General features: G+C 40.0%; 1 protein-coding gene across 1 annotated transcript; it reads left to right on the forward strand.

The window, feature by feature from the left end:
* Positions 1-48,964: 48,964 nt before the first annotated feature.
* On the forward strand, positions 48,965-102,955 carry CLVS2 (clavesin 2). The gene is made up of 5 exons (XM_075087551.1): positions 48,965-49,901; positions 60,095-60,269; positions 94,770-94,880; positions 97,847-98,067; positions 102,682-102,955. Exons 1-5 carry the CDS (start codon positions 49,513-49,515, stop codon positions 102,767-102,769), a joined length of 984 nt encoding a protein of 327 aa, XP_074943652.1. The 5' UTR covers positions 48,965-49,512; the 3' UTR covers positions 102,770-102,955.
* Positions 102,956-144,179: the final 41,224 nt, after the last annotated feature.

The raw sequence follows: 144,179 nt of genomic DNA on the forward strand, positions 1-144,179 counted from the left end.
TCTTCAGTGGTATTAGCCCAGTCAGAGCAAGGACCTTAGAATCATAATTTTTTAGCCTAAAACTTAATTTGACTGAACTAGAGACAAATAAAACTAATGCCTAAACATACTACAGTCTGGTTCACACAGTGTCTCTACTTCTCTCAGAGACCATCGCTCTAAAAAAACTATTGACAAGGATGTATATTTCCTTGCTTGGCTGAAGGATGATAAAACACAAAAGCAAGGCTTGGCTTCAGCAGCTTTTCCCAAAGATTAAGGAAGTAGTTTAATCAACTAACATGGGCTGTATCAAAGCTTCTTTTTCATTCAGGAAGTATACATGATAAGCCTGACATAATTTTAGAGACATTTTGCCTGTTGGACAAAGCATTTCTTCAGCTTTCAGATCCATGTGTAACTCTTTCGCGCCCTCCCCTGTCCTAGTTTGGAAATGCCTACGTCTGGAAAGGAAATCTGTGGTTAAGAAAGTAAATCATGACTTTATTCCTAAAATGAAGTATTGATGTTAGCTGTTCTCTCTCCAAATTCAAGATATTTTTTCAGAAGTGGTGAACGGGGAATTTAATTCATTTGGAGGAATCAAAGAGCGCTAAAGGAGTGTGCATGTGCTGTCCTTCTATTTTGCACATTTTTTTCCAATGCTCTAACGATAGTGACTTCTCAGTGAATATGTCAGAGAATGGCAAGTGGAAAAAAGTTCAAGTTAATGGTTAAGCTTACCACTCTCCAGGCCAGTCAGAAATTCTTCCTTTTGGGCCTTTTAGCATTGATTATGCTGTGCATTTCACATGGGCGAGAGAGGATGGGTGTGCTATCTAAATTGACACATGAATCAAAGAAAGAAGGAACATAAGCGTGGTGGAGGTAAGATATAGGAAAATGATAGAAAGAGATCTATTGTGTTTACAGATGCATTAGGCTAACCTCATCAGTACTTTAAGATGGCTTTACTGGCACTGCGGTCAGCCAGGGCACCATCTCCACTGCCTGTGTGCCTTGGAACCATATCCCTGCAGCCTCACCTCATGCCACTGCATGCCAGTCCCACGCAAGGGCAAGAAGGTCTGATGCACAGTCAAGAGACCAGATTTCTTTTGACTTTTGGGAGAGCTTGTCTGAGCTAGCTGTGGTCCTTGGTTGCAAAAGGATTATCATGTCACATCCTTGGACCAGCGCTTCAATAATATTTACTTACACAACATCCATCTCATTTCCTTCCTAGTAAAGAACAATTTCCCCATTTGTTCTCTCATCTGCCTGTCACATCCTCCCTTCAGGAAGTGGAATTCACTGATAAATTAAGCTGCCACATTCAGGTCAGTTCTTTCTCCTTGAGAATACATTAAGTTCATAGCTTTGATGAACATTATAACCAACGCTGATATGAGAGGTATCAGTATAAGCAGCATGAAGGTTTTTGGTTTTATTTTGTTCTGTCTCTTTCTTATTTCATTATTGTTTTCTGGCATAATTCTGTGATTGTAATTTTCTGAGGCAGAGAGAAATTTAAGTCCTGCTTTCCACTGGTTTCCTTCTGTCATATAATGTGTGCTAAAATAAGAATCTGTCCATCTGTCTTCCTGTGGTACACAGGTACTTTTTACATGACTAAAATTGGATCTTATATCCCACAAGACATTTATATGGGTTAGCTTGTCTTAATATGCTTTAAAGACAAGTAAATGGAAGAAAGAAAGACAGTAGCTAGAATATATAGGTCAAAGATTTCTTCATCCTTCAGATAATCCAGTTATTTTAAAAAGAAGCAGAAAGTAATCCTAAAAGCTGAGCTTATCCAAATCAATTATAAACATTGCTTCAAAATCCCTCATGGGTTTTATTTTAGATTTCAAAATATTTTTGTAAATATTACATATCTCGGTTAAAAAAACCAACACAACAAAAATGCATGGCTTGTTTGTTGGCTAGTGGAAGTAAATGTTTTCAAATGGTGATTTGAAAATGTTCTGTTTCCAAGCATGTGGATTGACTGTGCCAAGCCTGAACTGAAGATTTGCAGCATTTTTTCAGAACATCCAAACCAACCAGGAGCTAGTTTATATTTTGTCATTGAGTATATTGCGACCATCTCTTCAGGTGAATCTTGTGCAGAACTCACTTTAAGACCAAAATTTCAAGATATTCACATGCACTGCAGACATACTCATGGACATCTAGATAGATGTCTGCCCATAGGAGTTCAAAACTAGAAGGAACAGTGGGTTCTCTTCTCAGATAAGGCTAATTAGGAAAATAGATTTGTTGGATTTTTTTAATTACAGAACAAAGAAAACAGCGTTCCAGCAATGCACCATGAAAGACAAATAATATCATGTTTCAAGGTTTTGCTAAGCATGAATCAATACTATTATTTATTGTATATATTACGACATTCACCAATTGACAGGATTTCCAACAGCACTACGAATCAGCTCATCTTCCTTCATCATCCACATTGTCCCGTTGTGCCGTCTGCCCATGGCCACTCTGAGTCAATTCCTTTATATCACCACACCACTGTGAAGCTGAAGCACTAGACCATATGAGAACTGTTATGCTGCTGTTTCTTTATCTCCAAAGATTGGGATAATTTATCTTTATCTGCCTTTTGCTGAAGATAAATGTTGAGACACAGGGTCATATATGGCTGCTGTTTACAGCAATGAGAAATTTTGTAGCTGTTGCTAAGTGTTCAAAACCAAGATGTTGTTATAGTTGGGTAAATGTCATTAAAAGCTTCTGGGTTTAACAATAGGTCTTTGTGAGGTATAAATGTGAGAAATGATTATGCTTCTGCAGATATTCAGAGAGCTGAAATGAAAACAGCTTCCATCTAAAATAAAGATACAGCACAAATAGGTTTTGCTATATGATGGTTTTCAGGTCTGCGGGATGTGGAATGACTGAAATAGCTGAGAGGAAAGTACAAGAGGCAATTAGAAACAGGCATGGGTGAAAATGGAGAGAGAATTTTTAGTCTGTGTTGTTCAGAAAGGGATGTTGACCTGTGTGCTGAGAAACCTGCCCTTGCCGTTTAATTTCTCTTGCCTTCAGGAAAGGTGACTTTGAACACTATTTCTAATAAACTCATTTGTATCTAAGGTATGCTGGACTCTGCCAGCTTACCTCCATTTGAAATAACTTGTATGACCCCAGACTCTTGGCTACCTGCTCACGCTGGGAAGAGGTAACACCATCTTTTCTTTGAAAGTGATAAATGAGTTATAATGCTGCATTTATAATGAAATATTACCAGTTGCATAGTATTAGTGTTCCTTACTGAGCTGGAGTAATAATCCTCATCTATTGGGATCTTTATGTTATTATAACATGTATAATATAATATACAATATTATAACAACAATTAGCATGTGTTCTGTACCACATACTAAGTGGGTAGCAAAGAGCAAACAAGTCCGTTGCCTGTGCCTCGGTAGAGACTCAGCACACAGAAATCAGAATCACCACTATTATCCTTCCTGATTCCAATTGAAAGTAGGAAAGATTAACCAAAACCTCTCAGCAGATGACTACAATGTATTTAAATACCATAGATTTCTAAGTGTGCAAATATCTTGCTGTTATGATTTACAAATTAGATTCCTCAGTTCTACTGGGAGCAGGCATATTTCCAACTGTAGGGTTCTCAGACAGGTTATCCCACTTCTACAGTCTCTTTGAATTTTTATCAGGAACAATTTTTCAAACCGTAGTTGATTTATATTGGCAAAATGCAGTTTTACATTCTTTCCTGGCAAGAAGCACTTTTGAATTGTTGGGCTGCAGCCTGAAGCTAGGAAATTTCACACAGACTCTTAAACAAATCTAATTTAATGATGTTCCAGCAATGGCTGTGAAAGGGTGAGGGTCTGTCAGTTGCTATTTTTTTCTGCTTTGCTTAGATTTTTTTCTTTTTTAGAAAAGAGGCATTATTTTTGAACAATGTGCTTGGGAAAACCCAATCTTGGTTTCACAAGGCAGAATCCCCTGAAGATCTCTGATGACATTCAGATCAAGGCTTGCCCTTAAATTTGGTCTATTTCCAATTCATCTCTTGTTACTTCTGTAGTTGACATCAGCTGAAATTGCCAGCTCTTTGGGATCTTCAGCTGCTATTCCTCACAAAGGCATAGAGCCTGATGCCACTAACTTTTTTAAAGCCTTCCTTTCCTAGGAAAGAAAGGTCTTTACTTTTCAGATGACACTGCTGCTTGTCCTAGGTTATTGACTAATGGTATATTCAACCACATAAATATAGATTAAAAAGAGTTCAAGATAAAAGAGTTCAAGCACATACGTCTATGTTGGTGACCTCGAATTGGAGTATATTTTACTCAGTGAAATGCACAGAATTCCCCCTCCAAAGTATTTATTCTTAATTATTTAAAGTCCCATACCACAGGGATTGAATTTTTTTCTCAAAAACTAAAAGCTATATTTTATATCTAGCATGCTGTGAATAATAGAGTAATTCAACTTTTCAAAATTAAAATCAAACATACTGCAAAAAATAATTTACTGAAATTCAATATACATCATACAATGAGAAAATACCATTGCAATGAGCCATCTAATTCACTGGCTCAGCATTTTACAAAACTAAATTTCACTTCAGATTGTGTATTAGCTTGCTACATGTTAGATTAAATATAATTGAGTTTTTGTTTTAGAACCACTAATTTTCTAGTTTGAGAAAAAACCTAACCATATTTATGTACTATGTTAATGCTGCATTAGTAGTATATGTTGCATTACTGAGGCAAAACCAGCCCGCCTACATGACAGATATAAGCGATTCATTCCCCTCAAAGCTGCAAAAGTTAATAAGGGGTAAAAATTACTTGTGAAGAGATATCTATTTATTACATACATAAACTAGGTTATCTAGTACAATTTCACTATATATATTTGAAATGTATCTTCATGACATATATTTAGCATATATTTAATTATAAATTATTTGTAAATTAAATTATATTTCATGGGAATGTCATACGAAATACACCTGCCTGAAAAAGGAGATATTAGCAGCATATGAGGGGGTTTGAGCCACTTTGGAAGTAGGTGGTACAGAAGCACAGTTCCTCTTGTCTGTGCTGCACTGGATGTTCAAAGGGGGGTCCCCTCTACATGTCGCACGACTGAAGCTATGTGGAGTAGGTGGGTAGTGCTGATCATGCAACAGTCCCAAATGGGGAACCCCAGCTACCCAGGAGTCCTGGAAGACATCATGGACTGGCCAGAAAGCAGACATTTCAGAGCACTGCCCAAGGAGGTAGCTTGTGCTGAGGCCCCACGACATGAGAAGAAATAAGCTGTGTTTACCGATGGATCCTGTCATGTTGTGGGAAACCATCAGAAGTGGAAAGAAGCTGCTGTGTGGAGTCTCACACAATGGGTCGCAGAAGCCACTGAAGGAGAAGGTGAATCAAGTTGGTCTGCAGATGTGAAAGCCATCCCTTTGGCACTAGGGACTGCCAAATGAGAAAAGTGGCTGATACTCTATACTGACTCCTGGGTGGTGGCAAATGCCCTGTGGGGGTGGCTACGGCAATGGAAATGGACCAACTGGCAGTGCAGAAGTAAACTCACCTGGGCTGCTGTATTGTAGCAAGACATTGTGACCTGGGGAGAGAACACTGCTGTAAAGGTACGTCATATAGATGCTCACATGCCCAAATGTCATGCCACTAAAAAACATCAGAACAACAAGCAGGTAGACCAGGCTGCCAGAACTGCAGGGATTCAGCTAGTGCTTGGCATGTTCACTGGATGCAGCAAGATTAAAATGAAATCATTTTAGTGTCATACAAGCCAGAGCTCTTGCCAAACCCAAAAAGAATAAATTTCATGCTATCTTTTGGTCACAAAAATGGCTGAAATCTTTCTTTCAGCCTTAAGAATATCTGCACTGTAAGAGGCATCGGAAGCCATCTAGTCATTTGCTCAGCTATTCATCAGTTCTCTCACTTTTTGCCTCAGGCCACAAGATGCTCTGGGTACTTTTTCTAGCTTTTTTCTGCAGCAGATTCCTCATCGCTTAATACTAAATAGCTTCTCTGTTCTCTTCTTCTGATTGTTTCTTCTATTTCCTGTAATTGACATTTTTCATTATCAACAAGTTTTGTCTTTGAGAGTGGTGGTGTCTTTTTTTCAAACAGTTAATTTCTTTGACATATTTTACTTTCTGTTGAATAGTTTTGGCCAGCATTTCTGGGGCTTGCTGAATTTTCCTCTTGGCTGTATTTAGCAACATACATTTATGTCTTCTTTTCTCTTCCTCATTCTCTTTTGCTCTAAATTTGGCCATAAATCTTCATTCCTCTTCCTTTAGAGCTTTTTCTTTTGATTTCCTGATCATTTCCTCCATCAGCTGATCAAGGACTTCCTGAGACCTTTGCAGCTCTTGTTCCACAGCAAGTCTCTTGCTAAAGCTCATCAACTTTAACCTGCTTATTAACTCACTTCAGGTGTCTGTGTGTCTTGTCTTTTTGTACTGGATCAAATCTTTTCTCTTCTTCTTCCCTTCAATTTCTTTCAAATACCTTTTCTCAAAAGCCCATGCAACTTTGCCTCTGAGAAGATTATGGTTCAAGTCTGTAGTATCCTTCTCCATGGCCTGCTTCTCTCTTAGCTGTTTTTTGTGAAAACGTTTCCTGTGATCACCTTAGAGCTTCGATCTTTCAAATTTTGCCTTGCACTTGGTTTCTTCCTCCTGCACCAGTCTCTGCCATCTCTTCTCTCGCAACACCGTTTCTTTTGGCCTGGCTTCCAGAAGTCGCTCCCCATCCAGCCTGTGTTTGGCCTTTTGTTTGTGCCACCTCTCCAGGCAGCCGGCAGCCGCCACCTTTCCTTCTCCACTTGGGATCTGAGTTTCTTACCCTGCCTTCTCCCTGCACCCCAAACCCTGAAGGCCTGCAAATGCAACCTCCATGGGAAGGACCATGAGAGCCTCACTGAGACCTGAGGCCCTAGCTGGGTGGGTGGGAAGAACCCCATCGTGGAGGAGCACTGCAGCCCTTGCAGTGGCAGGCACAAAGGAGCACCCCACTCTGCCCTACAACCCATCTTGTGAGGAGACCAATGCTGTCTGAGCTGGTCGCCAGACCTGTGGGATGCACCCCACTGCGGGGATGGGACAGCTGGCCTGGGACCCCTGTAGGGCTTAGGGGTGTTTGTCCCAGGCAGTACTGTGCTGTTGGCATTTCACAGGCCCACTGTGGCAAGGTCTACAGGATTTTACTAGTGCTACAAGCCATCCCCTGCCCCTCCCTGTTTAAAAAGGAAAGAGTAGGCTTGAGGAAAATAAGTTATTTAGGATAGTAAGGACCATCCTATAGTAAGCATAGTTGGGATGAAGGACAATCTTAATATGGTGCATTTTTAATAGAGATGACAGTTGAAGTGAGGTTTGTTTTACAGCAACCACCCCAAGGAGTCCACCCACACTGTTACAGGAGAATCTGTTTGTGAGGAACTTGGACCTACTGTTAGTCACTGGATGTGAACACTGATGGTGCTCAGGTCCAATGACTTAAGGACCTGAAGAGGAATTTCTGATCTTAAATCCCTTTGTGAATATAGCCTCACCAGGTAGCTCTGCCCTGTACCACAGAAGGCCAGTTGGCTTCTTTGTTCACTTTGGAGTCATGCGACTGAGCAGGGTGTTAGGGGGTCATGTGCTTGGTGGCTAGTACCATTAAAAGAGATTGCTGGGATTTATATAAACTGAAGCTCTTTTTAATCTCAGCATGTGCAATAGGCAGTACAATTAAGAGTATTAACCCATCCTGGATGTTAAGAAGATGTAGATTGCTGTGACTATGCCTTTAATAAAAAATTAAGCGGCATAGCCTTCTCAGAGACAGTTTTCTCTTAAACCTCACTGAAAGAAACTGTGTTTTTGTTAGTCCCATAGATTACTTTTAACTGATTTTAGAAACAGTAAGTGCTTTATATTTCTTTTCAATATTGTTGTAATGTAGGGTTTTTAGTCAGTCTGTCGACATCTGACAAACAAAGTATTGTATAAATTTTCTTCAATTTATTATTTCCTAGCTTTTTCAACATGCATTCTGTTTGGTGGCTGAAAAGTCTCCATTGGACATTTTCTTAAACCTGTCTTCAACATTGAATAAATAGCACGTACTCTTTTTGAAGCTTTGGTTTGAATTTTCTTAGGTAACACTCCATTCTTTAAAATTTGACTCAGCAATCTTGCTTATCTTCAGTACTGTAATACAGTTACTTTGCCCATTGTTTCTCTAAATATGAAAATAACTTCCTAAACCTTTGAGTGAACATTAACATAAGCTCATCGCCCACCTTGTGTATATCTGCCGCTCTCCTGTATTGCAACAGATAGAATGTTTCAAAATAAAAAGTGTTCTTCTTCTCCTCTAAAGTGACAAAGATAATTCAGCCTTGGGATTAGTATTTAAGTAGCTGCTAAACATAACATACCTCAGAGCAGAGAGCACATGGAGAATGATGTAAATGAAAGCAGACAGCCTTCTCAAACTATTTGTCTCTGAATTAGTAAAATTATTTATGAAAATGCAATGTATGTAGCGAATTACAGAGGGACCAGTTGCACCTTATGTAAAAATCATGCTGATGGAAACAAGGGCAAGAATATACAACTCTACTAATCAAAATATTGTAAGCATGTTGAAAATTGGAGCATCTTTATACTGAAACAACAACACTCCTGGTGGAAAAACAGTTTCAATTAACCCCCCCTCCAAACACCAATCTATTGATGATATTTATACCAATACTATTAATATTGTTACTAAGGGCCTCACACATCTCTGTGATGTGTACAGTCATCCCAATTTGAGAGACAAGGAATTGAAGAGGACAAATAGGAATACACAAAAACTCTGTTGAGCAAACAATTGAACCTGTCTTTTTTGACACGTTACCACAGATCTGCTCTTCCTTTCTGATACACCATCTACATATGCATGTATTTGTAGGACAGTTTTGACATATATTGACATAACTGCACTTGGAGTTACTTACCATGCAAATGAATTACATTACCATAGATGGCGCTTATCCAGAATTGTATTGTACTTATCCTCCATTTCTTCACATTGTGACAGGTGGTGGGGAAATCGGGCTTAAGAACGACTTAAGCTGTATATAGATTCTCTTCACAATAGTTTTGTCTGAAATATTGAAGGATCAGCATTTTGCTGTGGAAGTACCTTTAAAAAAAGGGTGAATATCAGCTCCTTGGGCCTTCACATAATTTAGAGGAGACAACTTTGGAGACGATGCTGGATTGACACACAGTGACTTCTGGCCATTTGTGAGAGAGGAAAAAAACTCCTCTGCATCTCTTTCTTTAGTCAGGACATATGTTTCACTGATGTTGCCAGATATTGAGGGCAGAGTTTGTGTGCTGTATCCTTTCAGTAAACTTACAGCCCTACATAAAATAGGCAAGAACATGTTATTTGAAGGTGGTATTATTAGTAGGAATAATATAATTTACATAACAATATCATTCATTAAGGCATGTAAAAATGCCACTGTGTTGCATATGTAGTCCCTTAGTATATAAAAGGGAATCAGTCTTATGCTAGTGATCAAAACGCACTCTCACAAGTTGATCAGACTGCTTTGTAGTCTTTTTTTTGTTGGCATGGTGCCAGATTTTTGAGATGCAGAATAAGTAGTGTAGTCAGCGATACAATCAGTCTTTAGGTATTTGAATACTAAAATAACTGTATGAATAAAGTAGCAGCATAAATACTAGCCAAAGCCAAATATTTATGGAATTTCACTCCTGTACCCAGGACGGCTATGTGACCAAGGAGATCTAGCTTTCTTCTGACCGGCCCATGAGCTGCAGCCATTCAAATAAAATTATCACTAAACAGCATTACTAATATATACCTATGAAAGGTAAAAGAGAATTGGTTTAGTTTCCCACTGTCATTGTTCCCAACTCCTGTAATTTTGGTACAGCCTTTGGCTGATGATGTTATGTGTTTTTCTGCAGGATCTGAAACAGGGTTGTAGGGTTCATACTTTGGGTTAAATTTAACTGGCCATAAAACTTTGTTACAAAACCAGGCCACAGTAAGAATACATCTTTCATGATGCAGTCAGATATAGACACCGGGGCTAAAGGAGAAAAATGAATTAAGGTCACTGAAATACTTTTTTTCTTTTCTTGAAGAAATAAATTAAGTATAGGAAACAATTGCTATCTGTTATGAGAAATGCTGGAGGTGAAAGGTTTCCAACCTTCTGACCAAGATGGAAGTTCAGGGTGGATTGCTTGTGTCACATGTTGCATACAGCAGATAACTGCAAGCATCAGGGAAGAAAACACATATTTGACAACCTCATATTAAAACTAAAAAGACCAGTTCTTCAGCTGGTATAGAAAGGTGTCTATCTACTGATCCTAATAAAGATTTGCTGGTTTACATGTGGCTTGTCCTGATAAAATGTTTCTTTGATTATCACTGGATGGTAGGAGATATTACACATGGAGATGGAGCTGATCAATAGAACAAATATTTAACCTTCCTCAGAATATTTGCAGCCTGGATGTTGGTTCAATTTATGCCAGAGAAGAAGCTAGCTTTAACATTCAGATCCTGGTGTCTGAGAAGTTTGAGTCTGCTATTATAATGGTAAACACTTGAAAGCTGACCTGTGTTAGCCTGCCTGCTGAAAGAGAAGCTGCCTACCATAGCAAAATGAAACTTTTGCCCCTTGATGGTAAACACTTATGAACTGTGATAGCAAATGCTCTTACTGCCGATGCTTACATTTGTTTTGATTAACTCAAGGTGCCAAAAATGATCAAAATGTTGCAAGAAAAGGTTGAAGGGTTTATTGAGCAGTAATTCCTGTTTTCTAGTCTAAGCAGCTCAGCCCATGTAGACTTTGCCATGGTACCCACCTTTCTCCCATTAAATCTGCTCCATGGAAACAGGAGGCATTCTTTAGGGAGTCCAGTAGGGTGCACTAAGAGGCTATCACACATGCGGCTGCTGGGAAATTGCAGAGATCAAACGGCTTAAGTATTAATTTGTTTCTGCTGTTTTTTCTTTTAAAGGTGACTATATTAATTTGGAAAACAACAATGCCTTTTATGAATGATCAAAGCTGCCACGTAAGAAATTGCAGGGAACTTAACATATTCAAACTATCACTGTGCTGGATTGGACTGCTTTCCTAAGAGAGGTGCTTTAAATACAATTTCATTTTGAGAACACCCTATGATCTCAGCAGAATTGTTCATAACGTGATTGAGGTCAGCGATTTTATCTCGAAGTAGGTCCTGCTAATCACTGGGTTTCATGTGTTATTGGTTGTGAGGAAGACCAATTATGTTTCTACCCTTTGAAGGGACTGGTTAACACAAAGAAATCTCATCTCCTTTTGTGATGTGCTCAGCCCAGCAGTTACTTTTGTTCTAAATTGGGCCTGGCAGCCTCTAGGGTGAATGATTGACATGTCAATGTGGTAACACAAGCCAGACCCAATTCTTTTGTCTGACACCTCCTTTCCTCCTCCGAATATTAATGATGAGTGACCCAGCTGAATGAATGAAAAGTGCACACATCCCTCGTGGCTCTGTACAGATGCTCAGAGATGACAGCACGACTTGCCCAGGAGAGGACACAAAACCATAAAGCCATCTGGTATTATGTAGTGAGCTTAATCTGTTCACTGACTTGGCCAAATGCTTGGTAAATCAAAAGTTGACAGGAAAGGATTCATAATATTTATGCTTAAAGTACAGTCAAAACATCACAGAGAAAAACAGGAAACCTAGATGAATTCCTGGAGAAACACAAGAAGTACAGCTCAGATCCTAAGCTGGGAGGATGGGCAAGAAAAAAAATGAAAATATTTTAGCTAAATAAGAATCATAAACCAGTAATTTGCTTTAATAGAGCCTTCGATTACCCTGTGATTGGTTTCAAATAACACAGGGTATTGATGAGCGCCACAGGCTTTTTTAGCACTTTAGCACTATTTCCCAAAACATCCAAATGAGCCAGCCTTGGAAGCCATTGCAGTTACTCTATATTTATCAGTTCATAATTAAGATTTGTTCTTCTTCTCTACCTTAGTCTAGATTATGTAATATTTACTGTTATATTACAGACTGATAATATTAAATGTGTAGTCAGACTGTTAAGACTAGGTGATATAATGCATAATTGGGGAGCAGATTTCTTTATTTGATCATGTCAATTTTACTTATTCCTTCAATTAAAATTGATTCCCTTTGATAGTGTATTATTAAAGATTTCTGGCTTAAATGTTTCTAGTATTTCAGCCAACAATTCCGTCACAATAGGCAACCCGAAAAAATCCATACCAGCATGCAATGGACTATTTCTCACTGTGAGGTCTAGATCCAGTTCAAAGAGAAAAAATATTTTTTCTCACTACATTTTGCATATTGTATCTTTTATCTCCACTAGAGTGAAAATACAACCTATTTTCACCTTCAGTGCCTTTCTCATCTTTTGAAGATACTGTGGTTGAATACCCTTTGTATTTTCACAATATCCCAAAGACTGGCAATTCTTTTGCATCCCTACAGGAGACTCTTGTATTCATGCACTGAGCGACTTTTGCACTGATTATTGCAAACCTTTTCCCAACCACCTTTTTTATTTTCTTCTGTACCTTATGACAGCCCAGTCGGATTTACCTGATTCCTGCAAAATCATTTTGTCCTGCCCTTCAAATCCTTTTATGTGGCCCCACCTGATGACCTAATTATACTTCCCATCTTCCATATTCCTTCCTGTTATCCCAAAGGCCCTTTGCAGTTCACCTCCCTTTTATTTCTCAGCTGTTGATGCTACATTTCTCCCGTTTTCACTTTGCGTGCTATACATCTCGCCTAACTTTGCTGTGTAAAAGCTAAATGTCTAGTCTAAACCCGGTGCTTAAGTTCCCCTATAGTTAATGGAGAGAAAGGATACCTTCAGACCACATTTATTTCATCCTAGTCTAAGATAGGTATCTAAATTAATTGAGATGAATTGCCCTCTGGGTATTCTTTCCGTACATAGGGAGTCTAGACAAAAAGATTGGCTAGTGCCTTCCAAAGTAGGTAAAATGAATCCCAGTTTGAATCAGTTTGCCCAGAGTTTTCCTGAGTACTTTACTCCCTTTCTTCTTTCTCTGTACCTTATCCTCCTCCCTGGAATCCATTTGATACTATTTTCTCTACTTAAGTGTGCTATTAAAACTTAGGTCTTCAGGAAAATATGTAAACTGTTATTGTAGACACCCACTTAAAAATTAGATTAATTTTAAAATAAGTTTTTGTTGACTTCTCAATGCTTCATATACTGGACTTTTGTTTCTAGGGTATTGCTATGTTTCTCTGAGAGAGTGCCTTTCTGCTCATGTTATATATAGGGATTATTAAGGCAAGGGTGTTCAAGCTTACAAATTAAAACAACAATTTGCAACACAAACCTGAATTACACCTGTCACAACAACCCCACAGAGACAGAGTGCGTCTGATGGCCAGCCCTGTGGTATGCAGACTGGAGTCAGGCCTGAGGTTGTTACAAGTTATTTAGATGCAGCATGAGAAATATTTTTTTTTTTAAAAATTATCACTACATTACAGTAGTAAAATCAGTAATAAAAAAAAATACCTTTAAAATACATTTAGTTTTCTATTATTTTAGAACAAAACATCTGACAAAGTATTTTAAATTGATAAAAATAGTTGTTTCTTTCTTTAATCTTGCATTTTAAAAATAGCCAAGAGAATCACTCGGGGATTAGACCCTTGAAGGACAAAATTCACCTGCAAGCATTTTTTTTAGATTTATTTTTTTAATGTGCAAAAAAACACCTTAAATCACAATTGTGCCATAGGAACATTTGTCCAAGGTTCCTAAAGAAACTTCACAGATCTATGACAACTCAATTATCAGTCTCACAGAAAAGGAGGGACTTTTCAGCTGTGGTTTGTGGTCTAATGGGTTGTGCACTTCCAGTGTAAGCAAGACAAGAAGATGAAATCTTTAAATGATAAAATAATCAATAAATTCCTCTGTTAATATAGGTTCTTTTTTCCAGAATTAAAAATATATCATAATTATCTTATTCCAATGGACAAAAATATTAACTCACTTCAGTAAAAATATTTGCTTTCTCTTGTGCATACCAAATTCAGATTTGAAACCCACAGAAAGAGCTTAATTTCTTCATAAAGTATTTGTAAGTTCCCTACCTCAACTTACTAGACTCTTATCTTATTATCTGCCCTTCCATCACAGTGTCCCAGACAGACCTCTGTAGGTAACAACAGGTAGGTCTCCAGGGCCTGGGTCTAGGAAGGCAGTTATATTTTGCGCTTGGAGGATTATGTCTCTGCAACAGCATTTTACTAGACCACGCTGTAAAAAGGAACCCTGTCTTTAATTTTTTAAATGCTTTATTTTGACTTTTATTTTTTTAACTGATGACAGTGAGCAGGTTCTCCCTCCACAACTTTCAGTCAAGGTAGTACTGGTGCTGGAAACCAAACAGAGATCACTGAATGTTCTCACACTCATGCGGGTAAATTCTGCCTGTGAAAGAGCAGAGTAGGTGTATGCACATATCAACTCTTCTGGCTAAGCCACTCTCAAAAAGGAAAACCAAACAAAAAACCTGGCAGGAGAACAAAGTTCAATCTGGGAAAGCTTTTATCACAACAGAAATTCCAGGCGCCTCCAACAAAAAGAGATGGTATTAAATTAGTGCCAAATTATTGCAGGCCTGTCTGCATTGTTCACATATTGAATGCTAAGAGAATTTGTCGTATTAAGATTAGGTTTAGCAGGGTGGGAGTGGGGAGAGGACAAGTTTCCAGCTGCCAGGGCCCAAGCAGAGAAACTGCAGATGGGATAGGCCTCAGCTGAATAGTAGGGGGCATGTTGATATGTGATGGATGAATTTACACCATGGGATGCAGCCCACTTAACGTGTGTTTAGGATAGGATGTTAGGTTGTTTGCTGTCCTCCACCAGGGGAGGGAAAAAAAACCCCAAACCTGTAGCAGTGAGCCAGAGGGGTGCCCCCCCGAAAAGAATTAATATAGTTTCAAACAGTCTGAACCACTGGAGAACAGTTTCCTCTTCTGCTAAATGAAATCTTGATTTGAAGGACTAAATTTGGTCTACTAAATGAGTCCCTCACAGAAACAACTGCGGGACCAGCAGGAGCAGTACAGGAATGCAGCTTGGGCCATGGCTTTTCATGTCTGCTTACACTGAACTTTGAGACCTGTGGGAAGCCTTCCCATGCTACCAGCATACTCACGGCTCTCAGAACTAGGTGACTACTCAGTGGCATCTGCAAGGGAATATGGGGTCTGTATGTGCCATGCCTAAAGAAAACAGAGTCATGACAAATCACTCGAATACAGATAAAGGACAGAGAAAAGGGAAAGGCAGAATGAACAAGTATACATTATACATGCTAGAGAGACATACTTTCTTCCATACAATTTTCTACTGTTTAGTAAATATTAATTAGGTTTTGCAGTCTGGGGCCCTTTCAGGATTCAAAAGAATACATTAGCTATTGACAGCTATGAACATCTTATTTGGAACTACAAACAAAAATAGTTTACTTCCCGGCATGATGAAATCTGGAAACCTTCAATGAAAGACAACAATTTAAGGGACACAGTATTAACACCAAAGAAGAGGGGAGGAAAGAAGAAATATTACTTAAACCCCCCTGTTTTCTATTCTATTTTTTAAAAGGGGTGAACATGAATGATAAAAAAATCCAGCATGGATTTAAGGTTAGGGATCGAAGGGAGATAAGGAGCTTAAGCCAGTTGCATTAGCACCAACTGGTGCTGCGCATATGCTACATCTGATGTAGCTGAGCTTGTATAAATGCACAGTAGACCAAGCTATCAGCAAGGAAAAGGAAAGCAATCCATTTTTCAGCTCACCACAAACTCTGGGTTTCCAGTTTGTCCTACAGGTTAAGTAAAACTAATGAGAGCTTATCAGTGCCCTGATTAGATACAAGTCCAAGCATCATACTTTTCCTGGCAGAATTAACCTTTCTACCAAGGAAGTGGTCCTGCCTTAGCTTATCTAAGTGGTTTTCTTCTATTTGCAACTGAATTAAAATCAGCACAAGAACCACTGTGAATATTCTTACTGAGATGGCAAGCATTTCAAATATTTAATTTCTGTTTATTTCTAAGTAAAAGAAGTCATACTTCAACCAAAAAAACCCAACTCCTACATAAGCACTGAACAAAAATTGTTTAAAAAGCACTCTTTTGGTTAAACTGGTGCAATTTTGGGTGACAGATAGGGTGTCATTCAAGGGAGGGATGTCTCAATTTCTAGTGTCCCCATGCTAGCAAAATTCTTAACATAAATTCCTCAGAATAGGAGTTCTGCTTGAGTAACGTTTATAGGAGCAGGCTCCGGGTTTCTCTGCTGACTGTGCTAGCAAGAGTGTCAGCTGTGATTTTGGTTCTGGTGATATGGATTAGATCCAAGCTGAGTTTGATTTTTTTCCAAGTCAATTATGAATTATCTGAGAACCAAAGCAGCCAAATGAAATTGCTTTGAACTTGAAATTAAATTGCTTGTATACTTAAGGAAGAAGAGAATCTTGCTATTTTTAAGAAGTAGGAAACAAATTTATTTTGTGGTTCTGGCTATTCATAATAAGATGCCTAGATATTGTGGTGAAGAAGGGTCAGTTAGGTAAAGAGAAATGGACACAGAGAGGAGGAAAATAAGCAGTTGAAACGTTTCACAGACCAATTATTATGTAGCATTTCAAGCCATCTACTACAAACATGTTTCCATATGCAAAAAAAACCTCAACAAATGAGCACCACTCCAGAAATGGCATTGTGGGGCCTTGAGGTATGATGAGAAGTTTGGGATTACTGTAGAAGCATAAAGCAACTACTTCTTTCCCGGCTCTAATTTGCTGTGGCATTCTGCTTTCCTACCTCAGGTTTTACTATCCCTACAACTGGAATAAATATTGTGTAAGGTTTAATGTTAACAGATTTGAAGCACATCCATCTCTGACTAAAATAATTTTAATCTCACCTAGCTACATCAGTTAAATGAGATGAAACAACATCAGATATGCCTTCATGCTATCTATGGTACAACCTTCATTGTCTGCAGCTCTGCCACTGCAAAGCAGGTGAAATATGCTACAGTACTCTCTATTCTGAATATGGACTAAGTGATTGAAAACTGTGTTGAGAGATCAGTAGATGAATTATATTGTGTCAACAATTTGTTTACATCCACAGAGATTAAGATCTAGTTGTAGCAAGAGCTGAGCATAACTGATGATCCATCTTAGCTGAAGGTAGTGATAAAATGCCCTTTGACTTTAGTGGGGTAAAATTTTTACCTTATATGTTTTTAATGGATTTGTTTTGGTTTTGTTCTTTCAGTGGAAACAAAAATATGAGGGAAACAAACAAATTATATTCCATCTGCTGTTTCATTTGTGAATCCACTGCATCCACTGTATCTTCATTTTATTTCCTTCATATGATACATATAAGCAGAGGTTTATTGATCTTTTTATCATTTTCTCTGTATTTTTCTGGGAATAGATCTGCTTCTAAATCAGGCAGATATTGCCACTGTCATCAAATATTTAATGATTTTTCCAATCTTTGTGTCTTGAAATAATTCTGGAAAAAGATTTATGTGTCCATTAGTACAGTATTGTTTGCTCAGTGGCAAAGGTAAAGTTTAAATAATGCAAGTGTGGCAGAATGTTAAGAGATTTTTAAAGCTGTAATTTGTCACAAGTTGAATTACTAAAATGTTATTTTGTAAAGCTGTATTTATTATAATCCTCCCCACCCCCTTGCATATTGGGCTATGCTACACATTCTTTCCCCTCCTTTGTTATGCACAAAATATCATCAAAGTTTATTAATATTTAAATTTTGGTTTTATCGTCAAGAAAATATTACTCTCTTTCTCTTCTGGCCTTCATACAACCTATCTTTTCTTCTCATCAGACTTAACCATTATTAATGGGAAAATTTCCTAATTCTAAAATAACGGGATTTTCAGCTATTGAACACTTTATGTCACATGAAATGGATAGAAAACACAGTTCAGGAAGGCTGCATTAAACTAAATCACCCCTGTCTGTGGACACCCTGTATGCTTCCTACTAATAGCTACTAATTTACAAATTCATTCTGTGCATTAAAGAAGAACTAATTATGCCAGTAATATCCAGGTAAAGGTGCCAAGATTATGGCAGTGATGACGCTATTGGAAGAGAGGGAGGCAGTACAGACCAGCAGCATTGATTTATGTACAGATACCAACTTTCTCTTCATCATAGCATGTTGTAGAGAAAAGCCAGTTTTCACAGCCCAAAACTGAACCAATTCCATCACTGAAAACAATTTTATGTCTTGGTTGTTCAAGACACTCCTTTGATTTCTCTGGAGAATAAAAAGCTTAAGAATACAAGATTCTTTCATTTCTGAATGCCAGAAATTTTGCCTATTCCAAAAAGATGAGAAATCTGTATGAGGAGGGATCAAATCCTTAAAATCTGTGGATGATTTCTATTTTGAGGGAGGCAAGAGAGTCCATAAATAAAGATGGATTCCTGTTGGGATGAACTTCTTTATTTTGTCTTTAATGTCATCATTTCATAGTCTCTTTCTCAGTGAGAGCTTCCGAGAGACAGTAAAACAAGACACGAAGTATCTTACATATCTGTTCTGTTTGGGGGTAATGAACTTTGCAGCATACCTTGTAGGTTTTTCTTTAGAGTCCCTCAGTCCTAGTAGTGTGATGATGAATTTAGAAGCTAGGAAGACCCTACATGGGCTTGTGCTGTTTAGTCCTTGTTCTGCTGAGATGTTTGTGTAATGATTTTCAGATGAACTTGTTCAGTGATCGAGTTTTTCACACAGGCTGTAGGTCACATTGCGCATGTTCTCCTCTTACAAACTGAAAGGCAGATGGTAGCCACAAAGGTACCCAGTGGAAGCAACAAAAGGCAGTTCCTGGCAACCTTGTCTAAGACTTATGGAGGATGAGGTAAGCAATGCTCTGAGTCTAAAGATCTCACTGTAATAACTGGCTCCTAAAGGGAGCCTTAAAAGGCCTGCATGAACACCAACCTGTCCTTGCCGAGCAAAAGGGACCCAGAAGACATAGTGAGGACTCAGTAGCTGTTGTGCCTTGTCCTCTGGGCTGTACACAAGAAATCATGGAAAGACAACTTGGACACGTGTCTTGCTGCCTGTGAGTGTGTTGCTTTGAGAAGATGCACAAGTGCAACCTGTGAGAGAATATCACTTCTCCTTCTGTATTGTCTCACCCTGAGTCTTGTTACATTAATCTCCCACTTTGGCACTAGCTGTTGGGGCTCATGCGGCTCAGTTACACCCTTCTCCAAGGCTTCTAAGTGTTTTGAAACAAGGCTGTTGAAGCAATCATGAACATAACCAGGCAAACAGTCCATGGAGAGGCAATCGTGAGGAGGTATTGCTTCAAACCCAAGGAATTGCTTTAGAGCAATTTTGTATCTTTTCCTCAATTTTTGTTTTTGGAACTGAATAGAGTGGGTTTTTTAAACTTAAGTTTTATAAAACCAGCCCTCAAACAGACAAGTACTAAGCAAAGTAATGTGGACGGTTAAAACTTGGCAAGGTTAGAAGCAACTGTAACAGTTACTTAGCTTCATTAATGCTTTGTTAATGCCTACTCTCACTACTGGGCAATGACAGATACTTATTAGTTCATTTGCATGAGAATTCTGTGGCTTTAAACTTGATTCCAAAATCTTGTTGAAACCTGGCAGTCATATTTTTAGGCAGCATGGTGCTAAACAAGAGCATGAACAGGACAACCTTTATAACTGACTAGACTGTACTCATTCACTGACTGAACATTAATTTGAATATCCCAGGTATACTTTTGGTTAGATCAAAGTCAATATCAAAGTTAGTAACAGCATGTTCTTCCTCATTAAAAACTATTTGTCTCAATTTAGCCTCCTAAAATATATGGGAAATAGGTTCAGATCAGGATTTGTGGTGTACTGCAACTGAAAACTTTCTTGAATAATGTAAGTCATATTTAATCAATGAATTAAAAAGATAAAATTAACTGTCAAAATATAATACCAGGCATACAGTATGCATACTTTTCTAAAAAATGTATAAGAACCAGCACCTCCATACCTTGAACAAAACTATTGATGCTGTTTCTAATTAATTATCATTAAACAGTCAGTAATCTACAGAGAATGAAAATGAGTGCTATCAAAGATGTCTGCAAATGCACTTCAAATGCTGATAATGCAGTATGTAGAGGTTCTTGTTCATCACAAAATGACATTTATGTGGGCTATGGTCCTTGGAAACTCTCTGTCTCAGCAGCTGTGAAAGTCTAGTTTGAATCAGCAACTAAAAAATCCATCTCACTGACCACAAAGAAGAACTTTTCCAGAGATGGGGCACAGGCTGATTCATATTCCTTCCAGCTATATATAATTTTTAAACTGCTTTCTTTTAGAAATCAGTACTAAAATACAACTTAAAGGGAATAGTCAAGAGAGATGTAAAAGACTGTCTTGAAATAAACATTCTGGAATATAGGTAGTTTCTTTTGAATAACCAAAGGTTTGCACTGTCTCTGCCTCACCACATTTGTCTATTAGGGCATGAACCTCTAGAGGTTCCAAGTGCTCCTGGAAGATCTCAAAGCCATGGACTAGCCATAGCACAAACAAGGAGGGGTGAGGGAAAGAAGGAAGAAAGGCACAGAAGGAAGGAGGGACAGAAGGATGGATGGATGGATGGATGGATGGATGGATGGATGGATGGATGGATGGATAGATGGATGGATGTTTTTTCATAATCTACTGGGAAAAAACAAACCCCATTTTATTCCAACGATTTGCTCTTAGACTTTTCAATGGTGTTTCCTATCCAGTGCCCACTTTTCTCCAAACATGGTCAATCCTTTTTACTTCATTGTTTCCCCCTGTAAGCATACATGTTTATCCAAACAAAGGTAGTACAAGGGACCTAGAGAATTTCTAGGTTTTTGGGGTTTTTTTTTTGCAGGAGTTGCTGTCTGAAGCCTTATTTCCAAATCCAAGATTTACTTTCTCTGTCTGTCAGACAGTCTTGATTCCTGAGTTAGAGAATTTGATTCATGAGGAAAGGTTAAGGAGCTAAATACAAATAGGTTGGCTGCACGATGACTGAGACAGATGGGAACATCCTAACAGGCTGCAGAGTACTATTGCACTGAGAAGGAAGGGCCTCTAGGGAAAGACATAAAACATAATCTGGCTCATTTCGAGTCTTCCAATTGCCACCAGAACCATTATGGTGAAAAGGGAAGCAGGTGGCTGCTTTACATACTGTTTTGAATTTAAACAAGTCTCAGCAGAAGCACTTTATCAGTATGAGTTATCATGAGAGTGCAATATTTGCCCTGCTCCTTTAGATCAAAGCTCTATCCAAGTGCGAATCCTGCAGCCTTCAATGCTGTGAGGCAGATACCTTGGGGCTGAGCAAATGTGCAGTGTTCCTTCCCTTGGTCATCTTCCAGTTCCCAGCAGTTTGTGTTATAGGGTTTTCTTGAGGTTTTATTAAGACTCTTACGTTTAACAACTACAAATTAAATTAGCCCTCGTCATTCATCTACTTTTAAGCCCTTTAATAATTTTGACATTGAGAGTGGTTTTCCCAGTTTAGTTATGAGTAGAGTGCAACTGTTGCCTGATCAGTAGATTGTGTGTTCTTGGCTATTGTGTTGAAAGATATAATAGTTGTCTTAGTTTTACAGACCTTGAATTTAGGCTTTATTTCACTTACCCCTTTTCCAAGCTGAATATTCATGGTCTATGTGGTCTCTTCTTTTAGATTCTCCCCCTAAACAGCTATTCCACACTTCTTGTTATCTTTGTTGCCTTTCTTTGACCCCTTTTTCAAGTCAACTATATATTTTTAAGAGTTTTTAGTCAGGGTGCTCTCAGTACTCAAGATGTGAGGCTGTCATGAACTGTGATCCTTCCGTTTGTGGATTTTTTGATTACTGCTGAGCAGAGACATGTTCATACCACTATACTGTGACCCAGGATCTCTTTGTTACGTAGTGGCAGTAGATCATATTATGTTTGCATTGGTGTGGTTGTTTTGTCCCAGATCTCTTACTTTGAGCACTGGATGTTCAAAATAGGTCATCCTCTGTCCCAGTCTAATATCTGTACAAGTGCAGCAGGGAGAGATAACTCTTTTACTTCTCTCCCACCAAGTACAAGGAAAAAGGTTTTTCTTTCCTCCAAAGTTAAGGTTACATGGAGATGGTGGGCTTCAAAAGGGTAATTCTTGCTTTTGTCCAAGAGCCAAAGCCATGGGATTGCTGGACAGGCAAGAATTCTTATTTTCTATATTCTTTCTCAGTGTGAAACAGCTTGCTGCATTCAGGAGCAGTTGTGATGTGAGAAAAAGGTAGAGAAGAGTGGAGGATTTATATGGGTGGAAGAGGGGGAGAGAAGTAGTAGATTTACAAAGAGGAAGACAACAGCGGGGACAAGACCAGGCAGTTCACTGCAGCAATGCTTTGATAAAACACCCACAGGTTATTTTAGACCATATAGAATACACACAACATAGATGGGGTTAGAAGCTATTTTGCACAGATATAAAAGCAAAGTTCAGTTAAACTCATGTACAAGTTGCCTGACTTTGCTAAGGGCTTTGTCCACAAGTGCACAGACCTTTCTTTTGTAATGAATATATCTTTAACCTATGGTGTGGCAAATAAGATTTTAAAAATCCCTCTCATAACACCTCTTTGAAACTGAAAGGACTCCAAGTTCCATTTATGTCAATACCCTCCTAAACAAGCAGAACCTGTAGAAGAACATGTTCTCTCTAAAAATAAACCTTTTTTGTTCAAAGATATTGGCAAGACTAGAAGAATACAGGAATCTGAGAAAACGTGCATTAGTATACATACATAGTTTATGCTATTCAGTAGCTGTCATAGTATATTTAAAAACCGATGTTCAAGCAATTAACATATTAATGCTAACATCTCAAACTATAATTTAACTGAAGCTTTATGGCTGAGACACAATAAAGGTAAGAAAATGTCAAGCACTCGCTGTTCTTTAGGAAATGTAAAAGGGGGATGCAACTTGAACATGTCACAATCCTCATTTCACTTTATAATCTCCCAGAAGCTTTCCAGAAAAAGCTCAGGTACCTGTATTTTGATCCTTATGTATGTAAAAGAACATCTCCCATTGTTATCTTCGTGAGCTGCAAAACCATAGCTGTATGAGAAAGGTTTCCCTAAGTGAAAACAAAACACTGCCTAGGAAAAGCACATTTCAAATGAAATCCTAAATATAAATTATGATTACAAACAAAATTGTGACATGCATATAAGCACTCACAGCAACAAAATAATGCACTTACATTGATAGGATTACAGTGGACACTGTGTGTATTGTTTTCAAAATTACTGACAAGAGACTCTGGGTAATTTTGTAAAAACTACTTTTCCTAATAGAAATGCACCTTAACATTCATGAAATACATTATAAATACAGATTTTGTCTAAATATTTTGGCTTCCATCTTTTTAATGAAAAAAGGAAACAGTGTAAAAGAGACATTTGTAACCTAAAAAAAAATCAGCCTACCAAGCATTTAGTAGCAGAGTATCGGCTACCACTTCTAACAAAATGCTTTCTCCAAGTCTCTGTTTTCCTGTAATCAAATTACAAATAGAGGCCATGGCTTTTTTATAAAATGTCATTGGGTTCAGACAAAGAGATCCACTGTAATTTGATATGCTCTTAAATTCTCTGCTTTCTTCCACTGTCTGGCCTAGTGGGGAAAAAGACGATTGTAGCAACAATTCCATCATTTCCAAATTTATTCTTTGTTTTAAAAGGCAATTTATCTCCACAGTCCTGGATGCCTTTAGCATTATGACTTTGGTCTAGAATACTGAATTAAGGCACTGATGAACATGAAACTTTTTCTAGATTAAAGAAATGATTCATGAGCTATTTTGCTGTTTTGCTCTATGGGAACAATTCCAAGCTCTCCTGGTTCATATACAGCATTGTGAAAAAAGGCAGTTCAAATACTGCATGCTAATGCTTTCCTTTTGTAGTATATTATTTTAGGCATTCCTCATTTTCAGGATTCATGGGCGTCGTGATAGAAGTAAAAGGCTAAATATTAATTTGTAACTTCCATTTTAAAATCACCTGTATTTTTATACAACAATTCAGAAGGAAGACCAGTGAAGCAGCATCCTAATTACTGTCTTTTGTGTTACTGAAATACAAGAAATGATGAAATGTGAGTGATATTGGGAAACATTTGTGTATGCCATATCCATGAATGGCTTAACTTTTTAACTTGTATGTGTTTTTATTAAGTTCTTGCTAATTCTTTTCTGTATGATGGAATATCAGCCAATCAATGAGGTAGAAGGAATCAGTTCTCCACCATATCACCACAATATTTTGTGTATTTAATTTTTGCCCTAGACAAAATAGTGTGCTATACTACTTACTACTCGTGCATCAGGTTTACACTACTCATCTTTACATTCAGACCCTTAAAATGGTAACCTATTTGTCATCTCTTATTTGGATTGACAATGACAAAAACTGCTCCTGCTAATCTCACAGTTACAGACTCCATAACTTGTTTTTTAAATTTCCCTCCAAGTATCTTGTGCTGCCCTTTTTCTTGGAATGAGACAATTTTTGCATATTTGGAATGTATTGGGATTTTCAAAAATTATTTTTTCCAGATCTGTCTGCAAAGCATCTTCATCGTTCTTTTTCAGGCTCTCCTTTGGAAGTGGTGACTACCAAAGCCTAAAAAATGATTAAGCCACTGCCAGTCTCAGAGCCCTGCTTTTTCCATTGACCTTTGCATTGAAATGTTGAATGTCTTTGAGAAGCTCAGAACTTTCAGCCTGACAGATGACGACAAACAAAAATCAGTGTCAGAGCAAAGTGACTCTCCTTCTTTACGAATGAAACACAAAATTGCAGTAAGAGGAGACGTAGGTGAATATATTGGATCAGACTGAAAAAGCCAAGGGGAAGTACCTCAGAGCACTGTTTTTAAGATGTTGGACAAGTTAAGTTTTCAGTGAAATCTGGGGAATTAAAACTAGAACATGCTGCTGGCATACTGACCTGCAGGCTGGCTGAGCCAAATCACCCTTGAGCTTGGAGGGTCTCATTTAATAACTTGCAGGACTAACAAGCACGAGCTATGACAAAAAGCATGTGTCTCTGATAAAAGATGCTTATTCTTTCTAGGACCTTCTCATGCTTAAAGACTAGCTTTTAAAGACTGAGCACAAAATGTTTTCAGGGTCCAGCTTTACCCCAAGCAAGGCCGGGCAGATCCACTTTGGCTTAATGTGTGCTATTTTGGCTGCATTGTCAGAGAATAGTAATTAGCTTTGCTGTCATAAAAGCAGCTCAATCAGCTCCCCTTTTCTGAGATACAGAGAGGCAGGTTTTCTCAAGTAAAGGGAACTTGTCCATTTTATGTGTGTCATATTTTTTTTCTGAGGTGATCAAAGATACACTCGCTAGGAACAAAATCCATTATTGTTCACAGTACCTAAAAGAATCAATAAGTATTTGGAATTTAGAATATTTTTGTCTGGCCTCTCTTGAGGCAGTGTGCAATATTCATAACCTGTGTGAAAGATCCTGACAGATATTTTGGTAGTCATGGAAGACAAAGAACACAAAGTGGAGCTGGATGGAGGTACAATGGTAAGGTTCAGAGCCTGAGGCTGCTGCTTTTTGGGGAGCTGAGCAATGAATAGGACTATAGTCAGTATGATTTCAGAGTGAGTGGCCTTTTTCCACTGACTTTGATGGAAATCCAAGTCAATGTCTGGGAGGAATCCCACAGAAAAGGATGCTTCCATTTGGCCTTCATATTGTACTTATATGCACAATGACTATCACACATAGCACTGTGAAAATCCTGGGAAAGGTGAGACCTTGTAGAGGGCGGATTCATTTCACCTAATGCTAGCTAATCTAAAAGGTCAGAATGTGACCTAGGCTTATTATCTGGGCTCCTTCTTATCAGCAAGAAAGGCAGCGAGAGAGAGTATTCTCTAAAAGGTGATCTATCCTGCATACCTTAGACATCCATCTCAGGATGGAGAGGGTTAATTGCCCTGGATGAGCCTCTCTTTTTTTTTCAGTGATTAGGCTGCTATTCTATGCAAGACGTTTAATTTCTGATTGGCTAAATTTAAGTAAATTGAACCCTGTACTATCTGTCTAAACAGCAGTACATATTTTGTGTGTTTCCTAGTTATGCATGCATAACAACTTCTTGTACCATGCATTTTGGTTACATTATTGCTTATACAATAGTTAAAAACTATTCTTACACTTTGTCAATTCTTTAAATTAAAATGATAGAGAATAAAGTAATAATATTGATTGTTAACTATATCTTGTTAGCTTTCTTATGTAGTGTGTTTTCATGCAGATCAAAGCTTAACAGAAAGCATGAAATATTACAATGTGTGGAACCAAGCAAATTATGCTTGCAGTTGTCAAAAGATACAGAAGGTTTATTTATAAAGGTAAAGAAAGCATTGCTCTTTCTAAGCAACCCATTTTTATCTCCTGCCATCTTCTCCAATAATTGCAATGACTCCGGAAGTCTTCGGGCATTTTACAAGCAATATAAAGGGTACAAAGCAATAGCATTGCCTTTTTCTTTTTGCCTTTTCTCAACAAAGCCCATCTGTTTCTTTTTTAAATAGGTGTGATCCTCCCTTAGGCTGATTGTGTTGTACCTGGAGTGGGTTTTGCCATTAACTACAATAGGACACAATTCTAGATAATCAGCAGAGGCAGTCTGTATGTAGAAGCATGTCTTGTTGCAGGCAGCCCAATGTAGGATGCAACCCTATGAAATCAAATTTACTTTCCATTATCATGTGCTGACACATCAAGTCAGGTAAAGAGGCAAGTGATGCATACCTGGATTAAGCAGCAGGAGAGAAGAAAGCGTACTACAAAGCTGGTCGATGGATGGGTCATGGGAATGATCATGAGCAAAGAGTAAGGCAAATGAACAAAGAAGCAATAAAAACCCAAAGGCCAGTGGAGACTGTGCAAGACCTGCTTAAACTTCTGTGGTTTTTATGCCTTCTAAAGAATCAAGCTGTAAGCAGTCAGTCTCCATGGAGAGGATATTCATGGAGTGAACAAGCTATGGTTGGAGTCCAACAAGCTAGTACGGGCAGTTTCGCTGGGGTTTCCAGCTCTCAGAAGGCCACAGGGGAAGTGTCTGTCCTGAAAGCCCACAGGCAGAAGCACTGGTTGGTCTGTGCTAAGGTGTGGAGGCCTGGGCTGACTGTGTATCTGGACGTCTTGACAACTGTGTGGTAAGTGGGCTAGAGCTGGTGCTCAACCATATCATATCGCATCATACAGTTTATGAGGAATTTTATAACTCAAGAGCTTAATTCAGTGACTGGTACTTCACAGAGCACCTCTGAAGACCTCAGTAGTGCCACAGGCATGTTACGGACTTGGAGAGGAAGTGGCGAGGTAGAAGCTACATCTGAACCAAGATCACCTATGCTCCATAAAATACTGCACTCATGGACTTTTGAACTTCCAGGTTGAGGGCCTTCACCACAGCACGTCATTGTCTCCAGTCTTGTGCTCAGCGCTCTCAGACATGACTTTTTATAAGCATCCAACTGATCCAAGAACCCAAGTTCCATTGACTTTAAAGTGCCTGGAGTATCTGCCTGTATCTTTTGCTTGAGAGCAGAAAGACTGGGGAAATAAGGGGCAGCACTGGTGTCTCTGCAAGTATTTGATTTTCTCTTTGAAAGAGTAGCTATGGCTCTCAGAAGGGGATAGTGATTACATTCTTGGAATGTGTAAGCAATAAAATAATCCCTGTGATCATTTAAAAATGTATAAAAAGGCACTTGCCTTCAGGAAAGTTAATGTTCAAGTTTCATTTCCTCTAGATACAAATATCAATTCAGAGGAGCAGGAGAAAATAGCAAAGAATGAACCAGGTTACTGTAAGAGTGCGAGGTCATTGTCATGTAATTCAAGACATTGTTGCAAAAGCTGGGATATTAAATCTCTCTGGGTGGAGAGATGGATGCAGACCAAGGACAACCTAGAGGGAAATAAGATGGAACTAATGAAAGTTTGCTCTCTCAGTAGTATGTAAAGAATGTCTCCAATATTGTGCTCACTAAAATAGTGTCTCTGGGCAATATGAGAATAATCATAGGTAGAAATTACACTCCCCTCTTATAATCACATGAACAAGAATAAAAACCGTGTCTGAGAACATGATCTGTAGATTTCAGCAAGCGGTCTCACTCTTAATGACATTTGAGTATCTTCTGAGATTTCCTGATAATGAGATTTTATCCTGGGTTAGAGGATGTCTTTATTTCCTGGAATCCTGTAGAATTGCTGATTACTGTCTGATTTTCTTCCCTGTTCATATTTGGTTTTGTGAAGGTTCTATATTGGAGTTGTTAAAACAATATCTTTGACTACATCTCTTCTGACAGAGCTATGAGATACACCTTCACTGAAAGATTAAACTAAAGTTTACCCAGGTGAAATAGCCCCTGAGAATTTTCCCTTCAATTTTCAAGACAAGACTGGAACAGTGAATGTTGTGTTTCTCTTTAGGAAAGAGAACTTGTGGGAAGTAATATTAGCCAAAGGCCAAAGATCACAGAAGCACAGAATAATTGATGTTGGAAGAGACCTCTGGATATCATCTACCCTAGCCCCCCAGCTCAGAGCAGGGCTGGATAGACCACATTGCTCAAGGCCATGCCCAGCTTGCTGGGTTTGGATTACCTCCAAGGATGGAGACTCCACAACCTCTCTGGACAACCTGTTCCTGTGTTTGATTACCCTCAGTGTAAAAAATCTTTTTCTTATGTTTAAATGGAATTTCCTCTATTTCAATATGTGCCCATTTCCCCATGTCACCCCCTGACAGAGGCTGCACTCTGTCACCATCATCCAGATGACACAATTTGGGTGGGATTGTTGATCTGCTTAAAGACAGAAAGGCTCTACAGAGGGATCTGAACAGGCTGGATCGATGGGCTGAGGCCAATTGTATGAGGTTTAACAAGGCCAGGTGCTGGGTCCTGCACTTTGGTCACAACAACCCCAATGCTACAGGCTTGGGGAGGAGTGGCTGGAAAGCTGCCCAGTGGAGAAGGACCTGGGGGTGCTGGTTGACAGCCAGCTGAATATGAGCCAGCAGTGTGCCCAGGTGGCAAAGAAGGCCAACAGCATCCTGGCTTGTATCAGGAATAGTGTGGCCAGCAGGAGCAGGGAAGTGATCGTGCCCCTGTACTGGGCACTGGTGAGGTCCCACCTTGAATACTGTGTTTATTTTTGGGCCCCTCACTACAAGAAGGACATTGAGGTGCTGAAGTGTGTCCAGAGAAGGGCAACAAAGCTGATGAAGGGTCTGGAGAACAAGTCTTATGAGGAGCAGTTGAGGGAACAGGGGTTGTTTAGTCTGGAGAAGAAAAGGCTGACGGGAGACCTTTTCGCTCTCTACAACTACCTGAAAGGAGGTTGTCAGTCTCTTCTCCCAAGTAACAAGTGATAGGACAAGAGGAAATGGCCTCAAATTGCACAAGGGGAGGCTTAGATTGGCTATTACAAAAAATCTCTTCACTGAAAGGGTTGTCAACCATTGGAACAGGCTGCCCAGAGAGGTGGTTGAGTCACCATCCCTGGAGGTATTTAAAAGACCTGTAGATGTGGTGCTTAGGGACATGGTTTAGTGATGGACTTGGCAGTACTACGTTTACGGTTGGACTCGATGATCTTAGAGGTCTTTTCCAACCAAAACGATTCTATGATCCAAGTCATTAATGAAGATGTTGAACAGTATAGGACCCAATATTGACCCTGGGGTACACCACTGCTCTGCTCCTAGGTGAACTTCGTGCCACTGATGACAACCCTTGAGTCTGGCAGTTCAGCCACAGTTCAGTTCACTTCACTGTCCATTTATCTAGTCTTAGTTCATCAGTTATTCTCTGAGGTTGTTATGGGAGATACGGTTGAAAGCATTACCAAAGCTGAGATAAAAAAACATTTACTGCTCTCTCTTTGACTACCAAGCCAGTCATCTCATGTAGAAGGCAATCAGGATGACCAAACATGATTTCCCCATCATAAATCCTTACTGACTAGCCCAGTCACATTCTTGTCCTTAATATATTTGGAAATGGTTTCCAGGATTAGTTGCTCTATCACCTTCCCAGGGGTTGAGGCAAGGCTGACAAGCTTTTAGTTCCCATAATCCTCCTTCTTGTTCTACTTGAAGATAGAAGTAACATTTGCTTTCCTCTGGGTCTCAGTAAGTCCCTCCCAATTGCTATGACTTTCAGAGAGAGTGGCCTTTTGGTGACATCTGCCAGCTCCCTCGGTGCTAGTGGGAGCACCAGTCCCATGGATGTGTGACTATCAGTTTGTTTAAATCTTCCCTAGCCCAATCCTCTTCCACCATAAGCAATTTTGCCTTGCTGCAGACTTTCCCACTGGTCTCACAAACCTGGTATTCCTGAAGTCTGGTTTGCCATGCAAAGATCAAGGCAAAGGAGGCCTTGATCTTTTCCATGTCCTTTGACACCCTGTTCCCTGCTCCATGCAGCAGCACCCCCATATTTTTGCTAGTCTTACTTTTGCTGCTGATATACCTGTAGAAGCCCTTCTTGTTGCCCTTCACAACCCTCAGCAGATCAATTCCAGGTGGACTTTGGCTTTACTACCCCCATCCTTGCAAATCAATCAACCTTGAAAATCAATCAGCTCTCCTGACCTTCACATCCCCAGCCAGTTCTTCCTTTTTGTAGGTATGAGGCCCAGCAGAGTGGTCTCCTCTTATCATCTCCTCAGTCGCCTCTGCTAGGAAGTTGCTGTCAATGTACTCCAGAAAGCTCCTGGACTGCTTGTGCTCTTCTGTCTTGTCTGTCCAGCAGACATCAGGGTAGTTAATATGCCCCCATGAGGACCAGGGCCTGCAAACATGAGACTTCTTCCAGTTGTCTGAAGGCCTCATCTACTTTTCCCCTATCAGGCTTACTGATACAGGTGTGCATCCTACCCACCACAACCATATTGGTCTGTCCACTAAGTCTGACCCATAAACTGTCAGCTGGCTCATTGTCTAGCCCTAGGCAGAGCTCCATGCATTCCTGCTGCTCTGTCATGCAAAAGGCAACTCCCCCTCCTTGCCTACCCACCCTGTCCTTCCTAAAGAGCCAATATCCATCCATGGCTGTGTTCCAGTCTTCCCACCAGGTCTCTGTGATCCTGATAAGATTGTAGCCCTGCAACTGTACATGGACTTCTAGTTCTTGTTCCCTGTGCTGTGCCTGTTAGTGTGCAGGCACTTCAGAGAGGCACCCAGTTCTGCCGATTTCCCAGATAAGTTATGACATTCTCCCATAATGTCCCCCATAATCTTTGGGGTATGCCTACCTGGCTAGCCACAGACAGACCTGTGTGCTTTTGCTCACTCTTTAACCTGAGGAAGAAGATAGCGCTGATTCTAGCACTGTTCAGCTGTATTAGAGATTTGCTTTTCTTGCACATTAATAAGTCTTATTGCAATAGGGTGGAAAATAGCCCATTCTAACTATGTAGGCTGGCATGAGTTGAAGATTACATTCATCTTTGTGTTTACCCATGTAGACTAGACTGCTGGAAAAACTGAAACATACTGAAATTACAGTTTGGCCACTTGTGAACAGGACAAATAACTTTAGCATCTTCCGCGCAAAATTTAGAAGTGAGGTAATAAAATATAGTACTACTAAGGTACATGTCTAAAATTTTGGTAAAGGAAATGACCAAAAAAGCTGTATCAAATAAGCTTAGTTTGAGAAAAAAAAGCCAAGGTTATAGTCCCAGCTAGATCATTTCTTAAATGACAGGGTGATGAGGCATCTAGTTTCATAGACATCTGAGCAGAATGAATAAGCTTGAACTAAATGTGAGTTTGATGCCATGCGGCCAGTTTTTCATCCTGGACAAACATTTCTGGATTAGTTGCCACTAGTCATAAAAGTGTGTTTATTCATGTTAATGAAGAGATTTTTGTGAATTATTCTTTGTCTCATTGAGTACCACTGTTGGCTATACCACTGTGATATACTATTGCCTGCAAAAAGAGAAGCCCTCAACCCCTCTTGAAGAGCTTTTAACATGATCTTTGTCGGCTCTGTTTTGTACACTTGCCCATTCCACTTTATCCTTCCTGACTATATTACCATTTATTTCCATATTGCATAGTTGAAATTAGCTGCCCCATTTCTTTTTACAAATCATAAGGCATCTTGTTATCAGCCCTCTGATGTCTGCCAGACCCCTGTTCTGGCAGATACAGTAAAACTCACCCAAACGGAAATTCTTCTTTCCTAGAAATGACAAGTGTTTTAATGTAAAGTTACTTGCAGTGCAATATGCTGTAACCTTTCCTGCCCTTTCTGGAGGAAAAGACAGCTAATGACCTGTATACACCTCCCTTCCTAACAAGTCACAGACATTTGAAATGGGAATGTAGACAGGGACATTGTTTACCGTTTCATTTCTAGTAACTAGAAGTTCAATAAATTTCCTTCTTCCTGCCCTACAGTGGGATTTCAGAGATGTCAATATCCTGATATTGGCAAACTGACTGATATTGACAACAAGTAAGTGAGAGGGGACCTCAAGCCTCTACCACCAAAAGGATTTGATTCCAGATGAAATGCTACTAACATGCCCTGATAAAAAAAACAAACAAAACTATCCCTCCTTGAACATGGTTTATTTTCTTTGTGTTCTTGCACTGCAATGCAGTCTAGTATGGTATCCATGAGTCACGTTGAGAATATAAAATGTTATATATTATGGTACACATCCTCAGGTGTTACAGCGATAAATGGATAAACATGTCCTAGACTGATCAAAATCATAGAATGTGCGTTCCCAATATTGCTTGCAAAAGATTGACGTAAACCCAATTTAAAGCTCTATTGACTAGTTTGAGACAAAAATTTTTGAAGAACGTGGGGAAGTGTTACTACAATCATTTCTATACTGTGCATTCATCCTCCTCTGGTTACCTGAGTTTACTGCCTCTCATTTCCCTTAAGTACAGAGTTAAGGATCTTGATTCTGGACTGTGTCAGCCCCTTGCCCTTGCAATGTGTACTGCCTTCAAAATAGTGCGTGCCGAGAAAATCCCAAGGATCCTGTACAAATGGAGGATGTTAGAGTTGCTCCCTGCCAAATGTTCTGGTGCTTGGGATAACCTGCACGGTTTGCCTACTGGGACTTGTAAAGGAACTACCTGCACTAGTATGAAAAGAAAGTTTTCATGCATTTTACAGGACAACATGAGGCAAATAGATAATCTAGAAGTCCAGTTTGTAAACACTTTCTTTTCTACTTGAGGAAGTGGAACCTTGAAAAAAAATTTATTCTTCATATAATTTTAACTTTCTTCTTCCTATTTAACAGACAGGCTGAAATCACAATCTGGTGCATTTATTATCAATTATTGTTTGTAAGACTTGCAAGAGTGACTGAGGCTTAAGTTTGCTGTAACCTGAATATTTTGTCAATAGATATGGAAACAAATTCTTTAAAATCACTAGCTGTGAGAGTATATAATATAATATAATAGAATAGAATAGAATAGGATAGAATAGAATAGAATCATATATCATATATCATATCATATCACTAAGAGGGAAATAGATACTTTTTAACTCTAAAATGAAGGAAACAAAAGGCAATTGAAGCATAGATCTTGGTGATCTTCGAAAGATAGTCCAAGGACTATTGATCATTAATGGAATGATTGCTGAATGTCTGCACAGAGCTATCCAGTTATCAGGTCTCCTTTTTTCTAAGTGATCTGCTTCATGACAAGATAGGTGAAACCTGGAAGTATGAATTTTGCAGTAATATTTTTCCATACAGCTCATTGTTCTAATTAGTATGTGGATGCTATGTAAGTACAGAGAAGAGAGGAGGACAATGTTTTCACATGCGAGAGTGTAGGAATTAATGACTGACAAATACTTATAGGTAAGCACCATAAAAAAGCATAACAGCTCTCTTTTGAAATGCACCCTAGAAACTGGTATCATTCTAAAATCTGCTTTTGACATTTTTTTCCATTTTGTCCAAGACTGTATGTTTTCAGGGAACTTGCCATTTCATTGTGCGTCAAGAAGCATTTCTTGGGCTCTCAGTCTACATTCTTTCCTGTTCTAAAAATCTCTTCAGCAATTTTTTTAGGGTCCTTTCAGGCCTTCTTCCTCATGGGTACTTACATCTTTCAGGTTCCCTCAGATGATTACCACCTCTGATCAACATATGCCTATAATTTGTGGTTTTAAAAGTATGAACGAAACAACATTCTTTGTGGTGGGGGAAGGATCGTTCCCCGACTTAGAGAACTGAAAACTAACTAGCTTGTATCCTTTTGGGGAAGATTTTCCAAGGAAAGGTAATTTTTCTGCACAGAGGAAGAGCCTAACTACTCCTTGTACCTTTGAAATTCTCCTCCCACAGTTTTCCGTCTACTTCTGTAATCTAGCTGTGCTAAAGGACACCTACAAGAGGCAAGTGTCAGCTTGAGACCGGCTAGCAGGAAAAACACCTAAATGGAAAAGCGCAGTTTTGCAATTAAACTTAAGTCTCCCTTTTTGCATTGTCTCCTTCATTTCTCTTTCTTTAATTCTGCTTAGATTATTGTGACAAGGACTTCTGTAAACTCCCAAGATGCCAACCTGAAGCTGACAAGAATGGTGACAAAAATACCTAAAGCACAAATTCTTTTGACAGCCTAACAGGAGTCTGTCGTCTGCTGGAATCACCTTTCATTTTTCCCTTGTGCACTTCTTCTGCTCTGCCCTCTGCACACACCTCAGCGACAGCCTGAGGGTGTCAGGCATAATTCTGCAAAGACACAGAGAAGGAAAAGAAAATGTCAAGTGTCAAGTCTATCCCATGACCTCCCACTACTATATAAACTGAAAATAGAAATCGTGGGGAAGTAGCCTGTTAGCTCCTTAAGTTTTAATAAGTTTAATTGGGTTCCAAGTGTTTTCATAGCTATGTTGGAGAGATATGTGCATTTAGGATATGATGCAGCATCCACTGAAATCAATTAGACTATGCTGACTTCAGTGGGCTGAAGGCTGACCCCAGTTTCCATCATAAGAGTTCTCTATAAAACCCACCTACTGATGCGCATTTGTAAAGGGTCAATATAAAAAAATCCTCATTCTGCTAGCACGTAAAATGAGGCAACAAGGCACATTCTGAAGTTTTGTATTAGAAAGAAGTTCATTAAAGCTGGGAAGAAGCATGTGAGCTCATGTATGCATTGTCATATAACAATAAAAGAAGGTTTTTGCAGTTACTGTTATTTCTACTGTTACTTATCCAATACTGCTTTATGTAGTTCATCTAAAGAAAATATTCACTGGCATCACTAACCCTGATCATTCAGTTATATCGCCAGTTAAGTCCAAGCAGTAATGTTCAAAGGAAATATAGATAAGCATGCTGTGAAAAAAGGGTAACTATGCAAAGATAAACCACTGACTTTGATAAAAAACTAAATCAAACCGCAGCATTTAGTTAATACATCCCTTTGAATTTTTGCCATTCTGAGTGGTTCTTGTTTTAAAACAGAGACTCTCCTCTTCAGAAATGGAGAGCTAATATTCTGCATCTGTACCCACTCAGTTCTATGTTCCTATCATGGTTACTTGCCTTCACTGCCATTCACCACAAATGCTGATGTGGATATGTCAGCTGTCTATGCAGATACGTCATACAGAAAAAAGAAGCGAAATAATGGTAGAAGCTAATAAACAAACTGGTGATAAACATTCACCTTTTAATGTGAGCATTCTGTTAAATTAGTTGATGTCATTTTTGCTTACACGTCATCAGTAGCTGGATCTTGCACAGGAAGGAGTTGTAGTACAAAGTACGATGTTGCACAGGTTTGAAAGGTCAAGTTTAATTTTCCAAACATCTGTAAGTTTATTTTCAACACTTCAAGGGAAAATAAAATTCACTTGAATGAACTTGTCATATAAATAACTTGCAGCACTGAAGATATGAATTCAGAGTTAAATTTGGGAAAACATAGTCCCTACTGGGTGAAAAGAGTCAGAAGCAGCTGGCTGGAGTGGCCACAGCATTCTTAAATGGGAGCTTTTCTAAGTAACCAATAGCAGACACACGTTTTCAGTGGGAACAATGTGATGTGCCTAATGTTATTCAGTAGTTTAATATTTAACACTACATAACGTTTAATAGTTCAATAGCTTATGCCTTTGCAGGGAACTGCACAAAGGACAAAAAAGTGCAGCGAGTCAGATTCCCTGCAAAAGTCTTGGTACTGGCTCTTAAGAAGAAACTGGTCACCTTGGAAAGGAGAGGTTCAGTGGACTTGGCTTTGGTGCAGTCTGAATGCAAATGGCACAACCCACTCAGGCTGATGCTCGGGGACTCTGGGAGACAGGGGTCTCCTTTGCCACTGCTGACTCCAGTTACCTATAGGTGAGTTCCTCACAGCTGCTGACTTCAGTATAGTTATCACAGTCATGACAATTATCATAAGCTGGCACAGTGTAGTGAGCTTGGTGTGGGATACGCTGCCAAGAAGGGAATGGGGCCTATAGGCTAGCCTGCTGCCAGTAATGCCAGATCTTCCCCTTTTTCCTAATCTAGCACTTACTGCCCTTCATTGATAGTTATGATACTTATAGTGACATACATAGCAAAGAAACCAGAGCTAAATGACCTCAGAAAATACAGCTGGCCAATCTTTCCAGAATGATAGGTATTTTATTAAAAAAGCCCTTTTTCTTCTTAACTTAACTTGCACTATAATGTTGTCACATGCATTAGCTTTTTCATTCTTTTCCAGTTTCCTTTTCTCATTCTTTTCCTTTTCCATCGCTTTTATTCCTCCTTTTCCTGTGCCAGCTGCCATTCTAACTGGTGGAAAAAAAAAAGGGGGGGGGAAGCACAACTGTGGTGAGAGATAGGGACAAAGAAAAGAAAGAAATACAGGATAAAAATATGGGAAAGAAGAAGAGGAAATACAAAACAAGAAAGCAGCACATTTCAAAATCAACCCTCTGATAAAAAGGCAAAAGAGACAATTACAAAGAAAGACAAAATTTGTCTATTTTTAAACGAGCAGAATGAAAATAACAGAACAAAAAAAGACTTATTTTTCCAGTTCCTCATCTCCATCTTTAGTACAAGTTTACTGGAGAACGGACACCGCTTTTTGACAAGGAAATTTGTTTAGGTATCAAAAATTTAACAAAGGGATCTGTTCCTTTACAACAAGAATGCTAGTGGAGAGAGCGAGATTCCTTCCACTTGTGTGTTGTTTGGCTAATGAAAGAATAATTTTCAGCACTGTCCACTGTTTATTATCTTAGACCTTCAGTTAATGCAGCTCGTCTTCCATTGTGTCAGTTTTCAACATGGACATGTGCTGGATTGCCTTTAATCTGTATTTATGCCCAAACAGAACATACTGGGTTTTCCTTCATTTGGTTTGAAAAAGCCCCATGAAAGAGATGGGGCAAATATCTAACTTAAAGAAGAAATCTTTGGCTTGATTCTTATCTCTTACTACTATAAATCAGGGATAATCCTTCTAAGGTTAGTGGAGTTACATGGATGTAAATTCAGATAACAGAAGGAGTTGCTTGCTCCTGTTAAGCATTTGTGACTTTTTCTAAGCAAGGCTTTGGTAATATAATCAGGAGCAGTGATAAATCCTTAACAGATACCTATTGTTCACAGTCAAATGGTCTTTTAGGTCAGCTGTCAAATTACCATGACTTATTAAGCAGTGGTATCTCTTCCATTCTGTGCCTGGTGCTGAGCGGTATGCTCCTGACAAGCAGAAGAAAATCCAATTATCTACTTTTCTTTCTTGCTTCTTCAGGAAATGTTTCAATTTTTAATATGGCATCTGGCCACACAATACAGATGTTGGTAGGGTGCCTTTAAAAGAGTTATATTTTTGTAACTCTTTTTCATAACAGTTGTGAAAGACAGAACCACTTTGCTGCTGCAGCTATCTGAAGAAAACAGCATTAAATCTGTGCCTGGACAGACTCTGTAGGATAATGCTGTGAAAAAGTCATAGAAAATATGCCACTGCAGTTCTTGTTCCAATCCTTTTGGGCCAGCCAGCTTGTCTTAGGAGGGCTGCTGTGAACTGAATGACACCAAATGGGAGCTACCTGTCATAAAATAATTGCTTCTCTGAAGAGTAGACTATTACATGCCTTTCACAACTCTTCTGAAGCCAATTTTCAAAAATCCTTCAGAGCCAGATAAATGGCCATAGAGTTTCAAATTATAGGAGACATTCAGCTCCTGAGAGTATGGAGACTTGTGTGTCACCCTTCTTTCTACAACACTGCATCTCAGACTGTTTTGGAGGATAAAACAATGGTTTTGATAAAAACACACCCCAAAATTTCAAATGATATGTGGTGTCCTCATATTCTTTTTATTTTTTTTGCGTACATGTCTATAGAAGCATTGGGGTATGCAAGAGTTTCCTGGCTTCTTGTTTTGTTTTTGCCATTGCTCCACAGTAGAAACAAACTGGGCAGGTAGTAATTGGTGCAAAATCACACATGTATTCACCCAAACTTGGAAGCTTAGAAGTATTTCTGAATCAGTCATTTTTGATACAGTCTCAGTTTCCTTTTGTGGCTATTTTCCAGGGTCAAAGTGCAGGAGAATTGGGCTGGATTCTTGCTATTTTAACAGCCAGTGTAGTTTTCTACTCTTTATAAATTGTAATAAGTGTAACTGGGAGGACTTTTGAGTCTCAACAACTCGATTTTCTGTGGCAGAATAAATAGTGCCCTGTGGATATATTTCATTGTCTTCAAATGCCACAGGAACCCTCTGACCTTTAAAAGTAAACTTTCAAATTTGTGGGAAGAGGTTTAGCCAAAAGATTCTCACTAACATTTGTGGCAGTTAAGAAGCTGAATCCTTTTCTGCTGAACTAAAATTTACGCCTAAGCCACAGACTATGAAGCCATATGATGAAAGTCAGAGGAACTGCTAACGCCTAACGTGCTTTCAGAACTCTTTTTGCAAAGTTCTCTTACAACAGGCTTGGGCATATCCTGGACTAATTTCATGTGGTCCTGATGGTTTAAAACCTGACGCTATTCTGACCTGAGATGTTCAAAGATTTATTTAAAGCTTCTATGGTGCTGGAATATCAAACGCCTTTTCTCCAATAAGCAGAGTGCTTTTTCACAAGATACAACACCCATTTTCAAGAGCATTCCTCTTGAAAAGCAGAGAACCTGTGGAATTACATCTGCACCTTGATCAGTAACATTTTCTATATATTCAGCTGCACATTCTATGAATGTCAGACAAAATTTTCAGTCTGTGGGACACATTTCTTTCATCTGATGATTCAGGTTCTGCCTTTCTCTGAATTTTACCAATTCCTTGGCAGTTGGTTTCTTAGCACTGTGGTGTATCATTAATTCTTTTTATTTCACAATTAGCAGTGAGGCAGTTAAATGTTTCACGACCATTATGCTTTATAGATCCATATATTTTTAATGCTGGGGGACTCCTGTGTTAGTCTAAGCTGATCTCCTGTGTTGCAAGAAGTATTCTTCCTTACCTGCAGAAGTTTGAGAACTGAATGAATTCCCTTACTTCTCAAGGGCAGTATGAAATGTCCCCCTGGCTTTGTGTCAGATTTTATGTCTACATGACATTTTTCTTTGAACTGATGTGTAGAAACAAGTAAATTTGTTCCAGGCTGGGTGCTATCACCTCAGTAAGGTAATTCACTGAAACAAGTGGAGAAGTAAAGGTCAGAAGGGAATGCCTGTATTCAAAAGAACTTACAGAGGTCGAAAGGAGTCTGGTGACACTTTTTCACCACACAAAAGACTGGTCAAACACAGACCATATTTTATTTGTATTCACAGGACCTACTGGGAGAGGATTCAGGTCCTTCCTAGGCTCTGCTGGTAAACTTGGCCAGGCTGAAAAAGAAGTTAGCAGGGTACCTCCCCTCCACTATTGCAGGTGTACAAAGGCCTGGTGAGAACAAAACCTGCTGAGCCCTGGCCACACCAGGGTGTTGCCTTTTGACTCCCTTTTTTTCCTACACTTCCAACTTGATGACAGGGAAATAAGCTCACAATTTCTTCTCTTCAGCCCAGAATATGCTCAGTCCTCTGATATTCTCAGCTGTTTGAAAGTGCATCTCTTCTGCCCAGTGGGCTTTCCGTCAGCAAGAAACCACAGCAGGTGTTAGGGTTTCTCCTTCAGTTGGCTAGGTTCAACAAGCAGGGTTCCCTTTGTCACTGCAAGCATTTCTGTGTGCCTCACCTCTTCTCCTTTGCTCCTGTCTTCTGTGCAATGTCATTGCAGACAAAGAAGATTAGATATCATTCTTCGGTTGTGGTTTAGCATCTAATGTGAATCAAACAGTGCCTGGAAAGATCTCAGGAAAGTTTATGAAAAGTGTTCAACAGCCATCTTATTTTGCACTCTTTTCCTTCTTTGAATTTCTTGGTGATAAAGGCACCTAAGGCTTAGACAGGCAAAACTAAAAGCAGTTGCTTGCCTCTCTAATTAACAGATCAAGTGTAGGTACCCTTTTCACCTCCTATCACAACATAGGTCCACAGCGTAACAGCCAAAAGACAGCTGAATGTTCTACCTGTAATCCTACACTGTTACCACTTAACAGGGCTTAATTTGGTTTTCAAGAGGCAGGTGTCCCATGTGAGATTCCCTGAGATACTGATGGTACCTGCATAGGGTTGGCTGGTGGAACACAAGAGCTACAGGTGACCCATGCCTTCCAAAGGAGCAGCTGAAGGCATCTCAAAAGACTCTAAATGCTTGTGCTTTAGCAACAGAAATTAATCCTAAGGGACTGAGTGAAGTTTAAAATTAGCATTTTTAAGGTGCTAAAATAATTTCACCTGCAGCAACGGCAGAATTAGCTTCATTTCCAAAACCAAACGTGTCAACATTTGTTAGAGCTGAGCTCTTTCCATCATTGCTTTCAAAGAAAACTGAATTTCTGTTGCCTGCTACAATTACTGTCTGTAAAACGCCATGACAACAAGCTCTCCTTGTGTGTAAGTTTAGAAAATAAGGCCACCTTTCTCCCCATTTTGGTTTAATGACTTTCAACGGTTCAATTTATTTTGAAACACGTTACAGCATAAGGCAATTCTGCTACTCAATAGCTTTTAGGTGCAATCTGGTTTTGACTTAGTAAATAGATGAAGCTCTCAAACATGCTGAATTCTTTAATTGGAAAAAAAAAAGGCTACAGACACACTTAAGAGGAAGCAAGCTTCTTCATGCTTCTTGATATATGCAAAAATATATGGATGATGTGCCAAATTTTCAAAGAAAGGAGAAAACTGGAAAATCCTAATGAAATTATATCACCAAACATAGCCTATGTTAGTTACATTATCTTGCCACACAAGTCTTTGTACTGTGATGGAGTACAAGTACGTTTTGCTGAACAAGCTGAAAATGCCGCCTTAGGAGAACAGGCTGACCTCAGCTTTTTTCAATTGCTTTGCCTTCAGGCGATTTCTGATATTTCAAAGTGACAGGCAGAATCAAGCCAAATTCACAAACTCAGTCACTCAAAATGATATAAATTATGACCTTTAAGATCAGAATGGATATTTCTGAGAAAATTTCAGGAAAGTACTATATAGTTATGGTAGGTGAAAATAATCAACTTTTACAGAGAGCAGGTGCTTTTATGGCTACTGCATGTAGAAGGTGACATGGATGTTCATGAAGAGTTCACCTGTGGGTTGTACCAAGCAATCTGATCAGCAGCTGTAACCAAGTCAACAATGAAAGATTTATTATTGTGCCTAGATGTGGGGATCAAACACTGCCAGAAACGGTGTGGTGATATTGTAGGATTAATAACAGACATTGCATCCAGCTTGCAACTGGCAGAGTCACATATATCATTATTGCTGTGGGCATGATTTGAGTTAAGCTTGCCCAGAGAACTGAGAATAATACTGTACTAAAAATTACCCATGAAACCACATATCTTGGGAAAAGTATCCCAAAGGAGATACTATGTTAAAGAGAAGAAATTTCTGTGTCTTATCAACAAATACGATGTAATACAAAGTGCCACATCTAGAGATAAAACGCATGATGCTGCGTGCACCAGCAGGCATCCATGTGACACAATGAGGAACACAGATGTCCAGTGAAGAAGTACAGAGTTACCTGCTCATGTGGACAAAATAGGAGTTAAAAAAAGTTATAAAGAAATATCAGGAAATGAGAGCTTGAAGACAGGATATAATAGTTCAAATAGGAAATGTTTACTTGCTTGGTACAAAGTGAGCTCTAAACATGATAAATAGTTAGAAAGACACACAGATGAACTGAAAGATAAGTCAGGGAGAGTAACAAGCCACAGAGAACTTTGCAAAGGCTGGCTTTTCAGCAACAGAAGACCATTCTGTATGAAACAAAGCACCGCAGTCTTCCCGGTCAGATGAAAGCTGCAACTTATTCTAAAAGCAAGTCCACAGAGGGATTTTAAAGCTGGAGATACTGAGGTTCCCAAAAATCACTTCTAAAAAGATGAAAACATGTCCCCAGATTTGGCACAGGTGTTTCGAAAGTACTTTCACAGCAGTGAACCCATTCTACAGGATCTCTCCCATTGGGATTTGAAGTAAATAAATAGCTGGTATTAGCTTGGACGGTGCTCAGCTTCCTGAGCTGTAAACTGAATGAGGTTTACTGAAGCCACAAGCACCTTTACTTGGTGCAGCCAAACCAACCATTACCCGGTTTCCAATGCCGTGAAGTTAGCAGTTATTCCGGCATAGGTAATGCCGCTACCATAAATCAACTGAGATTCATCATTCTATGTTGCATCCAAATGTGGCTTTCATCCACCTCCTGCATGTGCTGGTGTGTGTTCAAGGACAAAACTGATCACCTTCTACTTAGATATGCAAGTCTGAATATTGACTTTAAAAAGCCAAGGCAAAGAACATCACTGGAAGCTTTTCAGGCTTACATGTCTTTCTCATACTTGCATTAAAAATGATTTAATGAATAATTTTGTTCCATGACTGCATTCATCCATTTTTAATAAAATGAGCATTTATTCCAATCTTAGCATTCTTCAGCATTCTGTATTAATTCTGTACGGGAATTTTGGAATGTCTAATGTCCTAACTCATCATTTAAACTAAGCTTACTGAAACTATTGGCTCAGTTATGGATTCATTACCTTTTATTTCCTACATATCTCTAATATGCAATTTTTTATAGGAGTGAAATATGTCTGACTGCTTTGCTCCCAGTTAATGCAGTATTAATAAAACAATGAACTTCATTACATTTCCAGATACCTTTTTACTTACACTAGATTAATGTTTGAACTTGCTTGATGGAGTCCTGCAGTTGCCTAAGTTTGCGCTTGGGTTTATTTATTTTTTTTCCAAATTAACAGAGCTGTTAAGATATTTTGTGTTGGCACTAATGCTGGGTAAAACTTTTACTTTTGTCTATCATCTGTTTGAGAGATGCTGACTCTTCTAAATCATAGGTTAATTTTTTCAACTTAGAATTTTACTGTCTGTTCCAACAGTAAAAATGACACGTAAAGACCACATGTAGAAGAGGAAAGCCCATCAGAATACTGTCCCCATGATGCTAATGCCCTGCTCCCACCCATCCCTTCATACTGTACATCTGAAGTGTTTTAAATGCCAGACATGGAAAGAATAGAACTTGTGCAGGCAACAAAAGAACAGAGATTTTACCTTACACTTTATACCAGTCTCCAAATAAAGGAATAAATTATGCTGTCAGTCTACAGTAGATAAGATAAAAAACAATGGGCTAAATTGCAGCAAGTGATGGATAGGCCAGACATGGGGAAAAATGTACTGCACGGATACTGAAGCTCTGGGACAGACTGTCTAGAGAAGCTGTGGAGTATCTGCTGCTGGAGGTTTTTAAACACCACTCAGACAAACATCCATCAGGATGGGGGATAGATAAACCAGGCAATCTCTTAAAATCGCTTCCAGTTTTATTTTTTATGATTCTGTGAGTAAGTTTGTCATACTGAAATATTTCTCTGATTAGGGTCAGATGCTGTCCCTTGTCTACTGTAAGGCTATTTATCCTTATGCGGTTAGAGACCTATGATGATGAATAAAAGACGGATGACTAGTTTGCATTCAGAAGCCAATTTTTTCAGCTGGTCAACATCTGAAGTTGCAGGCAGATTTCCAACAGAGCTCAGTTCCAGAAGTTCCCTTGTTTCAGATATAATGGGACTTTCTAGGTCAAGCATTCTGACATTTTCTACAAATATGCTTAAGTAAAGATTACCATCACAGTTGCATTCCTGTAACTCACCTAGTTACAGAATGACATCTGAGGCAAATCCTCAACCTCATGTGGCTTCCACTGAGGACTAAACTGAGAAGATCTACCAGCCGTTTGCAGTGAGACAAGATCATGCATGAGATCAATCTTGGCTGTCATATGGGAACTTGTTAAGTCACAGCACTGTGGTCAATGAATGACTTCAAAGATTAACTCACGCTGAAGAAAGTATCTGAGGAGCCCAGGAGCCTAACACTAAGAGTGCTTCTTAGGCCTCCACGTTAATGTCAGCTATGAAGCTGACAAGATGCTTGTTCTGACCCCCCACAATTGCGCTTATGGTCTTACAATGTTTGAAAAAAGTTTCTAAATCAATTCTGAAAATGGGATCTAGACTTTGAATTTATCTGCTTTTGATTTAGATGTCGCTTAGGTGCTTTTGACGAAGTTATATTCAGCCCTTTTCAAAATCTTTAAGGACATGCTTAACTGGATGCACCTACATAAACACTGCTGAAGAGGAATGGATGGGAGCACATAATCCTGGTTATATGTACTTTCAAACATATTTTCCATCTCTTTAGCTATATCACTGCTAAATAAGACAAACTCTTTTGGAAATTTGATCCTATGTGCACAGCTGTCCTGAAGGAACACCCAGAGCAGGATGCTGAGGACAATGTAACTGTAAGTCAAAGACAACAGCGAGAGCTGCCTAGAGTCTTAAACCACTCCAGAGAAAGTGAGGTACCAACACTGGTCTTAATTATTTCCTCATCCACCATCTAGTATTTATTTTTCCTATATTACATTTTTGTTCCTGAATGCCCTGGTCTGTTGCTGATTTTAAACAATTTCATTCTGAATGTGAATTAGCATCTCTGATATTGAACACCTACACAAACACCTTTGTGTCTTATTTGTGTTTTATTTTCATTTCAAATCAGGTGCCTAATTGAGGTGCTTACAGGATTGCAGGGCGCTTGGATTTTAATTGTATGAAGTTCAGGCAAAAGTGACTATAAAAGCTTCAAAGAAAAATAATAGTTGGTAAGTGCAAGTGAAAAGATGCTGAGATTTACATAATGGATTTAGTCAGACACCCCTACTGTTTTATAGAGGGAAAAGTGCATGTGCACAATAGATAAATTACACTGTGCCATCAGTATGTTGCAACTAACTGCATTAGTGGTTCCATTTTCCCCCTCATGACTTAGGTAGGATGACATATTGGAAAACACATATTTCTTCATTATACTATTTAAATGATTTGATAAATCTGCTTTCAGATGACAGAAACCTTTTTTATTGCTCCTACCAAGTTATTTATATTTAAAACAAATCTTTCGTGTGTTTTCTTTCAAGATTTCAAAATATTGAAAAAAGGCTTTTGTCATAATAAGCCCCATCTCTGGCTCGGGTAGAACACAACCAAAGTCTTGTTCTTTGACCTACTCTACCTTCAGGCTGTCTTACTGCGTGTGCTTCTCTGTAGTGCCCACCTTCTAAATCTACTCAGTTCAGGAAAGAGCTGTGTAGACCACCTCCTTCATGGTGAGGACATTTTGGTCTATGTTTCAAAAATTCATTGGAAAACAATTTTATTGAAACGCTGTTAATATTCGGGGAATTTCATTTTAATGCAGCAAAGTACTGGTTAGAAATTGTTAAATTATTAAATCCATTTTTGTGGAGACTGAACCTGGTTTTGAAAAGGAAGCGTACAGAAATTGGATTGTTTCCGATGAAATTAATGAATACGTTTGGCTTCCAGATTTTTTTAATCCTCTCCCTCCACATTTTTCCCTGTGTTTTTCTGTGGTTTTTTATTTTAAAAAGGGTAAGAAGAGGAATGGCTTAAGTATGGTCAAAAATGGGAAAACCAAGAAACAGAACAATGATGAAAGTTCTCAGATAAAAATCCATGTATTTTCTTAACTTTTTTTTTTTTTAAATGAAAAATCTTTAGAATTAACCTTTTCTGTAGTTCCAAAATTTTTAATATTTTAGTTTTGGCCAGCTCACCTCTTTTCTCTGTTCAGTGCATCTGTGCGCTGGAATACGTTAGAAAATCTAATATATGTGTATGTTTCCATTTGCAAAAGAAAAGTAAAGCAAATTAAGGAATGTGTTACTGGAGGTCATAGACAGGATACATTATGGACTTGATTTTGCAAGACACTGGATGCCTGCAGCTCGCCTTGCACCGAGTGAATGTAAGGCACTTGTCACATGACCTACTCCTTTATTAGCTTAGTTGCAGTGGAAAAGGCAGAGCAGTAGCATCAGAAATGGAAAATGATGGCAGGAAAAGTCTGGTTGTTGGTTCCTTAGGCCTGATGGAAACAGCCATTCTTAGAGGGTCTCTGCTGAGGAATACAGAGGTGATATAGAGGAAGATAGCAAGAGCAAAGGAAAATGAAGAATTAAGATCAGTAGAAAATAATAGCACTGATTCTTGTTAGAGCAATAACTGCTCTAAGAAAAAGTTACCAACCCAGATGAATCACCTCTGCGTAAGGGGGCTAATTTAAAGGCATTTTATCAGACAAAGAGAAACAAGCATTTCTAGAGAGTGATTCAGTCTGCGTTTCTTGTGAGGCACCTTGAAGCACACAGTGAAATCCAGATGGAATAAAGCTGGGCCACGATGACTGAGCACTAACGGACTGGTCCTTCCAACAGTTTCTGAGTAATGCTCGGCCACTGGTAGTCTGGTACCCAGCTCAGTAAGGACTGGTGTTTCTCTCTGCCCTTCCAGCCATCTGTACTGCAGACTTTTTGAGATCAGGCAGCTATGAAGAAATAGGTAAAACCTGACCCTTACTTGGCACAAAGAAGGGATCTGGTGAAGAGCTGCAAAACCCTATAAAACCCTGTAAAAACCAAAAACTCCCTTTAGCCCCCAGAAGAGTGACGATTTTGCCACCTGACTACTGCTCGCTGCGTTGACTCGCGCTCCGAACATGCTCGTTGCTGAGGGCTCCCTCCTGCTGCCGAGGTCATCTGTTTCACCTGATGATGGCCTGCAGAAAACGCAGGGGATCATTTAACTGTTGTTATGAGTATCTTCATTTGCCCGAGATCACACACGATACTTCCCGCTGGTGTATTCCCCGTATATGCTCTCCATATAGCTCAGTGATCTCAGTGCCTTTTCAATAATTCAGGATGTGTGCTCTGGCTATGCCATCTTGCGAAAGCAGCCCAATGCAGTTATCAAAGAGCTGTGCTTCCTATAGGGAGGAGGAGGAGGTACACGCTACGGGCTTTCCCGTGTTTGCCGTGTCTTTCGTGTAAGCTTGATTTTCAGGTGTATTTGCATCGGAAAGGTCCAGTCCCTCAGACAAAGGTCAAATGTTCTTCAGCGGGAACTTTTCCCGAAAGCAGACTGCAGAATCAAACTTTCCTGCGTGAAAAACGGCATCTTTCCTCACCGAATATTCCATACACGGAAGCAGGATATTTTTGCCTTTTGCACTATAGTGCAACTTAAGACATGAGATACGAGGCCACAGGAGAGGGTTGCTTTATTTTGTTCCCGGGTTTTTAAGCTCGCAATGTTTCATGTTCAGAAATTCAGTCAAAAGAGAGGACCGCAAGCGAAGACAACGCTCGACGAACAACGTCTTGCCACTGGCACGATCCTGAGATTTCCGCGGGCGGACCCTTGCTCTGACTCCCGCGGGATGCTCCGCGGGGGCTCCCGCAGCCCCCTCGGCCGCCCCGCACCGCAGGGCAACCACCATCTTGCTCCGCGCAGCCCTGGCGCAAGCGGCCGCGGCGCGGATCTGCGCAACGCCACCCCCCCACCGCCCCCGCGGAGATCCGCGGTGCGGCCGCACCCCTCTCTCCCCGAGCCCCCCGTCCCCACGCCCGCGGGGGGCCGGGCGGGGCGGGGCGCGGCGCGGCGCTGCGCGGGGGAGAGCGGAGCCGGGCCGCGCGCGCGCCGCCCCCGCGCCCGCCCCGCCCTTCCCCTCCCCGACCCCCCGCGCGGGCGGTTCCCGCGGGGCGCTTTCGGCTGCCGGTCCTCCGCGGCGGGTGCGCGCGTCTCTGCGTGTGCGCGCGCGCGTGTGTGTGCAAGGCGGGGCCGCGCAGCAGGCAGCCCCGCGCCGGCTGGTGCCATCTGGGAGCCGGGGCGTGGAGCGGAGGAAGGCGCAGGAGGGGGACGAGCATCCTCAAGGCCGAGGCTCCGCTTGTCTTTCCGGGCTCCGCGCCGGCGAGCGGGAGGCTCTTCGGCACCGGTACCGGCGAAGTACCTGCGGATCGGCTTCCCTCCTCCTCGCTGCTTTTTTCTTTTTGTTTGTTTGGTGATTTTTTTTTTTTAATTTTTTCACCCTCCCTCAAATCCGGGGAGACGCTTCTGAAGAGGGGTGAGAGCTGATCTTACGTAAATGGTGCTGCTCCGCGGAGGGCAGCCCCCCTGCCAGCCCCGGGCCGGGGGAGCGCCCCCGGGCGCCCCTCGCCCTGCCTAGTGGCCGGGCCCCTCGCTGCCGCTGCAGCCCGGCTTGAGATCCGCACCGGCACCGGCGGGGGCGGGCGGCGAGCGGCAGCCCGCAGCCAACAGCCCCGTCCCCGGCGGGTTTCGGCGCCCCGGCGGACCGGCTGCGGGGATGATGCGGCGCGCCGGACCCCGCGGCGGGGCGGGCGCTATGTCAGAGAGATAACGCGCCGCCGGCAGCAGCCCCGGGGCAGTCTCGGTGCCAGCCCCCTCCCTCCCCGCCCTAACCCGGGACCTGGCTGCCTGGGAGCCCCTCGCTTCTCGGCGGCCGGACTGGCAGCGGCGGCGGGGCCCGGGAGCGGCGAGGCGAGGCCCGGCGGGGCGGGGGAGCGGCGGCCGGCCGTGGCGGGGCAGCCCGCCTCCGGGGGGCAAGCGGCCGGGAGGCTGAGAGGCGCAGGCAGCAGAGGCGGGGAGGAGGAGGAGGGCAGCGCCATGACTCATTTGCAGGCAGGTCTCTCCCCGGAGACTCTGGAGAAAGCCCGGCTGGAGCTGAACGAGAACCCCGACACGTTGCACCAGGACATCCAGGAGGTGCGGGACATGGTGATCACCCGGCCGGACATCGGCTTCCTCCGCACCGACGATGCCTTCATCCTGCGGTTCCTGCGGGCCAGGAAGTTTCAGCACTTCGAGGCGTTTCGCCTCCTGGCCCAGTACTTTGAATATCGCCAACAGAACCTGGACATGTTCAAGAGCTTCAAGGCCACAGACCCAGGCATCAAGCAGGCGCTGAAGGATGGCTTCCCCGGCGGGCTGGCCAACCTGGACCACTACGGCAGGAAGATCCTCGTCCTTTTCGCTGCCAACTGGGACCAGAGCAGGTAAATGCAGAGCCACCCACCTGCCTTAACCCCTTCTTCCCCCGGGCGATGCGTGGGAAAAGCTGTGCCAGAGCAGAGGGAGGATGAGGGGGCAGCAGGGACACACCCGGCTCTGCCCACAGGGGGCTGGGCAGCAGCCTGGAAGGCAGAGGGAGAAGAGAAAGAAACAACATATTTTGTGGCTTAGGGCCTTTAGAACCTTCTCATCCTTTAGGCTCTGAATTTCGGGAGGCAAGTAGGCACTGTTCGGGTGCTCTTCTCAGCTCTCTGGTAGGAGGTTTACACCCTTCTGCCTCCCCTTAGCCAAAGTGAGCTGGCATGGTAGATCATGTGCTTAAACCCCTGACAAAGAATGGTTGCGATCCTTGCGCTGGTCTTTCTGCTTCAGCACACACAGAGCTGCTCAGGTGCCATAGGAGAAAGTGGGAGATGCTGAGTGCAAAACAGGAGTATCCATCACAGCTTTTGAGCTGAAAAGTTTGCCAGCGCAGAGAGCTGAGGCTCTGAATCCTTTCCCTCTGCTAAAGAAAGCTCTTCCTGAGCCACCTGGAAATGCCAGGATGGAAGTTACAGTAACCTCTTTTTTTTTTTTTTTCCCCTCTCACACTGCTCTAAGTGTGAATTCCCTGCGTAATAAGATACTAACCTAAAAATCTTTGGTAGCAAATTGAAGGAGGCTAGTGCAGTCCCCAGAACAATTTCTGATCCTTTTTGGGACTACTCTAGCCTGAAGATGACTTAGCAGGCTGACCCAAGAGCTGTCTCTATCAAGACCCGTTCTTCTAGCAATCAGCTCGATACTATGTGACACCATTTGGTTATTCTAAATACCGCATCAGGTGCCATGCCCACCTTCTCCTGCAGTCTAAAATTACAGTCACCAAAATAGCTTGATTTCCCACACATGTAAATGAATGAAGTCATTAAGAGTGAACCCTCTAAAGCCTAGTCCTGTGAGCACTCTGTGGCTTCCCAAGGCTCCCAACCTGAGAACAGTTTTAGCATCTGAAGCACTTCTTAGTGAGAAGACTTAAAATCTTGCTTGTTGCCTTCACATGAACCCGAACTGTCTTTTGTGCAGTGAACGTAGGCTGGGCGCAGGCAGTGCTGAGTGCTCAGTGCAGATATCCCAAACTCGGCTATTTTGAAACATGGGGAGGACACAAACAGCGGGCAATGTGGATAGAAAGGACAAAATTTGGGGGACCAGCATGCTAAAGCATGCCTTTAAGTGTTTGTGTAGCTGTCCTCTTGCAGGCTGTATCGATAGCCATTGCAGGGACTGTTGCTACAGCTCCCCGCAGCAGGCAGTGTTAAAGCTAGGGATGGGCCTCTGCCCAGAGGGCTGCTGGCTCACCATGCCTTTCCTTGTCTCCAGACAGGGTAACCACATCCACACCTGCCTATGGGAAGAGTTTCCTGGCCCTTGCTAAGCCATGAATCGTGCCTAGGGGCCGGGAGTAAGCTGTCTGGCACAATCAAAACTGCCCACGACCATGCTAACAACTAGAAAGTGTGGATGAACATATGCAGGCCAGTGTCCTTTCCCTGCTTCAGTTTTCTGGCAGATGGAGCCAAAGAAGCTGAGAGAGGAAGCAGTGGTGAGAGCCTCTCTGAGTGGGCTTCATTTCCCACATAAGGATCAGGTCAATTTTTATTTTAAAAACAACTCCAGAAACTCTTAAAAATCCCCAAAGGAAGAATTAGCAAAGAAAGGATGTTTAGACCTTTTATTAAGTCATATGTCTACTATGAAGAAGCTCCCTTGTTACAGGTAATGTGCCCTACTGTCTACCATTATTTCTCATTAGTGAAAGAAAACCCCAAAGCTTTATGTGACACTTTTCAGATCATTAGTTCCTAGTCAAGAGAACACCAAGAATTCCTGTTCAGGAATAAAGTAACATTAAAAAAAAATAATTGACATGTGAAAAGGTTTATTTTCTTATTTTGGATGTGCTGATATTTAAACTACGTGAGATCAGCTGACACAACAGTAAATTTATTGGGATCTTTGTCATGAAGTCCTATTGGTGCAATTATTACTATTTATGATAGGGGAGTGACTGGGGTACACCGGGGTACCTAATGGCTATGTTTGCAGTTGGATTCCTATTGCTCTTCAGCGCTGCCTGTCCACAGTGCGCCTCTCCTCCAGAGCGAGGGATTTGTTTTCAGATAGACCACTCAGACAAAGGGGAGAGAGCTGAAGCCCAGCCGTGGGGAGTGGCTTGTTCCAAGGCATATGACAAGTCAGTGACAGATCTGCAAATGGAGCTAGGTCACTTTCTTTTCTACTTAATTTAGTGTCTTCCATTATCTGACGTTTGGCAACTGAACCTAGGGAGCATTGTGCATGGAACTTACACCGGAGCTGCTGCGCAATATGTCTCAAGCTTATGCCTTAACTGACTTGAGATCTTACAGTGCATAAACCGGTGCTCCTCTTGCAGCAACACTGGGAGGATTGCTTTTTGAAGTCTGCCTCGTCAGGGTCTCTTCATATGCTTCATAAACTTAGTTAATAGAGCACAGCAAGCCTCCAAATTTATTAAGCGTGTACGAGGTACTATGACCAGCATGTAACAATCAGAAATAAAGAGTTCCAATTTGTTATTTAAATGAATAGCAGACATACTATAGATGATTTATATAGCACTGGCAGCCTATGATTTACATAGTTCCAATTAGAAAGAAAAGCGTGGGAGGCAAAAAATTCCTAAAACAAGCCTGTGTACTAGGTGTTAAATCATTAAATTAAAGCAGGGCCTGAAAACTGTACCAGATGTCCTACCATCTGAACAACTAAATCAGATGTATTTAAAACAAACAAACAAACAAAGGAAAGGTGAAGGATAATGCGTTGAGTAGCCCAGCAGGTTTTCAACGGGACCGTGCCTAACTCGCCGTCCTGTCTCTACTGTGGGGAACGTGAAGGCGGGTAGCATCCCTGCCAGGAGGCCGGATAGCACTCGGGAAGGGATCAGCCTTCCCTATTAGCTTCCAGATTGTTAATTCATAACTACATTTGGCTTGTAGGTGTGTATGTGCATTTGAAGACTCCTTTTTCTTAATGTGCCCAGCTGGTGAAGTTTTTTCCAGTTAATGGTACTATTAACTTCAACTCTCAGCAGCAAGGGATCTGTTGTCATGCATGTTCTTCTATATACTTCGTGGCACCTGCACACAAATTCCCTAGGAAAATCAGTCCATTTTGATGCTATTTATTTGAAATCTTTCCCTGCATTAATTATCCCAGAACTTTTTCTAGAAAGTGCAGTAGAAAAGTGCAGTAATGCCTAGTTCCCAGCTGTGTTACAGTGACCCAGTCAGCTCGCCCCATCGTCGGTGAATATGGTAATCCACTGTGCTCCTTACCATTAGCTCTGCTGTTGTGTTAGGTGATTTACAGCAGGGCAAGGACAGACTCCACTGGTTTGCTTTCAAAATTATGCTTTCGTGTGGAGAAGTGCTAGAAACTTTTATTTTCCTCACATTAAATGGAAGTTTAAGTTCTGTAGCTATTAGGAGGGTGGTCTGCTCCTCAGGTCACTCAGGTGAGTTGGCAGGGTATTTTTCAACTCCTGATGGAGGCAGTGGGACAAAATGAATAGCAATGGTAACAATAATAACATATTAAAGCTAACAGAATACCTGGTTAATAGAGTCAATTTATGTTTGGAAGTAGTATCCTTCAAATAATAATTACTAACTACTGCAAACACTGTCATTTTTTTCTCCAGTTTCTACTGCTGACCGATGCTGTCTTATTGTTTCCTAGCTTTCCCCCAGGTATCTGTATCCGCCTATTATCACTTGTATTTAGACTGTGAGTGTTTTGGCTGGGGATCTTTTTGATCGATGCTAATGTAAAATTTAGATCAGCTGAACCTTCACCTGTGTCTGTGACTGTTAGACACTGGGCTAACGTAAGGAGTAATTAATGGTATTAAATCTGAAGCTAAAAGGTAATCTGGTTAAATATTTGAAGCAGATTCTATTTTTCTATGCATTTTTGTAATACTGATGGAGCTTTTTGTTTTTAGAATAAGGGCCCCCAGGTCATGCTGCCACTATTTAAGCAGAATAGCTATAAAGGGAGTTTCGACCCCCTGTCTTTTCAGCCTTCAAATCTGTACCCAGACTGACAAACCAAGGAGATCCAAGGCATCATATCCAGGTACTCCTTTGTGTATCTTGAGGGCTCTTGTTTCACTGAAATTCTAAAAATACTAAGCCAGAGCAGTAGGTTAGAAATGGGATGATGGCTCAGAGAGTTAACCAGCTTTATCTTTTAAACCACAGTGGCACAAGAGTTCATTTGACAGAAACCTTTACTTGTCCAAATGGTGATGAGCTTAAAATACAGACTGTGTATTCCTTACATGTTTGGGACCTTCAGGAGACATATGGCTTAAATAGAAGCAAAGAAGACTTACCATTTATCTCTTCTAGGTAACAGTTTGCATCCTGAGAGGCAGAACCATGCCCCTCGGTTTTAATTCTCAAAATAACCTGAAATTTATTGGTACTGGTGGGGGGAGACAACAAATAGCAATAGAGATAGTAGGGCAACTCTACCAAATCAGATTATCTGTTATTCAGTGCAAATGTGAATCGACTGGAAGCAGAATCTGGTTAAACAGATGATATGGTGGATGCCACCCATCATCAAGAACATAAAATACTGAAAAGAGCTGACACAGCTGGATTTGACATGAGACATCTGTACCCTGCATTCTCCCACTCTCTTTTCTTTATGTTGGCCTGGTGGGCCTCTGGGAGTAAAGAGGATGCATAGGCCACATAACCAAGAGGTAAAGGTGAAAGGTCATAGTGAAGTACTACCGAGAGTCGATAGCGGTGTCTGCTAGACTATTTTTCCCAGAAATCCTTGAAAATGCTTTGAATATGTTTGTCCCATAGAAAATTCTCAAATAACTTTTCTTTTCTGTAAAGGGGAAATTGCTGCCACAGTTAAATTACAAGAGAGCAGGATGCTCAGTTAATTGTTTGAGCTGTTTTGTTCTTGACAAATCAAGACCTCAGTGAGGCATTGCCCTAGAAAGCTCTGTCACTGTCCTGGTAGAAGTAGTAGCCATCCCAAAGCATTTGAAAAAATCACTGTCAGTGTGGCTATTAACTTGTCAAGCCTTCCCAGGCTCATTGCTTTAAAGTCAACCTGGATGAAAAATTTCAAGAGGTAGCAGAGTGTGTCTGCACACCAGTCCCACCTCATTTGAACTCAAGCTGGAACTTAGATAGAAAAGGAACATTAAGAGTGTGATGTGATAACATATTTCCAGCATTTGTTATTCACATTAACAACGGAGCTAAAAAAGTTGTCTAAGCTCTCCATTGAATTAAGCATGGTTCTATAAATAGAGGGCATTAAATACATTTAAATTAACCGTGAGTTCTCGATTATCCTAGCAATTAGTAATACCTTGCTAGCTACAATATGTCCCATTAAGAGTCTGTGTAAACAAGAGAATGCAACTGAATTTAGCCATAAATAAATAAGGATCTATTTCTGCACAGCCTAACTCAAGGCTACTACAGAATATGCACTGCAGCAAATCAGGCTCAGCACACCCTATGTACCTGACAGCACTGGAGCAGTTGTCGTAAAACTGGGGCCAGGACAGAATGAGCAGCTTGCTGTCCCCTAAATACACGGCCTTACTTAACACAGATTGGTAAGAATAGAGCAATAGCATCTTGCCCTCAGACTGAACATCACGGTCTCTTAAAATTAAAGGCTAATATGTTGATTTTTTTTTTCCTATTCTTTTTTCTTTAAAGTAGAAAGGCAGTCAAAGCCATCTTGGACCAAATTTATTTCACACTCACTAGCTTATCCTGTTTTTCTCACTTTGGATTGGTTGTATTCCCGTATCTATACGGAAAGTAACTTCAACATGGAATAAAAGTTTCACCAACACAATCCAGAGTAATTTTTCCCAGCTTATTTTATGTAGGATTTTCTTTTCCCTAAAGTCCAGCTAAGAATGGAGCATATATTATGGCAAAGCCTGTGCATCCTGGTGCTGACATGAAGAGTAGTAGTGAGGTGAAATATTGGACAGCATGGGGCTGGAGTGGATTAAAGATGAGTCTTTATGCAAATAACTCTGTGCTGCGTGAAAGCTTCAGTGTAGTTTCTTTAATCATGCTTCATTTGCTTGGGCTGTTCAGTTGATACTTGCAGTAGTTTGCCATTCGCAGCACCTAAGATTCCATTTATCACCCTGGGTTTACATCTCTGACTTGCCTCAGCATGTGTCCAAAGTGAAAGCTGCTTTAAATATCCACTAATGGATTTGTCTTTCTTGTCTGGTTTTCTGTACTGTACTTAAGTAAGGTATCAAAACCAAGAGAAGAGGTCCATTACACAATGAATGATAGCTCCTATCTTCAACTAATTGCCCTGAAGGGTATCTGGAGGGGCGGGGGGAAGCTTGGTTGTTAGTGACGTGTCCCTGTATACTCCTGATGTGGCTTTTTAGACTTAAAGAGTACTTCAGATACCTTCCTCTAGCAGAAAGTGTTCTTACTTGCTTTTAGCTAGACCCGTGTTCTTCAGGGCTTGTTTGCACTGAGAAGACAACCTTTTGTCTTTTTCAGTGGGTAAACATACAATATCATCATTGTTGTTGCGGACTGTATTTCTTAGACTAAGCAAACCTGCAATAGGAGTTATGGTGTAGGTAAATGTGCAATAGATTTGTGGAGGCCAAGCCCTGGGACAGTTGGTTACTCTCTGTGGTGGCTGAAATCCTGGTCTCACTGATGCCTGTCAGTTTTCCCATTGACTTGAATGAATTCAGGGCATAATTAGTTGTATATGTGTTTACATATATACATCTATATATTTATGACTTAGGTATATGAAAAAGCATTTTTTAGCCAGTCTTAGAGGCCTGATTGGCCTCATAAACAAAGAATCTTTGTGCCTAGTGTACCAGATTTCTAGCAGCGTTGTGCCACCAGGAAGCCGTTCATCTAAGGCATGTGATGTCTTCTTGAACTCCCTCGGGAGGACGTTAGAGATCTATGTCACAAACTTGGGACCCATCTTCCTGGACCAGATGTAGGGTGCTTGCAGCAGCTTTCTGCTTTGTGGAGCTCTTCTCCTGGGAATGAGATCCTCTGAATGGGGCAGCATAAATGTCAAGTGGGATTGAGGCTAATTTTAGGATTTGAGTATTTCTAATGTCTGTTTCTTGTGTGAGCTCTCATAGATGATCTTCCTCAGACTGAGGCATTAGCTGTTCTCCCAATGTCTCGTGTGATGTAATTTCCTTCCCTTTGCAACCTTTTCCCTGGGAAGGCATCTTACGGGGTGTGTCTCCATCTAATTTCATGAAGACATAAGAAAAATAGTATTTCTGAGACCTCCACCACCTTGTGGAGACAACCGGTGAGCTCAAAGGCAGCTGGCCACGCTCTGAGCCAAGCCCTGACCCTGCACGCAACTCTGTAAGCCTCTGTCCCTCAGGCTAAGCACCTGTTTTAATCCCAGTGCTGGCGGTTGTTAAAAATGCAGATCAAACAGGGGATTTTTACTTCCCGTGTTTATTAGGTGCCCTCCACTGTCCATGCGCCAGTGCTGTATTGGATGGGTAGGCTGGTCTGCAGAGACGCTAGGCAGACTGAGACCTTTTTAGTGCCAGTAAAACCACTTATGCTCTTCAAGCTGCCAAATACTCCCTACACATCCCATTTTATATGTGCGAGGTCATTTGGGAAAGTGCCGATGAATGATTTCATTTTAACTCGGGTTGCTCTTCGCACTGCGGCACTGGGGGTGTGTGTTTGTTTGTTTGCTTATTCAGAGGCCTCAGCAGTGAGGGTGGCATTTTCCCCATGTGTTCAGCAGTTGGGCTTGGGGGAGCTGCTCTGCTTGGGGAGAGGGGGAGCGTCAGCCATGCCATGCCTGAGGCGTTGGCTCCGCCATGCTAGCCCCTGTGCCCCTGGGCAGGTTTGCTCAGGGCAGGCAAGGCGCTCCAGGGTTGCTTCACTGTGCCTACTGCAAAAACGGGGTCCTGGCCTAACAGTTCTTTGATGATCAAATTGAACTAATGATTTTAAGGATCCAGGTTTTGATTATTTTCCTTCAAAATAGGTTTTAAGGCATGTTCTTTTTTTCTCCCATGGACAAAATTCCACTTACAGAAATGGACTTTTTTTTTTCTTTTTTTTCTGCCAAAAGGAAACAGAGAATTTTAGCGTTTTAAGGATTTCTGTAGGGAAATTACAGAACAGTATTTTTCTTGTGCTATTTCCTCTCTCAGTTGAAAAAACCTGAACAAAAAAGAAGGAACATGCCAAGCTTCCTCTAAACCTTAGATCTTAGAAAAGGAAAGCCTTAGGAAAAAAGTTAAATCTCAGAAAAGTGAAAAGGAGAGGAGTGAATTTGAAAACTTTCATCCCAGTCAAACAAACCAAATTAAAAACAAAATAAGGGTCTCCAAAATAAAGAGGAGAATTGTGTAAAGCAGTGCTTCCCTTAATGTTTTCTGGGGGAAACACACTTTCTCTTGTCCTCTTGTGTTAGGCTGACATTAGAGTCCTTTTCTAGTCCCTTTCCTAGGAGTGCATTGTTGGGAAGTTCACTGAGTTTTAGTGGGCTAAAAAAAAAAGGTGGAAAAATACAAGGAGTCAGCTAGAGCAGATTAATTTCATTTGTGTTTTTTTCCTTTTACAAATACTTTCAAAATGTAGTTATTTACACAATGGAACAGTGCACTCATATTAAAGCAAGTAGAATTTAGTATAATTTAATGTAATTTCTAAAACAGGCACACATGCTCTTTGCTGCACATGCAGTATGGTGAAGATTTCTCTGGGGACTCATAATTTTGAGAACTATGTTTGATGCCATCATCGGAGATTTTTAAAGGACCTATTTAAAAATATCTGTACAAACACTGAAGATTTAACTCTTTCTTTTGTTCTTGGAATATTTGCTTAGCTGATATTTTTCTGGTTTAGCTTTCTAATGCCACACCTGATACTGTGGTGCAGACTGGCAGATTTACATCTTTTTCAGTAACTAATTATCTTTCTTTTAAAAAAGATTTTTAGATATAAATCACTTAGACTGGGGGAAAACCCCTTAAACTAGTACTTTCACATCTCTTAAAAAAACCCAGATAATTTGGGTGTTTCACTTTTTTTAAAAAAAAATTCAATAAGCTAAACTGCAAGTTGATTAATAACTCTATTATATGGCAGTGTAAAGATGACATTGCTGTATATATTTAACCTATTCAGCTGCAGTATTAGGTGCTTGAGCTCCAAAAAAAGAAAGGTTATGCTCAACAGGGCTTGGCAATATAGAATTAATTCTTCTTTTGCAAGATCATTGATATAAGAAAAGACTGTGTGCGAATACGTGAAACACAACATTACATATTGTAGGTGGCATCCTTGAAAAACCAAATTTAACATAGAAAATTCTAGGACTGATGAATACCATGTTCCAAACTTACTCCTGAAACCACATAATTTGGGTATACAAAGTACTCAGAAGGCAGTTAAGTGAGGTTAAAAGGTTGCTATTGCTCTTAACCAGAAACACGTCAAAGGCCTAGTGTGTGTTACTTTCTGTTTTCAAGATCCTGGAGTAATCAGCTTTTTGTAATACCCTTTATAGATTTAAGAGAAAACATAATTACCCAGAGAGAGGGACAAGGGGAGCATGTGGAGATCCTATTTTTAGCTGATAATTTTGTAGAAGCTCTTATTTCAAACCCTTGGAAAAATATAGGAGGATACTTTGGGTTTAGGCTCCTGGTGTTAGACTCACATTTTGGTATCATTATGGTTTTAGGAAAATACAGTTTGCATAGATAGGTTTGTACAGACATTTAATAAAATGCATATATATTAAAGCAGATTAGGAGACTACAGAAAAGTTAAAATTTGCTCTTGGTGTGTTATATTCTTATAGTTTGTTCTGGCTGGCTGATGGTCTAGATGTACATAATCCTGTTTCAGAGGATGAGTTCAGTTAACTGAGCTTTTGAGACTTTCCCAGCTTTACACATCCATGACTTCTGAGGGATACGTTTGCACTCCTTTGATTTAAACTTTTGACAAACAGTACAAAGGATGAACGCTCAGAGCTTCTCCATGTCCATGGTCGTTGCTCCTTTCTTAACTGAATCTCCCCTTAACATTCACAGGTACACACTGGTGGATATTTTGCGCGCCATACTTCTTTCTTTAGAAGCCATGATAGAAGACCCTGAGCTTCAAGTGAATGGATTTGTTTTGATTATAGACTGGAGCAACTTCACCTTCAAGCAGGCCTCCAAGCTCACACCAAGCATGCTTAGATTAGCCATAGAAGGCCTTCAGGTAACCTTCTTTTCCTTCTTTTCCTTATTCTCCTTAATTTTGCAGTTCATTATAAATCTACATGGCTAAAAAGAAAACAAACAAAACAAAAATCCAAGAACTCCTCCAAGGCTATTAACACCTTAAGGTATGGGCGGACAGACAAGCTTCAGTGGCACAAACTAATGTGTGAATTCAGTCAGCTAAGTGCAGTAACTCCTGGTGTGTAGGTTCCTTCTTTGCCATAAATCAGATGTAACTTTTCAGTCTTTATTCCGAAGTGGCTGCCTTCCTGTAAATTTAGACTGTAGCTTCTGCATCAGCATGTTAGAAGTAATCAGTTTATCTTGTAATTTTACACAGGGCTAATGAAATACAGGTTGCTGCTGCCACGCCAGGTTGTTTTCCTTCGTTGATTCCATTGGAGACAGGTTTTACATCATTTGTCCTGAAAAGTGTGGGGCGCTGTGATTAGGCTGGGACTATTTACTTCCTGAGAGTTCAGCATGTGCTTGGCTCTTTTGCTGAGTCAGGATTAATTTGAGCAGTAGCTTCTGGGACTGAGTGTTCAGTGATTTAAATTTGTTTCTGCTCACTGTAAATGCCTTTTACATGGCACAGACACATTGGTGGAAAGGATGCTATGTAACTCTTGGCTGTCTTCTATGATCTTTAATGCTTAGTTAAATGAAAAACTAGAATCTGTAAAGTAGTTGTTTGCTGTGCAAGCTGGAGTTGATGTGTTAAAAATACCAGTAATTCACTCCCGTGGCAGTGTGCCTTGGTTTTACAAGGACCTATATTCCTTTTCTGTGATGTTTTTATCATTTATACATTTTTGTTGCTCATAAAACAAAATAACAGCCTTATTTTTGAACTTTCTTCACTTTGATATTGGTATTTTTGAAGAAACTTATCTAGCAGTAGTATGGAGTTTCGATCTAAAACTTGAGATGGCTTAACCAGTATTCAGCCTGCTGTTGCACACAGAAGGCTAGTGACAGTCAAGAGACAAAGATCTCAGTTTTCATTTTGTTGTGTTTCCTTATGCAACTGTGTGATTCCATGGTCTTGAGAACAATATTAGAAGGCAGCAGTGAGACCTGTACTCCAAAAGAGCTGCATTTCCTTACATTGCTTTCAAAGTAATTTTATTTTTTCTGCTGTTTTTCAAGTTAGCTATTGTTTTCTCCTTTAGAACACGAATAAATACTTTAGTAGTCTTTGTTTTTAAATGGTAGTGTTTCTTCTTGGACATTCATCAGAGATAGTTATTTTGAGGAAAGCTACAGTGAATAATTGCATCTGAAAATATGATGGACGACCTACCAAACTTCAGGTGTGCTCTGAGACTCTGTGTTCTCCTGCCAAAGGTTGGTTCATTACTGAGCTGAGGTGAAGTCCATTGGCTTAACTTATCCCTACCCCCAGCTTTGTATGTTCGGATATCCCAAGTTTGATGGTGGCCAGAATCCAGGGCATCATTTTGTGCCCACTGTCTTCAGTCCTGTTGACTCTAGTTATGTAAAACGGCATGAAATGCTCCAGAAGAGGGAATGAGAAAGCACTAAAATGGCAAATGTGAGATAAAACTCTCCCAACGCTCGAGGAATCTGCCCTAAACTGTGACAGGTATTGTTATCTGTAAGCAGCAACTTTTACAAGGCCTTTTACCACAAGTCTTTTGAAGAAATCAATTAGTTAGGCCCTCAAAATACAGCATTTAATTTTCTGTGAAGAACCACTGAGGGAATGAGGGCTAACATTCTTATACTAGCAACATTGATGTGACTCTCTAGTGATATTTTCCCAGTAGTTAAACTCCTTGGGGCATTGTTTATATTTAATTTCCTCCCCCCTTTTTTCCTGCTTTCTTTTAGACTTTTTTTTCTCTGTAAAGGTATATTAGAATCAATGGAAAGGGCTAGAGACAACTGTACTGAGCATCTTGGAGGGAGAACCTCACTTCAAAAACAATTGTGATCAGGAAGGAAATAAGAGGAAAGCATGGTGGAAAGATGGTACAGAGACACCCTGGGCAATGCACAAGTTTATTTGCACCTTCTTGCAAGATTTTGTGCCTGAAATGTTGCATTCCCTTACTCACAAGAGGGACTGACTTTTATTTGGGACAAAAATGCATAGTTGAAACATCATTCTGAATTATGATGAAATAAAAAGTGCTTAGTCAGGTGGTATGAAAAAGAACACGAACAACTCAGACACACAGTTTATTTATGATCTTTGTAAATTCTATTTAATCAGAAAAATGGAATTTACTTTAGCTTATAAGATTTAACAGGGCTCAAGATACTGAACTTTATCATTTGGGGAATTTAAATATTTGGGTTACTTGGGTGAAAACAGACAGGGAAAGTGGGATTAGTGACCACTGAATTTGATGTTAACCAGATCCCTTTGCCTTCTGAATGAAATCTACTAAATTTGCATTATATTTGCTTAGCTTCCATGGTGAGCAGAATATTCAATACGTACCAAAGAGTTGATTACAAGATATGGCATTTCTGGGCTCTTCACAACTGCTTCTTTTTTAGGAAATTGCTTTTGAAAGTAAGATAAGTAAATATATGCAGTTTTCCACTGAAGACAAGTTCTGCTATACACTGTGTCTGCGTATATATGTTAAATGGGAGTATGAAAAGAATCATACACCTAATTGACTTCTATACATTAGAAAAACCTCCTAAGTAGTTGTTTGCAGGAAAAGAGCCTCTTGGCCATGGAATTTTTAATGTTAAAGGACAGTGATTATCTGTAAACTAACGTGAATTTCCAGCATATCCATCCCACCAGTGTTGTACCAACCAATTGGTGCAGTGTGGGTCAGTGCTGATTTTTAGATCAAATGTTTTTGTTAGCCAAGAAGCAAAAAACCTCCTGAGGAGGTTGGGGCACTTGGCTGGAACTTTCAATGCTCCAGTCCTAGCTCATACACTGGCCTCGTACTTTTGGAAAAAAGGACCAATACTCTTCCATGTGGATGCTGGTGGCTACAGCATTTGTGTTGCTCCTCGTCAGCAAGAAGGAGGATTTGCACTTAGAGCCCCTACATCTGCCATAATGAAGAATAAGAACATAAGCAAATGCAACATGTAATAGTGTTTATTTTCTGAGAAAGGTCTGTCTGGATTAGGTGCTTAGTAGTACCTAAGTGCTCAGAGCTGCGAAACCTGAGCAGAAGGAAAACATTGAGAGGTGAGACCAAAAGTCATGCCCTGACTTTAGCACCTTGTGTTGGCTCTCCCCCATGTATTCGATGAGTGAAGGTTTGTGAATCCCAGTCTTTAGGTGCCCACTTCTCCCCATTCATTGATTTCTGTAGCCAAGCACTGATTTCGGGCTTGTGCAGGAGCTCATGTTACTCAGCAGCTGGATTCCTGAAAGCAGGGAGTGTTAAAGCATTGTGTGCTGAAATACCCAAGTGCCTTGAACAAGTCCCTTTCAAAAACTTAGAAATACTTTACAAAATTTTGCCTCTTTTGCCAGCAAGGGGTTACAATCTGTGAGGTTCAGCTTTTTTCCCACGGAAAAAGAGAACTCTTGAGAGCTCAGAAGAAAACCAGCCCTAAATTTCCATAGAGAGTGATGAACTCTAAGCTCTTACCACACAAGAATGACACCTTGATGTTGCAGTCTGATAAATAGTTCTATGAAAATATCATCTTAATACATAATGTTGGTCAAAAAAGCAGATCAAATATTAGGAATTTTAAGGAAAGGAATAGAGAGCAGGGAACATGGTGAAGCCACTGTGCCATCACTTCCATCTTGAATGTTGTGGATGTTTCTGATTTTCTGTCTCAGAAAGACTGCTGTAGGACTGGAGAAGGGCAAAAAGCCCCAAAAGGTATGGGCTGGTTTCTGTATAAGGAGCAACTAAATTGGCTGTCATTCTTCTGGATGGAGGAAGAAAAACTGTGGAGAGAAACCACAAGTATCTATGAAACCATAGGATTATAGGATAGTTCTGGTTGGAAGAGACCTCAGGAGATCAGCAAGTCCAACCTCCTGCTTAAAGCAGGGTACATTATGAAATCAGACCAGGATACAAACAAGGTCATGGGTAGCTGGAGAGAGTGGACAAACTGCAGACCTTCTTTGTTACCTCAATTTCAAGAAATGGGCATCATCAGGTGATACTAGCAAGAGGCCTGGCTCTTTATATGACATGGTGATTCTTTGTACAATATCTGGGTAATCTATGGAACTCCTTGCCATGGGAAATTCTGGGTGCTAAAAGTTTAGTTGTGTTCAGGGGAAAATGGATAAGTTTGTGGAAGAGAAATGAACTGAGGCTTACGAAGTATGTAAAAACCACATCAAAGTTCAGAATTCCTCAGGCTGCACATAGTTGGAGATGAGGTGAATGCTGAGTGGAAATATCACATATGCTGTCCGTGTTGTATCTGCTCTAGGGTCTCATTTTTTGGCGTCTGTTAAGGACAGGGTATAGGGTTATCTGGACTTTTGGTGGGGCATAATTGAGTCAAGTGTATATTCTACCCCACCCCACCCCCCTTCCACCCTTTTAAATAACATTTCTTTCATTTTACTGCTCCTGGCATTCCTATGGCTCCTTCTGCCCAAACATCAAGCTGGGAACACGTGGGCAGAAGGAGGGAGGAGGTTCTCGGTATGATTCTTTTCTTTGTCATAGTCCTTTTATAGCTACCTATATGGGCTTTTTATTAAGTATCAAGAGAGCATTGTTTTTGCAAATCAGGTAAAAAGAGCATCCAAGACCAAAAATTGTGTTTGAAAATGATATTGAAAGTTGGGGATTATTATTAACTCCAACAGACAGCTCTGGGGGTAATTATAAGTGAGCGTTGCGAAATGGAAGGTTGTGGGTATGTATAAGATATTTTAACTGAGTAACTGATATTTAGGATTCTAAAACCTGGAACACTAAATCCTTCTTAAATACTTGATTTCTATTTAGCTCATAATAGTAGTTGCATACATGACGGATTTGTTTTGCATGTTGTCACTCAGGCAGGCTGTACCTCCAAATGCTTTGCAAAACTGTGTAGTTATTGGTGGCTGAATATTAATGCTTTTCCTCAAGATAAAAATCCGGGGAAAAAGAGATGATACACATTTAAACTAGGAGCTGAATGTATGTGGACAGTCAGCATTATTGCAGAAGACAGAAGACTCTTTTCAGGTTGAGGATGTTTACAGGAAGAGAAGGCCATAGTGTTGTGGGGGACAAGGCAGGTCTTTCAACTGACTGACTTTTTTTTTTTTTGCAACAAAGGAAGGCTTCATAAGCTAAAGCAAACTTGTTACTGTGAACATGAAAGCAAACAGAAAGAACACTAAGACAGCATGCTTGTAGCTATTATTACCATATAAAACATCTTTCGAACAACTGTTCTTGTGAGCTGTAAGGACACTATCCCCAGTCAGACTTGCTGCCACAGTGTAAGGTGGAAGTAATGGATACCAGAGCATGTACAGTCTGGTGATGAGAGGGACCAGGACTTCCTACTCCCATTTTCTTTAAGCATAAGCTCGTCAGTATCTTACAGGGAATCATATCTGAACATCATGGCTGGTTCATCTTTCTATTTAGATATCCACAGACAGTGCTTAAATTTCGCCAGCTAGTTCTGGACTACACCTATACAACCAGGAGGTTACAGTGTCAAGAATTCGTAAGTCAGGAACTTCCAGGACTAAGGATGCATCTGAAAATTGTATTTTGACTTCATACAATTACATGGTCATATGCTCTGTGCAGTGCATGAGATCGTTAATAATGAGCTTAAGGAGCAGTTATTCAGTACTAGAAATGAGTATCAGTGAGCAGGAAACCACAAGAAAAGAGCTTTAAACGTCTTTGCATCCAAACTTAAAACCATAAAAAAGCCTCATTCAGTGCTTGAGATTTCTGCCATTTTTTGACAATAGGTTCCTGACACTTCACATAGTGCATGGGAGGATATTAAAACGTACCAAGTTCAAGATTTTAATAGAAGTATCTTCTGCTTTCAGGACGGCTAGTGAATCATGTAACTGCTTTCATTCAGTTTTTTACCAAAGAATTAAGCTGTTTGTAAATCCTAGAGTCCCCTGAGCCCAGGACCAGCCCAGAGAGTGGAAGAATATGCTTGTAAACAGCACAATTTCATACCAGTTCAACTCATGTTCTGGAGCAGCAGCAGAATAGGATATTTTTCCTAAAAGCTTGTTATTTTACAAGAGTTTGCATATATTTGATCTTCCTTACTTGCAAAAAGGCCACCAAAAAGGCTTGCCACCGGTTTACTGTGGAAACAGGGTGGACTGAAAGTGATAGTTCTAGCTTCTCACCTGCTGTCTGGATAGGCTTAACCTGCCAGGTGAGAAAGGACTTGATGGCTGGAGCTTGAGTTCGGTTGCTTACAGGCATGTCTGTATAGACATAGCCATTATTCAGTGTGGTCCCAGCTGTTGACCTGTTATCTGAAGGCAGAATAATTAATTTCCTAGATTCTTTTATAATGCTCATCAATAAAAAAATCATTGAATGCCTTTCAAATGGTAATTTATTCTCAGAAACATGCTATTAAGATGAGGGGATACTGTTATCTCTTTTTTTTTTTTTTTTTTTTTTTTTTTTTTGTCAAGAGCTATTCCACTGAAAGATTACTGTTAAAAGTGTTGCTAATTTGGGGTGCCCACTGTGACAGGCCATGGTCTGATTTTCAGTCACCTTCTATATGTTTGGAGTCCAGCTGCCATTTATTTTTGATCAGGAGGATTCAAGGCTTTAAAAGCCTTGATCCTGAACTCCCAAGCCAGAAGCCTGAATTCTAGCATGGCCTAAATTTAGAGCTTTTCATTAGATCCTCTTTGAATGCACGTAACCCTGCGTGGGCTGCCACCTCTTTGAAAGAAATGGTAAGAAGCAGTAAACTGAACTCCCCTTTCACCCCCAGAAACTCTGCTGTGTGGCATCTTACTGAAAACAGCAAGGATGCTTAATGGAGTTAAATGCCCACCACCCAAACACTGCTACTGGAGCTAGCCGAGTAACTGCCTGCAGTACGTTGTCATCCTCTATGTGAACCCACATGAGAAAGAGAGTGGGTGCTTAGCCAGTGCTTTGCAGATATTTGCTGTAAGCAAGGCGTTATTAGTTGTGGGGATCTTGCTTTTCATTCAGGCTCTTTGATCTAATTGGCACAGACTTTTCTGCCCCTTCACCCTACCCTTTTCTCTGTGAGCGGCCTTAACCCCAGTCCTACCGGTTCCCCAGTTCCTCATCCCACTCCTGTTGCCATTGCCTTACTTTGTACTAGTCTTCACTGATGTGGTTTGGTTTTTTTTTGTCTCAGTGTCCTGATGTCATGCTCTAAAACCTCAGCCACCGTGGGAGATTACATGGCATGTTAGGTTCATCTTAGACCCCTTAGGAGATCTCAGCCTTTTGTGGTCTCACTGTCCAAATACTCTTCACATCTGGCATCTAATCAGCCTCAAATCTCCCAGCCCTATATCTCCTCTTAACCAGTGTTCCCATTGCTCTTCTGGAAAGCAGCACGAGAGAGTGAGTCCTGATCTGTTCACATATCAAGTGCATCCTCTAGCCACCAGGCTGTTAAGGAAACAGTCCTTGTAGTTCCTCATATTGGAGCTGGTCTGTTTGATATATACAACTCAGTGCTTATGGGGCCGGGCAGGAGATGTTGGGAGCTTCTTGGTATGCAGTGAAATGACATGGCATGATCCAGGAAAAGAATATTTTTTGTGTCTGAAATTTTCTTCTACTTCAATAAAGTAGCCATGGTTAGTGTAGAAGCCAATTAAAATGCTCATATTTGACATTTTTCCATCACTCCTGTCAACAAAGAAAAACATCCAGTTAAAATTATTGCAGCTTGACAGAAATAAAATAGAAAAGATTCTTCTTGTATGTGTGGGCTGCCTGTTTCATGAGCTTTTTCTAAAGCGCTAACCACTTTTTCGTTTTATTTCTTTTTATTGCGAAACTGAATCTATCTGTATTAAATAGAGATAGTGACTAAATTGACCTGATTAAGCTGAAAAACTAATATTATGTTAAGGTGAGTGGCACCAGCATTAGAAAAGAAGGGCTTGTAGCACAAACTCGGTGTAGGGAGTTAACTCTTGGCACTGTGACTGACTTCCTGGTAGGCCACAGTTCGACAGCTACATGGTTATGACCATTCCTCAGCCTCAAAATATTTAATTATTTTTGGAAGTGATTTTTCTCAGTCAAGGTCTAAATATTTATCTTTCCTTCAGTGTCTTAAAGCCATGAAGGGAATAAAGAGTATTCCTCCTATAAGATCACTCAGAAATAAAACTAATTTGTTCTAAATCTTAACATTAGAGACAGAAGACATTTTTAAAATCATAGCTCACCTTCCTGCTAAGGCAAGATTATCTCATGCATTGTATTTTCTAGTACTTCACACAGTTTAATTTAAAGTCTTGAAGGCAGGTCTGGCACGTTCTGTGGAAACCTTTCCATGACTGGTTGCTTTTCAGATTTCCCCTCAGCATTAATCCAAATTTTGCTACTTCAGGATGTCACCTCCTATAAAATCCTTTGCTATTTCACCACATGCTGTTGGGTCCAAAGTAGGTATTGGTGTGTGACTCTCGTAACCCAAAGAAAGGAATTATTTGATGGAGTATCTATCTGCAACATCAGTGATCTGGAATCAGGACTTGGAGACGTTCTTCCTGTCTTGTTGGCTACTGGAGATGGTGAGATGTGAAAATCAGTGGGAACCTCTTTATCTGAGGAGCTTAAATTTACTTTTTTTAATACCGCCCAAACCGCCTGTGTTATCAATCCATTTTAAATACACATCTTTCAGGTTTACCTCATAAGAATATGCTGGATCATTTTTGGAACTATTTTCTGAAATCAGTCTAACCTCTGTTTTCCGTGATGCTCATAAATCCTCTGTGATCTTATTAGACTGTGCACAGTTGGCTTTATGTTATTGTCTTCAGTACATATTGCCTTTGCACATAATCCCTGTGATATCAGCTAAGCCTTCAGTGCCCATTCCCCAAAACAACAGTGTAATTTTTTGTGATTTTTGTTTATATTCCTTAGCAAGTGTTCAGCTCCTATGACAATTATTTTTATGAATCCAATTTAACTTTGGTTATAAGCAAAATTTTGACTTTGGTTATAAGTGATTGCTGTGCAGGAAAAACACTGCTGTGATATTTCACTAGTGTTGAAAAACAAATGTGGGAACCTTCTCTAGGGGGAAGCACCATAAAGATGTGAAATTATGTAGCTGATGATGGTTTCTCTCATCTCGTGTTTCATAATCATAAAAAAATTAAGACAATTTGATTCTTATAAGTTTTAATAGGCATAACTATGTTTAAATAAGTGCTACTGGTGATTTGAAGTAGCTCAGGAACTGAAAGTTTAGATTTATAATACATAAAGAAAATCATATGTCTTAAGGAAAAATTAAGTATGAACTCTTTCTAAAACATAATACTCCAACTTGGATAACTTCCCCGCCCCCCCAAGCCCCCAGGCAAAATGCATTTCTCCAGTGATTTCCTGCATATTTTGCAAAGATCAGAATAAGTTCTTAAAAAACATTTCTAACTTTTTAGTATGTGGCATGAGAAAATAGTGCATGTAATCTTTTCCAGTGTCTTCTCTAATGAAAAGAATCGAGCACTAATGTTTTTCTATATATAATGAATATCCAAACATGGGTATGGCCTGAAATCTGAGGTAGCTGCACATATTATCCTATCGGTGGAAATTTGGGTGTATATTCAATCCAAAAATACTGAATGTAACTCCAGCGCCTGACACTGAGAAAGTCTCATGTCAGCATCTCACCCAAAACAGCTCTGGCTGTGTTGGGGTGCTTACTGTTTCTTGTGGGTTATATTTTATGTTGTCCCTCACAGTATAGGCTTGGGATACGACTACAAAATGTGTATTCAGCCCCCTTATTTTATGGGACTGACTCCAATACCACACAGCGGCATTGGAAAATACAATCTTTAATCGCTGATTAAAGATTGTATTTTCAAATGCATTTGTTAATTTCTTACTCTTTTAAGTTGGTTCTTAAGAATCTGTTATATCCGTTAGAATCATTTTGGGTCGGGCTTTCTGTCTGAGAACTGGATTTCACAGAATCACAGAATCACAGAATGGTAGGTGTTGGAAGGGACCTCTGGAGATCATCTTGTCCAACCCCGCTGCTTGAGCAGGCACACCTAGAGCAGGGGGCACAGGAACGCGTCCAGGCGGGTTTGAATGTCTCCAGGGAAGGAGACTCCCCAGCCTCCCTGGGCAGCCTGTGCCGCTGCTCTGGCACCCGCACAGGAAAGAAGTTTCTCCTCATGTTGAGGTGGAACTTCCTATGTTCCAACTTGTGCCCATTGCCCCTTGTCCTGTCGTTGGGCAATACTGAAAAGAGCCTAGTCCCATCATCCTGACACCCACCCTTCAGATATTTATAGGTATTTATGAAATTCCCCCTCAGTCTTCTCTTCTCCAGGCTAAACAAACCCAAGTATCTCAGCCTTTCCTCATAAGGGAGATGCTCCAGCCCTTTGCACTTCAACCTTTTGCACTTCCCCCATTGAAAACGTTTTCTGGAAGGAGAAGGTGGTTCTGCTGTGATTCAGGAGAGGGCCTCCCTAAAGGTGTATTTAAACTGCAGTTGTCCTTAATTCTTTCCTGATATTGCACTGAATGTGCCTTATTACTCAAAAAATCTTCCGAGTTTGCTGGGAGGTGCATTCATCCTGCACTGAACTATTTGACTGAAAGTATCGTTTAGAGCACTGCATCTTCTGGCTGAAAGCCACCCTGCAAAATATGAAGGATCCAGGATAAATCATCAAGTACTGGTAGTTCTCCAGTGTTCTTGCAAGGTACAGCCAGTCCTCTGAGGTCTCCAATGGATCCTTCAGACCTGCATAAAAAAACCCCAAACCACAGAGTATAATCCAGACACCAGTGAGTGCATATAGAAACTGAATACCTTCAGTAATTCAAGTGCAGTAATTAAAATCCCAGCCTTTGCACTAGGGATTTCAACCTGCCGGAGAGCCTATGGTGAAAATGTAACTTCATTTTGGGAGGAAGATGGAAAAGATTTTGAAGGGTAGTTCTTAACAGAGGTGAAAAGAGGACAGAAAGGATGTTAGGAGGAGACAGGATAGTTAGGAAAGGAAAGGGCAGGGTGTAGGACCGAGTAGGGACCTAAAAGCTGCCCTTTAGATTAGATTGTGAAATGTTTCAAAGTAGACAATTCCATTTCCTATTTTATGGCTTTTTTCAATCTCTTTGAGTAAAACATAATTTCTAAAACAAATTTTGAAAAACTATAATGCCATACCATTACAAAATAGAGATTAACATTTTTGAATTCATAGCTGATTTACACCTGCAATAATGAGCATATAGGCTAATTATTATACCACCAAATATTATCAGTCCCCTCTAGTTTTAGTCAGTAAGCACACCACCTTTACAAGGTGACAACCCAACCGTGCCTTGCAACTGCGTTCCTCCTCAAATCCTTATTCCGCTTTCCAGAATAATTATATAGGTTATCTGCATACCTCCAGCAACATATTTCCATTAGGAGGGGATGCAGACAAACAGTTATGATTGATGAGGTATTATATATCAGTGAGGAACTGGCTGAGCCCCTTAACCACTTATTTGCCCATCCTTTATCTTTGGGAGTTTTAGAGATGCAGAATTGCAAGCAAAGTTTGCATATATGTTTTGGGTGTTAGCTGAGCTCCATTGGGTCATGCTTTTCAAAGTTTTCTGTTACAAATACTGAGCAATTGATTTTCACTAGAAAACCTGAGGGCATCATCTTACTATTGCTATCAGTATGATCCAATTCTGTTTCCACAGAAATTCAGCAGGGGTGCAATTTAATGAGACCAGTGAAAGGAATCTGACCGCTCTATTTATAGCACACTAATTGATCACAGTAGCCATGATAGGAGGAAACTTCAGAGAAAATCAATACAGTATCAAATGAAAGTACCACTCAAGCCTTTAAAGAGAGCTGCATGGAAAGCCAATTAAGAATGAATCCATTTGACAATCCATGGGAACAACTTGGACCATGTGTGTTCTTACTTTAAGTTGTAGGAATGAAATCACACTGAGCAGCCTCTTACTTGCAAGGTGGGCCTTATTATATATTTTCTTTTTCATCCCATTGATATTCTGTCCCGTTAAATCTTGATGAATTGTTTTACTTTCATATGGTGACTGTGAATGTCTTCTAAGAGCTCCCCTTTGACATCTTTATGCTTTTTCGTAATGAGCTCTGATGTCCCTCCCTGAGGATGGCAGCCACACTGTGTAGCAGAACTGCACGGCCTCTTGGCTCTGTGTCCGGGACTCTAGCACAGTCCCAGGTCTCAGGGATTTCACTTATATGCAGGGAGAAGGTGGTCCATCTACCTCCATTGTCATTCCTGTCATCCAAATACTTGTAATCATAGTAGATAGGCAAAGCATAACTATATGTACTCATTGCTAATGTTTCTTAAAGCTGTGTGATGGATCTTCACTTCCTCCTCTAATTGCGTTTTTTCCTCGTGATATCTGCTAAAGTCACGAACAACCTCCCATGCTCCAACCCTGAGAATTTTGGTTTTGTGGCAGGTATTCCCCTTTACTGGGTGTATCTCCAGCCATGGGGCTGACTGCCTTTCAGTATACTGCTTTTGGATTGCTGTAGGAGGATGGAGCAAGCAACAAACTACCATAAAGGTGTTTTAGCAGTAACTTGCCTCAGAAAGAGCCAAAAGGGGAACACACATACACTCTGGCAACTTTAAATGTGCTCTTTGTTCTTGTGTTTGTACATACACAAAACTTTTACCTCTTCTCAAAAACATGGCAAGCACAGCAAGGCGTTGAATCACTACATGTGCCTTACTTGCAAAGCTGTCCGAGCTAGTAATGAGTGTCTCCATTCCTTCAATGCTTAAAGGTACTTGCAATTAAATGGATAAAAACCTTGTTTCATTTTATGGCACGTGGGATACGGTACTTAGGTTCATTTCTGAGGAAGAATGCACATTTTTTCTGTAGTAGGATTATCAAAGGCATGGCATCATGAAGGAGCTGCATGAATAATTCTGTTTTTCTGCTGCTGAATGGGAGAGGAGTAAATAATCTGTACCTTCCATGAACAGTTATTTTCTGTGGGCTAAATTATATAACACCAGTAGCTAAACATATTAATGGTGCTAAATTTTCTGTTCATTCAGCTTTGAGCATATGTACTGGTGTGGCATTGTGGCTTAATTAGCGAGATGAATAATGTTGGAAATATTGTCGATTATCGATATGGTCTTCATCTTTCTTTAAGCCCCAACTGGGAATCCAGTTCCCAATGACATCAGCAGTTGCCGTGGTGAACTTTCATAAGCCAGTCTTTAATCTTCCATTAAATCACAGGCTAGAAAAGCAGATGTGAGGTCGGAGATGAAAAAAAAACCCATGAATTTGCAGCACTGATGTCTTCCCTGGAAAAAAAAGGCATGCCTCTGTGTTTTTGGAAAAAAGATAATTTGCTGCATTGGTGAACACATTCTCTCAGCCACACATATTGTCTAAGAAACACCATGAAAGAAGAATTTGCAGGATGTAAGCAGAGGTGAGATGTGTGGGGCTTGAGAGAGGTTGAAATCAAATATGACACTAAGGCCTGAATATAATGAATGGCTAAGCTCTGTTATGTGCAGTGTTTGAGAATGGAGGTAAGGGTGGCAAGTTTAGCGGCTCTTCTTCTAGCTACATTGGGCTTTAGGTGGACATTTTTCAGAGCAACAGGCTGCGATTTTAAGTTATTGTACAGGAGGGGGCTGGAGAAAAGAAGTCTCCATGTGAGCTACCAGCACAGAGATGATGTTTGAACTCACACTCAGGTTGACACATGGGGAAAAGAGAAAGGGACTGAGGGCAGAGTACTTTGGGGTCCATGTGAAGCAGGGTCTTCTGAGAAACAACTGTGAGTTGGGAGGGCAAATGGAAACTGGGTTGTAACTGACAAGCCACCAAGCATTTGGTGCACTGAGCTGAGATTTGAAGAGTGGAAGCAACTGTAACACTATTAAGGGACATAAAGGTGCCATCCAGAGCTTTCATTGTGGAACAACCCCCCAAAATAGCAGTTTGGGTCAATATGTAACTGTCTCATTCTGTGGTCTTTTGTCTAATACGAGAAAATTCTTCTTCCCCACAAACCTTAGAGTGCTTATGTCAATACAGCATTGTGGCTCTAAAAATGCCATCACTGTAGCTGTTATTGGCACAGGTCTTTTCAGCAGTTCATTTCTGCCCAGATCTTAGTCTACCAGTGCAAAGCTCTGTCCCCTGTTTCCTTGTCCTGAATTGGTCCTGGCTCCTGACCGAGACCAGATGTTGAGCCAGTGCTTCCTTGTGTTTGTTCACTCTGTGGTGTTGCCACCTTTTGGGAAAAGAAGTACAATTGTAATTTCATATTTGTTTTCCTACACTTTAAATGGGAAAATCATAGTTTTACACTTGGGAAATGGAAAAGATTTTAAAGAAGCAGGAGGGAACAAAGCTACAGCTGCTTTATTTTATTTTGCAAATATATTAATTGAAAAAACCAGAAAATAGAAAAGCAGAATCTGGAGGGTTTGGGTTTTTTTTTTTTAAACAAATTTTAAAGTTGGGATTGATTTCCTTTAAAGTCACGAAGTCTTGCTCACAAAGCTTTTATGCTTTCCCTGAGGCTTTTCCTTCCTGGAAAGGTTTTTGACAATTTTAACTTAGTCAAAAGTAGTACACTAAGCTGTAATTTATGTTGCCAAGCATTATTTCCCAAGGCCCTGCCTTCTCACATGTGGGAGCACACTGGTGAAACTGCAGAACAGAATTAGACTTGCCCAGGTTGCAAAAAGAGACGTTCTCCCTGAGAGCACTCTGTCGTTTTTTCCTACCAGCACCAAGTTCACACTTATGTCCTTGAAAAATACCATTTGCGTGGATGACAGACTGTCACAGGGCTGGGACATAGGTTATTGCTGTGAGATGGGAGCCTTTTGGAGTTGTTCTGAGTCACTGGCACCATCTGTTCCTCTTCCTGAGGTAAGGCCGGATGGAGCAAGTGGAACCTTGGCATGCCGTTCGGCTTTTTATTTGGCATTCCCAAGCTTGCACAGTCGCGGGCTGTTAGGGAGGTTGGTTCAGGATAACTTGCTTTGTTCCATGTTCTGCAGTGAACCCCAGGCATAATCTGCTTTGATTCACACCTTTTAATACAGGAGACAGGTTTTGCTGCAAAACAAACAGTTTCAAAATTATTGTTTTTGCTATTAGTGCATTTAGTGCATCGCTTTGGGCTAGGTGTTGCTTGCATCTCACCCCTTCTTGTTCAGAAGCTTGGTTTTCTTTTGAACACAGAATAAAAACTAAAAATGGGATTCAGTCAGATGCAGTCAGGGTTCACATTGACCACAATTCTGATCACCCAAATCGTGTCAGCCTGGTTTCATTCTCTGCTTTTACTGGTGGAAGATGTGGTGTTCTTTCTCTCTTGGGTTTGGTCTTTTCAACATGGTGTGAAATTCACAGCCCTGGACTCATCGAACCCAAATTGATCAAAAAACCCCAACCCTTAAACTGAATAATTTCGAGGCAACAAAAAGCATGGCAGCAGACTAGTAAAATATAAAGGGGTCAGGTTCCACACAGCATTGTGTGTGGGAAGACATGGTAAGCGCTGGTCTTGCAGAGGAAGCCATGTTATGTTGCTAAAGGAGAACAGGACTTTACAGATAATCCCAAAATATGAGTTTACCAGCTGAGTGCTTTGTGGGGATTGCTGCAACACTATAGAAAATAAAAACTGAGAGAATTTGAGCTTAGTGCTGTTAGTGAGCTTTCAGCCAAGTAGTATGACAAGTGAGGCTTGGCTGTGGAAGACAGAACCGGTGGAGGGACATGTGTTTTGGCACAGCGATGACAGGTAAAGGGAGGTCTCCAGGGATGGTGTTTAGTGGGAAGAGAGCATGGAGTAAGGGTTGAAGTCTTGGGATGGTGAATGGTGACTTACAGCATTGAAACCTGGGGAGGATAGTTTGCATGGAATGGGGAGACTGGGGTGGGAAGCAGAGAAAATGGGTAATGCAGCAACTGAGGGCATCCTGTTTCTTCAGCATTAACAGTAAAATAGACACAGGATGAACAGTGAATTATTTTACAGTGAAAGGTACTGTAATGCATTTATATGCTAAAGAAAAGGAGGAGGAGGGATGAAAATAGGAGCCGTCACTGCAAGAAAATGTCATCAGGAGTACAATGAGAGGAGTTGGTGCTGAAAAGTCAAATCCCTGGGTTGTTTCCCAGGTAACAGGTGAGAGTGTTGGGGGCAGGCAAGGTCCAGGCTGTGGAGCGGGACTCCGGAAGAGAGGTTCATATCTGTGTGTGCCATTTGTTGTGCTCTCATTTTCAGAATCCTAAAATAGATCTTGTTTCCCTTAGTATTACATAACAGTGAGTCAAACCCAGCTTTTAAACATCTTTAATTAGTTTTAACAATCACATTTCTAGTTCACACATTGAAGGTAATGAATGCTGCTCTCCATCCTTGCAGAAAAGGATCAAAGGTTACCTGCAGTGAGCATGCAGGTGCCTTTCGCCAAAAGTGATCCAAACCTACACCACCCTTTTCCATCCTCTTGAGCTAGAGAAGATGCTCCAATGCAGGAGGTCTGAACTTATCTGTCTAATGCCAGTGTCTTTGTGTCTGACATCTACCTGTAAGCTTTCTTTTCCCATATGCCCGTCTGTAGGCTCCTGAGAGCTCTGGTGGAGCCTCCTGCACTCCTGAAGCCCTGCAGCTTTGGAGCGCTGGAGGTGGTTGTCTGTCTATAGAGATCACCAGAGCTTGTGTCAGTTTGATGTGGATTTAAACAAAGCTAGGCATGCCACGCTGGACAGAGAATTACTTGCCTGAATTTCAAAATTTTGGCTTCTGGTTTGATTCTTGCTTCAGGCATTATTTCAGATCTCATATCTGAAGAAAAAAATATCTTCTCTTCCTGGCTGGGAGCCATGTCCTGGGCAATGCAGTATGATTTTCTCTGAGAATACTTTTCATCTGCTGCAATGGTAGATGATGCACTTACTTGTCCACATGCTTTGATAGTAAATAGCATTTGTAATTTTTACTGCTTTGTGTAGTACTGAAAATCACACCTTAGTATGATAAATATGGATCAGGGAAGAATCACATTTTATGTGGACTATACAAAAATATATATATACAACCTGCTAACCATGCCACAATGCTTTTATTTTATAAACTTGGTACTCCAGCAGAATACACACTGCAAGCCTTTTGAACTGATACTGAGTTATATTAATCTGTCACCACTTGTTTAACAATAGCACTTCAGAAAAGATAATTTAATTTTTTGTCAGTGCATCTACTTCTGTATTTACTTCTGTGTCAAAAAACACAATGAGGGAGAACTTTATTTAAAAAAGTAAAATACTTGGTAAATTGATTTTTCTTCTGTGAAATACAAAACCACGAAAAGGTCTTGATCACATTATTTATTTACTACGAATTCAGCTTCCCTGTTAGCCTAGCTCCTATTCCCATTGGGCCTGTGCTGTTCACCATGCTGATGACAGGGGATAAATTGTTTTTATTATTATGCTTATAAAGCCTCTTACACAGAAGAAGCATTCAGTAGATACATAATAGCTGAGAACTCTTTCCAGACAGGTATGTTGTTTTGAAAAAGGAGAATCTCACAGCCCAGATGAGTTACTTTTTAAGACCATCAGAAATAACTGTTGGTGTCAATATTTACAACCCTACAAGTGGATTATTATTTACTTTGGATTTGTTAGTTGTGTAATCAGACTGGACCCAGTTCTTACCTGATGCAGAGTCCAGCTCCTCAGAAGGCAGTTACATTGCTGTAGCTGAGGTTCTGCACAATGCCTGCTTGTTCTCACCAGGTATGCTGGTCAGTAAGCACTGGTGTCCCTCACCTGCAGCTCATGTTCAGAGTTGGGCTCTTTCTGCTCCCTCACTTTCCCCAGATACTGATTTTGTTATTGATCCTAGTCTTGCAAGTTTGAAGCCTTTGAGTTACCTACTGAGTTAATGGGAATATGGACAGAACTTACTTCACACTTATCGTATATATATAGTACATTGCTCAGTCCTGTACAAAAGGAAATGGGATGCAAAGGATAAGAGAGTAATAATTATAAAGTATTTTGCTTGGAGAATTGTTTAGTTCTTGCAGCCATTTCTGGTCTGTATTTCACACTATACAGAATGCAGACAATAGAATTTTAAGCAACAGACAAAATGAACAAAAGCATTTGTGTGATACTAAATTTCTTAAAAGAAAGCTATTCAGTAGAGGTCGCTACAGTGGATGAAACAGCTCCCAGGACTCCTTAATATGGATCTACACAATAGACCTCATAGTGCTTGAGTAGCCACTCTGTTTAATTAGTGGTATTTAAAAGGCTTAATCTGTGTAATCAATAGAATTTAAAAGGTCTGTAGCTTACATTTGAAAGTGAATATGTTTGCTTTGTATGAGACATAATAATTTGAAATTACTTCATATTTTTATGGGTTTCTTGCTGTTTTATAATGGGCAGCTGCCATTGGAGAATGTCTCTAAGAGAGTGTAACTATGCCTGTACTAATAAACTAGACATGCCCAGGGCTGCTCCCTACTGCTGGAGTGGCTGGGTCCTGGCTGTTAAAGTTTTGTTATGCTAAACAGATAGCTACACCCAAAGAGCATTTTGGGAATGTGCCTGATTTGTGCTACCTTCCAAATTGTTTGGGAGAGCGCTAGGTGGCTTTGACTCGCTCTAACAGTTTCACAGTATAGACAATTGAGTTTCTCCTCTATGAATGCTTCTGGGTACTGGGTATTTAGCCCAGTATAGGTGCTTCTTCGGTTTTGTATAACATTATTTTGTGTATCTTTGTATTTCCTCTGGTACATTTTAACAGGGCAAGGCCTGTCTCCATAGACAGAGATTGTGGAGTATACCTGATGCAGTCGAACTAGTGCAAGTACCCAGTGTGCTCAAGTGAGTGAGCTGTATATGAAGAGCATTGCTTTGGAGATCTTTGCACTCATTGTTGCAGGCTAGTGGGGCAGGACTGGAATGTCACAGAACTGAGCTGAGCAGACCCACTTGCTAATAACTTCTATGGATCTTTTCAGTGTTAAGGGTTTGTAGCGATGACACGATCATATCTTGCATTAAATCAGTTGTCATGTCTCGAGTTTTTCAATGCTTGGTGACACTCTGAGGCAGCTGAATGCTGCTGTAAAAATGCTGGAGTCAGCTGAAAGTACAGAGGGAATTTAGATAGGCAGAATGAGATTACTTGAGTTGTATTTGACCAAGGCATTGAGGTTAATACTTCTACTTCTACAATGGCACCATGGGACATTATACAACCAGAAGTGGCCAAGACCTCAGTTGCTTTTTTTCCTGCTGAAAGCTGGCAGCTCCAGCGAGCACACCAAGCCCGTTCAGCCGTGCTGGAGCTTTGGGGCAGAGCTGAGTTCAAAGCAGAGGAACCAGTTACTGAAGTGCGAACCGCTGTTGTGCAGCACTCTGGCTTCTTCCTGGAGATTAACCTGCATGGCCTCGCTTTGCAGGTGAGGTCTGTCAGAGTCACAGAACTAGGTGATGAAGTTTCCAGCAGTGTAACAGCTCAAAATAACTAAGCAAACTGTTTGAATACTGAGGATGTCTTGGGACACATGGATAGTGCCTGCCTGTAATTTATTTCATCGTGTAACTCTCCACATCAGAATCTGTATGAAATTCAATTTCTGATCCTTGCATTAGCTTGCATTTTGTATGACAACAGCAAATAACAGAGCGGAATCTGTTAGATTGGCTCCAAGGTGCTGCATTCATATCCACGAAAAGAAGGTCACTGTAGTTCTTTTAAAAATGTAAGCAGAAACATCATTACTTTTGACACTACAGCCTTTCTAAGAGGTGCAAATTTTCCATCAAGATGAAAAGAAAATGTTTATGTAAAGTGTCTCCCTTCTAGAAATTTTTTCTTTCTGTAGACAAATATCAAATGGGTCAAACCCGAAATGTTTCAGTTTGGGAAGGCTGCCAGTATTGAGCGGAGCATTCAAACACCTCACGTCCCCATTTACCTCTAGGCTGTATCTGTTCCTGTGTCCAGGAGAGACTACTGTGCATCATGGGAAACATATTTCAACCAAATCACATTGTCTTTGTGAGGAAATGGAAGCTTAGAGCACTCAAACTACAGCTCCTAGGGCAGTAGTAATAGCTAACAAGCATTTTGAGATCATTCCCCCCCTTGTTTTTTTAAAAACTACCTTTGCCCCCTCCATCCTGTATTTCAGTGAACTCAAATTCTAAGGTTGCCTTTGCCTTTTGATACTGGCAGATTTAGCTGCTGCATTCTTATCACAAAACACTTAAATATTCATGCGGCTTTTAATTTTAGTGCTGAAAGGCTGTAGTGGATATGATGGTGCAGGAATTTATGTTCAGAAAATGGAGGACTCTTTAATGCTTCGGCTATGTGTGAAGATTTATCAACTGGGCTCCAAAATGAGCAAAGCTGAGTGGAGTACTGCTTTAAATTATCTATTTCAGTAAATACACAGCCAGGATCTTTAAATGGCTAAGGATACAGCTGGTGTTTGATATCTAGAACGTGGCTTGAAATATTGTTCATTCAGGATGAGAGCAGGTATTACATATCTATAGTACTACAATGTACACATGCATACACATCAGCAGATTTCTTTGCCTGAATTGCCAAAAAGAAGGGTAACAATGCAACATGTTAAAAATGATCTTATGGTTATTCCAACTGGGGTTTATTACATTTAAGGGAATTTAAATGAATTATCTGTGCATTTCTTCTTTGCCTGTGTGCTGGCAGTTGGCAGCCTGTCTCTCCATTGCTGGCATTTGGCTGATTAATTGGCCCCTTGCTTTATCTGTTTTCCTTTTTTTTTCTGTATAGCTTATTCTAGTGCTTTCCCTTTTTAATATGGTAACATCAAACTTGCTCAAGGTCTGTGAACTAATGTGGATTAAAAGTCAAGCAACAGCACTTCTAATACATAATTGATCTACCAGTATCCTACTGATTCTTGTTCCTAGATGGGAAATGCTTTCTTTTTTTTTGTCCTGTGCTGATAGTCTGAGCACTTAAGTCTATTTTAAATTAAAGTGGATAGGCTACTGCAAACTGACAAATTATCCATGGTAATAAATTATTTAAGAGATTAATTTGATGTTTGAGGCGTAATGATTTTTATATGCAGACACACACACACACTCTATTTGACACATTCTTTTTTGATTTTGATGCAGTTCTGTTCATTGGCAGCCGAAAACACCTTATGTCTAGCAAATGTTGTGCACTTAGAGTCTGTATTTGTCTCTTGCTGTGACCCCACACCTGTTAGTACCTAACAGAAGATTTTGCTTGCTTAAACTATTTTTTGTAGAGGTACGAGAGCTTTGTGACACGATCTCCAGATACTCTCAACAACTGTATCCTTTTGTGAATGGACAGGTTGAAAAGGCCATGTCTACTCACATTAACATTGGCTCTGATTTTGCTTCAGCTTGTCATATGTCGCTTTTCTCAGCTGCTGAGGAATCACTCTTGACTGTTCAGTTAAGCGGGGGTAGAAGCTTGTTTAAGGTTTAATGTTTAATGATATTCTCACTGACGTGGGGAGTTCTGTATTTTCAGGCTCCTTTTGAGGCACACGTGGTGGTCACAGCAGGGGCGTTTGCAGCTGTAGCATGAATGACAAGTGGATGATAGCTCCACAGTTGTGTGACTAATAGCATGTATGTGCTGGATGGTATGGCATGGTGCAGTGTATGGTGCTAATGAATGGGAAGCAAGCGACAGCCATCATGTCTCTCCCTTCCATGAAGTCCATACCATATCGTCCCTGTCCTGGGGATATAATTCTCCTGTTAGCATCAGCCACTAACATAGGAGTGACAGTGATATAAGAAAGCAGAAAATTTAAGCCGTGCTGTAGAAGAAGGCTGCAAACAGAAGGTGGCCAAGTCAGAAAAGTAAAAAGGAAGAAGAAGGAAGTAGGATCTTTCTGTGCACATTCTTGAGGTGTCTGTAAAATATAGGTTGCGCTGTTTTACTATGCTACATTGGACTTAAGATGATACAATTTGAATGATGTTTGAACAGTAGAGCAATAAACATTTTACAAACATTTGAAGATGTTACATATGCAACAGCAATATCTTTTGTTAAACAATACTATATTTGGAAAAAGACGCTTTCAGATGCAACTGCCCTTTGTTAGGTTGCTAGAGCTCTATAGCAAAAACCGTAGCAGTAAATAGTCCCAAAATTAAAATTGAACTTCATTCCTAGAGGTTTTGTTAATGAATGGAGTTAGTCTGAGTGTTGCAGACTTTCCCTGGTTTGTAAGCTGCCTGCGTTGCCCTCTGTGACATTTCTGAAAAGCTGGGCTTGCAGGTGGGTGTTGAGCCAGAACTGGGGGAGCAGCTTGTTCCCAGCCTTTGGAAACTGAGCATGTTCAGTGTTGCGCAGACAGCTTGGCAGCAGCTACATTTTATAAATCCTCGTTCAGAGAGTGTGATGCACAAAGCTTCAGGGTTTTCAAGTAAGGTAAGCCTTCGTTTAGGCGAGTAAGCTGTGGACATTTTTGGCAGTCACTTGGGATGAGAGGATGAGTGATCTCAAGCAAGCCAAGCAGCTTGAGTACATTACATAGGGTAAATATTAACATTTACCTGCAAATCAGTTTTTTATTTAGTTTGAGAAGTCTGTCATCACATTGGTTGCTTTGGGTGTTGATGAACTTCAAAAATAGCACAGCTTTGCGAAGTGAAGTGTTTTTGGAAGATATAAACTAAAAGGACCTCATGCAACCTCAGTGATTTTATATTTTTCATCAGTGCCTGACTTGTTCAGAACTGTGCATTCTTACATGGTTTCCTTATGTTCAGAAGGACCCTCCTGTGTTTTGATTTGTGCCCATTTCCTCTGGTCCTGTCACTGGGCACCACTGAAGAGAGCCTGGCTCTCTTCTTCTCTCTTCTTATACCCCCCTTTCAGGTATTTATATACATTGATAAGATACCTCTGAGTTTTCTTTCCTCTGTGCTGGACACTCCCAGCTCTCTCAGCCTCCGCTCCTATGAGAGATGCTCCAATCCCCTAGTGCTCTTCATGGCCCTTTGCTGGACTCACACCAGTATGTCCCTGTCTGCTTTGTACTGGGGAGCCCAGCACAGCACCCAGCGCTCCAGACGGTTTCAGAGTTCAGTTGTTTTTCTCTATGTGTATCCATGTAACATGGAATGAGGTTACTGTTATTTTCTCTTGCTGAGAAGAGATTCATATGGGTTCCACTTTTATCTTAGCAAGAAAAGATCTGCATTTCTGATTTTGATCTTCCAACTCCTTGGATATGAATTTTCAAGAGTTCTGAAAGCGTTATTTTAGGATAGACTCTACAATCTATTCATTACTGGCACATACTGATAGCACAACAAACCTATTAGCTTTATCCTAGATATGCATGATAGAACAAATAATTATTTATTTGCCCAGTTGTTGTGAATTTCTGTTTTTTACTGGCAGTGGTTCTCCCATAGCAGCTAACACAGAGACAGCCATGCCTTTATGGCTTTAAAAAGACAGGTGATGGATGTCTGAAGTTAGAATTCAGCAACAGTGATTTACAGCCCTCCAGAGTAATAACCAGAATGACAGTTCTCCTTCAAACAATAGTGAAATTCCCTGGGCTCCCAGGAGCATTTTACATGTGCGTACCACCAGCAGTCATTCAAGAGTGCAGAAGAAGAGGGAAACTGAGGTGGAGTTACCTCATAGGAAACCATACCTTTTCAAGCACCTTTGTAAAGATAAAGTATAGGTGAGCAGTTCAGACTGAGGCTTTCTTAAGGCTGAAAGGCTGAAATAAATCTCCATTCTGTACTATGACAAAGACATGTGAACACTTTTTGGAACTGGAAATAGTTTTGTACTGTTGGGAACTGACCTCTTGAAAATTTGTATGCTGCATAGTTCATGATACCTCTACTTTTAATAAAATATAACACTTATTAATGGATCTCAAGTCAGTTATTAAATTTCTCCAGTAATTTAAAGCTTAATTATGCTGCATGCTAGATCTCAGTGGCTGTCCTCAGCTGATTTTTCTTAAATCACTATCCTTCCAATTTTACAGTGCAGTTCAATTCTCAGGACTCTCATTTGCACAGAGTGACAGATTAAAATTGGTTGGCTAAAACTGCTCTTAGTGCCTACTACAGTGATGGAGACTGATTCCTCATAGTATGAGGCAACATATGGCTCATGAAATAACTCTTGAATCACTACAGTTTTCAGTCTATTGTATTATTGTAAATTGAAACTGATAAAGTGGTAATCCAATTTTAATGCATGCTGTCTGAAACTGAGAGTTGCATTTTTGGAGGAGCTTTGTATAATAAAATTGTAGGCAACGGTTTAGAAGTTCTCCATTTCCAGGGATAAAAGTGAATATTCTGGTTGGAGAATTGTCATCTTTTAACTCAGTAACTTGTTGACACTGCAAAACTACACACTGTTGTTTGAAAGCTGCCACAACAACAGAACTTGCATTTTTGGCTCTGCAATTTCATTGTTCACCCTATCCATCTGCAGACCTGAGCACCCTGTTGCCTGTACAGCTATACTGATACCATTAGGGATAGCCAGTTCGATGTAGCTTCTTGCAAATTTTGGCTGAAGCCAATCCAGAATTAAAAATCCATAGGTTGGCTCTGGTTCTTCTGGGCAATTTTCAGTTGGGATGATATGCAGAAATTATATGGAAGGCATAAGATTTGGTATTTACTTACCCTGTTTTAGTTTAGGTCTCCAAAATCAGTCTTGACATGTGACTGTAAAACATGGGTTCTCCATGTAGGAGTACTTTACATTTCTCTTTCCCTGCCTTTCTGTGCAAGTTTTGAAGAGGTGCTAGAAAAGGAACATGGTGAATACATTCTTCTCTTCTGCATCATAGTAGTTTCTCTATATCCCTCCCTGAATTAATTTTAATTTAATCTCTCCTGTTTCCCTCTGCTCCTCACTTTTATTTTTATGGTTTCTGCCTAGTCATTGTTTCTTTCGGTCCTTGTCTTAACATTATTCTAAGATTTCCCTTCATTCTGTTATGAAGGAAATGTGAGATAGCACAAGAGATCACATTTTTGTTGAATAAAACTGAACAAATAAGTGTAGCTTCCCTAAGGCAAGTCTAGAGAAGGTACTATTTAGCCTACTCACATCTGGAAGTAGTCAGGCACAAGGTGGGGTATATCTGATAACTACTGCTGCTCCTCTTTGAAATGGCTTCAGGGATGTGGGGGGTTTTCTGCATGATGAAAACCATCATGACAGTAATCCTGTGGTCAGTGGTTTTAGCAGACACCAAGGGCTGTTTGGGCATTAGGATAGCTTCCCTGACTAAAAGAGGGTGATTTCAGGATGAGGGAGGTACAAGCTGAGATGCTGGTGTGGCATTTTATCTCCTCCTATACAGTGCCTGGCCAAAGACTTTTGTCTTCAAGAATTTGAGTATGGCATTTTTATGAACAGTAATTCTCTGCATTATTTTTATTCCACCAGCATTATGAAAATATTGTTACCATATTTATGCACAGCAGTTTGCAGTGTAGTGTTTTTTTCCGTTTGTCTGTAATCTTAATCTAATAAGACATTCACAAACTACCTGGAAAATGTGTTTTTTTGTCACCCCCCCCCCCCCCCCCCCCCCCGCCAGAAATTTTCATAGAAGAAATGACCATCTGATAATTGCCTATTGTAAAGAATGATTTCATCACAGGAAAAGAAAACAGTGTAGAAGAACCTACTTCTACCATCTTTCTTAATGTTTTTTTTGGCTTTGCCAATTTGGAAACAGCATCACACTGTGAAAAAGTGTTGGTTTTTTTTCCTCCTTTTTAATATCTAAAATTCCAAATGAAGTGTTAACTAGAATTTAAAAAGAGACAATGTTTGTAGCTGAAGACAGAGTTGTCCTTGGAAAACAGCATTCTTCATTTCCTTATTAAAATTAAAGCCTCTTAAAATTGAAGTAATTTGTCCAGGTTCAGACTAAACAAATGAGCCAAGGGAAAAGAAATACCCCAAACCCCAAGCCCCTGTCAAAACAAGCAAAAGTTGCTAAAAGAATTTCACACAATGTCTAATTAAAACTTAAAAAAAAAAAAACAGGCCAAAATCTCTTAAAGTTAATTTGCAAAAATAAAGTAATTCCAAACGGAAATGAGAGGTTTTATACAAAATATTTTATTTATCAGGCACATCTAATTAAAAAAGAGTGATCAGAACCCTTTATCCAAACAGTGGAAGCACAAAATCTATGTAGATTTTTTATTTTATTATATTTATATATAAACATGCTGTCATGGTTTAACCCCAACTGGCAACTAAGCCCCACACATCCACTCGTTCACTCCTCCCCACTGGCATGGAGGAGAGGATTGGAAGGGTAAAAGTGAGAAAACTCATGGGTTGAGATAAAGACAGTTTAATAGGCAAAGCAAAAGCTGTGCACACAAGCAAAGCAAACCAAAGAATTCATTCACTCCTTCCCATGGGCAGGCAGGAGTTCAGCCACCTCCAGGAAAGCTGGGCTCCATCATGCGTAATGGTTACTTGGGAAGACAAATGCCATCACTCCAAATGTGCCCCCTTTCCTTCTTCTTCCCCCAGATCTATATGCTGAGCATGAAGTTACATGGTGTGGGATACCCCTTTGGTCAGTTGGAGTCAGCTGGCCCGGCTGTGCCCCCTCCCAGCTCCTTGCGCACCCTCAGCCTGCTCGCTGGTGGGGTGGGGTGAGGGGCAGAAGAGGCCTTGTGACTCTGTGTAAGCGCTGCTCAGCAGTAACGAAAACATACCTGTGTTACCAACACTTTTCAGCACAAATCCAAAACACAGCCCCATAGTAGCTGCTGTGAAGAGAATTAATTCTATCCCAGCCAAAACCAGCACACATGCAGACACATGTGGTCAGATGGGTTTTAAGTCCCCATCCACCTAATTAATTTAGCCAAAACATAATTTTTATGAGTAGTATATTGAAATGAAAGATGGAAGATATTTGAAATTAAAACAGGTTCTTCAATAAAAAGAGCAATCTCCTCACTGGATGGATACCATCTCCTCATCTCATTCAATTTAACATATTTCTATATGAGCTGTAAGATAAAGTGACTAATAGAAATGTAAAGGAGGACTGCCAGAAGTCAAATTGCTTCACTGGAAGCTTCTTAGCAAAGTGACAACATCCAGTTCTAGATAATTAAATCTTATTTTGTAAGAATGTCACTGAATGATGTTAATTTGCCTTTAGGTAGTGCTCCTTTGGTTGAACAGAGTAATAAAAATTTATTTGGGCACTTTTTGTTTGTCTGAAAAATGGTTCAATGTTGTTTAAGAAAAATGAAAAGCTCAAGCTAGGAGAGAACAACGCCATAGTCTTACAGAAGGAAATCACTAATGCAGCTGTTCCAGGGATCAAGCAAAATTTCCCCACCATTGAAACCTGAAAATTTTTTTTTGATCTGAACCTTAAAGAGCTTTAACACAGAGGGACAGAAGTGAAGTCTCCTGTTGTTGCAGACAACCTGAAGCTCAACTTCCTCATAAAATAGTAATCTTTGTCTCAAAATGACTTAGGTTGCTTATTCCACCCCCCCGCCCCCCCCAACTTGTTGGATGTTTGATGAATCAAAGTAGTTTACCACTTTCCAGTCTAGCTGTGTTCATGGTGAGCTTTTTCTCATTTGTCTGTGTGCTAGCGTTGTCCTTTGTTTTGAAAGGGTCTTTCCACACCTCTCATTTATTCTCCATAGAGTGTTTATAGACAGCATCTGCTTTCCAGTATTTGTTTTCATAAAACAAACCAATCCAAATTACTTCAGACTCCATAAAAACATTTTCAGTCTCTTTGTCATCCTACCATACCGCTGGATACGGTCCCAGTCTAATGACATGCCTTGAGGACAGGTGATCAGTCTTGACACAGAAGTTACTTTGTTTTGAGACATTGCAGTTACCCTTGTCATCGATGGACGCCAGCAGGAATGCCTTGTTCCTTCATACCTGCCATACCTCCCATACCTTCAGTTTGAGAGCAAGACTTAGGTTTGCTTTCTTGATGTGCACAGCTCTTGGTTCCTCTGGTAATTCAACTCATGTAGTACTAAGGAAGTGAAATATTCTTTCTAATCAGAGCTTTTATTTATCTGATTTTCCACAGTTTCCTCTTAACATGCTAAAAATTAAGTTTAGTCATGCTGCATCTTGCATCAGACAGAATGTTTTAGTTCTTTCTAGTGTAGCTTTCTATTATGAAGGTACTATTTTGGTTCGTCATTTGACTGGAAAAGTAATAAATCTGATGGGGTATTACCAAGCTACTAAAAAGATGTGGCAAGGTGTGTCCAAATGGGCTATTTGCAGGTGATGTGCAGGATACCTGTGAGGCCCTGATGTGGCTGGGCTGCCAATGCGTCTGTGGGCATACAGCAGTCCCAGCAGTTTCTAAGACTCGCTTCTAAAAGCTGTGCAAACATATTTGACTTCAGTACTGATTTCCGCTGGGGGAGCTAATTCTTTAAAAGAAGACTTCAGAGGTATAAATGTAGGCATGATACTCAAGGAGTGAAGAATATTGTGGGATTTAAGAAGTTCTTTAATCTTTCAAAGAATCATTAAGGTTGGAAAAGACCTCTAAGATCATCAAGTCCAACCATCAACCCAACACCACCATGCCTCCGAAACTCTGCTCTGAAGTGCCACATCTACACAGTTTTTGAACACCTCCAGGGACGGTGAATCCACCACCTCTCTGGGCAGCCTGTTCCAATGCCTGACGACTCTTTCAGTGAATAAATTTTTCCTAATATCCAATCTAAACCTCCCCTTGCTCAACTTGAGGCCATTTCCTATTGTCCTATCACTTGTTACTTGGGAGAAGAGACTGACACCCACCTCACTACAACCTCCTTTCAGGTAGTTGTAGAGAGCAATAAGGTCTCCCCTCAGCTTCATCTTCTCCAGACTAAACAACCCCAGCTCCCTCAGCCGATTCTCATAAGACTTGTTCTCCAGATGCTTCACCAGCTTCGTTGCCCTTCTCTGGACGTGCTCCAGCACCTCGGTGTCCTTCTTTTACTGAGGGGCTGTCATGGTTTTAGCTGGGATAGAGCTAATTTTCTTCACTGTAGCTGGCACGGTGCTGTGTTTTGGACTTAGTATGGAAATAATGTTGATAACACACCAATGTTTTAGTTGTTGCTGGGTAGTGCTTGTACTAGTCAAGGACATGTCTAGCTTCCCATGCTCTGCCGGGTGCACAAGGAGCCGGGAGGGGAGGGGGCACAGCTAAGAGAGCAGATTCAAACTGGCCAAAGGAATATTCCATATCATGTAACGTCATGCCCAGTATGTTACCTGGGAGGGGCTGGCCAGGGGAGGCAGACAGCAATTGCAGCTCAGGGACCAGCAGCGTCGGTCGGTAGGTGGTGAGCGGTTGTATCGTTTGTGTTTCTGGTTTTTTCCCTTTTTCCCTTTTTCTTTTTATTATATTATCATTATTGGTATAATAATAATAGTAATAATTATTATTTTAATTATTAAACTGTTCTTATCTCAACCCACAAGTTTTTTTATTTTTGCTTTTGCTCTTCTGTTTCTCTCGCCTATCCCAGAGAGGTGGGGGGAGTGAGCAAGTGGCTGCATGGTGTTTAGTTGGCTGCCTGGGGCTGAACCACGACAGGGGCCCAAAACTGAACACAATATATGAGATGCGGCCTCACCAGTGCCGAGTATGGGGGCATTATCACTGCCATGTTCCTGCTGGCCACACTATCCCTGATACAAGCCAGGATGCTGTTGGCCTTCTTGGCCACCTGGGCACACTGCTGGCTCATGTTCAGCCGGCTGTCAACCAGCACCTTCAGGTCCTTTTCTACTGTGCAACTTTCCAGCTACTCTTCCCCAAGCCTGTAGCATTGCATGCGGTTGTTGTGACCAAAGTGGAGGACCTGGCAATTGGCCTTGCTGAACCTCATACAATTGAACTTGGTCCATTGCTCCAGCCTGTTCAGATCCCTCTGCAGAGCCTTCCTACCCTCAAGCAGAGTGACACTTACACCCAATTTGGTGTTGTTTGCAAACTTACTGAGGGCGCACTCAGTCCCCTCATCCAGATCATTGATAAAGATACTAAACAAGACTGGCCCCAAAACTGAGCCCTGGGGAACACCACTTGTGACTGGCTGCCAACTGGATTTAGCTCTGTCCACCACAACTCTTTGGGCTCAGCCATCCAACTCTCATTTCACATTTGGTAATGATGAAAAATGTGGGTCATTTTTATTATCTCTATGGTAATAGTTCTGACACCACTAAGAAGACTCACACTGATTTTCAGTAGGAGTTTGGCACTTCGGTCTCTTAGGTACTGTTGAAAATGTCATACACTGGTTTTGCTGTTATTACATGTGCTGAAAGAGTTTCTGCTGGCCACAGGGGAGAGTGGGGCCCTCTATGAAACCCTGAGAGCTGTCTCAGGTGATGGCTGAGTTTAGCACAGGGTGGGATGTGGTGCCCATGTATAAACATGGCTTCCTAGCATACGCCGAGGGCGGTAGCAGGCAACAGCAGCTGGGTCCTTGGAGAGGCAGCTTGTGGAGACAGGTCTTATAAATTATGTGCACCAGAGAGGTAAAACTGCTGTGCTGTGAGTGAACAAAACCATGTCACTGGGGTTGGAAACCTGGTGAGGCTGTTTGCTTGGGGTAGTTCTCCAATTCTGGTTTATAGATGTTAGAGGAGAGGTCAGTTATTGCCATGCACTATCCTGCAAACAGCAGTGCAGGGGTCTGCCTCTTCCTTGTCAGCCCACTATTAACTGTCACTTGTAAACCTTGTACCACAAGGACTGTGGTCCCTAATAACAACTACCTGCTTACCTGTGTCTGTGGAGTGGCCATGTCCCAAACTATGTTCATCAGAGGCATGCTTAGGTTGTGTTCTGCTGCATAATCAGAAGTTACTGTGAACGCTCAAAAAATCCATACGCTGTGTATACATAATTATTTCTTTTTAGTGGTTTGGTAATACCCCATCAGATTTATTACTTTTCCAGTCAAATGCACAGCTCACTTCATGGCTGATCTCCATTTCTTACAGTTTTCTGGCGTGGGATTCCTTTTACTTAGAATTCTTATGATTCATGGGTTACAGGCTTTTCTGTTGAAGTGCAATATGTCTACAGAGGCAGTTGCGACTGACACCACACTTGTGACTTAATCTACGTAAAAACCCACAAGAATCAGTGATTTGGAAGAAATTCCTACCTGCTGTTTTTGTAGGATGGCCATCTGTCTGGCAAATCCCCATGCGGAAGTCAGATCTGTCTGAGAAGAGCCAGACAACATTCTGACACCTGTTTCTCCAGCAGCTGTAGTTGCTTATTCAATTTTTTATTTTCTCACCAGGTGCTGTTGAGATTGGGTTTTGGATCTGCATTCAGCAGCTTTGAATTCTAGTTCCATCACTGTTTACAATGCAGGATCATTCTGACCAAATCATCCCTTCTCCTTCTGGGCCGGGATTTTGGGGGTTCCTAATTACACCTTAGGACATGCTCTGAATTTGGGCACCTCAGTTCGGTCACAGAAATCAGTAAATACCCAACTTCTTTAGTCAGTTCTGGAAAACGCCTTTAGAATTGTTGAAAAACACTGAGACAAATTGGCTTTTAATATTAAGTGGCATCTTCTATTTGAGAATGATCCCACATATATTCATGTAAATGAATTTGAACATCCAGAAAAAGATAGCAGAAGTGTCAAAGAGGTACTTTGTAAAGGTACTAATTTTACCTGCTAGAAATTTAATATCTTCATAAATAGCTGAGTATTAACAAAGACATCCATTCTGAGCTCCCGGTAAAATACCTGTTTGCCTGTTAAGGTCTTCTCATTCACAAATTGTCCTCAGTTTCTTTGTGAGACATCTTTTAAAAAATAAAGTTCCATAGTGCCTGCATTATAAAAAGTGTTTGACCCTCATGAGACTTAACACAGTTACCATTCCAGTGTTAACTGTGAAGGTATCTTCAAAGACATCCAGATGAAACTAGCAAAAGATGTCTTCTGCAGGTCTAGTGTGTGTTCGTTTGTGCATGGTACCATGCATGCTTTGCCGGACTTCTTTGCTGGAGCAGCAGCCATGATAAACCAAACAAACACAACCATCCGTAGATGAACGTTATCTCCTGCAACTAAAGGTTAAGGTGTCATCCAATGATTTATCCTTCCTAATGGATTAGTTGGATTGCTGTGATAGGGACATAATTTACTACCTTTTGTACATCAGAGGTTGTGTTCTCGAAATGGTGGTTGGGGATTTACAATATTGAACAGGGTGAATTACATGTCAAATTACCAACCATTTTGTTTGACATTTAGTCAGCGCTGACAGGAACTAGGCATTTAACAAGATGAGGCTTCTGTAGCACAGTATTTTGATAGGATTGTTTTATTTTAAGGCTGTTGTTAATCAAATGTTTCTGAAGAAAATCTGTAAAACAGACTGTAAATTGCATTGACTGTTGTCCTGTGGCCAGCCAGATGTTAGTGATGTGTGTTGTAGCTGTCATCCTCCCTGTAAGATATGGTTAAGGCATTGCCTCCTTCATGGAATATATTTCATATGGTAATCCACCAAGTCATTGCAGTTTGGAGGTAGGTGGGACCCTGATGTAAAGACTCCCTAGGTTAGGAGTGCTTGCCAGTATTTGAATGGTGTTTTTCAGAGAAGCAAGTGACCTCTTCAGGCTTCATTACTCCCACAGCTCTGTACACATTCACAGAACTAAGGAGGTTGCTTGGCACGTGAACTTTTTCAAAATATATTCCTATCTGGAAACATTTCATTAAAGATTTCCTTCCTACAGTTCCTGCCTTCCTTATCTGAGAGTTCTCGATTGGCTGAATCAGCTTATGGTTTCTTTAGTATGCTTCAGATGCTGCTTTGTGGATTATATCTAGTCAGTTGGATGCTTCTGTATGGCCTGGTGTCTTGTCTCCAGAAGAGGCAAAATATATCTGTTTGCACAGAGTGCCCCGTCTAACTATTTGATTGCCTCCTTTTGAGCCTCTGATCCCACTGAGACAGACCTGAAGCTGCCTTTACTGCATCCACACAGGAAGAGGAGGAGGTCTAGCTGGGAAGCATGTCCTTATTTGTACCTGTATTGTCAAATGGGACTTGCTGCTGCTATGAGGAACCTGATTTTGATCTAGGTGACTACCACAGCTGCCTGGAGTGGACCACCTGTTGAGTTGAATAATGGTTCAAATGAAGGCTATTAATTTAATAAGTCTGTATACCTAAACACAGAGAAGGTTCTGACATAACCCATGAAAACAAAAGGGGACACACGTCAATTTACAAGCCTGTTTACACCTCTTGCTTCCTTGCTCAGTGCTGTAACTCTAGACAACGTAGGATGTGGCAGCAGCTAATTGCATTGTTTGAGCGTATGATCAACCAGGCAAAGACAAAATGAGGACACGTGATGAATTTGGCAATAGTATTCCAGGACAGAGTAGCTGTCCTCTTCGAACTGCCAAACCCTCTGGCATATTCTCTTGACTTAGAAATTGAAAATGCAGATCAGAATCTTTCCTTGTGAGTTGTCTGCCCCTTGTGTTTTTCAGTAAGAAAAAAGAAAAGTCATTGCTCCAGTACAGATATCCTATCCTTACATTTAAGCTCCCAGAAGGCCTCTGACTATGTGACAAGAATTACTGTCATGGATATTGCATAACAGTTTATGCATAATGTTTAATGCATTCTCAGTTTTATGAAATATGTATAATATTGGAGACATTTTGAATAGTAGTTTAGATTTACACTTTCTTTTTAAGGTGGAATCAAGAGGGGCATTTCTAGTGCTCTTCAATGACACTGGAAGAGTTGAGATGGTTACTGTTAAAAATGAATAAAATCCTAAGAAGTGGAAAAGAGAAAAAATATATTGTGTAGAAGGATTATGGGCAAATCATAAATGTTTAAAGCATTTCTGAACATTAGAAATGCCATGCCTTTATTCGAATACCATAGCTGTCCCAGCGCCCTTCCTCACTGCTGTGTCCAGGGTGTGTTCCTGCTTGGTGCGGAAGGTTGGAACTAAACTGAGAGGACACAGTTTTGAAGATTGTTTCTGCTTGTTTAAGGTTTATTATTAAAATGAAAGCATTCTGCATAAATAAATAAATAAATAAAAGATTTGATGCATGTGCGACCTCTGTTAAGAGTCAACTCACATTGTATGTGTTTGTTTTGTGACATACAGGACAGCTTTCCAGCTCGATTTGGAGGAATACATTTCGTCAATCAGCCGTGGTATATCCATGCCCTCTACACAGTTATACGGCCCTTTTTAAAGGAGAAGACACGAAAAAGGGTATTCTTCTGTTTAATTGTCCGTTACCTGGCAGTTGCAGTCTGCAGATATATCATACTCTAATGAAGTAGATATACACAATATATCAGCTTGCTATTGGTGGAAAGTATTTAAATACATATTCATTGTAAAGAGTGTCTTTAACTGTTTTGGAAACTTATACAATGTTGTCCTTTAAGGACCCAGCCAAGCAGTGCAATTAAATGTATTTTAAAATGTAAGCATATGTTTTCCTCTGCGCTATATAAAAATATTGTCAACGTTACAGTTTCTATTAAGTTTCTATTCAATTCAATTCTATTCAATTTCTATTAAAATTATTTGTGTATTTCTTTTAAGAACAGAGGGAGTGAGTATGAAGTCCTTTCCTAGGGTGATTTCTTTCACATTAGGGTGAACTAAAATAGACAGCTGGTATATAGTAGTTTGCAAATACTGATCTGAATGAAAGGAAATTTTTGTGCATGCACCTGTGCGCAAGCACAAGCAGTCTCTGAGATGTTGCTGAATTTGCAGCATATGCATCAGTGCAATTAAATTAGAGCTTGGTGGTGATAGCACATAGAATGATATTATTTCTGTAACAGGAAATTTGTCATTCAGGAAAACACAATCAGCATCATGTACAAAGCTGCTACAAAGAATGTGATGATTTTTTTTTTTTTTTTTTAATGGGATCAGCTCTCTAAGCAACTCTATATTTTCTCTCCTCAAACACAGTGTACAAGGCCACAACGATCCTTGTTGTTTAGCTGTTTTTTACTGACAGATTACGCTTGAAAGGCCTCTGGTATTCACAGATTTTGAACTATAGAACACAAAGCCTTTTATGTAATATCTGTTATAAATATGCAAATGAAAACCCATTTTGCAGGATTCAGTTGCACTCTGTTGAGTACAGCTTCAGCAAAGAACATTATGGTGCCAGATATGTTTGAAGCCTTTTTAAGTCAAGTGCTGTGTATGCATAACCAGGGAGTAAAGTACAGCTCATGGGTGTGTTACAAGATTAAAAATAAGTGAAATACAGTTGAACATGGGTGCTTATCAGTTAGCATCCAAATTCTTATTTAGACACCTGAACCAGTGGCATATATTTTCCGAAACGCTGGCCTTTTAAAACTGTTTTTGTCAATCCTGAATACCTATAAGAAGTAGTCAGGTGGTTAAATATCGATTTAGGGTCCAAAACAGTGTCAAAATTTGAAAGTTATGCCCAGCATGTAAAATTTAAAATCAGCTTTAAAAAAAAAAAACCCAAAACAAAAAAACAAACATAAGAGACAGAAGAAATGATTGTGAAAAAAGCCCCAGACCTAACAGAATTCTGCTCAGAATTTTATTGGGCTCATTATTTTTCTGTTGTGTTTATCCTGAATTGTTTTGTATTTTTTTAATATGTCTGGTAAATTTGCAACTGATAGCTATATTCAGATCATGTAGTACTAGGCATGTATAAAAACAGTTGCTAAGAAGTGAAACATTCAGTTGGAAAGGGACCATAAAACAAATTACTTTTGCCATTAATATTTGTTCTTTCGCACAAGGATAAATTACTTTTTGAGGTGGAAGAACATTACTGTGTTTGCATGGTCATATTAAGCTTCCTGTCTCTGCAGCTGACTGGAAGATGGGCTGAAATAAGCAATACGAGAAGCATATATTTGGTCTTATTTTCTTTCTGCCTTTTGAATTTAACTCTTGATAAATCATGCTAGGGGTAGAGCTTCCAGAGAAGTCCCTGCAAGGTGAAGTGGGATGTGAATTGATAACACTTGATGTCTGTCTGTGCGCACACCTCCGCCTGCCCTGTGGGGAACAAAAGGCTGTTTGGAGGCAACATCCTACCTTGCCTTCCTGGCTACTTCAGCACTAGTAAATTAAAAAGGGCTATGCACTGCCATTCCTACTGTTTATTTGTACGGGCACTTTCTGACATGGCACTGGCTGCTGCCAATTTGGGGATGGCATGGACCAGTGAGCAGTAGGGATGAGGTGAGCTTATTCTGGAGATGAAAGATATGGATGTGCGCTGTGCCACAACTCTTGCTCCTAGTCCCAAAGAGTGAATCCTGACCCATCCTACTTGCTAGTCTAGAAATGGCTTCTGTGAGCTCTCTGTGTAGCCATACCCAAGAGCAGGCATTTCCTCACAGTGGAAGGTCTGCAGGTCCCTGGTATCTGTGGCAGAAGGCTCTCCAAATCCAGAGGTGCTCTGGTTCTAGTGCTCATTGGTCACACATTCCAGGTCTCTGAGGAGAAACAACAAGGTTAAATATAAACATAAATACAAGTATACATTGTACATTTACATAAATGTAAAGTGTATCTGAAAATAAATCAGTCTACCAAAACACTGATGAAAAATATATAGTAGTCCATCAACTATTCTGTTACTGTTGTCACAAAAAATATTGTACTGTTATTACTTACTTCATATATTGTCAAGTATGGCTGGTAGTTACTAATACCACCATATCAAGAAAGAAAATCTTTCCAGTGGAATTTTCATTACACTGCACTATTGATCTTATTTATAGAACTCATGGCTGGATGCTGAAAGTCAATACATATTCCTTAATGTATACGGTGAATATTAATTTTATTTATTATTTATAGTCTTAATTTATTCACTTAATTTAATTTATAGGATTAGGGAAAGCAAATAACGAGAGGTAGGCAGGCTGTCTGTCTAATCTTCAGTCCAACTAGTTACCTGACATCAGTTCTTACCCTCCTTAGGCCCCTTGTCCTGCAGACATTTAAAGTAATTTATGCTTTAATCACTTTGTAGGTTTAGGATCATAGTATGACCATGCTTAAGGCAGAGGTGATGTGTGTGTTGGTGTCCATCTCTGTTAGCCCAACGCAGCTAGAATATTGGAACTGTACAATGTCCTGATGTTATTTGGGTTTTGTCAATTTTTGTGTAACTGCTTTGTTTTTACTTGCATGTGTACATACAGATATTCCTGCATGGTAATAACCTCAACAGCCTGCATCAGCTAATACACCCTGAGATCCTGCCTTCGGAGTTTGGAGGAATGTTGCCCCCTTACGACATGGGGACGTGGGCAAGAACACTGCTAGACCATGAATACGATGATGACAGTGAATGCAATGCAGACTCCTACAACGCTCCTACAAAGGATATAGAAAAGGACCTCTCTCCCAAATCCATGAAAAGGTGGGTTAAAGGTACTATGGTCTCCTACTATGGCCATAAGGTTAACATTTGCCTTCCTGTCTTTTATGAAGCTGCAGGTAGTTCCCTCAGTTTATTGTATATGAGGACCATTTATTTTCCTTTCTTAAGATCATTGTTGGTTCTGGACCATAGTGTTGATTGTTACCTATGTATGAGAGTTGTGAGCTCAGTACAGCTAATTATTTCCAAGGTGCCATATAGGTATTGTGTACAGCACTGTGTCTGGGATAAGCTGATAACCCACCCCAGCCTACAGTAAGTATTAGAGACATAGTGCTAGCTGGAGTGAGCCTCGGTGCAGAGGGTAAATTGGGACCAATTGCCTAGCTGGGTGGTGATGATCTCTCTTACCTTCCTCCATCCCATAGTCCAGTGCCTGGTTTACCAGCCTGTAGGTGACAGGACATTTACAGCATCTGAACTGTCAGTCACAGTGACTGTAAACAACATGAGAAAAAGTAATGAGGAGGACCAGGACGAAAATCAGTGCCAATTGTTACATTTGAGTCTGGTAAACACACTGGTGTTCTAATATTCTTCTCTTTGAGAAGATACAGTTTAATTGCTTGCTCTATTTTACCATTCAAAGTAAGTAAAATATAGAAGTTAGTTACCTCTCCAGTAACTATGGAAGCAGTGAGGTGATTCACCTGGGAGGGGAAAACCTGGTCCAACCTTGCCAAGGCAGTAGGAGAGAAAGGGGGAAGATTACAGCAGGGTGATAGAAAAGGTTGAGCAGAGGAGCAAAAGTCAGAGTGCAGCTCATAAAGGGTAGGCTAGCAATGATCAGAAGAGAACAAAAACAAACAGGGCAGAAAACATATAAAGTAATTAAAATTAAGTCAGAATATGCTAAGCTGAGGATTCCATTTCAGGAGATGGCATGTGATGCAAAAGGAAGAGACGCTCTGGAAGCAGATCAAATAGGATACAATATTTTCAGAGTCCTCAGCCAGGAAGATGATTTTGGCTGGAAAATGTTGCATAGATTAGGGAGGACAGTGTGGTTTGAAAAGGAGATATTTTTGGGGAAATAGAAGACAAAAAACAAACCATGGTGAGGTTTAAGGATTTTGTGTTGAAAACAACCTACAGTGTATTGAAAGTGGGAAATAGCAAGAGACTGGATGGGAATGAACTAGGATAAGAAGTTAAAAAAGGTCTTGAAACCATATGACAAAGACATCATTAACACAAGTAATGGAGAAAATAAGACAGCAGAGAGGAAAAGTGAGCAATACATTTATATAAGATTTGATGTAATACAAGAATTATGAGACAATAGGGATGCTGTCTTGGAGAGAATGGTGGCACTTAGGAGCTGAAATGCAGAAGTCTTACTGTTGCAATATGAACTCATGAGACTAGATAGCTTCAACCAAGGATGCAACAAAAAAACATGAGAAGGCCTGTGACAAGACCCTTTGGAGCAGACTTTTCCAGGCTATCCTGGGCAAGCACATTATTAAATGGAAAAGGAGTGGATTGACCAGATTCTTCATTCTTTCCTGAATAATGCTTTCTCATGCTTACCTGTTTTATTGTCATTTAACTTGTGCTGGAAAAATCCTTCATGTAGAATTACACTTCAGTGTAAACTACAAATTGACATTCTTTCACTCTGGGTTAGCTGACACAGTAGTAGCCATACTGCATGTTGAAATTTGTATCTACATACTACTAAGCTGAAATTTCATCACCTCCTTTGCATTGTTTTTCAGTTAGTGTGTCTGCAGCACCCCCTGGAATCCTGCTTCCCTGCTGTTGGATATAAAAAGTACTAAGTAGACTTACTGTGCTAGTACCAAGTAGAAGGGAGTGGTAGTAAGATGGACCGAAAGTCCCAAGACCGTGATGTACTGAGTGCACAGACTATGTTAGAACAGAAATAGAAAAGCTAAGGTAAAACAGATAAACTCTATTTCATTAAAAATTAAATTTAACTTGAATTTGGCACCTGATGGCTGTTTCTGTTTGAAACCACACTCAGCGTGGTGTGTTAGCGCAGAAGATTTTAACGTCTAAAAACCCATGACAGTAAGTCAACGAAAAGTGCTTAACTTCTTAGAACAAATTTCACAAGTGTCTAGCAGATCTTCAACAATTATCTTGTTTAATTTGGCTTGTCCTTTTAAAATTAGTTTATTGCTCTGAAAAAAATATCCTCCTTAAACCAAAATCCTGCTGAGAATTAATTTCTTTGTTACTCATTTTTTCCCCCATATGAACCAGTCACGTTCCTCCAGATCTTGAACTTTTGGTGAATTGGATGATCTCTTCTTGAAAGGAAGGCTGATCATGGGGACGGTGGTGGAGATAAGAAGGAATTAATCCCACCTGTATCACGGACCTCTGGGAGAATGTGTTCACGTCATGTGGCACCATTGCAGCTGTCTCAGCAGTCATGTTTAGCCTGTGGCTGTGTCCACCCATGGCTCTCACGGCTGAGACACCCAGCTGGAGACCTGCATCCTCTCCTCACCTAACCCTGCAGGGCAGATGTCTGTGCTGATCAGCTTCGCAGAGATCTGTGTGTGGCTTTAGTTCCTCACCTCTGCAATGAGGCTGTGTAGTAGAACTCTGTTCTACTGTGTTTTGTGAGAGTTTATTTGGTAATGTCTGTGAAGTTATTTGGGAGATGTAGGTGGAAGGTGCTGTAGACTTACACAAATATTTTTCCTTTTGCATACCTTCATTCATAAATTGCTTGTGAATAGAATGAAATGTGAGAGTAAATGTTGATTTAAAACTGAATGAAAATGATTTCTCCTTCTTCAAGGCAATTAGGCTTCTGAGCTTACAAGCCATAGATCAGGGCTTCTGCAGTTTCATTTTTCACATCTGCCTTGGCATGAGGGAGTTTGGAGTCCCTGGGAATGTGGGGCCAAAACTACCTCACTGGGAATTTGAAGCCAGGTTTGCAGCCTTTCCAGCTCCCCTTCAGTTCCCCAGATGAGAACTGGAAACCTTGGCTCCTCAGACATTGGCAGCCTAGGAAAAGGCCCAGTCTCCTATTAGTACTTACATTCAGTTGGGAATCCTGTGAAATTAGTATGCTTCCACAGCATTTTTTTATCTTGATGAACTGGATTTTGCAGGAGTACAGCTTCCCACCAGCAAATTTTCGATCAGCTTTGCATTGGCACAGTACCTATTGAAGATCTTAAAACAGTGTTTATAATTCAGTGGTGTAGTTTTCTGCCTGAGGAACTGACCAGCATTCTAGATGAGGGTTATTGTACAATTTTAATTAAAAAGTTTTAATTGCGTTTGTCACAAGAGAGACCATCAGATTTTTAAAGCTAATTTTCTTGATTTTAGCATTAGTAAGAGAATGTGGTATGTATCATTAGAGAATATCCTTGTGTTTAAAATTTTCACCTAGGCTTTAATTCAGATGTTTTTTTCTTGTGTTTTTGAAGGTGGTCTTTAGATTTTTGAGAAAGACCAAATTGTCTCCTGGTATCAGCCTCATTCATTAGGTTCAGTGGATGATGCCAGTTTATAAGAGTGGGGGATTGACTCTGTGTGTTTATCTTAGGAGAGGTCAGAATTCATAAAGATTGTTCTGTGTGCTGTGGCCCTCCAAACGGGCAAACATGTAGCAATGCTGCAGTCACAGTGTGCTTGCACTTGTCAAAAGTAAATGCTTACATTGTAGAGATGTACACATGCTCTAGCCATCCCAAATCTTTGTGGAAAGGAAAAGCAATAGACATTTCTAGCATGAGCTTTATCTCTCTAAAGGAAACATCTAACAGGGGTTGCTTTTACCAAACCCCAGACGTGTCTGCTTTATGACAAGCTGAGACATAGGTGATGTAAAACTCCGTCTTAACACTTTGGACTTTGCTTTTAATGGAGCATTTTGATTTTGCTGGAGGTTGGGGTTTCCTCTTTTCCCCTCACACATGGCTGTTGCAGGGTACCAGTACCAGTGTTATGCTTCTCTGACGAATCAGAGAGTTTGGAGAAGTTTTACAATCATCATTGAATTTGCCCTTACCATCCTTCTCTGCTCTGTTTAGCTGAGGTGGTAAGTGAGTCTGATAGATGTGTCCACTGCTCCAGAAGTCCTGCTGGCCATGGCAGGATTCCCTAGGGTTGGCTTAGGATCTTGCACTGTTGCATTTAAGTGCTGTTCAGAAAAGGAGCAACTTGCGCTTCCAGCTAACATGTGCCACTAATTGCAGTGTGCCATTAGCCAGCTGGGTGGCTGAATTGTACCTTTTTTACCAGCCCAGTGCCGTATAACCTTCTGGTAGAGAGGGTCGGTGCTTAAGTCAGTACAAAAGACACCTTAGTTTGCCCTCTGTTGTGTGCTGAGCATGTGCTCTGCTTCACTGTTTCACTGAAGAAAAGAGGATCCACTTTATTCCACTTTTGCTCCTATATCCACAAACCAGCCCTTTAAAGCCATGTAATCACTCTGTGAGGGCATTTTCCAACCATTTGTAATGATCAGATGCTTGGGTAATGCTGTACCATTATTTTTAAGCCCTAGCAGAAATGAAAATAAACAAAAGAAAGCTGAGGTTTACCCTCATTTGTCTTGATCTAGAAATGTCAAATAAACATGTTATCCCTCTGCAGGTCTCAGTCGGTTGTGGATCCTGGGGTGCTGAAACGCATGGATAAGAATGAGGAAGAAAACATGCAGCCTTTGCTTTCACTTGACTAACAGTTCCTGAGCATCGGACACGAACTGAGGTGGAAAGCACTGCCTCTCAGCAACAAGCAAACCACTGGGAAAGAGCCTACCAGATGGAATCCTATTTACTCTGTTAATGTAGCATAATGGCAGCAGGCAGAAGGTTTTACTATTCTGCCTGAATTCTGGATGCCCTGGGGTGAAAAAGAAGACGAGAAAAAGGAAAATAAAATTAAATACAAAATAAAGAGGAATCAATAATTTATTCTGTAAGTGCCAACTTGTTTGTAAATACAATATAATCCTCCAATCTGACTTTGTAAGTTATGGTAAACAAATGCTATGGAAGTAAGTGACTATTAAATATGTCAGCAAAGTGCACCATAAAAAAAGAGAAGAAAATGTGTGTGTGCTCACACATGCACACACATACACACAGAGAAACGTATATTGGACAAGGAAAAATATCAAAGCCAATTAAATGTTGGCCTTCTCATAGGAAGCCATATTGCAGCTAGTGTATTGACTGCTGTTTTGTTTTCTCTCTGCAATGCTCATGTAGTGTGCAAAGATAAACAGGGAATATAAGAACTTGGAGATGCTGTAATCAGTCGAATATTCCCTAGCTGTAGGAACTGATTTCCCAAGTAACATTGTGGCTTAGGATTGTGATTTAGGATAAACCATGTAGCATTGTGAAAAACATAACAGACGCGCTGGAACCAACTCTTTGACAGCTTTGTTGGTTGGCTGTATGGATCTGTGATGTTTCTTCCTTAAATTTTTGTTTACAGTTTTCAAGTAACCTGGCTCACCTGGGTGTTGTGATGTGGGACACATTGGAGTTACTTCTCTTGCATTTTGGGTGCACGTCAAGAATTTTTCCAGAACTCTGTTCTCCCTTGGAATGAGAAAATAGTCCTCTCAATACAGTGTAATGACTGGTATTTGCAAGTAAAGCCTGGCAGCAGAGGTTAAAAGTTAATCACTGAATCCCGTGCGCTGGGAGACTGGATACATATATATATTTTTAACAATCTCTGACAAGCATACAAGGTGACATTGTTAGACAAGTATATTTGAAGGTTTATACAAGAAATAAATCATACCTATTCAATGTACTTAGATATATTATAGATTGTATAATGAGACAATGTCATTATTAATATAGAAAAGCTTTCCATAGAACAACAGCACCTCATTCCAAGCAAGGATTAATATGATTAAGTTGTAGTCTAACATCTCAGCCTACGCGTTTAGGACACTTTTGTTTTGGCTGTAGTGTAACTGTATATATTGAACATGTGCCATATTAGAGAAATACATTTTACCTCAAAAGGGCAAAAGGTTTTGCTAGGGACTGGGTAATCAGCTGAAAACCAGGGGCTGTGTCATCTTTGTTGTATGCTGGCTGATGTGTGTGCAGTCTATTTTATGCTGAAGCAAGAATGTAATTTCTTATTAGGACTTGACTCTGCAATCAGAGTGAGAAGACACGGGGTGCCCACCAAGACATCTCAATAGTTAGAAGTATTGTAAGAACATGTCCGGGCAATGCAGGGATTGGTTAAGAATACACCAACCTTGGTGGAGGAGGTAGCTCACAGCAAAGCTGCCTCCCAAGTGCAAGAGGTTAAAGAATTTCTTCCATCACTTCAGTGATCACTGAAGTTTCAAAGTCACCGGTTGTAGGTCACCTCTTCTTGTCCAGCATGATTGTAGCTGTGAGATTTAGTAGGCTGGGATGTGTTAAGAGAGAGCAGAGAGTGAAATATTGGAAGCATGTCGCCTCAGAGTTTAGGTGTAACTCCTGTGGTGGTAGCTTTGGCACTTCTCAGAGCTGAGACAAGGCTGTCTCTTCCAGCATCACCCTTGATTAGCCCAGGCAGCACACAGATAAAGCTCTCCTACTTCACAGTTCATTAGCAGCAGTGATAAATAGTGTATGCCCCAACATGCGATTGCATTGTCTGAACAAGTCATCACCTTTCCGCTCTCCTAATTCTATTGTCATGATAAGTGTTATGAAATGCAAAGAGAAAAGATACAGAGCCTAAACGTCTTTTCAGCCTGTCCTACAAGTTTTCAGTATGAGAAACTGTTGTAATACTACTTCTATGGTTTGAGACATGAAAGATTGATGAATTCTTATATACTATTTTACTCAGTCCTGTTTTTCACGTACCTTGTAACATCATGCTGGATAGGTGAGATGTGTCTCTACGGCTTGCATAAGTGCCATATTTGAATGTATGTTACATATGCCTACACTTATGGTACATGGACTAGTATATTTCCATCAGTCTGTTTTTTAAATCCTTATCAGATAAAACTCTAACATCAGTAGAAATTTTCTCCTTGTAAGGGCTTCAGGATTTAGTCAGTATTCCATATATATGCAAACTGTGACACAGTGGTGATCAAAATCTTCATGGATGCTTTTGGATACATGGGCCAAACCTTGGTGTAAGCCAGCACAATGCTGATTTTAGGGTACACCAGCTGTCTGGTCAGAAAATGCAAATACCTCTCACATCCCCACAGAGCATCTTTGTAGGAAAGTGTATCTGCTCAACTGTATGAAGCTTGAAATTTGTTTTGAAGCTTATAAATCTATTTTGTTTGCAAATCCTTTGTTTATGCACTTAGCTGTAATTTATGTCATGTTTTCTGATGCCTGATTTCAGCTTCAATTTAATGAGTATTAATATATTCTTTCCAGAAAGTGAAATAGGGTATATTATAATTTTGTGTAACTGGGACCTCATCCTTCACCAAGAACAAAACTGCTTTCTCAGTAGGATCCTCACTGTTAAAGAGTTGGGCTACAGGTGTTCTCTGCTGTAGCTTTTGTTTCACTGAAGCAAATTCTGGCAGTGGTAACTGCAGTTGTGACATTGGATAAGAATATGAAAATGGGTAGGAAAAATAATTATCATTTACATGCTGTCAGTATTCTTTGAAGGCATTTATCTTTTACACATCAGGGTACATAAAGGGTTTCCACCTTTCCCTTGCTTCTTGTAGAAAATCTTTATAGGTAGGTCAATTTTTAATAGATTAAATTTGGACTGAAAACTTTTTCCGATCTTTATTATCATAGGAATCGATGTCTAATTTTTATAGCAGAATTGAAGTGCTAAAAATAGAATTTAAATGCTTGGGAGGAATCCCTCTTAATTTCTTACCTTCGTTGTATATTGGGTAGAATAAACCTTATTGTAATTATGCATGCTGATATGCATATAAAAAAATATCCTGCAATATGAGGAACTTAGTGGAAAAATGGGATACACCTGTCCAAGCATCTAAGTGAAGAAAAAAAAAAGGAGTAAAAAAAAGTGTAAAAATTGATAGTTCCAGGCCTTTGGCAGGATCTAAAAGTGTCCCCTTACATGGTGTCTCTTCCATGAAACAAATGTTTAGAAATATATGGAAAAGTTATGGAAACTTCCATGCCCAACGCCTTGCTCCTGTAATCAGAGATGTCAATATTCTCTTGGCTTTATAAAGACAGGTGATCAGTCCCACTAAGCTCCAACAAATACACAGGCTCCCAATAGTTATTGGTTGTAAAATAGCTTTAAGATGTCTTTACAGAAACACAAGTTTACTGTACAGCATATTTTAAAATATGTTTTGCACTCTACAAACATGCTATGCCTAGTCACAAAAGACCTTTGTAGACATACATAAACTAAACATGGAATGACAGAAAGTAGGAGTAGAAGGGACCTCAAGAGGTCACTGAGATGTGGAGGAGCAGATTGCTTTGATGTCTCTCTTAAAGAATTGTTTTAGCTCAGCACCTTGCACGGAACGCTCTTTGTGTTATTTAATCACAGCACATTACCTGATGAAATTGTAGCCTGACGGTATTTTGTTCATGCCTTTTATTATTTACCTGTTCTGTTTGGGAAATTAAAAAGTTTGCCAAGCATCATAAAAAATACTATTTAGAATTACCTGAGTAACACTTTGCAATAAGCTTTGGTCATGTCCCTGTTACTATATTGTTTCTGTTATTATCAGTGTATGTATTTATTAAGATTTTGGAAACGTCACGTTTAAAAGAGCATGGAAGAGAGAAAAATGCAAAATCAGGCTTCAGAATTTTGTTCAGAATACTAAAATAAGATTTAGGGGGCGCTGAGTTTGGTTTTGATAATCTTTATTTGCCTATGGGGAATGTCCTGCTGAGCTATTGACAGCATTTAGTACCAGGAAAATTTTGGAAGATACATGTCAATGTGAAAGGCAAGAACAAAGATGTCAAAGGATTGTACTAAAAAATCACTTAATCACGTGGCTACTTGTACCATGTCTTTCTAAAGAAAGGCATTTTGCAAGTAGCTTATGAACATATATTTGTGGTGCTGAGAATAGTACTTTTGTCCACGAAGTTCAAAGCACGCTACGAAATCAAGAAAATACTAGTGTTCCCATTTCTCAGGTAGCAAAACAGAAACACAGCCTGAGACATTAAAATCGCAACGGAAGACATTAACATTGTATTTATATATGGCAAAAATGACACTTCAATTACTCAGGCTAGTTCGAATTGCAGGAGAGAAAGTAATGTTGTCCCTATTTTGTGTGAGAAGAATGTCTGCTTGTTGATTCAGTCATGCCTACTTTCTTTAGAAACCTACCTAAATGTTTTACCGTGAGACCTTTACAAACCAGGGGAGATCTGCTTTCCTGTGGAGTTAAATCTGAATGTACATTTTACCATTTCTGCTGAGGAAATGGTGAAAAGGGACTATGTCCCCCAAATGAAACGCCATTCTTCCCTGCGTAATTGATGGCGAACAGGTAGTTTACTCTGAAGACCCCCAAAATGAAACCTTGGCTGCCCAGTAAAGAGTTCTGAACCTGTTCAGGGAGGATCTCCTTCTGAGGGCCTTGAAAGATACTTATTTCCCATTAACTATACAAGGAACACCGGCATTTTATTTAGAGGCATGCTTAAGTGACCACAAATGAAAGTGCAGGCCAGGTAGATAGGACCCCACAAACTTTATTGCTTTGTAACCTTGTAAATCCTGTGTCAAGGGTCTGTATTTAGCACGTTGACTTGGACATACCCTTCAGTCTGCGTTTCAGCTTTCAGTTGTGTGGAAAGTTTTTCCTATCAGCTTTTGGGATCTTACTTTGTTCCCTTCATGTGGGTCTGTTGCCACAAAATGGCATTGACCCCTGTTGGATTGCACAATTTGCAAAGTGATTTTGTTGTTAAAAAATAACAACTTGTGGTATGCTGGGCAGAGATGAAGTTGAAACATAGGTCACAAGCTCCCGCTACTTTGTCACTCATTCTCCAGAGTTTTGTATGTGTAATCTGCTTTGATTGATAACAGACATGTCAGACTCGCATCATGTAAGTTTAAAAAGAGAGAAAAAAGAAATTTCTGCAGTAAGTTCAAAATCTGAGTTGATGGTTGGATTCCAAATGGAGAGGAAGCACTGCACACGGGCATAATAAAGAGACCTCCTAGGGAAGATGCTGATGCTTCCTTATGGCACACATTTTTGTTAAAATATGGCCAAAGTATTTTGTCTATGGTGACGGTGGTCAGCCAGCTGCTGTTTCTGAATCAGTCACTTAGAACAAGTCCTCTCTAATAAAGGTGTGACAAAGCTTCCTTTTGCTGTTACTGGAGAATTGACTTCCAGAGAATTGGCATATCTGTCAATTTGCAGCAGGCAAATGGCAGGGGTTAATTAGGATTAGTATTTGATATGGAAATGCTGCTGTGATTCCTTAAAGAGGCTGTCGTATCATTGGCAACACACAGCAGTGCCTAGAGGCAGGCATCTCAAATCAGGTCCCTTGGTTAATAAAAATTTAAGGGGAGAAAAAAGCAAGGGAAAAGGTAATAGAAGATGATAAAACACAATAATTAAAAATAGAAGCAAGCCTGCAATGGAAAGCCATATAAATGGCAAAAATTATGTGAGTGAACTTGTATGAACGCTTCCAAGAAGTGAATCAGTAGCTTATCTTGTGCCCCCCATCTACATTATGTGCAGAGTTCCCATTTTTCTTATGGTCTACCTTGTATGGCCATGGTGGGGTTTCCTAAATCTTTAGAAAATGCTTGAGTAACCATGTGAAATTGTAGGTGCAGTAGCTGAGCTTGTGAACATGGTTAATGGATCAGTGCATGCCACCGGATCCTCACCAGGAGGTGGGCCCTGGGCTTACTCAGTCCTGGTACCCAAAGGTGTGTGAAATCCATGTCCTGCCTGGCTGATGAAGTCATGCAGGGAGAGGAGGAAAGGAGCTGCATGCCTGTAAGGAAAGGTGGGAGGCTTATGGAGAAAACAACAGGGAGTTGGAGTGAACTGATCAATCATTTTAAAGTAATGGTGAGGGAGGCTTTCACTTGCTCTGTAATGTGAGAGGACTTACAAACCCCACCACACATCTGTCATCAGAAAGGAGAGAGTATATCTTTCTCTCTTTCCAACAAATAAAACTTGGTTTTGATACATTTAAACTGGATGTATGTGCCAGGCCTGAACTGCCTCGGCTGCTGCAGTTTCCATGGTGGCTCTTGGGATGTGTGTACCATGTAGCACACGGGAGCTGGAAAGCTAATTGTCACCAACCTGTCCATAGGAAGAGAAGGGAGGGATGTATTCTGCAAGTCCCTGCTGCAGAGATAATTTCATGGGAGAATTCAGTGCTTGCTCAGATTAAAACCTGTCTTGCCCTGACATCAATATCAGCACCTACCCTGTGTAGAAGGCTGTGAGCGTAAGCGGTGTGGGAGTCTCCCCTGCACACCTCAGTGTCTTGTGCTAATTATGCAGCCTTTGAGCTGTAGTTGGTGATCTGTGTCCTGTGTCTTTAAACAGTTCTGCTGGTGATGTTAATCGTAGCCATTAGTCACTCGGAGTGGAGATGATTTAAAGGAAACTGACAACTTGAAGCATTACACTTAATGTCTAAAAATATTAAATTGGTTATTGTTACAAGTAATGCCTAAGATTATGATAATTTAAAGAGTTTCAGGGCTTGGTTGTATTGTAGCCTTGATGGGACTTAAAGTATAATCACTTTCCCTTAAATATGTTTTTCCCTGAGGTTCATGTGCATCTTTCATGCGTCAGTGACAGAGGAATTAAGTAGTAGAAAATGTGATTCTAAAACTATGAATATATTCAGAGGGGCACATATAGAATACCTGATACTGTTTTAAAAAAAAAAATTGTTTTGCAGTTAACTAGTGTTCCACTTGACAGTAATGTCTCTTTTAAATCATTCGGTTCTCTAGCTCTTTCACCCTATGGACTGTTGTGTGAAGCGTGTCCTACAAAACTTTCCCAGCTCTGCATCCTTTCTTCTCCTTCCCCCTTGCATTCAACAGAATCCTGTCTTCTGTAAATGCTTTATTCTATGAATAACTGGAGAAAATGGTAAAAAATTCCAACACCCTGATAATCTGGAGACTAGACCTTGAGGACCACTACTTGAACTATTTCCCTTATACAAATCTTTGGTAACAGGGTGAAATGGAAAATGAGAGCAACAGCTGACCTCATCATAGAGGAGTACAAAAAAGACTCTGGCTAGGAGTCTGCACAGGTGTAAGCAGGCAGTCATCCGAGACAGCTCTTGTGATTTAAGATGTTACCTTCCCCTGACTGTTCATTATCACCCTTCAGCTAGGGACTACTGCCCCAACATTAAAGGAACACCAGATCATAGAAGTACTCCTGTCCCAGCGAAGGTTGTGCACAATTCATGCTAACTGTTGATTCTGCACTCATGCAAAAGTAAAAGCACTCACATAATCTATTAATACAACTTTGTTATGAGAATAATGATTAACAGCTAGTTGTGGTGATATCTAAAATTGCTAGATTGGCTATCTGTGCCTTAAGGCTCTCACAATCTGTAGTATTTGCATAGCAGTAACCACTGAACACAATTTTTTTGCATGCAACAATCTACTTTGGAGCCTTACGGAAAATACTAAAGCACCATATCAAAAATTCAAAAATTAAATTACAGGAGTATTTTGCAAACAGTGCTTGTATCCTCAGGATAAAATTTATTTGTTTGTTTCTCAGTTTAGTACTGTTAGGACTCAGGGGGTCTGGGATTTGTAAAGCCAGGACAAGTCTATCAACCATGTTCTCTCTATGTATAGTTTCAATAACTATTCTCTTTTCACAGCTTGTTGTCTGTTTGAATTTTATTCCTGGACCTAGATGGTTACTTTTGGTCTGTTGTGTTCCAACCTAAAATCTGAAGGTGAAGCAACTTTGTGAAACATGTCACTCTTTATATTGTATATTTAAATATCATCAGTTCTTTGTGATCAATGGGCTGCTTTGGAGAGCACTACTACTTTAAATCATTGTTGGTTACTGAGGAAGAATGACATTCTGTTAAATAAAATATGACCAAATGAAAATTAAAATACATATATATTTTTGTGTTTGTACATGGGAGTGTTTGTCTGGCTTGCTTGTGCTAAAATATATATGGAGGGCATATTTTAATTGGATGAACTGTACTTGATTTTTATCAAGTTTTTGAAAGAAGCTTTTTGAAAGAAGAGATGTAGCTCTGGAAAAGCTGATTTTCTCCTCAAAGATACTTCTTACTTTCCTGCCTCTTAACTTCCGTACTGTGTTCTCTAACATCATCTCATGTTCATCGACTTTTCTTTTGATGGCACATCAGGGAGAAGTGATATTTGCTCCTCGCGGAGATGCCCCTTTCTTCAGGGAAATGTTGCTGTCCTTAGCAGAGAGTAATCAGGGTAGGACAGAACAGGCTACGTGAAATGAAGCAGTGCCTGCAGAATTACCATATTTCATTCTAGATTTTATTTTCCGTGGGAGGGAGAGACCCAGTACATGATAGTCGTGTGTTTTTGTGCTTCTCCAACGTCCTTTCTGTAGTATTCCTTACTTTATGCACAAGGACGCTTATCACATTTTCTGTACATTTTCCATATCTTAACTTTGGTTTACACAAATTAAAACAAAAACAAAAACAAAAAAGGCCGCAGTAGCTTTCTGTTTCACACATAATCTCAGTCATATATTGAGATACATTCCTCATGCCAATTCTGCAAGGTATAACTTCCCAAGAAGTGGTACAGATTTCCCAATTACCGTGTTGAAAAAATATCGACGATTTCTCATCTATGTGGGGATGTAGTCCTTCAGCTCCCAGGTGCTGCATTGCTGTATGCAGTATATAAGCCATTGCTGCACAAGGGTGCCTTTCATCATTACAACTAACAAGATAGGTGTCAATACAGCTCTCTGCTCCCTTTGAAATCCCTCACTCACATCCCTCTGACTGAGCAGAATTAAAGCCCCTGTAAGCTGGTATGGTTTGCTGCAACACCTCACTACAGCACTTTGAGTTACAACCACTGTCCATTTGTATGTTGCCAGGCTGCTTTCCCCTGAAAAAAAATGTGATCCCAGTGCGTGCACGTGTGTGTGTGTGTACATGTCTGCTTGTCTCCCCTCACCTCCTGTTTTGAGGCCCTTTTACCAATGTCAATTACCTTTGGGAAAAAGAGACCTCAAAGTTTGCGTCTGTGTTGACATGTGACAACACGGTGTGACATAACCAGGTTGGCCTGCCCCGATGTGGGAGCTGGCTGGAGCATCCTGCAGCTCACAGCACCTTCAGTTCCTACCAGAGGAGACGAGGCTGTGGGCTGAAGGATGGGGGAAGGAGTACCAGACTTGCCGTTGGTCTGAGGGAACTCGGATGCAATGGGGACCTACGCTAGGACTGCACAGGCCATTTAGATGTATAGTACCATAAAAGTAGGTATGTGTGCAGAGGAGAGCAATGCTTTTCACTCCTTGATGGTGAGCAGAGCGAGCCCTTGCTGTCAGGCACTGGTGTTTCTGTACAGGCAGGAGATCATACATGACTTCCAGCCAAAAGAAGAGTGTCAGGGTAACCCCCAACAGTGTGGAGGTATGGTCAGCAGGTTGTGCAGAAGTATGGGAGACTCGTCTGGGGAATTAATTACCTATCATGCTACCACAGGTTTGGTGTAATGGTGTGGGGTACAGGAGTGGATAGTGAAAATGGGAGTGGTGCTATTAATTTCAATAGTACTGGTGGTGTTTACGCAACTCTGTAAGTGTCTATTGAGCATAATACAAACATAGTAACTGTTCACAAAGCTGAAAGTTTTCTGTGACAATAGAAAATATAATATTTCTTCTCATTGCCTGCATCCATCTTGACAGTGCTGTTTTCATTCTCATGACCTGACTAGTGGGGAAGAATAGCACTTGCCCTTCTAGACATGTACAGATGGCTGGCTGGTCAAAAGCCCTCCCAGTACCTGAACCCTGACTGACAGTGTCTCTTCCCCTTGGATAGATTACCAGGCTGTCAAGCAGTCTTTCCTCCCTTCATCCATCAACTTGAAAGTTGAAAACTCTGGAGATTAGCAGCTGAAAAAGTGCATATATAGCAAAAAAATGTCATACTGGTCAAAAAGGAGATTTTTTGTTTTACACTATCGCTCTCTTCAGAGCTACAACTTTTTAACTTTTCTCTTTTATGAAAAATTTAACACCTTGCCTCTTCCCAAATTTACAGAAAAAAATTATTAATGAAAAAATATTAATGAAAGATCATTGTTTAAATTTATTTCCAGCACTGGTAATGCTTGAGGAAACAGTTAATCGTATTATTTGATAGCAATATTTTTCATTTAAATCTCTCGAAATAATTTTTTCTTTAACAGACATGTAATTTTTTCCTCATGAGCAATGAAGTGACAATCAGACAGATATTAACTGTATCCAGTTACCAGAATCACTGCCTAAAGCCTAACCCTGATGAAGAAGCTGTTGGAATGCTGATTCTCCATACATATGACTTTCTTTTCTTCTTTAAAAAAACTGTAGCCATGGATCTCAGCCCATGTGGTGCATCAAGGTGATGCACCCTTGTACAAGCATGCTAAACTATAATAGCTTCCTACGTTATTGTAGTGTCATTAAAAACATTTGACATACAGCCTAGTTTGAAAAAAATTATAGGCTGAACTTGATCATGAAATAAAGATGCAGCACTGAAGAGAGGGTTTGGAAAAACCCTTGCAAGGATACCTGTCAGGTACATAGCCTCTTCAAGAGACGTGGTTTGCAGTCACTTTACGGTAAAATGGTCTTCAAGCTCCAGAATTAAAGGAGGGAAAATAAATAAATCTGCTCCTAATAGATGTAAATCAGCTAAATTAATAAGAGACCATGCCATGGGAAAGTGGATTTAGCCTACTGTTAGTTTCTTACTGTAAGAAAACTGGCTCACTATAAGGCTTTAGTAAAACACAGAGGCAACTGCAGTGCAATGTGGCTTAATTAAAATTCAGGCATTAACTGAGATTGACCTCAAGTCGCAATTCCTGTGAGTAACATCCTCTGCCACTTGTTTTTGTGGAGGATCTTACAGAGGTTTTTGGGGAAGTGGGCATGTGAACTATTACTATTGCTTCTTCCCTTCTTTGAGTTCTCTAAAGCTCACTGCCTTTAAATTTCTCTGCTAATGTCCCTGCATTACGAAAGGAAGCAGATGGATCTACTATATAAGAATTTCTTTAGTCTTCATTTATTGCCAGCTCCTTGTCTTCTAATTTTATTGATGCTGAGGTGACTTTTATGTTAGGATTTCTTTGGGAAGGTGGGGAGATGAGACATTTTTTCGATTTCAAGGTAATTCATCAAATGATGTTTTCATAACCCTGCAGCTGCAGACATTTATTTTTGACTGTTTAATCCCCCCCAGTTTATTATTCAAAGATTGGCTGTTGGTAATGATTAAATATAAGCATCTCAGAAATGCATAATGATGCCAATTTTCTGCCTAGTTTCCCCTCCCTAGAAGCACCTTATCAGTGCAATATAAAGCCCAAGATGACAGCAATTTACACCTCTGCAGAGACAATAAAATGCAAATAACATGGTTTAGCTTGAGTATTTTCCCCTGGAAATAATTACTTTTACCTTCTCATTATTTTCCCCTGTGCGAAAAAATATGCACTAATAAGATGACTGCTGGGGTTTTTTTTGAGTTATTTATTTATTTATTTATTAAGCTCAGATAAGAATTTATCTATTACAAATGTCTATTAGGGAAAGTTGTATATTTGTGGGATGCCACATAACAAAGAGGTGGTGCCTGCTGCCTTTCACCACTGCTTGTTTGCAGAGTGACATTTGTGGCTTTCAGATTGCAGGAGTTTGTTTCACAGGCTGAAGTCACTAAATAATGAGGGGCCACAGAGGCCAGATGCGGCACAGCTCCTTGGTTTGGATTTAAGATACACAAACCTCTTCCTTATAAATGGTACTATATATGGGTTTTAATTTCTGCGGGGCTTTTGTCACGTAGCCTCACTGAACGAAACTACTGCACCCTAGGGAGAAAAGTATTGGTGCCGTCAGAGAACTAATTTTGGGAAGGCAGGGAATAAAACTGTCAGCTTTTCCAAGCTGAAAGAGTTTCCCAAAGGGCCTTTTTATTTTGTGAGGAAAACTACCAGAAGCTTGTAGCATTACTGGTATTGATTTAATGTTCCAGTTTGCAGTCTTTATTTGCAAGAGCATTTTGATTAAAATTACTTGTCTTTGATTTTCCTTCTCAAAATGGCTTTGATTTTAAAATTGATTTTATGACAGTTTTTAACATATAACTAAAATGGTTAAAATAATGTTTGGGTTTTTTTTTAAATCAAACCCACTATTCTGATTATTAATGTTAAAGTGATATTATGAGTCTGAATTATTAACATTACATTTTTTTGAAGGAAGTCTCAGGTCACGTTTTGTTCTGTGTCAGAATAAACTCAAATGCCAAACTACCACAATTTCTCATGGAAGAGAAACTTAGATGTAAGCTGCTCTGTTGCTTGACTTCTGTCAAAATAACTCATAGATAGCAAATATATATAGTTTCCTTTCACTGATTCACGCAGATAAGATTAAAGAGAATAAGAGGACACTATAAGTCACTTACTTGCTGATTTACTGAACTAGAAAAATAATCAGATCATTAACTCCCATCTTAAAACATAAGACTAGTCTTCTGAAAAGTTTAGTTAATGCTTGCACCTGCTCTATAAATTTAAGTAACTCATCCCTCAGCTTTATTACCTCCATGACATCCACAGCTAGTGAGATCCATAATTCCAGAGCACAGATGATTAATGACTCCCTATTTGGATTCTGTACTGTAGCCCAGCATCAGAGACATCAGAAACTGCCTGCACCTGCGTGATGAAGCAGGCATGGTGGGAGGGGGCTGTTTTAAGCCTTTGAATATTTTTCATCATGAAGCTTTGCTTTCCCTATTCTCCTGTGTGGGACTGGTCAGAATTTGTCCAAGAAGCTCTTTCCTACTTTAGATTTTGGATATAGCAAAGTTGAAACTGTGAAACATTTCAATTTCATCTACATTTTCAAAGAAAATTTTTAAATCTATTTAAATACATTTATTTTGATAAGATTTTTCTTTTGATGATATGTTAAAACAATAACAAAATATTTCTCCTTCAATTTCATATTTTACTTTGTTTTAGCTTTTGGGATTTTTACACTTGGTTATAATTTGAAACAAATATAATTTCAAAATCCCTAAATTGTTCTGAGGAATAAAATTTATTTTTTCATTTTTTTGTTTGGATCAGCCTCTCTAGTTTGCTGTGGGAGACTCAGAAAGGTCATGATTTGATTTGTATATGCCTCCAGCCGTTCGGAAGCATATTAATCTACTCAAAGTTTTAGTCTTTTTTTCCTTCCTCTTCATCTATCCCAAGGTTTCTGCCTCACCCACTCTCACCTGAGGACAGCCAAAAAGATCATCTTTTGAGGCGTATGTTAAATAAACAAGTTGGTGGCTTTGCATCTTTCCTTTAAAAATCCTACAATTATCACATATACTATGTCAGAAGCACTTTCTAATGTATTAACCATGTATGAAAACAAACACATTTCTTGATACCGTGATAGACAGGAACTCATGTATATCAAGGAAGTAAAAATAACCACACCAGTGAGAGAGGAAGTAGATAAGAGAGAGGAAAAAGTGAAGATCCAGACCTGACAGTGATGGCAAGGAACTAAAGCATTAGGATAAATATTGCCACTCTCAGAATGTTATTCCAGCATGTAAGCCTGGAATATCCTTTCTGATCAGCTATCAGCTGGAAATCAATTTACTTTAGCAGAGAGCACACCACATCTGGTGTATTTACAAAAAAAACATTGTATCCCCTTTGCAGTGTTGGTGACTGCCATCAGCAGTCAATCTAGAAAGTAGAGTTCTTAGCTAGCTTGCACAGAGAGGATATAATAAAACTAAAAATTAATAGACAGTGGTAACAAAGATGATGTAATGGTATCTGCACATGGAGAGAAAATGTGCTAGGACAGTTCAGCCCTGTAAATAACCACTGGGGTCTGAGGCATGATGAAAGCCTACGAACTCATTAGTGGCTTGGAGAAACTTCTTCTTCATAAAAGAGTCACCACACAAAATGATCAGACTGCACATTCAGGATGCATAAGAGAAGGTGAGTCTTCATGCAACATCTAATTAAAATCTTTGCATCATTGCCGCAGGGCACTGTAGATGCTGAAAGTATATATGATTTCCAAAAAGATATTAATAAAATAATTATTTATCTAGAGTCATTAAACACACACACACAAAAAATGGCCACTGGCTCAGGGACAACCTGAGACACAAGGCTCCAAATATTCTGTCAGTTCACCAGGGGAGCGTCAGTTCCTGCTTGCAGTGTTCTCACATCCTTCCTGGGCATCATCTGCTGTCCACTGTCAAAAACAGGACTAGGCAGACCTTTAGTTGTGCCCAGTATGGCTTTTCCTATTTTCACTAAAAAATAGCTCACATGCCACAGATTTATATAGTGTCCAACACTGTGATGGATTTAAGATTTACTTGTTATAAAAGCTGTTTTCTTTTGTGATTCTTCAAAGGTTGTTACGCTATAGGGTCTTGCTGACAGATGTGAGGAATTCATCTGACCCAACTTTAGACATCTATGTGTGAGATAATTGCCTGGATCCCTGCTCTGGTCAGTGGCAAAGAAAATTCATAAGAAAATTCATGGTTAGGGTCATCTCACCTAGAGGATGAGCTGTGCACTATGGAACCTATCACTCTCTGTAAAGGGAGCCAAATGACAAACTCCCATGTAGACACCTACACCACAGTTGTCAAAATTTGGATGTGTGAATCCCACTATGTCTGGAACTAGGTGACAGTCTAGCTAGGAAAACAAAATGGTTTTTCCCTGTTTTTGGAATCAGGAGATTTCCATTAGCAGGGCCATTGCCCTTAACTGGTGTCCATATTGACAATAATGAAAGGGGAGAGCTGGTAAGGACGAGAAGAGGTTTTGCTTCCTCCCTTGTGGAGTATATTGCATAAAAATGGAGGAAATGTGGCTTTTTTTTTTCCAAAGAGAAATTGGTGTATTTTCTAAAGCAATCGTGCAAGGGCAAGCCAGCTGGAAAAGCTGTCTGTCATGCAGACTTTAACCAGCTTTGGGGTCCACAACGGTGTTGAAGACAAGCTTTGTTATTGAGAAAGATACTTTATTTTCTTCTTAAGTTTAACATGTCTGCAGAAGATAAATAATACTAGAAAAAAATATATTGATTGCTTTATTGTCATGTAGTACATCCAAAATCACAGTTCTACAATTCAAAGGGCTAGGACTGAGAAAAATTAATTTAAATCAGTCCTGGCTCTTAAAAGCTGTGTTATGGAAATGAGTCTTCCTAACGATGGTGTCAGACAGAAGGACACGTAGCAGTGTGTCTGAAGGGCAGCACTAGGAACAGTGGGCAGCCATTACTTAGGTTCAGAGGAGCTGTACTCTATAGTTCCTAGTAGTTGAATTAATTCACAACAGAATTGTATCCAGATATATGGCATATATATCTTTCAGTATTGTTTCTGATTTCAAGATAAAGTTATGTGGCCTTCCGCCATATGGAAGCTTGTTTGTTACCTGAATATTTTTCTTATCACCAGTGTGGAACACCTTCCCAAAGTCTATCTGTATCTATACTTACAGTTATACCTATACCTTCAACTATCTAAATTTTTCCAAGCTGAAAATCATTCTCTTTACTTCCTCTTTGTCTGCATCTATAATAGGTCATTGTTTCTTTATGGTGACACTGAAATTGCTCACTACTCCTTCTTCAGCCAAATTAAATGTACCACAGTGCTTTGAAGATACTCCATCTGCCTTGAGACAGTGTTCTTCATAAAATCTATGCTCCAAATGTTATGCTTTGCATTGTTAATCTGAAGGGAACTACTTGGTCTCATGGTGTGATCTTTTGATGCAAAGGTACAGCTACCGGATACTATGTGAAGGAGAATGTAAAACAGAAACAGTTGGCGATTATCATTTGAGTCAAAATGGGTGGATTCATTTGACCAAACTTCAGCTGCGTGTGACCTTGCTCTATACACCCTAGTCAACATAGAGGAAGAATCACTTCTAAGGCACTACCCATCACATCCTAAAGCAGAAATCTTAGCAAGGGGAAACTGTTGGTATGACTGGCAAGGGAGGAATAATGGGAACCTGAAACAGCATATATGCTGCACAGAGGCAGTACAAAGGAGAAGAGAATGTTTTCCTTACAAATTATTAAATAACAGGAGGAAGCCCTTTGACACCTTTTATCTGTAATGAAAAGGTAGATCTCTGAAGGAAAATGCTTGCTTAATAAAATATATTTAATCAGGACCACCTCCTTCAAAGAGGCACCGTTGCACACACATCTGCCCCTCTCCCTCACAGAAGACATGTTGACTCATGCTACAAGTACTGAAACGTGCTCAGGCTACTCTTTCCAGAGGCAAGGCAAAAAGAACGTACTGTGTTATGGCATAAAGTCTTTCCAAGCTCATCTTTATTGTGGTGAATATTCAGGTCCTCAGAAGTGTGAGGAATGTAAGATGAGGCTTCCAGAACAACTGATCTGCGTGGTGATATATCAATAAAAGACACTGCAGTGGATCTTAACAAAAAGTACCTCTTATCACATTCAGCGCACACTGAACACTAAGCTTGCTTTTGGGATGGGGGCATACCACAGTTTACAGTTTGTCTTCTTTCCTTAAAAATAAAAAAAATTCAAAAATCAATAGGGTCCTGTGCTGGATCTAAGGACTCATTGCCTATAAATCTGGAGAACAGTTCTTCTGTGGTCAAATAAATATCTTCCTTGAAAAACCCAACCTCTATTCAAACAGCAATGGATGCTCAAAACCTTCCCCCTGAAGGCTTTACTCTAAGGTCTCCCCATTGCTATTGCTAAGGGGGTATCACAGCCCAGAGATCCAAAGCTGTTTTAAGTGGTGCAGTTGGAATTTACCACAAGTTTAAATTCTGAATTACTCTTTATTTTTTGTAAATTACAGGAAATCTTCAGAATAGGCAGTGCTTACACATTTGGGATTGCAATTACTGTAATTTAGTTGGGTGGTATCAATAATTTAGACCTCTGCACTGAGCAATGACTTGGTGAGTTTAAGCACCGGCTGAACATTGACTCATGTGCGGAGAGGGAATGGAGACACAGCTCTGATTCTTGACCCACCAGTCTGCACAGGAAGGATTATTATTTTCTGCTTGCACTGGTCAGCAGAAAATTATTTAGGTACTCACTTGTTCTGTACTTTAAAAGGACAGTTATCCTTGCATGTGTAGGCTTTAAAGGAGGCAAAAGAGCAAAAGAGAAGTGAGAGATTGAGAGATGACAGCAAAACATTTAAAGTATTAGGATACTTACCTTGGTGCATGAATTGAAGTTTTATTCTATCTCATGCTGGAAGCACATACCCACACTTTGCCAGAGCCACTGCTAGCTGTGCAGTCAGACACAGGAACCTTGAGATGGACCAAGAGGAGTGTAGCTCTCCTACAAAAGAGATAGGCTGCATATCCAGAGCCAAAGCCTGTGTATTGCTGCTGTATCTGAATTTGGCTATTTTTCAGAGTGACTGACAGTAGCATCAGAAGATTCGGGAGCCTGAAAACCAAGGGTGGCCAGACAGTATCTATTTCATTAGGAATTGGGAGTCTGAGTTTATTTCAGAATGGCAGTTTGCTCCTTTTAGCAATTTAAAAAACCCTCCTCTCTGTCTTTTCATAAACTGCCTAAGCTTGTAACATCAAATAGTTCTTACCCTCCTGTACATCAGTATACTACTTTCTTCTGGATCCAGCCATGCAGCCGTCTGCACTTCTGAGTACATATTGTACCATTATCTCCTGTCAAATTTCCATGGAGGGGTGGATGATAACAATGATTACTATGCAGGTTTGAACCTGTATAGGTTTGAACAGGTTTCTCAATTTGTTATGAGAATTCTGTGGTAGGCCACCTAAGGATAATGAACAAAAAATAAATGGTGTCAGTAGTGGCTAAAAGGCAATTTAAATATTTCACAGCAGGAAAAGACAATGCTGTACACAAGCTAGTTTATAAGTTTCAGACCTTCTTCTTAAAAAGAAACAGGTGGTAGCTTCCATATTGTGAATTCAAGGCTTTTTTATTGGAAACCAGTCATCCCTTCCACAGGAATCTGCTAGAAACTGTTAATCATAGCAATCTATTGCACCTCACTGATAGGTTTTGCAGCAGTCTGATCTCCTGCACTCATATTTACCAATGACTTAGGATGGCTGCCATCTCTAAAAGACATTAATTAACTGTACTCCTACTGTGTTTAAATTCTTGCATAAAGACATTGTATATTAATCACAGTTTTCCTCTGGGATTACAGGGAACAAAGTTGGTATGTTTAGGAGCTAGCTTAGTTCCATGCTAGAGGACTGAGAACATTATTCATAAATAAAAATACAACTATGAATATAAAGGAAGAATTTATAATAACAGCACAGCTTCAGATGATTTTGTGGCTTCAGCCTGCAGCTTCACAGCCTCCTTTGAGAGGGAAGAGTCCCCATCCCTGATGACATTCTCTTCAGCCCATTGACCTCTTGAACTGCGTCTCCAAAAAGGATTGAGGAGAAGAGCAGGATATAGCTTGAGTCTCCAGCTTGGATGGCATGGAGCTCCTTGAAGAACTGGGAGGCTACAGAGAACAATTCAAAACATTTGTTTTAAAGAGCAATAGACATTTTATGCCCTGACATATCTCTAGTTTTTACTGTGATCATAACAGGCATGCACTCCTCTCTCTCTTTGGATGTGAAGGCAGGGCCCTCTTCCAGCTGGACGGAGAAGGATCTTCTCTCTCCTGCCTGCTTTAGGAAAGCAAGAGTGTGTGCTTAGCACAAAGGCATGTGTCCGCCTGCTGTCATGCATGGGATGATCAGGAATCAGATTTTTTTCTGATTTGGGAATGACCAGAAGTAGCCTTCCTGTCAGATCCAAGTGTATAAGGAGGGATATTAGTACTGACCACATTATTATGTTTGTCAAAGTTTGGTATTTTAATATTTATGAAGATATTTACTAAGACTCTTTTAAACACTATGTATGCAAGCAGCAAGCAGGTATAATTTTTGGCGAGTACCTAAAAGTTTTCAAGACAGCATTTGGACCTTGGGCATATGCATATATTTTAATTTAGTGGCAGAAAGGGTTCCTGTTAGTACAGTAACAAGATTAATTTATCCAGTGATGTATTTATGCATGAGTCTGAAATGTTAGACTGAGTGGTCTAAAGTAGTTAATTGGGAAGTTTTAACATCAAAAAACTTACCAGCCTTTTCTGTGTTTTCTGAGAAGCTTGCAAGGTTAATCTTCAGCACTGCTGCGACTCCAAGGACATTAAGCCGTAGATGTATGTTTAATAACTTGTTATATTCTTAATCAACAATAATAGTTTATATATGCTTATTTCAGCTATGTAATCTGAGGAAAATAACATGATGAGGAAGGGGCCTTTTCTTTATAGCATAAATCTGTAATGTGTCATTTATCTTGTAGTAAACAAAGAGAAACCTTGTGGATCTAACTTTCTCATTTTTAGAAAGCTTATTTGAAGATTTACAATAAACTTTTACCTTATTTTCTTACTATGTAAACATAAATATTTCTTTTAAGAATGTCAATAATGTGACATGTTTGAAAAGATTTATCTTACTGAAAAAATGTATATTTAACTGATACATGTCTGTCCAAAAGTCCAGAAACACTTAGCCATACATCTGGCCCCATAGTTGAGGTAAATGCTTGCATGTATTCTGATTAGAATAAAGAATGCTTTTCCAGTTGTCATGTAATTGGCAAGTCAAGTTTTGGTGACTAAATGTAGTGGCCTCACTGTACAGCTGTGAAAGGGTTAGGAGACTGAGCACATCCTCTAGGGAGGGCTATTAAATAATGTTTTTCACTCTATCTACTCAGGATCCACAGCCTGCCTGCTGATGGGAATGATCTGCACCCTTTCTTTCAAAAAACCAGGAAGGTCTTAACCCTTAAAAACAAAACTGGCTTCCTCGCCTACTCTTTGTATAATGGTATTTGCAACAAATGCTCCTAACAATGAGGAAACTAAAGTTTGAGCTGAGGGGATACATGTTTCCCACCTGTTTTGTACACTAGATCAGGCTGTGGAGAAGCATAGATATGGAGTGTGAATCAGAGGGGCACTTGCTGCCGCTCTGACCTGGGGACTGGGCACTGAGCAGCACTGAGCAGCACTGATACCAAGCATGAAGGAGCAGGGGCAGAAGGAAGGGGGCTGCAAGCATGGTAATGCTGTGCTGCCCAGTGGTTATGGCACTCTCCGGCTCCTGAAACAACTTGTATGTTTTATCCAGTGGATGTTACGTAAAGTCAGGATAAGATGTGATGAGCAACAGGCAGTGAGCAAGGTTGCTGCTTGTGTGTGAAGATAGTGACAATTCTTGGAAATTTCTCCACTAGTATTTGGCTGCTGGCCTCACCAGTGTCACATACAGAGGTACACTAGTATTTGGGTGCTGGCCTCACCAGTGTCACACACAGAGGTACACTCTTGTCCCCAACCTCTGCTCTAATATCTACATACAGTGACTTCATTAGCCCTCTTTCACCTCATTTTATCACTCTGGAAACTCATGCTCAGTTGCTCATCCTGTGTGGTTGTCACTGAGTCCCTGTTCCATATGCAGTATTTAATTTCAGATGAATGGTCCAGATGCTTTGGTCTAGCGATACTTGGCATTTATAAAGATCATTTTTTTGAGTAGGCCCAGACTGACAAGTTGGATGTCTTCATCATTATTATCTGCTATTCTGGCAATGTATGTGTCATCCACACATTTTACCAGCAGCGATATTGTGTATTATTCGAGACCATTAATAAAACATTATTGAATTAATCCCTGCAAAGGGATCATCCTGTTAGAATATTCCTCACTTCAGTATGACTCTCCATTGACAGCTGCATTTGGGCATCTGCCAATTAGTGAGTTCTTAATCCATTTAATATGTTCTCTGCTGCTTTATAAGAGACTAATTTTATAATAAGATTCATATGTGGTACTAAATCAAACACCTTATAAGAGGGAAAAGTTACTAATTACTTTTGTCAAACAAGTTAGAAATCTCATCAAAGAAAACCATAGTCATCTTGGGGGGCTGTGTTACAGAATCTGTATCAAAACATCTTCCAAAGAGGAAAAGATACTTAAATATTTCTTTAGGGCTAATTTCACTGATAGAATTCAGAACTGGGAGCCTGAACTGTAACCCAGGTGCAGCATACTTCCAGGTAAGTTCACGAAAACGAATTAGTACCAAGTATAGCATCTTCAGTGTAGGGGAATGAAGATACCTCTTCTTGCTCCTCTCTTGCTGTGGTTTCCTCCCTGAATACCTTACTACTCAAATTGTTTATCATAGATCGTGAGGGAGGTCTTAGTACACTGTGCTATTGAATGAAAGGGGTGGGGGAGCTTGGGTGTCAGTGCAAGCCCTCTGCTCCAGACATGCTTTTTTAAAAAAGACTGGCTCTTCCTTATCTTCTGAAAGAAAGATGGCAGCTTCAGGGGAAGGCAATTAATTTCCCTGATGGAAAGAGGTGCAACACAGAATAAAGTGTCCAAATTCTTTCCGCCTCTCCTTCCTTCCTTCTCTGTTTCTGAATGATTAGTTTTGACGTCTCTCAATGCAGCCTTTGTGCAACCCATTTTTAGGTCCCTGAAAGGATATCTGCGTAGACTGTTGCCTACTGATATCCATGTGCTCTGCCTCAGTCTAAGCCTGGTAAACATAGGTCTCCACTGATCAAGCTGCCATTTTAGTGTGGCACTCTACTAGGGTCAATATACTTTTCCTCTCCAGAAGGAACAACATTATATTGCACTTAGCAGGCTGAAGTGAAAATAATAAACTCCAGAGTCTTCAGCTGAAGACCAGGCTTTCAGTACACCAATGCTTTTGTGGCTTTAATTATTAGCATTTGGTAATGGAAGGATAATCTGCCTTGAAAGTGTAATATGAGATCATTCAAGCTAATATCACATTAAACACTTTTTTTTTTTTCCTTTTAAATTTGTCTTACTTCAACAGGTGCCTACAAACTGAGAACAGTAGCTGCAACAGCCTTATAAATATTAATAGGTCAGAAAAAACACTTAGGATGTTTCATACTAATAGTGATATTATGCAAAATAACAGCATGCAAGGAAAATCATGTAGACTTTTGGGAACCATAATATTCTGTCTTTCCAGATCTATCCAGATATCTATATCACAATTTTAAAATCCCATAATTCCCTCGTATATGGCACCAGTCAGCTTTATGAGCTTTAGGGTAATTTAACTGTGCAGGTGTTGAAAGATTTAGTTACTGTCATCAGTCATTCCTTCAGGTAGTCACTGTTACTACAGAAGATGGGAGGAAATAGATTTAAATATGGTGATCTTGACAAATTGGAGAAATGGTCTGAAAACAGTTGCAGTTCAATAAGAATGAGAACAAAGACTATACTTAGATGAAAAAAAGAGCAGCACACAGGACAGGAAAAAGGCAACTAGGTAGAAGTTCCCAAGGAAAGAATCAAGAGTTGTATTCTAAATACAAATATAGCCATATAGGGTAAGGTCAAAGGTCCACCTAGAATAGTGTCTGTTTCTGACAGGACAACATTTGATGTTCACATGACATCGGCGAACAACATTTCATGTTTAGGAAAAGAAACAGCAAGGGCAGAGTGCCACCTCTCCTGATGCACTCTTTGCCCTTCTGGCACTCTGGATTAGCAGCTTACTGAAGCAGAGTCACATCTCAACACCTTATTTTAGAATACCTTAGTGGATCTTCCATGATTTATTAAAAAATCTCTAGGCCTACTCATATGTATACTATCCAAATCATCCTGTGGCAAGAGGTTCCACAATTTAACTGTGTACTGCACAAAACTTTGCTTTCTTTTGTCTGTGTTAAACCTGCTGCCTATAACTTTGTTATACACCCTTATCTTGTATATCATGAAAAATAATATATCATTGCTTCCTATTTGTGTTTTCTATTACACCTTTTTTTTTCTAAATTTAAAATATCATTTTATAAATGTTGATTATGTCTTTCTAAATTTTAAGAAAGGTCCTACTCCATGTAATTTGTCCTCAGAGGCCATCACTTACTTCTGATAATCCTTGATAATCCTTGTCACATTTCTCAGTCCCTCTGATTGTATTCTACCAGTTTCTAATATCTGCTATATGATTTCTGTTACATGGTGGCCAGAATTGCACAGAGCATTTGAAACGTAAATGCACAAGGGTTTTATTCAGTGACCTTATGCAGTATTCTTCCCTTTCCTAATAGTTCCACATATTTTAATAGTGTTTTTGACTGCTGTTGAGTACTGGGCTAACATTTTCATGGAATTGTTCACAGTATCTCCGAAGTCTCATTTCTGAATTACAAAGTTTTATTGAAAGCCTGCTGCTGTACATATAGAAATACAATTACTTCTTTTCATGGGATTTATTTTGCATTTATTGACTCTGAATTTCTCCTGAAATCTTTTCATGCTTTGTTATGAGATCCTTCTTCAGCTGTTTTCAGCGACTTCAGCTGTGAGTAACCTGAATGTGGGAGCTAGTACTGCACCCCAAGTATTAGCCCAACCCTGACTTAGAAGCGGGTCTGTATGCTTACATCAGTTATTTGCCTATGTGCACAGCCACTCAGAATATAAGTGTGTATGTGTGCAGATACCTGATTTGTGGTTTTCCAGCTGATGTTTATACACATAAATCAGACATCCACAAACATCTGTGTTTGCTGGTCACTGAAAATCTGGTCCTCAGTGAATTAAATGCCATCATATTTAAAAACATAGCTTCATGCTGCGCAAGCACTGTGTGTATGTAATACAATCTATGAGTCCCAGGACTGAAAGAAAAGTCAGTCATAAACTCTGCATGGTGGTGCTATTGGTGTCAAATTCTTCTCAAAAGTTTAATAGATTGCTATGGAATGGAGTCTGTAAACTGATTAATGACACCAACAACATTGTGGCCTGGTGGGACTTTGTATAATTTTCAGAAAAGGCTGAACTGGGTGGGGGAAAACCCCAAGCTTCTAGGCAGTACTGCTGTATAAGATCTTTGTGGACAAATGTGATTTCCCTTTGTTCGATTTTATAACTATCAAAGAATTATTATAGAGCCTTCACTGAAAATGTTAAAGGTAAGCAGAAAACTAGGAAAATAATTTTCAAAATGAGGTGTGCCCAATTATGTTACCTGAATGCCTGATTGCACACCCAGTTGGCATATTGAATTTCTCATGGTTTCTCATTGAGTTTGGCTAATTGTGCATGCAAACGAACAGGTAGTCATGTAACCTATCATTTCCATAAGTAATTGACTTTCTTCGTAACTGAAACTCAAACTTTGACTACCTTAGAGTTTATCAAGAGCATGAGCTTTGGTCCTTTCAACAGGAAATGAAGTTCAATGATTCACTGACAAGACGGAGCCTACCTCACAAAAATGGGGAATTATCTTGCCAACCTAGATTATCCTAAAATGTTCTCCTGGTGACCTAGGAAGGAGGGATACCAGCCTGGATCAGCAGTGACAGGTGACAGGATCCTAGCTAAATATAAGCAACAAGTGTTTAGATACAAAAAAATCATTCTAAGTCACCAAGTCACTAAGATTTTTTTAGAAGGAATAAAAATGGGAATAGCTGGTCAACCCATCAAAGGTTTCTATACTACGTACCAGAGATACTATACAGGCATCTATAAATTAATGCAAGAGACTTAATCTCATCACTGTTGTGAAGTAACTGGCATAACAGATGGGATAACTCATGACTTGAAGATGAGCATAAATTGGTACAGTATGCTCAAGAAGGACAAGCAAGGAAGAAGGGGAAAAGTATTACTCTGTATATGCAAAATAACACGCTTGGTGGTTGAAAGTGTAAAGTGTATGCCAAAAGTGTCTGGTTAATAGCTAAATAGAACAGGGAAGAAAGACTGCAGGTATGTTGACAGATCTTGACAATTTGGTCTAAAAAACTGAGATAAAGCTTAATGGCAGCATGGGTAGGAATAATTGGCAAAACAGAAATACGATGAAATACCAGATCTTTGAGACAGAATGTGGGGTTTATGGTGGATCACAAGCTGAACATAGGTTAATGAGGTTGTACAACTGTGAACATCATGTCTGGGATATATGCTCTGAAATGCAGCCCACGGGATTTTTATTCCTTTCAGACCTGTATTACCAAGCTGGATTGATGTGGTCATTACACTTTGAGAAAGATGTGAAATGACCAGAAAGGGTCCAGGGGAATTTCTAGAAAAGATGGCTTTTGGGGAAATGCTGAAAACAGTGGACCTGGGTAAGATATAGAATAGGAAATTGTTGGGGCAAGGTAAGAGACTTTAAGTGTACAGAACACTGCTACAAAGGATGAGAGGATAAACTATCTTCCAAGTCTTTCATAGATTAAAAAAACAGTATTAGGCTTTGTTTTGAGCGAGAAAAGATCAGGTTAGCTATTAGGAAACACTTCCTATTTCTAAGGGAAAGTGACAGTGCTAGTAAAAAAATATAGTTTTCCATTGTATGAGCAGATGTCTGCAGAGGTTATAAAATATTAATTGCTGGAGATATTAAACACAGTTTAGCCATACGTCTTTCATGAATGACACACGGATGATTGACCCTAGGAGAGTTGGGCTACCTGATATTCTCAGGGTTGCTCCCAGCTCCTCTTTATATGATTCTGTTATTTTATGGTTGTATTTAAAATTATGTATTTTTAGTAATTGCTTAGGATTTTACAAAACCAGAATTGAAAAATTTTAATAACCCAGCAGTGTATAGTTTCACAGCTATCTACAGTTCCGGTTCTTCCTCTGGGCTCTTTATTTAGTGGCTGTTTCCAGAAAAACAGTGGCTTAGTGGCTTAATGTCCTTGTCCCTTCGGAGGGACCCTGTGGAGAGGTCAGAGGTAATTTCAGTGTCCAAGAAAGAAACAATCATGAAGGCTTTATCCCCCTGAAAGTTGGCTAATCCAAGCAGTGAGGGCTGTCAGGGTTGGATAATTCACAAGATCTCTCAGGAACAAAATTACTCAACTTTAAGTCTATTTTTCATCATTTCTTATCCTAACTTCACACTCTGAGAATTTCTGGGATGTAACTCTGGAAATGGTACAAAAGCCCCAGACTCATATGCTGCACTTCTGAGGGGAGATGCTTTTGACTGTGATTCAGAGAACTGAAAGCTGAGAACAGGTACTGGGGAGGGGATAAAAGTGGCTGCCCATACAGGCAGAGCCTTCCACCTTTTCTGAAATTTGTATCTGTAGAACCCACGTACAGTCTCAAGCAAAAAGCTGGAAGAACACCGAAAGCCAAAGTTTTAATAAAATAGATATGACATATTTGTAATGCTGACTACTTGCTTTAATTATTTCTGATAATTTTGGTTGTTTTAATGAAGATTTAATAAAGACAACAATGATGATTCATGGTCAAATTTTATAGACCTGAAAACACCTAGCAATAGATGCTAGCTAGCGTAACTTTACAGTGGGAATCAGTGGGTAGCCCACCTTCCTCAGTTTTTCCCCACCCTTGCCACACCAGAAGTGGGTGGGCTCGGTAGGCTCTGCTGTTGCATTTCTTGGATCTGTGCTGTGTCTGCACCTGGCTAGTGTAGATGGGATGGCAGTGGGGAAAATCTAAACCACAATAGCAGTATAAAATGTGAGGAAATCTAAACCACAGTAGCAGTACAAACTGTGAGGCACTGGCACAACTTTGAATTGAATCCAGAAGCCAAGCTGGGTGTGTCTGGAGAAAAAAAAGATAAAACCTCCAGAACATGGAGGGATTACACGCCTGTGTCACTATTTCAAGAAAAAGGAATGTTCTCAGGTCAACATATGCCACACGGGTCTTGTGTGAAACACCCAGGAAAGGTCAGAAAGCCTCCTGCTTTTAAGAATAACAATTTATATCACCTGTGCTTGCAGTCCTGTAGGTTTAATTCTGAGTTTATTACTTTCAACTCTGATAAATAAGCCTCTGCTTTTTCTTACAGCAAAGCCTGCATGGTATTGGGGAGTGAAATGAATCTGAGTGAAAGCAGCAGAGGGGGCCTCCTCTGACAGAGACAGTCAGAAAGCACGGGTTAGGCTGTGCTGGCAGCTCGGAGCTGTTCACCTCCTGGGGACTTCCTTGGGGAGCTGGCATCCAGGAACCACACTGCCAGACATGGCAGGAGTGGCGAGGAAGGTTATGTCAGCAGCCTCTGAGTCTGCAGCAGGAGGTTTCTCTAGACGTGACAAAGAGGAGGTCTGTGCAGAAATCGGGCAACAGTAGATACCTGTCAGCCTGGGATCTCACCCGAGCTCCCAGGGCCACAGCCTGCTGACCACCACGCTGCATGAAACGTGCTGCAAGGAGCAACCTTTGAGAAGAATATGGGTCAGTGAAAACTAGTGGTGCCATACAGAGGTTTGCCTTACCGAAGGCTGTTGTGCAGTCAGATCAAGCAGGTGTTAGTGTGAGTCCTGGTCTCCCAAGGACTGCTGTGCAGCAAAACCCTGCACAAGACAGGTTCCTGTACTGGCAGCTTGTCTGGGGCTACAGCTTCCTTTGTGAGAGGGGAAGGGAGGACAAACACATTTGCCATTTATATTGACAATAAAAAAGATCACTGATCTTTGCAAATTCAGACTCAAAGTTGTAACCTTATTACTCTAGCTGCTTTTTAAAAGTCTAAAGAACTCCGCACTATTAAATAATCAGGCATACATTCACACAAGGGCTCTCCTCAAAATAAGAAACAAAACATACTGATCCTGAAAACTCAGCTGCATAATTTTCATGAGAGGGATTGTTTTATTTGTTATGTGAATGCTGCTGTAAGACCTGTTTACAGCCATCAGGATTTTTCCGTATAAATGCATATCTTCCCTGGGCTAAAGTAATTACATTTAAATGATGTTTTTGTTTTCAGAGTGCTGCGGAAGGACAAATATTCAGACCTCAGAACATTCACAGTGAACTGTATTTCAGTTTCACTTGCAGCAATCTTGATTGTTTAAGACCTACAGAACAAAATTGTTCTGTGTCTTATGAAAACACATGCAGATGCTGATTTCCTTCTAATATTTTACCAAGGAATTTATTCAGATGTTGGTGCTATGAATTAAGTTTTCGCTGTTGTGTCTCAATCTCTCATATGTATGTATATGCCCATGGCCAAATCCTGGGTCGTATTTCTTGTCACTCAAAGAAGAAATGGCATAGCATGAAACCCCTAAAATTTCTTAATAGTAGCAGCGAAAAGAAGTAGGCTGGGAAGCTGTAGGTAGGTGGCATCTTGAAAGTGTCTCTGAATGAACCTTTGCCTTGTTTTCTATAGAAGGGTGTCAGCTAGCATCTGTCCAGAATACATAGAAAAAAATACAATGGACTTCAATTTTAAAGCTTTTTCAGTGAGGATTCTTCCAAGATGAAAGTGAAGCAAAACAGATGTCCCTCTTAAGGAAGTATATTACTTACCAGTAGTTGATAAAAATTTTTGTACAACACATTTGTATTACTTGTATAGCTGTAGCTGTGATGATAAGAACTTGAAACAAGACTGTTTCTTTTCTGCATTAATTTTGCTGGACTCTCATTTCTGTAAAAATGTTTCATTGGTAAGATAGCTTTGTAAGGTCCTTTCCTCCCAGTGTAATCAAAAGTTAGGGTAAATGGAAAAGGTCATTGTCCTCCATATCATGGCTAAGGAACAAAGGTCCTGTCTTTCTCTAAATTGTTAGAATATTTCAGTTAGAAGGGACCTGCTATGGTCATCTAGTCCTTGTTGGTAAGAGGTTTCCTGCTATGCTCAAGTACTGCGTCGGCAACGACAGTGCCAGCTACTGGTGCAGGAAGTGTTGGTAAGGTTGATGTAAAGATAGTGAAGCTCTGGGACAGGGCACCCAGGAAAGTTTTTTACATCTCTTTTATTGGAGGGTTTTAAAAAATAAGACAGGTAAAAATCTCTTGGCAATACTGTAGGCACATTTCATCTTGCCTGCTCGAGATCCCTCCCAATTCAGTTTTCTATTATTTATTGATTTTTATCACATATCTCAGGCTGTGTTGGTTTTTTTTTTGTTTTGTTTTGTTTTGTTTGATTGTTTCTTTTCATTTTGAGGGCTTTTTTCTTAAGTTCCATCCCTGCAGTACTGTGAGAATACAAGCTGTCAATGAAAAAAATTAAAGTTCCTTCCTGCTGAAATAATTGACTCTAAGGTAGCCTGAGGACACCACACAAGAAGGATTAAACAATAAAACTCCATTCTTAAAACAAATCATTCTGTGAACAGCGTAACCTACTTTACTGTGGATCCTTGCACAGCATTTCTTGCCTGTCCGCCATCATAATCTGAACTCTCTGCAACTACTCCATGCCCCCTACCATGATACCTCCCATTCTCTGTTGATCAGAATAGAAATTTCATTTTTCTCACACAGCAAAAGATACTAATCTTCCCAAGAACCTAATTTGCTTTACCTATCTCTCTATAATGCTGCTCAGACAAGCACCAATTGATTCAAAGCTGTGGAGATGGCAACTGCTGGCTGCTGCTGCAAGATAGAATAGCACCAACCTGCCCCTGCCTTTCCACCACCAGATGCATCACCAGCACTCCGCCTGACTGGTGGTTTTCATTGCACTTGCAGGAACTTTTGAGATGTCAGTACCTCTGTAAAAATTCAATTAATATTAGTTAGTGACCCAAAGTGACTCTTGGAGACTGGTGGACAGATAGCATGATCACCGAAGTCTCAATTAAATTAGATAAAATAAATCTTAGAATTTTAAAGATAATGAAATTTTTGGAAACCTGGCTCATGGTTTTTGAACTGCTGGAGTTGTCAGGGCTGAACAAAATGTGCTTTGTAATAAAATACTTTATAGTCTTGTACCTTGCAAGCACTGTCACTGGCTGCTTTAAATAAGCATCTTGCTTTGCCAGGAATGTAACTCCAGTCTTTCATTTTAACCTCAGCGATGTGGAATTCTTCTGATAAGTGAATATAGCTTTCACTGGAATTGAGAAAACTACAGCTGGTTCCAAGTGACATAAAATAAATTATTTCAGAGCTGATAAAAGGTGTCCTGAAGGTCTGATTAGGAATTTAATCACTGGAAAGCTGCACGTTCGGATATCAGGAGATGTTCTGGAAATATGCTCGTATGTCTTTACACCACCTGCTCTCAGGAAAGGACAAAACAAACTGGCACTGGTTCTTGTTGGAATATTTCTGTTTTGCCAACAGATATGGATTTCCTTAAAAAAATACGGTTAAATTATTCTTCCATTGGACATAGTGATTATAGAACCAAAGGTCATCTTTGGAATCTAATAACCTGACTGCAGTTTATTAAATGTAACTTTCGAAAAATTTTGTGTGTAGAATTTTGGTTCTGATAACTAAATAGAAAAAATACTTTATTCACCTGAAGCACATACATGGAATATTCATTTCCAGCATGAACTAAATAAATATTATGAAATGGTAACTTTAAAGACTCAGAAATAATACTCAGGAAATTACTCAAAGGTGATATTGCTGGAAGACAGTCATTCAAATATCTTTTATATTTCCCTGCCATGATTTAATATGACAGGAAAGAAACCCCAAAGACTCTACAGCAGCAAGAGTTCGTGACTTTGCTGTGTTCATCTAACCTGATCCAGTTAGAATGCCAGGTCTGGAAATCATAGTTCTAAGACTTAAAATGGAAGGATTTTTAGACATTTGCTGGTGATCTATTGTTTTTTTCTGGTTGCAGATAAAAGTAGGAAATGGGCATTAAACAGACCTATCATCAAAGGCCAGGTCTGGAAATCGTAATCGAAGACTGAGTGTACTGAAAATAATATTTCTTCAATGCTGTAATTTTTCTATAGTTAAAACAGCAGTAAATGATAGTGGCTTTGACTTCTGTAAACTTATCCCTAATCTTACATTGACTCTATATTCTCAGGATGTCCTCAGGCCAGAAAAAAACTTACATTCTTATTCACAGTGAAGTTGGGACTTACTGTCAGCACATTCTTTGTCATCTTTTGGACTGGAGAAGTACAGTGAGTCCTGACATAGAGTATATGATACTGAAGCTTTGGATTTCATAGAATATTGATTAGGAAGTTGAAGTGTGGTATGACATTTCTTCACGTGTTTCAAAACAAGTGGTGAGAAAGAAATGTCTTTTTCCCCTGAAAGTGATAACTACCTGTTGTCCTTATTTTTGACATTTGGACATTGCATGTAAACTAAAAATTTCTCTTCTACAAAAACTTGTAGATATACATTGTATAACCTGCTTATTCAAAAAAGCACTCTCCTTAATGTATTTTATCTTTTCTTCACAGTTAATTATTCCCACCAGAGTCACATGTTGTGGTGGAATAATACTGTTGTACAGGTACCTCAGGAGATCTTCTAGGAAGCTTGGTGATGTGGAAAGACAAGGTCAGCTGTTTCTTTGCATCGTCTCCTTTCAGTTCTACAGCAGTTGAAAACATTTTTCCCCCGGGGCCGGCGGGGCAGAGGGGCAGGCTGCCCAGGGAGGCTGGGCGGCTCCGTCCCCCCGAGGGGTCACAGCCCTGAGCAGCCCGCTCTGACCTCGGCGCTGAGCCTGCTGCAACAGGGCCAGACCAGGGACCTCCCAAGCTCCTCTCCAGCCTGAGTTATCTGTGACCCAATGATATGTTAGTGCACTTTCTGTAGTATTCCCACATTCCTACTGGTTTCTGACTACACCCCTCTGGATAAAGATGAATTTAGGGACAAGACCACATTCGGGTCTGCCAGAATTGTCTGTATTAGGAAATAAAAAAATCAATATAAAACATGTAGAGCCAACAAATCAAATAGTTCTGTGACTGAAACTTCCTTTATGGTCCTCTCCAACAGTAAAATATCTGTCCCTTCTGGAATGGTCAAATGAAGGTTTTGTTATCGAAAAACAGATGGATATGTTTCCCTGCATCAAAAGAGGTAGTCACTGATTTGAGGAGAAATTCACTCAGGGTTTTTAATTTGAGATCTGAGAAATTAAGAAACTCCGAATATTTATCTTGTAATAAAATGACCACTGAGTATACCGCTCGGGTGGGTGCACCTTTATGAGGATGCCTATGCAGACAGCAGCACAAAGACATTTTCAGTGGACTGTAAAGCAGTTGATTCTGAAAAGGTCATGGAGGTCTTTACTTTGTGTATTAGGATGCCTTCTTTCCTCTAAATGATAGGCCTTTCTATGGTTTCTCTTTTTCACTGTGGGCTACTACTCATGCAACCACCTGATAAGTCTTGCCCAGCAATGTCTTTGCTTTACATTTCAAGAAAATTGACCTTTCTCCTATGCCAAAAAAAAAAAAAAAGAGATAAGTTCAGCTGCACCACTGATATCAATAGTGGGCAATATCAGCAAAAAAAAGAGCACTAGATAGCTAGCAATTCCTTAACTTTACCTTACCTAGATTTGAGCAACTATATGTGAGTTATAGGAAATGTACCACTAGCATAAATTTTCTCAGCTATTGAACAGCACTGTAAGGATATATGATACTCAGAAAGAACCCATTCATACAGGAAAACTTTAGTTACAGTGTTTACCAGACTCACTTTTGTTCTGATGCTATCAATAGTGGAAGTGGTGTCATGGACACAGACAGAGGGAAAGGGTGTGCTTAGGCTAGTCAATGCAGACTTGCTTAGCAGAAAATAGAGAAAACTGCAATTCATCTATTCTCCTTCAGATGCTTGTTTTATAAACTATACCTGTTCTCTTTGACAATGCAGACACGTTCTTCATTGACGAGAAAGAGAACCTGCAGTGACTTGCTGCAAAGATATCCATTTAGTCAGGTGTATCCCCTCTTCCATCCTCCTACTCTAGGAGGTTTGTGGGTGGCTCTACAAACTCAGATTGACCTGCACAGACCACAAATTATCTTTAAACCCAAACTATTACTGCCGGTCATAGAGGTGTTCTTTGAAATATGTTAGCATGCCCTGCCAGCAATGATTTTCTCCACTGCAGAAAAGTCTGTACAGATTAAGGCATTTTCTTTCACAAAGAGCTTGCAGAAAGATTTCTGGCATTTTATTCATCCCTTTTGTAAGGAAATGGGTCAAAGAAAACTCATATGTTTGAAAGAGATTCAGGTTTTTAGGGACAGCTTACACTCATTGCTATTTGTATGTTCAGTACTTTACATTTGAACTGACACAGGGAGAAGTGAAATGACAGGTATGGCTAACCTGGTCTTAATGCAGAATTGTAAATGGCAAGGCTGCTCTCTTCTCCTATCTTATTTCCCTCTGCAGCTATGAAATGACGAGCACTTCTTATTAATTTTTGATGTGGACTACTGATTTTTCTTCACATCAACATACCATATAGGAACTGTACAAGTGTGTGAATATTTTGAGGAACATGGTTCATTACAGAAGAGGATCCTTGTATGTGTATGTTTTGTTTCTTTTTTTCATCATGGTAACATAGGATTGCTATATCAGATCAAACCATTGGCTCATCATATCTTACAGTCTGACTCTTGACCTAGCTAATGTCTGAGGGTTTAAAAAACATGGAAAAAATCCTTTAATGCACCTTTAATGCAGTACCTTGGATCCAAGTTGCGTATAGACAAGGTTTCTGTCTGACCTCTTTTACAAAATATGTTTCTATATGTAAGATTTTATTATCTGTTATATCAGATGCATCATTGCTATAGTAATGCAATTCACCCTTTTCTTAAAATAAGCCCATAATATTTGATGCAACATAAGGGGCTTAAAAAAATAGTCTACAAATCAATGTGAATATGCAGGACTTTTAATTAAGCACTAATGGGGCAGACCAGGAATCATGATGCTTTTGCATACAGAGAAAGACAGAAATAGAAAATACTTTAATTATTATTCTATTGCTCCTTTCTTTCGAACAACCCATCATTTTTAGCTCTGGTTCTTTGTTACTCGGTCAGGGTCTTTTGCCTACAGCTAAGGTCATAGTGGTTTGCTGAGTCAAAATAACAGATATCTGCTGAAGGGGATATGAATGCATTATTGTAACGCTACTGACCTTTTGCCAAGAACATAAATACATACTCAAAGACAAAGAATTGGGTGTGACATCAGGATTTTATTTTTGTAAAGTTTTCAGTTTACTGAAGATTTACATTTTTAATCAGTATTGGTCCATGTGAAAAAATTTGGTGTGCAGATGGAGGCATCACGTCTACAGGCCTGTTTCTGTAGAAGCTGCAGCTATCATACTGCGAATGGGTAGCTGATTAATCAGTGAGCTGGCTGGAAACTTGTGTTTAGTTTGGTTTCCGGATCTCCTGTAGACTTGCATGACCTTGGGTAAACCACGCTTGCTAAATCCTTGAAAGAATATCTGTCATTTTATGCATTTCAAAACCCGTGTTCCTGCTCATTAGTAGGAAGCCATACAGCCCAGCTTTGTATGACCTTCTTGCTGGTTTACTATTATAGAAACTGACCCTGCATTACATAATGCTACACAGAGCTGTACCAGAGCTATAATTTAGGCTGGGGGAATCACGGGGCAGTTCTGGTTGGAAAGAAGTTCTGCAGGTGATCTGGTCCTGCCTCCTGCGCAGAGCTGAACTGTTGTCAAAGGTATATCATTTTACTCAGGAACTGACTGGGCTAGTGAAATTCTGAGAATCTCTGAGGATGGAGCTTCCACAGCCTCTCTGGGCACCTGTTCTGATGTTTGTCTCTCTGATAGTTAATTTTTTTTTTCTCTTGCTGGAACTTGTGACCTTTGTACCTCTGAGAAGAACCTGGCTTTGCCTTCTCTGTAACTGCACTTTAGGCTGTGGAAGATTGCAGTTAATCTTCACTCTTAGCCTTCCCTTCGCCAGGCTTAAAGAAACCTGTTGCCTCAGCCTTTCCCCGTCTACTGCAAGCCCCTAACCATGCTACTGACCCTCCTCTGGCCCGTCTGCAGGTCTTGTTTCTTGTACTGGGGTGGCAAAACTGGAGGCAGGGCACCACATACGTCCTCATTTGTGCCAAGCAGAAGGGAGTAATTGTTTTTCCCAACCTGCTTACTGTACTCCTGTTAAGGCAGCACAGCATGCCGTTAGCCTTCATCGCTGCGAGGATGCACTACTGCCCCATATTTAACTTGTTTCCTACCATGATCCCCATGGTTTCTCTGCAGAAGCATTACCCAGCCAGCCAGTCACTAGCCTGTACTATTGCATGGGTTTTTTTTTCTGCCCTGAGGCGCTAAAACTTATCTTTGTTGAAGTTTGAATCACCACAACTTTGAGTTAGTTTTCAGTCCAGCAAGTGCTTCACCCACCTTGTAGTTTAGCCATCCAGTTCATCTCCCCAAATCTTACAGAGATTTTTTTTGTTTTCTGTATTCCTAGTCCAGTTGTTATAATTTACAATTTTGCTCACTGAGTGAATGACAGTAAAAAAACACAGGGGAAACACGTTTTCCCTTTTCGTTTAGCAATAAAGACAATTGGTTTTAGTGTTTGAATATGCTAGCAAGCAGAAGCTGTTCTGGACAATGTCTATAGCACAAATATTGCAATTTTATTGCAGAGAGAGAGGAATACTGTGTCAGGCTGACTGGGGGGAATAAATAGAACCCACTTAGGCAGTTAGTGCCAGGGATGGGCTATGATGGCTCTGGCTGAGAGGATGACAGAGGAGTGCTGAGCATCTGCACAGGAGGTCTAGTTCTGGGGACTCTAGGTTTAAACATCTTGGCATGTCCTAAATGCAGCAGAATAATTGTTCCACAAGCTACAAGTGGATGTTAATGGTTAATTGCCCCAGCCACCTCATTCACTGTCTACTTGCTGCCCTCCCTCCTTGTAGGTCAGTTTTCATTTTGTGCAGCTTACTGGTTGTGCATTAAACTCCCAGAAGGATGATGCTAGCAGGAGTTAGCACATTCAATTTCGCTAAAACAGGAATGTTGAAATCATATACATGCAGTTCATCAGATTTTGTTCTCATTAGAGTTCTATTAAGCATATTTATTTGGCTCCTATGGCTATTTGTCTTGTTTTTTCTGGAGTCATGTATTTACTGGAGTCAAGCATTAATGTTATCGATCAAATCAATTAATGTTATTGATCAATTTTGCAGTGCTATTCCTACATATATTTAATTCAGTAAGAGGTCTAACCTCAAGAATAAGTCAAACAAATTTAAGATCTATGGCCTGTTCACTCTAAATGAAAATTAAATATTTGCTGTAAATGAGTAATTTCAACACTACGTGTACATTTTTTAGAGCGTATTTCTATTCCTCTATAATGGAGAAAGATTTGGTTTAGAAAGCAAAATGAAGATTTTTTTCTTTTGTGAAAGAAAGGTCTCTAAAGAATCATGTTAGGAGAGGGAAGCAGAACATGTAAAAGCACAGCTGGCTGAAGGAAGAAGCAAAAGGAGACAACCATTAAGTAATTGGATTAACCTCTATTTGGCCTTTTGCAGCTGAGTGAGATTTATTTTGATAACATGCTGTTTGTTTTCTTCCGGGGTTGCACAAAATGTAGAAGTCTCTCTCAAAAGCTGAAAAAGAAATTGAAGCATACATGTCAGTAGAAGTCCCTGACTGGGTAATAAAATAACACAACTTTCAGTAACTTGGAATCTGGAACAAGGTTGTCCCAGTAGCCATAACCTGAATAATACACAAATAGAGATACTGTCTTATACACAACTTCTTTCTGAATTGCAGCTGCAGAGACAACCTGGGGAGGAAATGAAGAAGAAAGCTGTTATCATTTTACTTGAAAATGGATTTACTGGAGAAAAATTATGTACCTTAAATTAGAATAAAGCATCAAAATCTAAGACTTTGCAAAAATGGAAGCCCAAAATATTGATTCAAATAAAATATATTTTCCTTTATTTAAAATTTTTTACTGAAATCCAAAAAAATTGATTATGCTTAAGTTGAATATATTTAGCTTAATTGAAAAACAAAGTTATTTCAAAGCAGGAAAGTATAAGCTTTTTGTTAGAAAAGCTCAAAATGATTTTGACAATTTTGAAAGTTAAAGAACCAGATATTTGCTTCTAATATCTCATCCTGTTGTACAGATATATAATGGAAAAATTCTCCAACAAACACATACATTTTGTGGCAGCTGTAGGAAGTGCTTATTTTTCTCAAAGCCTCCATCTTAATTTATCTAGCTTCTGCATATTTTGCTTGAGGAGATTTTTGGCAAGGACACAGTGCATTTTCCATTTCTGTGGATGAGGTATTTCAGGGTTTCCTTTGTCTGTCCGGAACATGGGTCTGGCATGAGAGTGGTCCAGCCCAGGACCTTCAGCTGTATCTTTCCGGAACACCCAACCCAGCCATAGCACCTGCAACTGTTATTGAGACGAGGATGGGTCTGGGGCCAAGGGCTGTCTGGCTGATGTTTGATTTGAGAGGGACCAAAGGCTGGCTACAGGAAACAGCAGGAACAGATGGCAAAGATGATATTGCTACTTTTGACTCAGAAGAGGTGAGTAGGAATGAAGTTAGTTCACTGCTGATATTAAAAAATCAGAGAGCTACTACAGAGGAAGGAATCTGAGTTCCCTCGTCCTTCACCCTCATTTAGTTAAGTAGCTGGGCTCATTTCTGTCATGCCTTTGGTAGCTATTACTTTCAACTCAGACTTTGCAATGAATTTTACTAAGGGCTATACTTTACAACCATCTGGAGATTGAAAGTGTAACAGAATTCAAGCCTCTGCTCATTAAGAGCATATCTTTCTGGAGCGCGCACACTAACGTTTCTGTGTTTGTACCATCTACACAGTAGGATCTAAATAGGATTTTGGTTAATTTGTTGGCCTGGGACCAGCTTTGCTAAAATATCTCCCTTCTCCTCAGGCCAGTCTGTTATTTCTGTGGTCAGAAGGAGACACTTTTCACTCCTTGCTTCTGAACAGCCCAATTGCCCACAGAAGGTACTGGGATCAGCAGCCTGCCTGGCAGGGTGCTGCCTTCCAGAGGCGAGTGGGTTGACAGACAGGTTAAATGAAGCATAACCTCTCTTTCATGCTGAATGGCTACCGGATACACTTTCACACTTCTCTCCAAACTCCTGGAGGATAGTTACAGCCCCAGAAGCTTTGAAATAGCATCAGGCCAAACAAAGACGTTGCACAAATACCTTGTCTGAGCATTGGGAGTGTCAGAATTTATAGAAAACTGAAATAAGAAAGTGTCATTGTAATTACTGGGTCTGGTGTCCTGATATCATGGGGAGAACTACAGCATAAAACCCTTTTCATAAACATAGCAAACTCTGTCTTAAAGCTAGGTAGGATTTTTTTTCTTTCACAAGATGACCTCTGGAAGGGCTATTTCAAATCCTTATTCTAATGCCAGTTAAGTTTACTGTTGTTGCCTTCTTTCCATTTCAGTTACCTATGCACAGTTGCTAAGCAGTTTTCTTCCTCAAGATTTCAGTGTCTTCAGAAGCTGGAGTGCTTAACACCAAAAGAAATTTTGTGCATGGCTGCTTCTTTGCATCTCTTACAGTCCAGTCCTTTTCATTTAGAAGAGGCCCATTTCACCACATAAAAATGGTTTGAATCAAACTGCTATATTTTACTTATCTGAAAGATTCCTGCTTGAGTTGCTTGGGATGGGATTTCCGTGAGAAGTTATAATTTTAGGTCCAAAAGATTATAAAATATCTAGAGATTCATGCCTCCTTTGGGACCTCACAGTTCTAGGTATAACACTGAGCAATGTTAATGAAATCTGCTAATATTTTTCCACTCTGCAGCTTTTCTGATGACATTTTGTCACCAGAAAATGTCGCACTCTCTGGTTTTATGCTGAAGACCCAGTGCTGGAATAACCACATAGTCTTCAAAGAGCACAGAATGCAAGAACTCCTAGAGAAAAAACAGCATTAGAAGCCAAGTTTAAGATTTACAACTCATTTCCCTCCAAATTTGTGTAGCATTTCAGCTCAGAAGAAACAAGAGAGTAACAGTGTAATTAAAATGTCAGAAATGTTACAGATAACACCGTTTCAGACAATACGGTTTATTATTGCCAAATCACTGATAAGCCTGGAGGAAATTGTATGGACTTGTGTGATCTCGTCCTTTTGTTAGTAATGCGGAGCAGGATCTGAGGTTAAATTGTAAAAAATATTTCTTTATCCCTGCTATTGGTTATGAAACAAAATCAGACGTAACCGCCAATGCATATAAAGACATGCACAAGACAACCTTTCCTCTGCTATCCTCATGCTCTGCATGGAAGTGCTTTGATGTAAGGACAACAACTGAGAGATCTCTGTCTCTTCCCCAGATTCTTGCCCTAGGTCTGATGCATTAGGGAGTGAAAATGTGGCGTTTTAGACAAATGTGAGCAAGCAGGATTTTACCAGGCCCTTTGCCCAAAGTGACCATAATAATATGCTCTCCGTACTATTTTCACTCAGTAGAACCAAGAACTGGAGGTTCTCATTCAGAGCCTTGCGCATCACACATAGTCCAGATTGCCAATGTTAACATTTCACTCTCCATTCTCTTTCATGTTTTGGGCTGGAGTGATGCACAGAGAGCGTGAACAGGTCACTTGGCAGGAACCAAACATCATTCTCTTTTGCACTCCTGCCTGTCCTATGCCTTCATTTTTCTTCCATTGTACTGCTACTGATATACACCTATGCTTCTCTTGAGTGAAAGATATCTCATTCCCCTCCTAAATACTAAGTAGCTAGAAAGTGCAGAATAATCTGCTGTCCTGAGCCTTGACACTCGAGGCAATGGGTCATTTCACCTGCTTTTGCTATTGCTGTGCATAGGGTTGAAAAAAAAAAAAGAGTCCATAAGAAGCTAAGGAGCTGGAGGTTAAGAGTTGATAGTTTGATGTCCAGAAGCAGCAGCGAATTGTTTGAATGTCGAATGATTTATAGAGAATTTATGAGTTTTCATAAGGCAAGCAGAAAGATTTTTTTCAGGTAATGTCAAATGTATAACACATTTTGGGAGAGAATAAAACAGAGAGAGATTCTTACTAAAATCCTTTGAGGGTCTCACTGGACTAAATATCTGCAGCTTTTTTTTCTTCCTTCATCAGAAAATAAAAAAAACTCTGACACAGCTGATGTCTCCCTGTTTCACCACTGAATGGGTGTGTTTTTTCCCAGTGTAGCCAGGACATTTCTTGTTGAATTATTTATTTTTCAACAGAGGACATGAAGACACAGTGACCCTAATTTTCAGTTGTGAAAGGCTCTTCACGAATAACTATTTTGAAAGTGAGTGCTGCATGTAGGTGAGATGCCCCAGTATGTTTAATTATTTAACTTTCATCCTCTTTTCTCAGCAGGCTTAGCAATTTTAATGGGCACTTTTAAGAGAGACTCTGACAAATGTAGTATGTCTTTGTCCTCTCAATAAGGTGCTGTGCTCCCTCATGTTGAAAATACTTTCTCTAGTTTCAGGAAGTGGAAAAGGACCGGTTCATATCTTAGAGAACTCAGAACGGATTTGGATTTCATTATAGCTAATAGTGGAATAATACATGTTAGGAAAGATGTTCTGAAAATCTACAAAGGGGAAATTGACTTGAAAGATGTGACCAGGGTGAAAGAAATGCTTTTCTAGCAGTTTATTTCAGTGATCAAATTGCCCTGCTCCCAGGAGCTGAAATCCTAATCACACAAACAAATCTGGGTGACTTTCCAGCAAAAACCAGATAGGTTTTAATAGAGTAGGCAATGTGGTCTGCGACAAATGTAATAATTTTGGATCTGAAGCAAAGACGTATTCCAGTTAGGTCTCTTAGTATTTCAGATAAACAACAGATGTTGACCTTAGGAG

The sequence above is a fragment of the Phalacrocorax aristotelis genome, chromosome 3 (assembly GCF_949628215.1).
Source record: "Phalacrocorax aristotelis chromosome 3, bGulAri2.1, whole genome shotgun sequence".
Taxonomy (NCBI): Eukaryota; Metazoa; Chordata; class Aves; order Suliformes; family Phalacrocoracidae; genus Phalacrocorax; species Phalacrocorax aristotelis.

Bases quoted from the DNA above. Each gene is read 5' to 3' on its own strand.
- CLVS2 (XM_075087551.1), top strand. From the start codon at position 49,513: ATGACTCATTTGCAGGCAGGTCTCTCCCCGGAGACTCTGGAGAAAGCC. The intron at 60,270-94,769 runs GTAACCTTCTTT...TGTGACATACAG, and splicing joins TAGCCATAGAAGGCCTTCAG to GACAGCTTTCCAGCTCGATT. The intron at 94,881-97,846 runs GTATTCTTCTGT...GTGTACATACAG, and splicing joins AGGAGAAGACACGAAAAAGG to ATATTCCTGCATGGTAATAA.